The following is a 117,800-nucleotide window of genomic DNA, read 5'->3' as shown; positions in this document are numbered from 1 at the left end:
GTGATTCATCCTTCTCTACTTCCTAGAAGCCTGAGGTATCTATGTCACGTGGAGTCTCCACTTGATTCCTAAAATTTACTAACCTCTTGTGTAATATTTTTTTTTAAAATAAAAGCAGGTCTGTTATCACTATGGATGCTGCCAGGGAAGCCAAAATGAGGGATTATTTCTTTCAGTAAAGCTTTCACTGCCTCCAAGGATTTCTCTATTTTAGTAGTATAAGCTTCTATCCATCCTGAAAAGGTGTCAACAAAGTTTAACAAATATTTCCACACTTAGGCCCTTGTCATCTGAGTAAAGTCTATTTGCCAGTCCTCAAGTGGACACTGTCCTTGGTATTGCTTTCTTTTTTCCTTTGATGGGGTTCTGTTTTGGGCTTGTTCTTCTGTCACACAACACATCTAGCAATTACTTTTCTTATGGCTTAAAAATTCCAGGGCCTGTGAGCCACAGTTTGACATAGGTGGTTAATGAGTCTTTTCCACAGTGTGAGGCCTCATGCAAATGCTTTATGACTGGCTCTACTAAATGTTCAGGAAAACAGTATAGCTCCTTTCTTATTCTTTTTCTATTGGTTATCAGGACCTTCTTCATTAAAACCTCATCTCTTAGCTTTCTCTAAGTCTGCAGTCGAATACTCATGGTCAAATTTTGACAAGTCTAAAACAGGTACCAAGGGCAATATATATACTCCTTTAGCAGCCTCTTTTGCTGCCCATTCAGCCAGATTGCTTCCTCTAGCCACTTTAGTGTTCTCTTTCTGATGCCTCGGGCAGTGTATAACTGCCACTTGTAAAAGTACCTGAACAGCCTTTAATAATTTTAAAATTTCTGCTGCGTGCTTAATCTCTTTTTTATTTGGAGGTTAACAGTTCTTTGTCTTCCCAGATGAAACCATGTGCATGCAAAATGAGGAGAGCTTACCTTGAGTTGATACATACATTCACTCTTTCTATGTGACAGTTCCAGGACCCTTGTCAATGCAGTCAGTTCAGTCTTCTGAGCAGAGGTTCCTGGCAGCAAGGCCTTGGCTTCCACTACTCCTTGAAGAGTCACAACTACGTACCCAGTCTTTCTGCTTCCTTTGTCCATATAACTGCTTCCATCTGTATAGAGTCCAGTCTGCTTCTTCTAAATGATGGTCCTGTAAGTCAATTCTGCTAGAATACACTTCATTAGTTACCTCAGCACAGTCATGGATTAGCACAGCTGAGTCAGACTCTAGGAGAAGAGAGGCAGGATTTACCTTACTTATAGTTTTGAGGGAGACGTTGGGATTGTTGAGAAGAATGGCTTGGTACCTGCCCCTTCTTCCAGCAGTCAGCCACATATTTCCTTTTTGCTCCAGCAGGCTCAACACTTGCTGGGGCACATAACTGGCATAGGCTGTCCCAAGGCAAACTTTTTCAGTTTCCTGCAAGAGCTTGCAGGTAGCTGCCACTCTCAAGCAGGTTGGCCACCCCTGGACAGTGTGATCTAATTTCTTTGACAATTCTGTGATGGGCTGCAGATGTCATTAAGCATTTGGGTGAGGAATCTTAGAGCAAAGCCCTCTCTCTCACACACATCATTGAAAGAGCTTCGGTAGGTTTGAAAGCCCCAAGGCTGGTGCTGAAGCCAGGTGTACCTTCAGGGACTCAAAAGCCTAAGTGCACTCCTTTGTTTACTCTAAAGGGCTATAGTCTGGTCCTTTCAGAGCCTCATACAGTGGCTTAGCAGTGAGCCCAAAGTTGGGAATTCAAATGCAGCAGTCACTTGCCATCCCTGGGAATCTCCTTAACTGTTTCTTGGTGTTGGGAGGGATTCTCTGTGGACTTTTGTTGCACCACCTGCACCATACTCAGACTTTTCTGCTCAGGGATGCCTTTCTCCATTCCCTCAAGGAGGCTTCTCTTATAATGCTCTAAGAAAGAAAGGCCATCCCCATTAGGGTCCCGGTTGGGCTCAGTCACAGGTATTGCCCTGGGAAGGCTCAGAGCCCCATCTGGATTTTCTTGGTGTAACCCTTGAACCTCTTCATTTGCCTTATACAATACCAGTCTCTGCTCATCCCCTTATTGAAGCAAAGAATTCAATAAAGCTCGTATGTCCGTCCAAATGAGATGACAAGTGGCAAAAACTGATGCAACCAAATCAGTCATTTTAGCAGGGTTATGTCCATAAGAAGGGTTTGAACTTTTCCAGTTTAATGGATCCAATGTAGAAAACAGAGTATGTGCCCAATAATATCTAGCAGGCTGGCCCTCTGGCCTTACTCTCGCTGAAAAGTCTCCGAAAAGGATATTGCCCTGCCCTGATAGGGGCTTTTCCTCCATCAAATCTGGTTCCTTGATCGATTCAAGACAGTGATGCCAGTTCAGGTGCACTTTCCCAATGTCACTCATTGGAATAGATCCCCTGGGGCTTCGCGAACTCTGACCAGCCTGCAGCGTTCATAATATTTAGATCTCCCTGGCCCCTCTCTTCTGAGTTTCTTTCACATGCAAATTCCCTTTTCTTTGAACCATTAATTTATTTTCTTTCTTTTTTAACTCTGCATGCATGCATCTTTATCATGTAAACTCAAAAAACTTCTAGATAAGGCAGTTTGTCCCACTTCCTTGATTTTTGACAAACAACTCTACTTACAGTATAATACAGTAATTTAAAGACCCATTCAGTGATCAGCACTCTCCTGAGTCTAAATTATACAGGACACAAACAGAACAGTATTACAACAAAACAACATATGCTCCAGATATACGCTCATAAGTCAACGAATTAGAACTGGCCCCAAAGGGCCATTTGGCAGAATGGAGGCTTCTCCCCCCCATTCTACCAGATGGAGCTCCAAACAGAGGGTACCCAAAACAGGTCAGATGACCTAAGTTGTGACCCAGGATTTTAACCTGAACCAGAAAATGCAATGATTCAACCGATGTGATGCATGACAAGAAGTGCCAGGAGCAAGGTGGGAGAAACCCCAAGTGAAATCACTTGGCAGCTGCTTGGGATTCTCCGAATCCAAACTCCTGGGGTGTCTCAGCCCAGGCAGCCAATGGGACTCCCCACCAAATACCCAGACTCCCAGAGAGTCCCCACGTCTGTCCTGGTGGAGTTGCCAAAATATGTAACCGGAAAAGACACGGGCATTCAGGCTGCCCGTCACTACCAAAATCAATAAGCAATGGCAGCGATTGAATCTTTTATGAGTGCTTTATTCAGGTGGCCAACGATCTGAGAAGACGGTGGGTTCATACCCTAACAGATCATCTTGTCTTTTCTTTTTAGGCCAGACTTTTAATAAGGGGGTGGGCGGAGGTGAATAAACAAGGTGCAGTGAGGGCTTTGAGATTCAGAAGTTGCAACATTCCTGTCCTGGGCAGTTAGCTCTTCCCAGGAGAGGGTGGTCATCTACTCTCCCTGGAACACAAAGGCCTGGATGCCTCCAACTTGTCCCCAGGCGGTGATCTTTAGCAGCACCCCAGGAGGTCAGCTGTTTTCCCAGAAGACAGGATGGGCCTTGTCTGTAGTTTCTGAAACAAAAGCTTTAACATACACATTACTTGCTAGACTTACAGCTTTTTACCTTAAGCTAAAATTTTCCAAGTTTTGAGTCCCCTATCAAAGCCAGGAAAATGCCTTGGCAAGTAGAATGGGGAAACTGAGACAGATAGCTGATTCTAACTGGCCTCATCTAGCACTCTGACTGGCCTGCCTCCTTCTCCTTTGTATGACCACTCCCTTAAGCATTAAGCCCTCAGGACAAGGAGGTTCTGATCAGCATCAGATAATCAGGGCTGCTGACCACAGAGACAGAGTTTTGGTCAAATTAGAAATAACATCTAGACCTGTGTTGTGGTTTAGCTTCAGGCCCAGAACAGCAGCAAAACCAGAGTGATGCCATGGCTGTCTCAAGACCAGCTGCACTTCTAATGAACCCCTCCCCTAGTGCCAATCAATCAATAGAGATCATGACCTTGAACAGAAACATCTGTAAAAAGCTGATTAATATTTCATTGAGATTCTCTTTTGAGACTTCCCCTAAAATCCCTGCCCTTAGAAAACAGATAAAACCCTTAAAACAAAGAACCCACTGCATTCTCTCCTCCCCTCCTCCTCCCCTCTCCTCCCTCCCCTCCCTTCTCCCCTCCCCTTCCTCCCCTCCTCTCCTCCCCTCCATCCCTCTCTCTCCCTCCTCTCCTTCTGCCTTCTCCCCTCCTCCCCTTCCCTCTCTTCTCCCCTCCTCTCCTCCCCTCCCCTCCCCTCTCCTCAGCTTCCCTCCTCTTGCCTTCTCCTCTCCTCCCTCCCCTCTCCTCTCTCTCCTCCCCTCCCTTCCCCTCCTCTCTGCCTTCTTCCATCCCCTCTTCCTCTCCCCTCCTCTTCCCTCCCCTGTCCTCTCCTCTCCCATGGCTGTGCCTTTCCCAAGGCGTGTTTCTTTGCTTTCTTTCCTCTAAGCGGTAAAAGTTCCTAGGAGATTTATAACCTGGAGAATGGCAAGTGGCAGCAACTCATCCCTGGCCAAACTCCTGAACCAGTCTCCAAGGGCCCTTCTTTTGCCTCTGTAACTTGTTTCCTGAGTCCACGAAGCCCAGCTGATTCACGTCTGCCTCTGTGACTTTCTTTCTAAAAGGCTAAATTTCTGGTGCTAAAGTTCTTAGCTCTAAATTCTTTCTTTGCCAAACTCAAGAACCAAGGTCTAATGCCACCATTAAGACTACCACTTTGTTTCTTTTAAATGCTTAGAAAGACTTTTTAGTGTGTGAGTTCAGTATAAATGCTTGAAGTAAGAATGTCTAGAGCAGGGGTGTCCAACCTTTTGGTGTCTCTTAAGTCACAATGAAAGAACAGAGTTGTCTTGTGCCACCCATTAAATACACAAACACTAACGGAAACTGATGAGCAAAAAAAGGTCCGTGCATACTCTTTGTGATATCCACCATGACAGATAAGCAAAGAAGTCCTCACATAATAACCCCAATTATGCTGAAGCCCTTTTGATAATCTTAAAATCGTCAAACAAACCCCAAGTTTGTGATCACTAATGTAGAAAATGTACACATCTAAGTAATAAAACATCATTGGATTTTTAAATATATTTTTATTATAAAAGTAAAAGAAAAGAGGGCAACATAAAACTAGCGGGATGTTTGACATTGTATCTGAGAAACTAGTGCATTAATATCTGGTTTGATAGCAGTTGCAATTCTGAGTGAGTTCTCAAAGTACTCGCCAGATATTTTGTTTCTAATATTACTGTTAATGTGTTTCATTTTTTAAAATAGTTGCTGGCAAATGTAGGTTCTGCCAAATAGTGATGACATGAATAAAGTGTGAAGCAAGGGATATTTGTCTCTGGGAAGATAGGACCTATAAAAGTCCAGTAAAGAGACATGACCAAATTTTTCTTTAAGTTGAATGTCAGATTATAGCTCTATGCATTCCATTTGAAAATTGGCAGGTAACATATTTATGTTGACTGAAAGTGGAGTTGCAAATACAGGACAGTATTGGTAATTTTCCTGGAAATTTTGAAATCTGTTTTCAAATTCTTGTATCAAATTGAAGAGCAAGGCTGCATATTTTTCACTGTTCACAGGACTGTGTTGAGACAACACGTCAAGATGCATAAAATTGTTTGCCTTAATTTGAGCTTGCCATAACTTCAGTTTCCTTTGGAACATTGTTATGGGTTGAAACATGGTATTGATAATTTGGTTTTCACCTTGAGCACACATTTAACTCATTGAAATCGGCAGTTAAATCCACTAAAAATGCTAAATCTGTAAGCCATTTTTCGTCATCAAGTTCCAGCACAAATTTGTTTTTTGATACCATAGGTGACTTGGTACCATGTCACAAATCATAAAATCTTTTCAACATTTGGCCTCAACTTAACCATCTTACTTCCAAAAAGTGAATGATTTAGCCATAGCCAGTATCACTACTTTTAAGGAATTCCTGGAATTGGTGATGATTCAATCCCATGGCTCTTATGCAATTCACAGTCTTGATGGTGATTTGCATGACATTATCCACTTTTAAAGCTTGTGTGCATAAATTTTCTTGATGTACTATGCAATGACACTTCATCAAATGTGAGTTTTGGGCAGCAATTGCATGGTCTTCTATTAATTTTACAAGTCCCTCTCCTTTACCTGACATCGCCAGGGCACCATCAGCAACTGTACCAGATATGTTGACCACAGACAAATGACTTTAACATATTTTTTTACTGTTTCATAGAAATCTCTTGATTTAGTTGTATCTTTTAATGACACTAAAGAAGCCATTTCTTCAGTGACATTAAATTTGTCACCAATGCCTCTAATAAAATGTCAAGTTGGGCTGCATCTATAACATCAGTACTATCACCCATCGCCAAAGCATAAAGTTTAAAATTAACAGCTTTACTCTCCAGACTCCTTTTGATAGACTTTTCCAATTTCTTCAGTTCACCTGGCTATAGTCTGGTGAGACAAACTGATTTTAGAAATAATCCCCCTTTGTTCAGGGCAAATTATATCTGCCATGCTTTCTATACATTGTTTAATAAACTTCACCATCAGTAAATGATTTTGATTTTTTTTGCTATTAAATATGCTACCACCTAACTAGCTTTTATAATGGAATCCACCTGAGTTGTAGCTTTTTGAAAAAATATTTGTTGAGAAGACAGACTTTTTTTCAGTTCCACTTATTTTGTCCTTATGACAATCCTTCCTACGCATTGACTTTGGCAGCATGTTTTTGCATGTAATGCCTTTTCAAGTTATAGTCTTTGTAAACTCACACAAATTCCCTACAATTAAGCAGAGTGCCTTACTATTTGTCTGGACAAAAAAGAGTCATCTGTCCACTTTTCATTGAACCATCTTCTTTCATCGGTAAATTTTATTTTGGGGGGTTCTTTTTTCTTTTGAGATGTTGTAGAAGCCATGCTGGGATTAAAAAAAAATAATGGATATGGGACTTTATTTACTTTTATTATGAAAACTAATTGACAGGAAAATAGAAAACAAGGTTTGGGCTCTTCCACAGCCCTCTCGGTTGCCTATGCAGGGCGAGGTGGAGGGCCAGTTGTAAAGCTTGGTGGGTGATGCTTGGCTTGGTACCACTGAGGTGTGGAAGTACCTTTAATAATCAAACGAGAATACTTACCTGACTTCTAAATAACGTTAAATGATTAGCATTGCTATGATAGGTTGAAACATTATTGATAATTGCTGCCTCAGTAAGACACCACGAGCACATATAACATCTGATGGTGTCAATTCCACTATCGGAACTCGGAAGATAACACACTGGAAGCCGCACACCATCGTAAAACTGAAGCCACACATGCGTACAAATAGCAACAGTTTACATACATTTATTTTACGTCACACTGTGACATGTAATCACAAAAAAATCTCATAACGTTTTAGGTAAATTTATGATTTTGTGTTGGGCCACATTCATAGCCATCCTGGGCCACATGTGACCCATGGGCTATGGCTTGGAGCCCCCTGATCTACAGCATTACTTTTCAATATCAGTGAGTATTACTGATACACAATGATCAGTAGAGCTTGCGAAAACGCTGGTTCTCATGAACCACTTTCTGTTTCAGTAAATCTGGCATGGAAACCAAGAATTTTTATGCTTAACAAGTAACGCAGCAAATGTACTTAAAAAAAAATGATACTCTAAGAAACAGTGCCTTACAGGCTTCATTTTAAAACAGCTACAATCTGAAAGTCAGAAACCTGATAATTCTAAAAAACATTGAGCAGCATTTGACAACTCTCTTCCCCATCTATAAGTGAGATGCATTAACTATTTGGTCTATAATTTTATTTGCCTTTCAAACAGCCATTTCTGAAAATTTCTTGTTCCAAACAGGAGCATAAGCAACAAATGCAGAGATTCAGAGAAAAATAACACATAACAAGAATATCTAGGCCTTTGATGAGACTTGAGTGATTTTATGTTTGTTTGTTGTTTTGGTATTAATATGATTTTTCTCCCTTTCTCTTCCATTTTCTTTGCTTTGTGCCTGACCCTTTCATCTCATGGCACATGTCAGGCTGGCAAAAAATATCTTATATTTGTGGTGTGCCACAGAATTTTAGTAATTAGTTAATATAAATATATTTTTTTTTGCCAATCTGACAATTTTGATTCATTCACACTGGATGACTATTGCTGTGTTGCCTGTTGTCATTTTTTTATATTTGGCTGTCTAAGGGAAAAGAGGTCAGTGACCCTGGTGAAATAGTAAAAAATTTCATGTTTTAAAAATTCTTGCAGCACACAGGTTGGAAATTGCTGCTTTAGGTCAGTACACTATTAGCTGTAATTATACAGAATTTAAATTTTATTGGCTCAGTAGAAGGGGAAAAATTTAGTTCAACTCAGTATTATTCCTGTTTTACAGGTGAGAAAATTGAGGCATATGAGTCTAATTTAGAGTTACATAATAAGTAGTAGAATTCAAAGAAGGCAAAAGAGAATTAATATTAATATTGAATGCTGGTTTTCTTGCAGTATGCTTTAGTTAGCTCATTTAAACCTTAGGGGGTAGTGCAGGAGCAGGAATTTGAACCTAAGCATGATCAGAACAATTTGATTTTATATAACCCAGGCCCTCAGAATAGTCCAGGTTATATTCCTGTACTATATATGACACTTTTTTGCTCATACTAGGTAATATGTTACCTTCAGTACTAGAGTTAACATATGGACCAAAAACTGTACTATATGATTTAGCTGGGGAATCCTGATATAATTTTGTATTAATACTTAGTCCTATGATGAACTCTTTAAGAATCCCTTTGTGCCCTAAACTCCAAGAATTCCTTAACTTAAGTCGACTTTGGTGATGCTTGAGTCATTGCATTGTAATTTTAAATTCCTATGAACAAAAATATATTAATTGAACATTAGCTAATGTTCTGAAAAATATTGATTCACTTTCTTTTAAAAATAAATAGCTGTATCGCCTTTCAGACATATACCTTACCTTGGTTCTCGGGATTCCAATCATCTAAAAATGTCCATTTGTATATCTTTTCAAATGTATATCTTACAGTCTACACCATTTACTCCTCTGCTTTCAACTTTTCCATTTTATATTCTAATTTTTTAAAAGATATTATTTATTTACTTTTAGAAAGAGGGGAAGGGAGGGAGAAAGAGAGGGAAAGATCAATGCGTGGTTGCCTGGTGCGCGCCCCCTACTGGGGACTGGCCCGAAACCCAGGCATGGGCCCTCACTGGGAATGAAACTGGCGACCTTTTTGTTCTAAGGCCGGCACTCAGTCCACTGAGCCACAGCAGCCAGGGAACATTTTAATTTTTAAAAAAGATTTATTTATTTATTTTTAGAGATGGAAGGGAGGGAGAAAGAGAGAGAGAGAAACATGAATGTGCGGTTGCTGGGGGCCATGGCCTGCAACCCTGGCATGTGCCCTGGCTGGGAATCGAACCTGCAATAGTTTGGTTCGCAGCCCATGTTCAATCCACTGAGCTACGCCAGCCAGGACTCATTTCAATTTTTTAAATTACAATTGGCATTCAGTATTCTTTTGTATTAGTTTCAGGTGTACAGCATACTGGTTAGACAATCATATACTTTACAAAGTGCTCCCCCGCCCCGCCAGTATTTCTGATACCCGCCTAGCACATACATAGTTATAACAATATTATTGACTATATTCCTTGTGCTATACTTTACATGCCCATAATTATTCTGTAAGTGCCTATTTGACTTCTTAATCCCCTTACCTTTTTCATCCAGTCCTCCAACCCTTTCCCTTCTGGCAACTACCAATCCACTCTCTGTGTCTATGTGTCTATGAGTGTTTCAAATTTGTTTGTTTATTTCATCTTTTAGATTCCACATATGAGTAAAATCGTAAGTATTTGTCTCTCTCTGACAGGCTTACTTCACTGATCAAATACCCTCTATGTTTATACATGCTGTCGCAAATGGTAAGATTTCATTTTCGATTGCCAAATGATATTCCATTGTATATATACACCCCTGATTTTTTAATCCACTCATTTATTCATGGGCACTTGGGTTGCTTCCATGTCTTGGCTATTGTAAATAATGCTGCAATGAACACAGGGGTGCATATATTCTTTCAAATTGGTGTTTTGGGTTTCTTTAGATCTACTCCCAGAAGTGGGATCACTGGGTCATAGAGCAGTTCCATTTTTAATTTTTTGAGGACACTCCATGCTGTTTTCCACAGTGGCTGCACCAGTCTGCATTCCCACCAACAGTGCACTAGGGTTCCCTTTTCTCCACATCCTCGCCAGTACTTGTTTATTGATTTAGTGACAATAGCCATTCTGACAGGTGTGAGGTGATATCTCACTGTGGTTTTAATTTGCATTTCTCTGATGATTAGTGATGCTGAGCATCTTTTCGAATGTCTATTGGCCATCTGTATATCCTCTTTGGAGAAGTGTCTGTTTGGATCCTCTGCCCACTTTTTAAATTGGATTGTTTGTTCTTTTGGTGTTGAGTAGTATGGGTTCTTTATAAATTTTGGATATTAACCCCATTATCAACAGATGTACCATTGGTGAATATCTTCTCCCATTCTGTAGATTGTATTTTTATTTTGTTTATATATATTTTTTGCTATGCAAAATATTGTAGTTTGATGTAGTCCCATTTGTTAATTTTTTTCCTTTGTTTTCCTTGGCCTAGAAAATATATCAGAAAAATTGTTTTGAAACAGGAAATATCCAAGATTTTACTGTTTATATTTTCTTTTCTAGGAGTTTTATTGTTTTGAATTTTACATTTAGGTTTTTAATCAATTTTTAGTTTATTATTGTGTATGGTGTAAAAACGTGGCCTATCTTCTTCTCTTTTTTTGCATGTGTCTGTCCAATTTTCCCGGTACTTTTTACTGAGTAGACTGCATTTACTGCATTGTATGCTCATAGCTCCTTTGTCAAATATTAATTGACCATGTTGGAGTTGGTTTATTTCTGGGCTCTCTATTCTCTCCCATGGATCTATGTGTTTTTATGCCAGTACCATGCTGTTTTGATTACTATGGCCTTGTGGAACATTTTGATGTTAGGTACTTCCAAATTTGTTCTTCTTTGTCAAGATCACGGTGGCTATTCCAGGTCTTTTGCAGTTCCACATAAAATTTGGATTATTGGTTCTACTTCTGTGAAATACATCATTGGTATTTTAATAGCAGTTGCATTGAATCTATGGATAGCTTTGGGTAGCACAGACATTTTAAAAGAATTCAAAGTAAACAAAATAGTAAAATGGATGTCCATATACCTGTCACCCAGCTTCAATAACCATGAAACTTTTGCCACTCTTGTTGTATCTATATCTTCCTGATTCCCTGCACCACCCACAGCTTGTTTATTTTTATAGGTATTTTAAGGTATAGTTTAAATATATGGAAATACACTAATATAACTATACAGTTTTGGTAAATGGCTACACCTAGCAATATTTTCTATACCATTTCCCAGTTTTCCATTGCCACAGACAATTGTTTTAATGTTTTCACCATGGATTAGTTTTACCTAATTTAAAACAATATAAAATGGAATTATACAATATGTATACTTTTGTTTCCATTTTTTTCATTTGGCAAAATACTTGCATTATATTGTTGCAAGTGTCAGTAACACATCCCCTTCTATAGCTAAGTGGTATTTTATTGTGTAAATACACAACAATTTATTTATGCATTCTCCTGTTGGGGGACATTTGACATATTTCCAGTTTGGGGCTATTATGAATGAAGCTTCTATAAACAGTCTTTTTTTTAAATTTTATTTTAATCATTGTTCATATAAACAGTCTTTTAAAGTGTTTAGTGGACAGACATTTTTGTTTCTCTAGGGCAAATAACTAGGAGTGGAATTGTTGGATTCAAGGTAGGTGCATTTACAACTATGAGAAACTTCAGAAGCTTATCCTAAAGTTGAACTATTTTATATTCCCATCAGAAATATACAAGAGTTCTGGTGGCTCCCACAGTGTTTCCAATCTATAATATTTTTAGTTTAAAAACATTTGCCCATTCCAGTGGATGTGCTCTGGTATCTCACTGTGGTTTTTATTTGCTTTTATCTGAAGACTAGTGATGTTGAGCACTTTTTCATGACTATTTGGCTTTTATAAAGTACCTGTTAAGTTTCTCGCCCATTTATTATTGTTTCTTTTTTTGTCCATGTATTATTTAGTTTTAGGAGTTTTTATATATCCTGGATACAAGTCCTACGTCAGACATATGTTTTGCATAGTCATTTTCCTAATGGTTCACTGGATTTTTAAGATTTTAATTTCAATTATTATATATTTTATTTCTAAAATTTTTATTATTTATCAAAGCAGCTTGAATATGTCTTATAATTTCTAGCACATTATTTACATTTGGATTCTTTTATTTCTTTAAACATTATAAACATTATTCATACTTTATGTCTGATAATTCCAAAATGTGAAGTCTTTATGGGTCTGATCCTGCGGCCAATATATTCTGCTCTCATTCATGTTGCCACATGTCCTTAAATGTTTTGTAATTTTTCTCTGTGAGTTTATATTTGTTGGAACTTTGTGTTCATTCTTTGAGTCATGAGATGAAAGTGAGTTTCTGCAGAGAAATGTGTTTGCTACTGCACAGCAAAATTCTTGACTTTAAGTTTTTTAATTCATTAAGTGGTGTAAATGTAGGTGTAGTTACTGGCTTTTGCTTAATAAGTAACTTAGGGAGGATTTTTTCTCTTTTACTCTTCTCCAACATTTGAAATAGGCAATTTTCCCAGTCAAGTGAGTGAGGAGGAAGACAGGTTTACTTCTAAACCAATGTTCTTTGAAGCTATAGCCAGTGGTATATCAATTTTACAATGGGTCTTCTTTTCCATTTGAGACAAGCACTTGGCTTTTTCCCTTCTCTACCCAAATCTCACCAGAGTGTAAAAACTGAAGTCCAGTTTAACTGGGGACAGCATATCCTTCATTGTGAAAGCTAGTCAGTGTTTGGCTCCCCTCTGTCAGTTTTTAACGTCATTTTACATTTTTTATTATTCTTTCTTAATTTCTTTTGACTCATTGATGCATCTATCCAATATTTTTAGTTTTCAGTAAGAGAGTTGGTCAGGCACATGGAGTGGATTCTTTAGATGAAGTATACCAGAAAAGCTTCTCTATGCAGGTGATATCTGAAGTATTAAAATGTCTCCAGTAGAGAGACTTTTCTCAAGTAGAGGGGAAAGCAAGTGCAAAGGCACTGAGGTAGGAATAAATTCTGGCATTTTCTAGGAACAGAAAAGATCATTGTGGGCTTCCTGAAGTACTCAACTATTTCTTCCACGTTTCAGTTGTAATTCACTGAAAAGATCATTGTACACGGAGTCATAAAACCTAGGTTTCGTTCTTCATCCCATTAGTTCTGTGAGCTCTGTCAGGTCACAACCTGTCTCTACCTTTTTCCTCATAAATATGGAAATATTAGAAAATACGATCTAATCTCCAAGGTTGATGAGAATATTAAATAAGGCATGAAAAAGCACATTATAAATTACAAAATATTATATCCATACATAGTATAACAATTGTGTAAATAAAGTGCATGTGATCTGCATGTGCACCAGCTATCTGTAGAGGCATTTATTGTGTGCTCCTCTGTCTCTTTATTTCGGACACTTATGTGGCAGGTTGCTGCAGGCCAAGTTGGCCTGTCTGTTGCTGATGTTCTCCAGCACAACTGTCACTATGCTTCACATTCTATTTCTGGGTGCACTGGAAACTTTTTTTGGCTTATTTAGCTCATGTTTGCCCACGTTAGTTCATCATAGAATAACTTCTTGTGTGTTCCAATGTTATTCACATTTCGGAATCAGAGGACTTGGTTTACAATGAGCACTACTTAGTAAAAATGTCTTCATTCCATTAAAAGACCTCACAACTGCTGTTCCATGCCAATAATGCCTATAGGCAATTCTAACGAAACTTCTCAAGAATCCTGAGAAATCGTGTGAAGGGTCAGGTGTTTCAGAATTCTGAGGTCTTGCCTGACTAAAAACTTTATGATTCTATATGGCCTCTGGAGACTTTCAGTGAAATCTTATGTTTGAATGCAGGCAACATTTTTAGGGTAAAGAACTGTGGAAGAGCAGCCAGAATACCAAGCAGGGTATTACTCTGCTAGTTCTCACTCTATTACCATGTGTCCCTGTTCTTGTGTATCTACTAGAAATGAGAAATGCCACCCCCCAAAAAAAATCTTGTTATTAAGATCCAGCAAGATAACATGCATGAGAGTTTCTGAACATATAAAAATTAGAGATTTCATTTTGTTACATTGTATCTGACAATTTCTCACAAAATACAGGGCCCTGCAGAAGTAAGGCCTGCTTGAGTGTGGTTGGTAGGGTAATAATATGGGTGTAATAATTTATACTTTTAATTTGAACATTTCACCTAAAATGTCATATGGTGTGCTTGAGTGTGATACTGTTATGTTACACAGTTACATGCTATGATTTTGTAATAACAGATTTTGAAATAAAAAAGGGGCATTATTTGTGCCAGACTCTGTATATGTTGTACAGGTTTCTGCATTTTTAGAAAGTTAGAGCAGTACTGGACAATGCCTTACCTGAGCAGAAAGATCCAGTGGCAACATTCAGCCCTAATAGAAATCACTGGAAGAATCTAGGGTTTCTCCAGTGAAGAGTGCTGCTCTCTAACAGAACAGGTGCTAAATACACTGATGATACAGGCATTAATAAAAGAGGCCACTACTGATCTGTGAACAAGACAATAACAAGCCAGAAACATCCAATTAGTCAGTAAGCTCTTTCAAGTCCAGATCCATAATACCTTAGAAATTGATCTACTGCCATCGTTACTGCCTGGTTAAGGCATTTATTTTATGACTTAATTTAATGCCATGACTCCAGTCTGAACTCTCTCCAGCTCCTCCACTTTTCCACTTAAACAAGAGTGGTTTATTTAGTGTACATACAAATTTGATCATGTTACTCTCCAGATAAAAGCCCTTCACTGGCTATAGGGTCAATCATTAACTTCTTAGAGGCCTTTTTACCATCAGGCTTCTGTTCACCCAGGCTAATCTACTACTCTGCCATACCCTCCTTATACTCTGCCATACATTCTTTAAACTCCTGAACCGGGAAAAGTTTTCTTATGCCTTCTTGTTATTTGGCATGTCATTTCATTTACATCGAGTTCCCTTCTGTTGGAAAATTTATTTTTATTTAAATAACTCTACTCAAACGCCCTCTTACCTGAAATCCTGAAGTATAATCTGAATCTTGAAACAAAGTAAAGCTAACTGCCTGGGCCAAGCATATTCTTTGTGTTCATCAGATTTACCATTAGTCCAGGGTGCTTCTACATAAGGAATTCATAATTATTTGCCTGTCTTGTGTGACAGGTTTGAGAACACAGCAATGAATATAAAATTGCAATTGCATTACCATCTCCAGGGTTTCATGTAACATTTACACTTGGAAATGCAGTTTCCTAGATAACTGTAAACATATTTAAACATCATTTTGTTTGATGACAGTAGTGACAAAAGAATATAAACCTGTCTTTAAACCTGAATTTCACATACATTTACACTTTACTATCCCTCAGTCAATCTGGCTATTTTTAAATAATTAAGGACTCCGCAGAAAACAAAGGGAAGAGCTTGAGAGGCAATGCTAATTTGCAAAGCTGTGCGGGTGTAACACTGTCCCAAAAGCAACAGACGAAAGGAAAACTGCTCCAAGGTTTACACAATCAGCCGAATAAAATTGCTTACTATACAAGAGGCAGTGAATCCCTCGGATGAAGCCTCCTCCCTGGGGAAATTAATATTTGTAGTTTGATCTACCCTAAGCGTTTGTGCATAGGGTAGAGAGTGAAGATAAGAATATGCAGAGAAAATACAGAGTGGAGTGTGGCACTGAGTTGGAGGAGGTAAGAGAAGAGTGAAACGACAGACAAGGTTGCCAGATTTAGCAAATTCAGTATTTGAGGCACACTTGTACTAAAAAAACGATACATTGTTTATCTGAAACTCAAATATAACTGTGCGTCCTGTATTTTACGTCGCAAATCTAGTAAAGGAGAAAAAAGGCAGTATTACTCTGACGTTCCCGGTTGTGTAAGAAAAACACTCGAAGGCCCGCCCTTGAAGGAAAAAAAAGCGGTAGCGCTGAAGAACCTAAATCCTGAGAGAAAAGTCTTGGGCTCTTGGAAAACGGGAGGGGGCGGGGGGGAGGGGAGAAAGGATTAAGGCAGCCGAGTTCAGTCCTCCAGCGTCCCACAATTCTCTGCTCTCGGTTCCTCTTTCCTCGCTCAAGATGGCGCTGCTCGCGATACATTCCTGGCGCTGGGCTGCCGCGGCGGCTGCTTTCGAAAAGCGTCTGCGCCTCTCGATTCTGATCCGGCCTCTAGTGTCCGTGCGCGGTTCAAGTTCGCAGTGGGGGTCACGTCAGCCCGGCGTCCCAGAAACCGCTCGGACCTCCCAGGTGAGATGCCATTCACATGGAATAATAGGGTGAAGGACGAGGGGACCTATGGGGAAAAGGTAGCCCTCAAAACCTCGGGTGAGAGAAAGAGTCAAGAAAAAGGTTGTCAGGGCTAGCTCAGAGCAGCACTAATGGAAGAATATTAGGGTTATTAATGTGAGAAAAGGGTGAAAAAATCCGTTTGGGGTACAGCATATGGGAATGGGACAGGAGGTTCCAAACAGAGGTCACCTGGAATGCCGGTGACTCCCGCTGAATTTACGCTGTATTATTTTAGTTTAAGATACCCGCGGACACCGTTCTCATACTGCTTACCTTTGTAAATGCAAGGTAAACTGGACTACTTTACAGAGTTAGTGATGGAATTTGGAACCAATTTGCCGGTGGTTCAGGTTTTACTCAGTCGGAAGTAGCATTTGGAGAGCACTGTGAGGAGACGGCAAGCTAGGTATAAACAAGCGGCAAATTGAGTTGGCGCCAGTTATCCCCCTTGCTGACAGGGCTTCTTGATAAGCCCAAACCGTAATTATCTTTCTGTCCAAAACGTAGACCGTCCTAAAATGACACGTAAACGCGATGGTCCTTTGATCTGAAAACAGTGTTCTGTGTACACCGGTCGCTTTGGAAGCGGTAAAGCTACTTATCTTTAACTAATGAATGTAGTTATGGTTATAGTGCCTCTTAATATTTGTGTCCCTTATTATCTCTCAAGAACAGGTTTTTATTATTTGAACTGGCTCTACCTCAGTCTGTCTTCTTATTATATATTGACAAAACATTTCATTGCCACCACTTGTTCATGAGTATTACTAACGTATTGCCAGTTTTGTATGAGAAACAAACTCTTAAAATTTTGATTCTTCATTAACAAATATTTGATGTTTACTGTGTACAAAGCACTATGCTAGATAATGGGGCACCGAGAGAAACAGATACGGCCCTGGCTGGTGTGCTCAGTGGATTGAGTCCCGATCGCTGGTTGATTCCCAGTCGGGGCACATGTCTGGGTGCCGGACCCGGTCCCCAGTAGGGGGCGCGTGAGAGGCAACCACACATTGGTGTTTCTCTTCCTCTTTCTCCCTTCTCTCCCCTCTCTCTAAAAAGAAATAAAATCTTTAAAAAGAGAGAGAAACATACGTTAATACCTTCAAGATTGGTCAGTTTAGTTAAGGAGATTGGATCTATGCATTACAAGACTAACTGAAAAAACAAGGTAGTAGGTTAAATATAAAATGAACAGTGTAATCAACAAGGGCTGTAGACATCCAGACGAAATAGTAATAATTAAGGACCAGATTAGAGAGCGAATCTCATGCTGGTGATAGGATTGGGGAGAACATTCCAAGCACGGAGAATAGGGAATGATGCTAGGCAAGTGGAATGAATTTGCTCATTCAATAATTAATAAACACCTTTAATGATTGGTAGCAGTGAACACAACAAAATATAGGCCCTGGGCTTAAAGAGTTTAAAATCTAGTAGGGGAGGTGCACTCCCCCTCTTGGGAGCATGCCCACACCTTCTCCTTCCCCCTCTTCATCCCTCTCATGCATGCATCTCCTAAACTCTAAGGGTCCCCATGAGACTTGCAATCAGGGGAACAATGGGCAGCGGCAGCTCTTCCCGGGCTAACCCCGTGACCCTGTCCCCAAGGTCCCCCTTTCTCTGACTTCTCAGTGAGCCAAAGTAGACCAGCCTAGGTTTATTTGTTTCCTAGAACTTTTTAGAGAATCAAAGCAACCCCGGCTAGGCCTCTGTGCTGTTGCTTCTTCTATTCTAATCTCTTCCACATTTCACTGTCCCAGCTTTAATAAACATACTCTCAAAATAAAAAAAAAATCTAGTAGGGGAAATAGAAGAAGTAAACCGGCAATCACGATAGTGCAATGGTGAGGATGGTACAAAGTACTAGAAGATATAAATGGGGATCATTAAATCTAATCTTAAGGTGGGGAAAATTGCCTTCAGTGACTGATAGTAAACAAAGGCCTAAAACATTAGAAGTTATTAACTAACTAACTTCTAATCAATAATAAGTGCAAAGGCCCCAAAATAAGAGAGAACATGGACCTTTTGTAGAATTGCATACAGTTTATACTAGTGAGGAGTTCAAGATAGGAAGTGGCAGATTAGGCTAGAGAAGCAAATCCAGATCATTTTATTAGGATTTTAAAAACACTTTTTGGTTGAAAGATTGTAACACATGATCTGGGAACCATTCTTGTTCTGTAGTCCTCTAATAAGCCAAATGAGGTTAAGATAAAATTTGTAGGACTTTGTCAGGCTGCAAGAATGAGGGAAAAAAAGAGTCATTAGGCTTTTCAGAGAGGGTGATGGCAGTAAAAAGTTAGCTTTCTCTCTTTTCATGAACACTATCTCCACAACTTCCCCTACTCTCTTCTCTACACCCTACCATTTCCTTTGATTACCATTTCTATAATGTGAAAAACAAGGGAAAGATGTTTCCTTTGTTTTCTACTTCTTAGAGGTATGCAACTCTTGCCATCTTTAGAAAAATGTGAATTTAACATGGAGATACAGGAATAATTATAAGGCTTTAAAGTAGAGCCTGATATAATGTGAGGCAAGTTCAAATTAATTAGTGACTTGTGATTAAGATTAAAAGTAAGTATTGAATGCATACTTTTAGGACAATCATTAATATATAGCAAATTATTTTAGAGCTGAAAGAATCCTTAGTACAGTGTTAAGAAGTGATTTTAGTGGGTTGGATCAGCACTTTTTTAAGGATGAAATTCAGTAGAATAAGGGAGTATCAGTGCTTTATACATGTTAAGGGAAGTATTGTTTTATGTACTTTCGTTTTCTGTATATATACACACCTGTGTGTGATTACTGGGATGCATTGTAGTTGTGTTTTTTGCACAAGATTATGTCCTAGAGCATGTGTGCAGTGTAGAAATAATTAGCTTTATGCGGCTGTTTAAACTAAAATTAAGTTAAATTAAAAGCTTAATTCCATGGTTGCATTAACTACATTCCAAGAGCTGAATAGCCACATAGATATGGAACATTTCCATCATTGCAGAAAGTTTTATGAAACAGTGCTGCTATAAGAGAGAATGTTATATTCAGCATTTCTGATTTTGCAGTTGAGGAAACTTGAGTCCTAGATAATTTACAGCCTTTAAGGCCATTCATTTATTGTCTTCTGTGTGTCATGTATTTACAGAAGGCGAAATAAGACTCTGGCAGACACTAGACACAAAATAAACATACTTTTTAAAGATTTTATTTATTTATTTTTAGAGAGGAAGGGAAGGAGAAAGAGAGGGAGAGAAATATCAGTGTGTGGTTGCCTTTCATGCGCCCCCCACCAGGGACCTGTCCCACAACCCAGGCAGGTGCCCTGAGTGGGTATCGAACCAGTGACCCTTTGGTTGGCAGACTAGCACTCAATCCACTGAGCCACACCATCCAGGGCACAAAATAAATATTTGTTGAATTGTAAAGATACTGGCATAATAATACTAGAGCACTAGTAATAGAGGGAAACGCCTTAAAAAAGTTTTTCTTAAAATTGAAAGATTTTGTATGATAAGATTTAAATTGTAATGATTTATTGTACAGTTGCCTCTCTGCTACTTTAGTTAATATTAAAAGGACTTATGACTTTTGAATGATAGAATTTTGGGTTCATTTCATTAATGCTTAAATATTAGAAACTGAGGCATTATATAATTAATCTGTAGCACTTTATCTAAGTTTAAAGTGTCCTTGACTCTTGATCCTGGTATTGATCATATACTTTACTTTTTAAAATTAAATTTATTGGGGTGACATTGCTTAATAAAATTATATACGTTTCAAGTGTACAGTTCTATAATTCATCATCTATATACGGGGTGTGTCCAGAATGTATCCAGCCATGTAATTTGTAAAATAGAGTCATTTATTGAAGAAGATATGATACAAAGAACTTTGTACATAGGACAATGATGCCCCAGTCCCATTCAAAGTAGACACCTTGGGACCTCACACAGTTCTCCCAATTGCCATCAGCTGCTTCATTGTATTTTCTTGGATCTCATTGATGGTCTGAAATCTCTTCCCTTTCAAAGGTGATTTTAATTTTGGGAAAAGCCAGAAGTCGCAGGGCGCCAAATCTGGACTGTAGGGCGGCTGAGTCACCTGGGTGATTTGATGTTTCACCAAAAAACTCTGCATGAGAAGTGATGCGTGAGCGGGCACATTGTCGTGATGAAGCTGCCAATCACCAGCTGCCCATAGCTGTGGCCTTCAGAATCATCCGAATAGTTTCCACGGAGAATGTTCGAGCTTAATGCAAAATTTGATGCAGATTTGTTGCTCTACTTGCTCAGTCATTTTGAATGTGACGGCCAGACAGTACACATGCTCACTCAATGGTGTCTATTGCCCCCACTGACTAGTACAGTGAAGTTGTCCTTGTTTACACATGAGCATTCCAGTCCACTCTCCTTGGCTGCCAGGTTACATTGATGTCATGCAAACTGTTCTCGTTATATTAACAATGGGGGAACTTCTTCCATGCAGACCTCATATAGCATTGTGTGTTTACCACCCAAAGTCAAATCTCCTTCCATCACCATATAGTTGACCCCTTTATCCTTTACTGCCTCTCCTTACTCTCCTCCTTTCCTTCTGGTGATCACCATACTGTTGTCTGTGAGTTTTTGTTGTTTGTCTTGTTTATTCATTTGTTGCTTTTAATTTTACATAGCATGTGAGTGTAATCATATGGTGCTTGACTTTTTCTGACTTATTGTGCTTAGTGTGATATTCTCAGGCTCCATCCATGTTGTCGCAAATGGCAGTATTTCATCTTATGGCTGAATAGTATTCCCATTATATGTATGTACCACATTTGCTTTTTATAACATTTATTTTGATTACTTCACATATCATACAGTTTACCCATTTAAAATGCACAATTCAGTGGATTTTAGTCTATTCAATGATATGTGCCACTGTCACCATAGTCAGTTTGCTTTTTTATTACCTCATAAAGAAACCTGTTACCATTTCGGCTTTCACCTCCCATTCCTTTTCCCCACCCGCCCTAAGCAAATACTAATCTATGTTCCATCTGTATAGATTTGTCCATTCTGGACATTTCATATACATGGAATTAAGACTGGCTTTTTTCACTTAGCACTGTGTCTTAAAGGATCATTCATATTGGGCATATATGAAGTATTTTATAGTTTTTCATTGTATAATATTCCATGATATGGATATACAAGATTTCATGCATTGCTCAGTTGATGGACATTTGGGTTGTTTCCATCTTTTGCCTGTTATAAATAATACAGCAATAAACATTCATGTACAAGTCTTGTATGGACGTAAGTTTTCATTTCTCTTGGGTATATACTTAGGAATAGAATTGCTGGGTCATATGGTAACTCTATGTTTAATTATTTAACGAACTGCCAGACTCATTTTCAAAGTTACTACATCATTTTGCATTACCATAAGAAATGTATGAGGGTTCCAGTTTTTCCACATCCTTGCCAGTTGTTGTTATCTGACTCTCTTTAGTCAAGGCATCTGAGTGGATGTGAAGTGTTATCTCATTGTGGTTTTCATTTGTATTTACCTGATGACTCAAGATATTTATCATCTATCCTTGTGCTTATGGGCCATTCATATTATCTATTCAGGTTGTCTGCCCATTTTTAAATTGGGTGATTGGTCTTTTACTATTGAAGTGTGAGAGTTTGTGATATATTCCAGATGCAAGTCCCTTATCAGATGTGTGGTTTACAAATATTTTCTCTAATTCTGTGGGTTATTTTTTATTCTCTTGATAGTGTCCTTTGAAGCAGAAAAGTTTTTTATTTTGAAGAAGTCAAATTAATTATTTTCTTTTATTGGTCAAACTTTTGATGTTATAGCTAAGAATTCATTGCCAAATGTGAGGTTGTGAATATTTACCCATATGTTTTCTTCTAAGGATTTTATAACTTAATTCTACTGAGATATAGAAACACTTCTCTTGTATAGTTGTAGTTCCTTTTCTCTGCTTTGTTTTCTTTATATTACAATTAGAAACATTACAGTCCGAATAGTACATTATCATAAATATAACTTTATATAATTTTATGACTTTTAAAGAAGCTGAGAGAAGGAAAAGTAAATATTTATGGCTTTTGTTATATTAATCTTCATATTTATCATTTCTAGTTCTCTACATTTGTTCTCTTATTGAGTTACCATCTGGAGTCATTTTTTTTTAAGATTTTATTTATTTTTAGAGAAGGAAGGGAGGGAGAAAGAGAGAGAGAGAGAGAGAGAAACATCAATGTGTGGTTGCTGGGGGTCATGGCCTGCAACCCAGGCATGTACCCTGACTGGGAATCAAACCTGCGACACTGGTTCGCAGCCCGCACTCAATCCACTGAGCTACGCCAGCCAGGGCTGGAGTCATTTCTTTATCACAGAATAGCTGCGTTCCCACTCGTCTTCTTTGTGATGTTATTGGGACATATATTGCATCTCTATAAGTTATAAGCTCAGTAATACATTATGTACATATCATTTTGTCGATGTAAGAACATCCAAGCCTGTAGAGAACTTTGATAAAAATTTATTTAAGCCAGACTGGTGGCAGTTGCTGGGAAGCAAGATCTCAAATGCTCCTGAGAAGGAGAATTTTGCGGTTTCTTTTGGAATTAAGGAGGGAGCATAAGGAAGTTTACCTGAAAGTGGAAGAAAGCAAGGGGAGATTGGATTACAGAATAGTTAACAAGATTATGTGTTCTCAGGGCGGTAACCTTTCTGAGGCACTTAAGAAACTTGATTACTCTGGCATTTCATAGGTGTGTTTATCTAAATGTACAGAAATAATGGGCAGGGTTTGCTTAAGGCAAAAATATACCTTTTAGTAAAGAAATTGTATGTCTGGCATGACTATCCCCCAGGACCTGCCCGGTTAGGAATTTATAATCATATTGTCCTGTGAGGTTAGTTTCCATAGAACCTCTTTTTTTTTTTTTTTGTCCACAGTTGTTAGCTGAAGTCAACATAATCAATGTCCAAAGCTGTAGAGAAGTTTTATAAATTTATTTGAGCTAAACTGACAATTGCCAGGAAGCAAAATCTCAACAGATTGAGAAAATGCTTCAGAGGATGGCAGTTTTTCAGCTTATTTTATACATGAGAATCAAAGAAGGACATGGAAGGGGGATTACATGAAATTCATTGGTAGAAGATTAGGGAAGTGGGAGAAAGCCAAGTGAGTAAACCTCTGTGATTGGATAAAGAGTAAAATGGAGAGACACTTTTACATTGGTAGGTATAGGATAGATAATAATTAACATTTGTAGCACACAGAGTTGGTATATGGGGAACAGATAACAGTGTGGGGTCTGTTTGGTGGGTGTACCCTAAGGGGTCTGGAAAAGGAGAGTACTCTGGCATTCCAAAAGTATGTTATCTTAGATGCAGAAATACAATAAAAGGAAGCTACAGGCCCAGGACATGACTATCTGCCATGACTCCCTTTTAATTAGGAAGTTTTATGTTTAGATCATCCTGTGTGATTACTTTTGGTCTTTGAGTTTGTAAGGCCTGCCACACAGGCCTTCTCTGGGCTCCTCAGGTTTGGTATGTGGCCACTTTTTCATCCACAGTGATTTCCTCATTGCGTGAACATCGTGGAGTGTGCTCACGGAAGCCTAGAAGATACAGCATACTACACACCTAGGTTATATAGTGTAGCCTATTGCTTGGTAGAGGAAGAATAATTTTTCCTCTATCCTTTTGGGTTCCTTGCTGAGACATCCCTGTACTAAAGGACAGATTAACAGGAGAAAAAAAAGTTTAATAACATATTTACCCCCTCTTGAATTTTTTGTAATAGTTTGAGAAGGCTAGGTGTTAGATCTTCTTTGAGTGAGAAGTAAAATTTGCCTGTGAAGCCATCTATCTGGTCCAGGACTTTTGTTTGCTGGAAGTTTTTTGATTACTGCTTAAATTTCATTTGTTGTTATTGGTTTATTCAGGTTTTCTGATTCTTCCTGATTCAGTTTTGGAAGATTGTATGTTTTTAGTAATTTATTCATTTTGCCCAGGTTGTCCAATTTTTACAAGTGGGCTCATTTATGTGTCAAACCTGAATAAAATACAGGTAACAATCTAAATTCAATCACAAAAATAAAATACTTTCCATTTTCCAACTTTGATGGTAATAAATATTTACACTTTTTTTTTAAAATATTTTATTTATTTATTTTTTAGAGAGGGAAGGGAGGGATATAGAGAGAGAGAGAGAAACATCAATGTGCGGTTGCTGGGGGTTATGGCCTGCAACCCAGGAATGTACCCTGGCTGGGAATCGAACCTGGGACACTTTGGTTCCCAGCCCGTGCTCAATCCACTGAGCTACGCCAGCCAGGGGTAAATATTTACACTTTTAAAAGTAGTTTTTGCTCATTTTTTGTTTTTTTTTTTTTTTTAAAGACATAACATGCTGAAGAGTACACAAAATGATGAAAAAAAATCATCATTCTGTCCAAGAGATGAAATGGTAGTATAAAACAATACTTTTACATATTAACCAATTGAAGAGTGATATCAAGTAATCTAACATGGTGTTTACTTCAGAGATGTCATTCAAGTATGCTATTTAGAACACTATGCCTAATGTATCTATCAAGAAATAAGCACTGCTATCTAATTTTTGTAGTTATTAATATCTTCTCTATCCACCACCACCTCCACATGGATCTCCATAACTTCTTCCACCATAGCCCCCTCTTCCACCATAATCTCCCCTGCCTTGGAAACCTCCTCCCCTGCCACCACCTCCCCCACCAGCTCCTCAAACTCTGTCCCCTGTTCCACCCCCGCCCCTCCTGCCCCCTCCTCTACCACCACCACCACCACCTCCACCACCCCGAGCATCCCTTCCACTGCCTTCTTATCTCTTTTGCCAAGGTGGCATTTTGGGAGGTGATGGTTTGATTTCATTTGGCTGTCCTCTCCTGTCAGGCACCCTTCCCATCAGCACCTTATTAATGGCATATACCATTTTCTCCCAGCTGGAGCCACTATTTGTCCTAATGATTTTGGATCTCTTCGTGAGCAGCGAGCAAATGTGCCAATGTAATCGTTGTCTTAGGTGGCAAAGCATAATGCTTAGTCTGATAAATTCTTGCTATGTCATCTGTTTTCACCTTTGCTCTATCAGACCATCCAAAAGATTGCACTGTTCCATCCAATCGTTTCATCAACATCCCCTGGTGGCACTCATATTCACAGGAAAGAGCATCATTGATTCTTTCCAGTTGTTCCACCTGTTTCTGAGTTAAAATCAGTTTTCAGCAGTGATTTTCCCACATGATTTTTCTGGACTTGTGAGAGATTAGCTTTCACCTTTGGCTCCACTTGGTTTAGTGTAAGTGGAATGTCAGAAGTTGTTGACTTGGGAACATCAAGGGTATCACAGATAGCTTGAACTTCCTGATAAATTTCACTATTTTTATCTAATAATTTTTATATTTCTTGTTCTATAATATATGTAATGCTTAAAGCTCTTTACTTAAAAATAATAGAAGTTTCTAGCAGTCATCCTCTTTTAAATGGTCTTTAACATCTCCTGATATTAATACAGAATACGGACATGACATTTCTTTTAAAAAAAAAGCAAACACTTATCTGAAGCTGGAAGCTTTCCAGATCATCTTCCCCAGCTGAAGTGATACTTTCTTCCAAGTTGCACAGTGGTTTTATTTGAGAGCCTAACCAAACAGAGCTCTGAAAATTCAGGTGAAGACAGTCCACCCTCGGCTGCCTTGGTAAAAGCTTGCTCTTCTAACAGTGGTCCCTTACACCCCAATGCCTCTGGTGTGTCCAGCACATTCCCCTCCATTGTAGGTTCGGGACCCGTCTCCAGCCCTTTTATCCAATTTCTTGGCATATAGTTGTGCATAGTATTTTCTTAACAATCCCTTTTATTTCTGTGATATCAGGTGTTACTTCTTTTTCATTTCTGATTTTACTTGGATCCTCTTATTTTCTTGATGAGTCTGGTTAAAGGTTTGTCAGTTTTGTTTATCTTTTCAAATAACCAGCTTCTGGTTTTATTGATCTTTTGCATTGTTTTTTTGTTTGTTTGTTTGGTCTGTATGTCATTTATTTCTGCTCTGATCTTTATTGTTTCTTTTAGTTACTCTGGGCCTTGTTTTTGTTTTTGTAGTTCTTTTAAGTGTAGGGTTAGATTGTTTATTTGAGATTTTTCTTGCTTTTTGAGGTAGGCCTGTAGTGCTATGAACTTCCGCCTCAGGACTGTTTTTGCTGTGTCCCATAGATTTTGGGTTGTTGTGTGTTCCTTTCTCTTTCTATTTCTTCTTAAAACAGTTCCTTTAACATTTCTTGTAATGTTGATAATAAACTCCTTTATCCTTTATCCTTTTTTTTTTTTTGGTCTGGGAAATCTGTTTTGCCTTCAATTTGAAATGATAGCCTCTCTGCGTAGAGTAGTCTTGGTTGTATGTTCCTAATTTTCATCACTTTGAATAGTTCATGCCAATCATTTTTGGCCTGAAGTGTTACTGTTGAGAAACCCGCTGACAGCTTGAGGGAACTCCCTTGTAGGTGATTGTTTCTCTATTGCTATCTTTAAGATTCTCTCTTTTTGTCTTTACTGTTTACCATTTTAATTATGATGTGTATTGGAATGGGTCTCTTTGGGTTCACTGTTGATTGAACTTTCTTGTGCTTTCTGAACTTGTGTGGCTTTTTCCTGCATCAGGTTAGGGAACTTTTCTGTCATTATTTCTTTGAACATGTTCTCTACCCCTTGTCCCTCGCTTCTCATGTCTCTATGATCAGATATTGTTATGCTTGATGTTATCCCTAGAGTTTCCTGGTCTCTTTTAAGTCTGGTTTCTTTTTCATTTTCTCTTTGGGTTAATACTATTATCTTCCTTTAATTTGCTGATTTGATCCTTTGCTCAATCTAACCTACTGTTGATTCCTTCTAGTGTATTCTTCATTTCAGATATTTTATTTTTCGTTTCTGTCCGGTTCTTTTTTATGTTTTCTATATCCTTTTTAATGCCTACTATCTCTTTGTTTAAGTTTTCACTGAGATCACCCATTCTTTCCCTAAGATTCTTGAGCATCCTTGTAACCATTATTTTAAACCCTGCATCTTGGTGTTTTGGTTGCTTGCATTTCATCTATTTCATTTAATTCTTTTTCTGGGAATTTCTTTTGGCCTTTTGTCTGGGGCATTTTTCTTTGTCTCCCTATATGGCCTCTGTGTGTTAGGTAGATGTGCTATGTCTCCCAAAGTTGCTTTGATGATGGAGGTGTCTTGTTGGGCTCAGTGGCACAATCGTTCACATCACGTGAGCTCCAAGAGCATTTTTTTGTGGGTTGTGTGTCCCCCCTGTTGTAGTTGACTCTTGAATGCTGTTGGCCCTTTCCTGGGTAGACCTAACCCTTCAGACTGGGAATCTGTTAAGGGTAAACCTTGGCCACTGGGTGTGTGAGACGCTGTGCAGGGGCTGCCCCTTGAGGCATCATTGGTCCCAGCAGGGCCTGGTGCCTGCAGGAATCCCGCTTGGTGTGCTGCTTGTGTGGCTAGTTGGGTCGAGGTGTGGTGTGGTCTGAAGCCCACCATTGGTTTTGTTGGTTCTGGTCCTCTTGGATGGGATTCAGCTCACTGCCAGACGTTGTGTGTAAACTGGCCTTGGGCTGCCTGTCTGTAGCTACCACACTGTTCACTGCTTGTCTGTTCACTGGGCCAGTATGTGCCTGTGAGGGGCCAATCTGTGTAAAAGAGTCAGCTTCTTCCTGCTTAGAGCTGGAGGAAGCTCTAGAAAAGAACCAAGGCTTCCTGAGGTCCACTTCCACCTTTCAGCTGCTTGCCTCCCCCTGAGGTTGCTTCATCCTCCTTCTGAGCCATTTGATGAGAGATTGTAGGTTGAGCCTCAGACAAGTTGAGATAGAGCTGATGGGTCCCCTAGTTGTGGGTCACGCAGTTATTAGGGCAGTCAATGAGGGGAAAGTAGCTCCTGCTTCAAAGCTAACCCCCTCATTCTCTGCCAGAGTTTCCAACTCTAGTTCCCTCAGAGGTGCTTGCTGCTGATTCAGGGTACAGCCTGCTGTTGCCTTTGCAAGAGTGAGCTCAGGAGCCCTGGACTAAAGGGGATGGATAGGTCAAAAGAGTCTTCTGTTGGGGCTGAGGCTGGCTCAGCCCTCAGGAGGAGGCCAAGTTCTCTGTCCTGTTCCCAGGCAATAACCTTGGAGGGGCACTTTGAAAGTCCCCATTCTGAGTTGCTCTTTTTTCCTCATGGAAATGTACCTAGTGTGGGTATCTGGGACTTGGCAGAGCTGATCTAAGCAGTTTTCCATTGGGGATGGTACCTGCAAACCTGTAGAAGGGAGATGGGCACTTCTTTCCCTTCCCAGGGTAGGGTGAGCTAAGACACAGTTTGCCTCTCTTCAAAGTATCCAAGCAGTTCACTCGCTCATCTGGCTCTCAGATAGAAGCTTCCACAGGAGACACAGTCTGAAACTGTTAGCACCGTGTGGCACTCAGTTCACTACCCATCCAAGCAGGATGGGGCCAAAATTCCCGATCTCTCTGTGTGACTAGTCGCAGCAGGGCAGGACCTGAAGTCGCAGCTTTGCATGGCATGACTCTGAAGACTGCAGAGTGGGCCAAAATTCCCAGCCCTGTGCCTCTGAACTCAGCAGCAGGAGCAGCCCCACTGTGGCCAGTGGGACGCCTGCCTGTGCACATGAGATGGGGTAGACCAGTCCTCTTTCCCAAGCCATTCACTAAGTCACTGGCTGTCTGGGTCTTCAAAGGCCTCCTAAGGTCCCTGCTGGCTGTATCCAGCAGACCTCTCCACAGGACCTGAGTGTGGAAGCATGGCCTTTCCAGCAGTCGGATTCCAAACCATGATCTCCCCAGGCTGGTGCTTTAATAATAGGAGTGCTCTACACTGGGAGGGTACACTCTGAATCTCCCAGGCGGAGTGAATCCCCACTGATTCCCACCACCAGACACTACAGTTTCCTCTTTCTGTTTCTGTTGCTCTGGGTTGGGGGTCCCTGCGTGGGGTTAAGACCCCTCCCTCCTAGGGGGAGGGAACTCTGCAGCCGATACTATCTGTTCTCTCAGCTGCTGCCTCACCTGTGTGCTGGACTTTCCCCATCCATGTCTCAACCCCTCTTACAATAGCATCTCCTGTACTCCTTAATTACAAGATTTCATATCAGTTAGGTTTCAGTTGATTGTCAGGTTGATTGCTTGGCAGATCAGCTATAAATCCAGTTTGGGGGCAGGAGCAAGTGGACGCAGCTTCCATCTATTCTGCAGCCATTTTTGGAGTCCTAAAGCTGACATGTGAACTGATGCAGTAGTATGGAGAGCCCAGAAATAAACCCAGCCATATATGGTCAACTACTCTTCAACAAAGGTATCAAAAATAAACAATAGGGAAAAGATGATTTCTTTAGTAAATGGTGCTGGGAAAGCTGGATATCCATGTACCAAAAAAATGAAATTGGACCCTTATCTTAGACCATACACAAAAGTCAACTCAAAATGGATTAAAGATTTAAACATAAGACCTGACACTATAAAATTCCTAGATGGAAATGAAGGAGAAGGCTACTTGACGTTGGTTTTGGCAAAGATTTTTTGGATGTGACACCGACAGTACAGGCAACAAAAGCAAAAATGAAAATTCTCGTATGTATGCATGCTAAGAGTTTTATAGTTTATATTTTTTATAACTTGGTTATCAATCTATTTTGATGGGATTTGTTGTGTGTGTATAGTTAAGAAATTCATTGTTTTGCACAGGACTATCCAGTTGCTCCAAGACCATTTGTTGAAAAGAGTATTCTTCTCTTTTTTGACACACTTGTCAAAAATCAAGTTGACAGTAAATGTATTGGCTTAAGCCCTGGCTGGTGTGGCTCAGTGGACTGAGTGCCGGCCTGCCAACCAAGGGTCACTCGTTTGATTCCCAGTCAAGGCACACTTCTGGGTTGTGGGCCAGGTCCCCAGTAGGGGGTGTGCAAGAGGCAACCACATACCAATGTTTCTCTCCTTCTCTTTCTCCCTCTCTTCCCCCTCTCTAAAAATAAATAAATAAAATCTTTAAAAAATGTATTGGTTTATTTCTGGACTCTCATTACTGTTCCATTGATCTATGTTTATGTCTTTTTGCCAGCTCCACATTGTCTTAATTACTGTAGTTTTATAGTAAGTTTTGAAATTGAGAAGTGTACTTTTAATTTTCTTCCTCAGGTACATTTATTATTCATATGCTGGATCTTATTTTCCTATCTTTAATTAGGTAATTTTCTCTTGAATCCATTTTTGTCTCATTTATTTTTAATTAATGCTATTTTCTTCCTTCTTCCCTTCAGCTTCTCTTACGACATTGTATGTTGAGTTTATTTGCCCTTGTTTATTTCCTTGTGTTCTCTCCAATTTAGGCTTTATTTCTAAAATGTGTTTATTTAAACTTATAATTGTTTTTGAGTTCTCTCATCTAATTCTGAGTTTATTCGATTTTGATTTATGTTCTTTCATATACTGTTCCTTTTTCTTAAAATTTTAGCTTATTTTGCTTGCTTGGTTAGGCTAGCTTTTCTAACTTCACAGAGCTCCCTTTTGTGGTGTTTTCTGTGATATCCCGTCTCTAACTTTCTTTTGTCTGGGCTTTCTTTTCCTTTGCTTCCATTGACCTTGTCCTGCCTAATTTTAATTCACCTTTTAGCAATTTCTCCTCATTGTATTCCGAAAGGAAGATTTGTTGGTCAATTTTAAGAGTTCATGGAATTAGACTTTTCCAGGTCCTTCAGAACATACTATGGCAGGCCTTTGCATTCATCCACTATTGGGATGGAAAAAAGCCCTTCCAGTGTCATAGACTATTCCTAATTTGGCCACTAAGTTTTATAGCGAATACTGTGTGGTTATTCTGGTCTCAGGTTTGCATGTGGCCTTTGCTTATTATCACAGAATTGCTGACACCATGCAGATCACGTGGCTGTTGGTGGTTTCTCTCCTTGTGCTTATATTTTGAGTGTCAAGGGCATTCCCAATTTTGTTGTAAATGTTCAGAAGTTCTGTCCTTGGATTAGCATAGTTATTCTGTTTATAATGTGATAATTCAAGGAGATGAAAATGCTATGCTTACACTGCTCTGCCATCTCCTCTATCATGTTTTCTGTTTTTTTTTTCTTTTTGTGGTAAAAATCACATTAATATGAAGTCGACACTCTTAAAAAATTTTAAGTGTTCAGTATACTATTAACTGAGAGCACAATGTTGTACAGGAAATCTATAGGACTTATTCATCTTGTATAACTGAATCTTTATACCTATTTTACAGCAACTTCCCATTTCCTTCTCCCCTAGCCCCTTTCAACCACTGTTCTAGTTTCTACCTCTATGAGACTGACTACACTAGATAGCTCACATAAGTGGAATCATGCAGTATTTGTCCTTCTATGACTAGCTTATTTCGGCTAGCATATTCTCCAGATTCATCCATGTTGCCATATGTGACAGGATTTTTTTTTATGGCTAAAAATATATTCCATCGTATGTGTGTACATTTTCTTTATTCATATATTAATGCACACTTATGTTGCTTCCACATTTTGGGTACTGTGAATAATGCTGCAATGAATAGGGGGGGTGCAAGAATCTTTCCAATATCCTGATTTCAGTTCTTTGGGATAAATACCTAAGTCTGAGATTGGTGGATCATATGTTAGTTCTATTTTTTAACATTGTGAGGTACTTTGATACCATTTTCATAGCAGCTACATCAAAATTTTTACCAACAATGCACAGGGTTGCAATTTCTCCACATCTTCACCAACACTTGTTATATATTTGTTTTCAAAATTGCCATCCTAACAGGTGTGAAGCAGAATCTCACTATGGTTTTGATTTCTATTTTCCTTCTATTAACTTCTAGTTTTATTCTATATGGGGCAGAAAAGATACTTTTATATAATGTCAGTCTTCTTAACTTTTTAAAAATTTGTTTTGTGACCTAATAAGTGGTTTATCATGGAGAATGTTCTTTGTGCCCTTGAGAAGAATATGTGTTCTGTTGTTGTTAGGCGGAATGTTTTCATTGGTCTGTTAAGTCCATTTTGTTTGTAGTGTTGTTCAAGTTCTCTATTTCTTATTGATCTTCTGTCTGTATATTTTTCTGTTGAGAGAGGAGTATTAAAGTCTTCTACTATTATTTTGTTGCTATGTATTTCTCCCTGCACTTCTGTCAAACTGCCTCATATACTTAGGTGCTCAGATGTTGGGTCCATATATATTTCTAATTGATAATTCTGGTAAATTGAAACTTTTATGATGTAATTCCTTGTGACATTGTTTTGTGTTAATGTTTATTTTGTCTGGTGTGATACCATTCGCACTGAATATTTTTTATCCTTTTACTTTCAGTTTGTGTGTCCCAAGTCTAAAGTCTCTTGTAGACAGCATAATTGGATCTTGTTTTTTCTAATCCATTCAGCCACTCTGTTTTGATTGGAGAACTTATGCTTTAAAGTTTAAAGTAATTATTGATAGATAAAGACTTAACTATTGCTATTTTAGTTCATTGTGTTCTGTCTTAGCTCTGTACTGCTTTTTCTTTGATGCTTCCTTTGTGTTTCATTGATTTCTTTTTTGTATAGTGATATTATTATTTTTTCCTTTATGTATCTTTTATAGGTATTCCCATAGGCTTATCAAAGGATTATCATGAGACATCTTACAGTTATAGCAATATATTTTATGCTATTAACAACTTTCATCACTTATAAAAACCTCTACAGTTTTATTCTCCCCACACATAGCATATCATTGCTGTTATATCTTAATGCATGTCAAACATTTCAAGTTATAGTTTTTCACTGCTTTTTAAAAAAGGATTTTGTTTATTTATTTTTAGAGAGAGGGAGAAAGAGAGAGAGAGAAACATCGATGTGTGAGAAGCAACCACCATTTTGTTGCCTCTCACATGCCCTCAACTGGGGACCTGGCCCACAACCCAGGCATGTGCCCTGACTGGGAATCGACCTGGCAACTTTTCAGTTCGCAGGCCAGCACTCAATCCACTGAGCCACACGAGCCAGGGTTTGACTGCTTTTTAAAAAAATCTGTGTTATTGATTATGCTATTACAGTTGTCCCATTTTTTCCTCCCCTTTATTCCCATTTGCCCTGTGCCCCCCCTCCCACTCTTATTTCCCTCCCTTAGTTCATGTCCATGGGTCATACATGTAAAGTTTTTGGCTTCTCCATTTCCCATACTATTCTTAACCTCCCCCTGTCTATTTTTTACCTACCATTTATGCTACTTATTCCCTGTACTGTTTCCCTCATTCTTCCCCGCTCCCCACTGAGAACTCTCCATGTGATCTCTATTTCTGTGAATCTGTTCCTGTTCTAGTTGTTTGCTTAGTTCATTTTTGTTTTTGTTTTCTTAGGTTCAGTTGTTGATAGTTGTGAGTTAGTTGTCATCTTACTGTTCGTATTTTTCATCTCCTTTTTCTTAGATAAGTCCCTTTAACAGTTCATATAATGAGGAATTCGGCCCTTTGAGGGCAACCACGAGGCTGATGTGGCGCCCTGTGAAAATGAGTTTGACACCCCTGTGATAAGGGATGTAGTAAGGGCTTGGTGATGATGAACTCCTTTAACTTGACCTTATCTGGGAAGCACTTTATCTGCCCTCCCATTCTAAATGATAGCTTTGCTGGATAGAGTCATCTTGAATGTAGGTCCTTGCCTTTCATGACTTGGAATACTTCTTTCCAGCCCCTTCTTGCCTGTAAGGATTGTTTTGAGAAATCATCTGACAGTCTGATGGGAACTCCTTTTGTAGGTAACTGTCTCCTTATCTCTTGCTGCTTTTAAGATTCTCTGCTTCTCTTTAATCTTGGCCAATGTAATTATGATGTGCCTTGGTGTGTTCCTCCTTGGGTCCAATTTCTTTGGGACTCTCTGAGCTTCATGGACCTCCTGGAAGTCTCTTTCCTTTGCCAGATTGGGGAAGTTCTCCTTCATTATGTTTTCAATTTCTTGCTCTACCTCGTCTCCTTCTGGCACCAGTATGATTTGTATGTTGGAGTGTTTAAAGTTTTTCTGGAGGTTCCTAAGCCGGTCCTCATTTTTTCTTGAATTCTTGTTTCCTCATTCTATTTGGATTAATGTTTATTTGTCCTTCTGCTCCACATCGTTGGCTAGACTCCCAGTTTCCTTCCTGTCACTCTTGGTTCCCTTTATTTCACTTTGCATAGCCTTCACTTCTTTCTCTATTTTGTGATCATACTCAACCATTTCTGTGAGCATCCTGATTACCAGTGTTTTGAACTGTACATCTGATAATCTGATAGGTTGGGCTATATCTTCATTGCTTAGTTCTATTTTGGGAGCTTTGATCTGTTCTTTCATTTGGGCTAGTTTTTGTCTCAGGGAGCTTGTTATGTAGTAAGATGTGGAGCCTTAGGTATTTCTCAGGGCGGGGCAACCCACTTTGCTGTGTTGTGGCGCTATATGTGGGAGAGGGGGTCTGGGAGGGAACAATGCCACTTGTTCAGCTCTGTGCTGGCTTTCAGTCACTTCCCCTGCACCCACAAGCAAATTGGGCCCTTCTGGTGCTGATTCCCAGGTGGGTGGTTTTGTGTACATTCTAGCACCCAGTGGGTCTCTCCAATGAACACCTCAACCCCCACGGATTTTTTTCAGTCAGAGGTTTTGAGGCTTTTTTTTTTCCTTGCTGGAACCCTGGGTTGTATTGTCTGTTTGGCTGCCCAGTTGTTCCTCCCTCCCAGTTTATCTGCAGGCAAATGTGGAACCGCCCACTCAGTCAGCCACCGCCTTGTCTGGTTTGCCAGCTGCTGCCTTGTTCCAGTCCTCTCCACCCTGGCTGCCTGTCTCCACCCCTCCTACCAGTCTGGATGAATGTTTCTTCTTTAACTCCTTGGTTGTTGGGCTTTCATACAGTTAGATTTTCTGGCAGTTTTGGTTGTTTTTTGTTTTTAAATTTGCTGTTTTCCTTCTTTTTCCTTCTTTTTGGTTGTGTGAGGAGGCAAAGTGTATCTATCTACGCTTCCATGTTGGTCAGAAGTTGACTGCTTTTATTTTTAATATCTATACTAGAAAAGTGGGGGTTTTGTATCATTTTAGATTGTTATAATATTATTTATTTGTCTGTATACAGGATGGGGCAAATGTAGGTTTATAGTTGTTCATATGGAAAAGAATACAATAATTAGTTAATAATAATACAAAAATAAACTCCATGTTTTGGGTGATCACAACTGTAAACCTGCTGTTGTCCTACCCTGTATTTATCTATCAGATAGCTTTATACTTTATCTTTTTTGCTGCTCTTTATCTCTGTTATGTTTCAACTTGAGGAATGCCCTTTATCAGAACTTGGGAGGGCAGCTCTAGCATTGATGAATTTCCTCAACATTTGTTTATATGAAAGTCTTTATCAGTCCTTCATTTTTTAAAGGACGTTTTTGCTGGATAAAGCATTTTCATTGGTATTTTTTTTTCCTGAATTGCTTTGAATATATCATTCTGTTTCTTTATGTTCTGCAAAATTTCTGATGAGAAGTCCATTGTCAGTTTTATTGGGGCTCCCTTTTATGTGAGGAGTCACTTTTCTCTTCTCCATTAAAAATTTCTCTTTGTCCTTGACTTTTGACAATTTAATTATAATGTGCCTTGGTGGGGATTTCTTTGGACTCGTGTCTTTTAGTCTCTTTGAGCTCTTTGGATCTGGTTAACCATTTCTTTTTCCAGATTTGTGAAGTTTTCAGCCATTATAATCTTTATGTACCGTTCTCTCTCTCTTTCCAAGACACCCATAATATGAAGAGTGATTCATATTATGGTGTCCCTTAAGTCCCTTAGGCTTTCTTCACTCTTTTTCACTCTTTTTTCTTGGTACTCCTCTTGACTGGATACTTTCAAATGACCTTTCATCAAGTTGGCTGATTCTTTGTTCTGCGTGATCAGATCTTTTGTTGAACCCAGCTATTGAATTTTTCGGGTCAGTTCTTGTATTATTTAGCTCCAAAATTTTATTTTTTATTTTTTTTTGTGTCTTTCTTGATGTTTTGTTTGTGAACGATTTCCCCAAACTCATTGAGAATCTTTATGACAGTTATTTTTTAAAAAAATTTATGAGGTCGTTCATATACCTCCTTTTCTTTAGTGTCAGTTTCTGGAGATTCATTTTCCCCTTTGACTGGACCTTTTTTCCTCTTTTCATATTTCTTTTAGATTTGTTTTGGTATCTGAACATTCCAGGAAATAGGCATATCTCTTAGTCTTTACACACTCACTGGCTCTGACTGGGAAAGACCACACCATTCATTCTAGCTAGACATTTTGGGGGCCTGTGGACGTATCTTCTATGGACTTGTACTTATAGATTTGTAATTAGAGAGAGTTGTTGGTTTCCTTTTTTTCAGGGCCTCATAATCTCTCAGTTTCTCTTGTGACTGTCCGTTATACTGCTGGTTCTCTAAAACAGTAGCTAATCACTAAGGTATTTCTTGTTCTCAGCTACTCTAGACAGCTACAGTATTCTAGCTCTAATTAGTGCTCTGAGTTGGGCAAGACAGAAACCAGTCCGCTGGGCAGCCTCCTGAAAAACCAGAATGTTAGATGTATGCTTCACTTCTTATTTCCTCTCCCATGATATAAGCCTTGAATAGTGCACCTTCTCTTTAAAAAAAAAATTTTTTTTTAAATTTATTTTGAGAAAAGAGAAGGGAGGGAGAAAGAGAGGAAGACAAACATCAATGTACATCTCACACCTCCCCCACTGGGGACCTGGCCAACAATCCAGGCATGCTTGCTGACTGGGAATCGAACCAGTGACTCTTTGGTTCGCAGTCCAGCACTTAGTCCACTGAGCCACACCAACCGAAGTGATTTCTGTACCTTCTGAGTCCTCTGATCATGCTGAACATGCAAGCCATTCACTGCTTTTCATTGTTCTCAGTGTCCTCCAGGCATCTAATCTATGCCTGTTTGGTCAGTTGCAAGTGAATCAAGATAGAAACCAACCCCTTAGGCAGTACTCAGAAAGGCTGGGATGTTGTACTCATGTTCCACTCTTTTCTCTCACTATCAGGAGGGAAGCTATAAGTTATGTTTCTCCTCCCAGTTGTGGAAAGCCATGTTAACTGTAGCAACACACCAACTGCTTTCCTTTGTTCTTAGCTGCCCCCAGGCATCCAAACTTTCCTGGTTCCATCAGCACTAATTAGTGAGCTGAGATATAAATCAATACCTTGGGTATCTCCGTGCAGTTCTGGGATGTTGGATACATGTTTCACTCTCTTCACCTGGTGGAGAAGTCGCAGAATGGGATGATCTGTTTTGGTGCTGAGTTCTGCCAGTTTAGGGGAGGAGTGTCTATAAAAACAGTGAAATTGATCTTTTTACCCTTTTCAGTGTAATTGTTGACTTTGCCATTGTCTAGGGCCCTGCAATGTCTTAACTGGAGAGTGGAAATCTCATAAATGTATTTTGGTTCACATATCATTGTTAAGTTGGTGTTTCCTTGGGAGAAAAAGTGCTGGGATTTCATTTTCTGATATCTTGTGATGTCACTCCTTTAACTCTTTAAGCATGATATATATGCAGAAAAATGCAAATATCATATGTATTCAGCTTGATGAATTTTAACAAACTGACCAGCCTCATGTAAATTTGTGTCCATAATGTCATCATTTTTGCAAGACAATGTAGTTGCATATAAAACTCCAGGTTAGACATCTTTTTCTTCAGGGCTTTGAAAATCTTACTTTGTTGTGTTTTTGTATCCAATCTAACTGTCAAAAAGTCTGATGTCAGTCTGATTCTTTTCACTTTGTTATTTCCTCTTTCTGGCCTCTTGCAGAATATATTCTTTCACTTTGATTTTTCAAAGGGAATATATTTAGATGATCTTTTTGTTGTTGTTGTTGTTATTTCTCCTCTTGGCATTCTGTGTGTTGTTCCAGTATGGGATCTTTCATCTTTAATTTTGGTATATTAAATCTCTCATTATTGTCAGTGTTTTTCTACATTTTAATTTTTCTTGACATCATATTAAATGGTGTTAATACTTTCACTTTTGTGTTCCTTTATTAAACTTTTGTTACTTTTAAAATCTAATATTATTATCTCTTTTCAAAACCTTACCCCCCCATTTATATCCTTCCCATGCTGTTCATTCCTAGCCTTTTTATTCTGTCTCCTGATTGCTCCTGTTATTCCCTGCCCCAGATGCCTTAATATATTTAAAAGCTAGTATATGCCTTTATTTTTTATTGTTCTTTTATTTATTTTAATCCTTGCTGGATAATATATTCATTGATGTGTGAGAGAGAGAGAGAGAGAGAGAGAGAGAGAGAGAGATTGGTTGCCTCCTGTGCATGCCCTGACAAGGGATCAAACCCACTACCTTTTTGGTGTACGGGATGATGCTCTAATCAACTGAGCCACCAAGGGCAAGTATATGCCTTTATATTATTCCTAAAAATAACACTGAGCCCTGGCTTGTGTGGCTCAATGGATTGGGCACTGGCCTGTGGACCTGGGAGTCGCCAGGTCGGTTCCCAGTCGGGGCACATGCCTGGGTTCTGGGCTGGGTCTCTGGTGGGGGGTGCGTGAGAGGCAACCACACATTGATGTTTCCTTCCTACTATTTCTCCCTCTCCTCTCTAAAAATAAATAAATAAAATCTTAAAAAAAAATAATACCGAGGGCTGTTCCAATCCCATGGTAGTTGTAATGGGTGCAAAACAAAGTAAGCCAGGTGTTCAGGGGGGTGCCAAGCAAGTCAAAACAAAGCACACAACCACAAGTGTTTGAGAACGAGCCCCATATTTCTCACCTTGGTAGCAGCAAGCCATACCAGGAAGGAGAGATGTACTCCATCCCCATGGCTATCTCTGGAACTGGGGAATGGTGTATGGTAGGTGAGTATGCACAAATGTCCTAACACTCTACTGAAATTTAGCAACTTCTTTCCTCATATGTACTCCCTGGCTGTTATAAGTTGAATTAGATTCCATAGTTCTAAAAAGTTTTTCTGTCAGTTTTTGACAACTTAATCATTGCTTTAGTGGAGGTATACATTTCTTTCTTTTTTTAAAAGATTTTATTTATTTATTTTTAGAGAGGGAAGGGAGGGAGATAGAGAGAGAGAAACATCAATGTGCCATTGCTGGGGGTCATGGCCTGCAACCCAGGCATGTGCCCTGACTGAGAATTGGACCTGCGACACTTTGGTTCACAGCCTGTGCTCAATCCACTGAGCTACACCAGCCAGGGCGAGGTATACATTTCTTTTTTAATTTTTTTTACTTTTTTAAAAAATATATCTTATTGATTATGTTATTATAGTTGTCCTGTTTTCCCCTCCCCCTTATTCCCCTCCACCCGGCACCCCCCCCCCCCCACCTGCATTCCCCTACCTTAGTTCATGTCCATGGGTCATGCATGTAAGTTCTTTGGCTTCTCCATTTCCCATACTATTCTTAACCTCCCCCTGTCTATTTTTTACCTACCATTTATGCTTCTTATTCCCTGTACCTTTTCCCCCATTCTCTCTCCCCCTCCCCACTGATAATCCTCCATGTTATTTCCATTTCCGTATTTTGTTCCTGTTCTAGTTGTTTGCTTAGTTCATTTTTGTTTTTGTTTTCTTAGGTTCAGGTGTTGATAGTTGTGAGTTTGTTGTCATTTTAATGTTCATATTTTTATCATCACCTTTTTTTTAAATAAGTCCCTTTAACATTTCATATAATAAGGGCTTGGTGATGATGAACTCCTTTAACTTGACCTTATCTTCCTTATCTGAGAAGCACTTTATCTGCCCTCCCATTCTAAATGATAGCTTTGCTGGATAGAATAATCTTGGATGTGGGTCCTTGCCTTTCATGACTTCAAATACTTTCCAGCCCCTTCTTGCCTGCAAGGTTTCTTTTGAGAAATCAGCTGATAGTCTTATGGGGACTCCTTTGTAAGTAACTATCTCCTTTTCTCTTGCTGCTCTTAAGATTCTCGGCTTCTCTTTAATCTTGGGTAACTTAATTATGATGTGCCTTGGTGTGTTCCTCTTTGGGTCCAACTTCTTTGGGACTCTGAGCTTCCTGGACTTCCTGGAAGTCTCCTTCCTTTGCCAGATTGGGGAAGTTCACTTTTGTTATTTTTTCAAATGAGTTTTCAATTTCTTGCTCTACCTCTTCTCCTTCTGGCACCCCTATGATTTGTATGTTGGAATGTTTAAAGTTTTCCTGGAGGTTCCTAAGTCTCGTCTCATTTTTTTGAATTCTTGTTTCTTCGTTCTGTTCTGGTTGAATGTTTATTTCTCCTTCTGCTGTACATCATTGATTAGAGTCTCAGTTTACTTTCCGTCACTGTTGGTTCCTTGTATACGTTCCTTTATTTTACTTTGTATAGCCTTCACTTCTTCCTGTATTTTTTGACCATACTCAGCCATTTCTGTGAGTATCCTGATTACCAGTGTTTTGAACTGCGCATCTTACAGGTTGGTTATCTCTTCATCACTTAGTACTATTTTGAGAGCCTTGATCTGTTCTTTTATTTGGGCCATATTTTTTTTGTCTTGGCAAGCCTGTTACATAGTAAGGGTTAGAGCCTTAGGTGTTCATCAGGGTGGGGTGGCCATGTCACTGTGTTGTGGTGCTGTATGTAGGGGAAGAGTCTAAGAGGGAACAATGCCACCTGTTCAGCTCTCTGCTGGTTTTCAGTCACTTCCTCTGCTGCCCACAAGCAAATTGGGCCCTTCTGGTGCTGATTCCTGGGTGGGTGGGTTTGTGTACATTCTAGGACCCTGTGGGTTTTTGGAGTTACACATTTCTGAAGTTTGTTACTCTTTCACTTTTGTTGTCACTCTATTTTTTTAAAGATCTTATTTATTTATTTTTAGAGAGGGAAGGGAGGGAGATAGAGAGAGAGAGAGAGAAACATCAGTGTGCGGTTGCTGGGGGCCATGGCCTGCAACCCAGGCATGTACCCTGACTGGGAATTGAACCTGTGACACTTTGGTTCGCAGCCCATGCTCAATCCACTGAGCTACGCCAGCCAGGGCTTGTCACTCTATTTTTAACATCACAATTGCATTGATGATTATACCAAAAGTTAAACATCATGTGTACCATGTTAACAATAGGAAAATTAACCAGATGTTCAAAGTTATCACGCAGGAAGATCCCAGTAAGCTCACTAGCTCCAGTAATGTTACTGATCTTGTTAATATCAGCAATGTTATGAATGTACCTCTCCGTTCCACCACTTCCTTGCTTTGTGAACTTGAGCAGGGCAGTGTCTCTGAGCCTCAGTATTTAGTCTATAAAGTGGGAATAATAATAATAACAATAATACCTTCTGGGGTTGTAGCCAGAATGAAGTGAGATAATTTAACTTTATTTATTTATTTATGTATGTATGTATGTATGTCTGTATTTATTTATGTATTTATGTATTTATTTAATTTTAGAGGTGAAGGGAGGGAGAATGAGAGGGAGAGAAACATTGATGTGTGAGAGATACATCAGTTGGTTGCCTCTTAGCGCCCCCAACTGGAGACCTGGCCTGGAAATCCAGGCAAGTGCCCTGACTGGGAATTGAACCAATGACCCTTCGGTTAGCAGCTTGGCACTCAATCCACTGAGCCACACCAGCCAGGGCAGGAAGTGAGAATTTAGTGTTGAGCAGAAGGCCAGGCAAATATGAATGCTCAGTAAACGATTCTTACCAAAAATGATTATATCATAGCTCTTTCTAATCCATGTTGCCTTATGATGCAGAGAAATACCTTAGCAAAACAAAACTACAATGAATATATGAAAAGTAGATAAAATGCTAACTATCCTGGCCTTCAGTGAATTGCTGTTTTGTTCTAGGCTAAGCATCTCTAGGGATAAACTAAAATTGAAATTTATATTTTAGGTAGATGAGAGTAGAAAAGCGATCAAGATATATCTTACCATTACATTTATCTTACTGTGATATTAATGCCTGCATCGGTCAGTTTTAGATTACAAATTCTTAAAGCATCGAGGAGCATGTATTTATATGTTTTGTTGTGTATAGTGTGTAAGATGAAAACCTTTGAATCTAATTCAAGAAGATTGACATTTGTAATTTACAGCAAGATTTGTTTACTCTTGAAACATTTTAGAGTGACTCTAAGGCTCTTGCTTCTCTTAAAGGCATTTAGAAAAAAAATACAGCTTTTAAAATGCTTTTAAGAGAGCTGTCAGTTTTCTTCCTGGCATTATGTGAAAATAAGTGTTCTAGTCATTTTATGAGTTATGGTCATCTTGTGGAATTTTCAAACTGCCATTGGAAAGAAGATTGAAGCACTTTATCTGCCCTTCCATTCTAAATGATAGGTTTGCTGGATGGAGTAATCTAGGTTGTAGGTCCTTGCTTTTCATCACTTTGAACACTTCTTGCCAGCCCCTTCTTGCCTGTAAGATTTCTTTTGAGAAATCAGCCGATAGTCTTCTGAGTACTCCTTTGTAAGTAACTTTCTGCTTTTCTCTTGCTGCTTTTAAGATTCTGTCTTTATCTTTAACCTTTGGCATTTTCATTATGATGTGTCTTAGTGTGGTCCTCTTTGGGTTCAACTTGTTTGGGAGTCTCTGTGCTTCCCGGACTTGTATATGTATTTCCTTTGCCAAATTAAGGAAGTTTTCTTTCATTATTGTTCAGATAAGTTTTTAATTTCTTGCTCTTCCTCTTCCTTTGGTATCCCTGTATAAAGTGCTTCCCAGATAAGATAAAGCTAAAGGAGTTAGTTCATCATCACTAAGCAATTATTACATGAAATGTGAAAGGGACTTAATCAAGAAAAAGTAGATGAAATTATGAATGTTAAAAAGGCAACAGATTCACAGCTATGAACAAGTGAATCTAAAAAACAAAACAAAACAAAAACTAAGCAAACAACCAGAACAGGAACAGAATTATAGTTGTGGAGATTATTTGGAGAGGGGAGAGGGAGAAAGGGGAGAATGGGCAAAAAGGTGCAGGGATTAAGAAGCATAAATGGTTGGTACAAAATAGACAGGGGGCGTTAAGAATAGTATAGGAAGTGGAGAAGCCAAAGAACTTATGTGCACGACCTACGGACACGAACTAAGTGGGGGATTGCTGGAGGAAAGAGAGGCACTGGCCAGAGGGGGCAAAGGAGGAAAATTGGGGCAACTGTAATAACATAATCAATAAAATATACTTAAAAGATAAGATTGCTATTTTTAGATAATACTGGCAGATTTTCATGGCTAAAATACACAAATGACATGAGAGGCAGCAAAATTAAGACATTTTTATGTATGTTTGAGAGGGTGTAATATCTTTTGAAAGGTCTCTGTTTTCATTTGAAAAGTAATGCAATTATTTTGGGCAATAAGTGTGTTACCAGAAATGCAGTTGCATTCTATGTCATGTCTGTGTTCAATTCGTCCATGAGGAGATAATGGAATAGAGGTTAGCAACCTTCTCAGGTGTGAGTGCCTTTAACAGTAGCAAACTGACAATTAAAAAATAGGCATCTAGAAGAGAAAGAAAATCTACCAACACATAAAAACAGAATTTTTATTTCTTTAACCTGAGCAGTAATATTAAGGCCTTTTAAAAAATTGTAGTAGGCAAGATGCTTGTTTATTTTCAGGGCTAGTTGGAAGATTTGTAGATAGCTCTGTTTTATAAATTAATGCAACAACCATTGAAATCTGCCTTACTTACGTGCAAGATGCTGTGGTATGTGCCATGGGAGATATAAACTTTAAAGAGACTGCCCTGGCCTTGAGGAATTTACCATGTAGTAGGAGAGAGAAAACGTGTGTGCAAGTTATTATAGCATAGGATGGACTGTGAAGTATTAAAAAATACTTTGTTTCTAAATGTATATATGTGAGGCAAAATAATAAGAAAAACTCCATTGTATAAAATCAAATGTGTTGTAAACCAAAACTGTATACATATGGAAAGCAAATTAGATATCATTAATTAACTGTATAATATGCTTTCCTTGACAATGATGGAGTAACAGACTATCTAGTACTGTAGTAGCAAATGATAATAAGAAAGCTGATATATTGTACTAACTCACATTTTGAAAGCTCTGACATTCTGTAATGGCTAATGGACGGCTTGGTGTCATCTTCAACTAGGCTCTCCAGGTGTGGCCGCTGATAGAAAAGAGGACATGTTGGCATGGTCATGCAGGAGGAGGACTCCACACAGACCCGAAAGAAGGGGTAAGAGCCAGTAACAAGTAACTGGAAATTGTAATAGAAGATTGTGTTTGTATAGAAGGTGTATCCAAGATCATCCTATTCCAGAATATATTGATAGACTCGTGTATCGTAACTGCAGAGTTTCCAATACAAAACCATATGAATTGCCCATTGTTATATAGAAGAGATTTTCTCAGGCTAAAAACAAACAATAAAAATCATGATTGATGAAAAAGACAAAAAGTTATCAACTTAAAAATTTATTGCTTTATTAAATTTACATGGTTAATGTTATTTGTTATATAATTTAGCCTTATAAGTAAACATGTAAATTAGATTTAGCACTTATAAGTAATTTGTGTGCACACATGTGTATGTATGTGTGTATCTTAAGGTTAACATTTTCCCTTTTGTCTAGTTATTTTCCAAAGGTCCTAGAATGTTCCCAGCTTCATGGTAAATCTTCCATCTACCTGATCCATTTATTTAATTGCCCATATTCTTTATTATTATTATCATCAAACAGACAAATAAAACAGTAGGGCCACTGAAATCAAAATATTTACTTGTATTATACTTTTTTAAGTAAGTGAAAATGTCATTTGAATACTGTTACACAATTCTCCATGTGGTCCTTTTACTCTGAGCTTGCCTTTCTTTTTTCCCTCTGACTTGACCCAACCAGGATATATATAGTATCTCTAAATAGAAATGACATTTTTACACTCATTGGCAACTGACAAATTTTATGTAAAGGTGCCCTTTAACTTGTAGAGAGATAATATTAGTTATTTTATTTGTGGGAAGTGATTGGTAAGAAAACCTTTCCAGTGCTTTTCTTCCTGTCTGTTTGATCGCCAAAATAGCTCCTTTCACAGAACTCAAAACACTTCACTTTCATATTTCTATCCCATTTTTTATATACTAATCTTCATGGCTGTCCTTAGAAGCCGTAAAATATTATAAAGTATAATTTAAAAAATAATACAAATACTGAGGTTTGTTTATTCATGTATTTTTCTTGGCATATTTGCCAGCTTTCAGGATCGTCTATCACCAAGGCCTCCTAAAGGCAGTTGTAGATAATGCTCTAAACATACCAAAAATATGTTGACTGATAAAGACGAAGCAATCACTTCTCTTAGGCTCAAGCTTTATAAACTTGGAGATAGTTTCTTTATACTCTAGTAAAAGTAAACAAAGCAAAAATCATTGTAATACTTTATATTTAGTCTTTTCTTTATCTTTTTCCCCCCTGCCAACTTTGTGTTACTTTAGTTAAGAGGGATTATAGAATAATAGAGCTTGAAGACAAGAGGCAGTATGGAGTTCTTACTTAAGAGCCTGAACTCTGGAGCCAGACTGCCTAGATTTGAATCTTGGCTCCACCACTTCCTAGTGGAATGACCATGAGCAAGTTACTTAATTTCTGTGTGTATTAATTTCTCTATCTGTACAATGGGGGTGATGATTATACCAAATGTGATTTAAATGTGTTAAGTCCTCACACCATGTAAACCTCTTAAATAGTGCCTGGTACATAGTTAGTGTTCAATAAACAGCTGCCGTTACTTTAAGGTGATGTTGTAAATCCTATCCACTACCATTATCCATTCATTTGAAACAGGGGTCCCCACCCCCAGGGTCACAGACTGGCACCGTTCCGTGGCCAGTTAGGAACCAGGCCTTGAACCTGAGCTCTGCCTCCTGTCTTTTGACCACCCACCCCCATCCGTGGAAAAATTGTCTTTTTTTAAAAAGATTTTATTTGTTTTCAGAGAGGAGAAGGGAGGGAGAAAGAGAGAGAAACATCAATGTGTGGTTACCTCTCGCCCCCTACCAGACACCTGGCCCACAACCCAGGTGTGTGCCCTGACTGGGAATTGAACCAGCAACCCTTTGGTTCACAGGCCGATGTTCAATCTACTGAGCCACACCAGCCAGGGCTCCTTAAACTTTTTAATGTGTTTCTTTTGAAGAAGCATCTGTTAGTAAATTTACTTAATCCTGTGCTCAGAACTTGCCCTGGCCAGGGTGTCTCAGTTGGTTGGAGTGTCATCCTGTGGGCTGCAAGTTCTTGGGTTCAATTCCTGGTCCAAGCAAGTACCTGGGTTGCTGATTTGATCCCTGGTTGGGCCAGTACGGGAGGTAGCCAATCAATCTCTCTCTCTCACAGTGCTTGCTTGTGCTCGTTCTCTCTCTCTCTCTCTCTCTCTCTCTCTCTCTCTCTCCCTCCCTCTCTCTTTCTCTCTCCCTTCCCCCTTCCTCTCTCTTTAAAAAGCAATGAAAAATGTTCTTGATTGAGGGTAAAAAAAAGAATAATGCAGGGCTTAATATAAGGACCACTTCCCAGATTTTGCTTCATATGCTATTTTTTAATGTTAGAAACACATCCTCATTGACTGGATACAGTCAGAAGCTAGTAATTCTAAAAGATCAGTAGTCAGATTTGGTATAAATATTGACATAATCAGAAATGAAGCTTGGAGTATTAAACATTGGAGGATTGGGGAGGTAATGGAATAGAATCTTCATGCTTGTTAAAATGAATGGGTGTGCAGACCAGTGGGCACGATTGCCTGTATGACATGCAAAGGCTGCTTTCTACCTTTGATTGTGTCCATCATGAAACAGCCTTCACTTTCCTTTAAAAAAAAAAGGAGTGACTTTTTATACCTGCTACAACCTGGATGAATCTCAGATATGTTTTGCTGAGTGAAAGCAGCCAGAAGCAAGATGCTGCATGCTGTTCATTCTATTAATCTAGCTTTCTGGAAAAGGCAATGCTGTATGGATAGAGACATCAGTGGTGGCCAGGAGGTGAGAGGCCAGTTGGTGGCAAAAGGTAGCATAAGGGAGTAACATGATTGTTTTGCTGCCTGATTGACATGGGTATGTCAAAACCTCTAGAAACTGATGCTGAAAAGAGTAAATTATACTGCATGTGAACTGTGGTTAAAGAAATAATTGGATTTTAAACAGTGCACTAGCTAGCCAACTAGTACTTGCTAAGCACTGGAATGGATGGAGAGGGGGCAGAGAGAAGCTGATGGAGGACCGTGGACCGGTTGGAGTTTTAAAGGTTCTCTCTACTTTCAGTTTCCGTCACCTCGGATGTCTCCCTGCCTTGCCCATTGCTCAGGCCACCCGCAGAATGAACACCAGAGCTCCCCAAGCAGAAACACCAGAGCTGGGCTCAGCCTCACCTCCAAGTGCGGGATAAGCAAAACTCTAAAGCACCAGTGTGTGTAGTGGGCTGGAAACTACAAAACCCTCCAACCTCAGAGAACCCCAGCCAGGAGGTAACATCACTTCCTGGTCGGTTCCTGTGTTCTGAACTTGTCTCCAGCCACAATGTTTGCAAAAGTTGACACACTCAGAGCCCACACATGAGTGGGGATGGTGTGGGCTTTTCTTGCCAGGTCCTCTGGAGGCCCTGTACCTCTGCGAGACCAGTGCGTGAAAGGGAGCCCCATGGCGCCTTGCTGTGCTTTCTGTCCTGGTGGCATACTGCCCAGTCAAGCATGGACGCAGGTCCACCAACATGCACCACGTGGCCACCCATGGGAGAAGAGGCCTGGGCACCCACCCTGTGCCCTGCATGTTTAGAATCACCCAGGAGACACCTTTGTAAGAGTGGCCCAGTGATCTTTATGTGATTTCTCAAATTGACTTATGTTTGAGATAGAGAATTCACCAACTGGCCAATGTGAATATTAGTCAGTTTGGCAGTTTGTTTTTTCATTATAAATGATGAAATTAACAGTTGAGTACATATCCATCTCATGTAACATAAGCTGTTTTTTTCCCTAGGGACTTTTCACTGCTAGATAAGATCCTTATTGTGGTTGCAAGCTAACAGAGCTTGGAAAACAAACCTTGAGGTTTAGAGAAAGTGACAATGATTGCGAAGCTTTTCCTTGCAATTTTTGTTTACTCTCCCATCCATAGATTCACTGTACCCAATTAGGTGGGGAAAATTTTCCACGGATCCTTTGGATTTTTCCCTTTACTCAACCTACATCTATTTTGACCTAGCTTTCATCAAGTCACTCTTATCCCTAACAGTATTGAAGTGGTTTTTAAAATTATTCCCTTAATAACTGCAGTTAGTTATCTTTAGCTTGGATTGAAAACAGTTTTCTTCTCTGGAAAGTTTGCTTATGCCTGAAATTGTGAACACTTCCAAATTCCCTGCTAAATTAATTCTTGAGGGAGTGCTTGCTTTAGCAGCACATATACTAAAATTCTTTTTTTTTTAATTTTTAAAAATATTTTTGTTTTCTTTTTTTCTGCTTGTTTTATTGTTTATTCTATTACAGTGGTCCCAAGTTTTTCCCTTATGCCCCCTTGACCCAGCTCATCCCTCTCTCCCATGGTCAATCCCCACACCATGAGTCATTGTCCATGTTCATGAGTCATTCATACGTGTTCTTTGATCCCTTTCTCTTCCCTCCTCTATTCCTCCCTCCGCTCCTACAGCTGTCAGTCTGTTCCATGTTTCCATGTCTCTGGTTCTGTTTTTCTTGTTAGTTTATTTTGTTCATTAGATACAAACACTAAAATTCATTAGGGAGAACATATTCAGCCGATGGACCACATTGGTATAAAACAAATAGCATCTGTAAATTTTTGGTATATGTATTTTTTCCTTATCACAATTCCCCCCCCCCCCAGGTCGTTTCTTTCTAAACCAATCCCTTGTTTTTGTGAGTTAGAATTTTTCATGCTATTAGAATTTAGAAATATCTCTAAAACTAGGATTGGTAGTTAAATTCTTCATCAGCAAAAGAAAAGGCGATTCTTCCATTTTTAATAGAAGATCACTTTTTGTTTACTTTTTCATTTCTCTGTCAAAGCCCAGTGTTCTCGCATCCCTTGAAAGGAGTGGGCTCCTGGTAGAAAAAAGTTACTCTTCAGTGCTTGACAGCCTTTTCTCTTTTTAAAAAAAATTGTACTTTTCAGTACAATTTACATTCAGAATGATTTTGTATTAGTTTTCAGGTATGTAGCACAGTTGTTAGACAGTCATATACTTTACAAAGTATTCCTCCCGATATTTCAATATTGTAATATTTTATATCCTGGTGACTGTCACTATCCTGGTGACTGTCCTAGTCACTGTTTTGTGACTACCAGTCTGGACTTCTTAATCTCTCCACCTGTTTCACCTGTTTTACCCAGTTTCCCAACTATCAGTCTGTTCTCTGTATCAATCAGGCTGTTTTTTTATTTTGTTTATTTGTTTATTTTGTCATTTAGATTCCACATATAAATGAAATCATATGATATTTCTCTTTCTCTGATTAACTTATTTCATGTAGCATAATATCATCTAGGTATATTTATGCTGGTGCAAATGGTAAGATTTCATTCTTGTTTTGGCAGAGAAATATTCCATTGTATATATGTACCACCAGTTTTTAAACCACTTGTCTGCTGATGGTCTGTTGCATTGCTTCCATTATCTTGGCTATTATAAGTAATGCTGCTATGAACATAGGGGTGCATATATTCTTTTGAATTACTGTTTTGAGTTTCTTTGGATATATACCCAGAGTTGAAATTGTTGTATCATAAGATAGTTCCATTTTTAATTTTTTGAGGAGACTCCATACTGTTTTCCGTAATGGCTACAGAAATCTCACCAAAAGTGCATGAGAATTCCCTTTTCTCCGTGTCCTTGTCAGCACTTGTTGTTTGTTGATTTATTGATGGTGGCCATTCTGACAAATGTGAGGTGCTATCTCATCGTGGTTTTAATTTGAATTTTTTTGATGATACTGCCATTGAGCATTTTTTGTTATATCTATTGGCCATCTGTATGTCCTCTTTGGAGAAGTGTGTATTCAGGTCCTCTGCCTATTTTTTAATTAGGCTGCTTTATTTTTTTTTGTGTTGGATTGTATGAGTTTTTTAAAAACAAATACTGGCTATTAATTCCTTATCTGATATATCATTGGCAGATATCTTGCTACATTCAGTAGGTTGTCTTTTTGTTTTGTTGATGGTTTCAATTAGCTTTGCAAAAACCTTTTAATTTGATATAGTCCCATTTGTTTATTTTTTCTTTTGTTTATCTTGCTCAAGGAGGTACATTACAGAAAATATTGCTAAAAGAAGTGTCAGAGATTTCACTGCCTATGTTTTATCCTAGGAGTTTTATGGTTTTGAGTCTTACATTTCAGTCTTCAATTCATTTTGAGTTTATTCTTGGGTGTAAGAAGGTGGTCTACTTCATTTCTTTCATGTTATCGGTCCAGTTTTCTCAACACTATTTATTGAATAGGCTGTCTTTACCACATTGTATGTTCTTGCCTCCTTTGTCAAATATTAATGACCGTGTAGGCATATACTTATTTCTGGGCTTTCTCTTCTGTTCCATTGATCTGTGTGTCTATTTTATGACAGTACCATGTTGTTTTGATTACTCTCACCTTGTAGTATAGATTGACATCAGGTAGCATGATACCTCCAGCTTTCTTCTTATTTCTCAAGATTGCTGTGGCAGTTTAGGGTCTTTTGTGGTTTCATATTAATTTTGGGATAATTGGTTCTAGTTTTGTGAAATATGCCATTTGTATTTTGATAGAATTGCATTGAATCTGTAGATTGCTTTGGGTAATATGGGCATGATAATGATGTTAATTCTTCCTGTCCATGAACATGGTATATTCTTCCACTTGTATCTTTTTCAGTTTCGTTCTTCAGTGTCTTATAATATTCTCAGTACAGGCCTTTACATCTGTGGTTAAATTCATTCCAAGCTATTTTATTATTTTTAGATGCAATTCTAAATCCAATTGCTTGTTTAGTTTCCCTTTCTGATACTTCCTTATTGGTCTATAAAAATACCCCCGAGCTACATTCCTTGCACAAAATGTTCGGTGAAGCCACAGAAACCGTCCCTGTTACAGAGCAGGTGTTGCCACCACCCCAGGCTGAGACAGGGTCTAGATCAGAGTCTGACAGTGATGAATCAGTATCGGAGCTCCAGGAACAAGATTCCACACAGGTAGCCACACAACAAGCCCAGGGGGCGGCCGTAGCCGAAATCAATGAAGAATCAGTCAGTAAAGCAAAATAGATCCAGAGTGAAAAGAAGGCATGGAGGCTGTATTCACACTGGGTCTTCACCAGGTTACAGGGGTGAGTAGGGTCACTATCTGGAAATCTAAGATATACTTTTTGTCATCACAAAACCGATGTCTACAAGAGCCTAGTTTCAGATACCTATATAATTTTTGGAAAAGCCAAGATTGAGGATTTATCTCAGCAAGCACAGATGGCAGCTGCTGAGAAATTCAAAGTCCCTGGTGTAGCTGTCTCAAACATTCAAGAAGACACACAGGCTCCAACTGTACAGGAGAAGAGTGAAGAAGATGAGGTTGATGAAACAGGTGTGGAAGTTACGAACATAGAGATTGGTCATGTCATGAGGAAATGTGTCACGAGCAAAGGCAGTCTGAGCCCTGAAGAATGACAGTAATGATATTGTAAATGCTATTATGGAAATAACAATGTAACCATCTAAAAATAAGGACTACTTTTTTGTTATTTCAAAAGAGTTACTGCAGCTTGGTTTGAAATTTGTACTTTTCTGCCAGTAATAAAGTTACAACTTCTTGTAGGGGAAAAATGCCACCGATTTCTGAATGTTAATTTTGTATCCTGCTACTCTACTGAAGTCCTTTATCAGTTCTAGTAGCTTTTTAGTAGAATCTTGAGGGTTCTGTATATACAGTATCATGTCATCTGCAAATAAAGACAGTTTAACTTTTTCCCCCCTATTTGGATACCTTATTTTTCTTCATCTTTTCTGATTGCTGTGGCTAGGGCTTCCAGTACTGTGTTGAATAAAAGTGGTGCAAGTGGACATCCCTGTCTTGTTATTTTGTTAGATGCTTTTTCTGCATCTACTGATATGATCTTATGATTTTTACTCTTCATTTTTCTTACGTGGCATATCATGTTAATTGTTTGTGGCTATTGTATCAACCTTGCATCTCAGGAGTAAACCATACTGGATCATGGTATATGATCTTGTCAGTGTACTGCTGAATTTGGTTTGCTAGTATTTTCTTGAGAATTTTTATATCTATGTTTATTGGGGATATTGGCCTATCTTTTCCTTTCTTTGTAGTGTCTTTGTCTGGTTTTGGAATTAGGTTAAAGCTGGCCTCCTAAAATGAGCTTGGGAGTCTTCTCTTAAAGTTTTTGGAATAGTTTGAGGTTAGGTGTTAATTCTTCTTTGAATGTTTGGCAAAATTCACCTGTGTGGAGCTATCTAGTCCAGGACTTTTGTTTTTGGGGAGTATTTTGATTACTGCTCTGATTTTGATGATCTCAGTGTGATCCATTTTATTGTTTATTATTTAGGCTCTGTGTGTTCTTCAGTTTTTTCTTGTAATTGATTTCTAGTTTCATACCCTTGTAGTTGGAGAAGATGCTTGATGTGATTTCAGTCTTCTTAAATTTAATGAGACATGTTTTATGTCTTAACATGTGGTCTTTGCTAGAGTATGTTCTATGTGCACTTGAAAAGAATGTATATTCTTCTGCTTTGGGGTGACATTCTTTGAAAATATAAAATCTGTCTGATCTATTGTGTCATTCAAGGCCACCGTTTCCTTGTCAATTTTCTGTCTGGAAGATCTATCCATTGTTGCAGCGAAGTGTTAAATCCCCTACTGTGACTGTATTACTGTCCACCTCACCCTTTATTTCCATCAATATTTTCTTTATGCATTTATGTGCTACTATGTTGGGCACGTAATTCACAAGGGTTATATTCCTTTGTTGGATTCCCTTTATCATTATGCAATGTCCCTCTTTGTCTTTTGTTCTGGCCTTTGTTTGAATGTCAGCTTTCTCTGATATAAGTATTGCTTCCTTAGCTTTTTTTGTTACAATTTGCAAGAAATATCTCATTCCTTTACTTTCAGACAGTCTATGTTTTTATTCTGAGCTGGGTCTCTTGAAGACAGCATATATATAGGTCTTTTTTTCTTATCTGTTCAGCTACCCTATGTGTTTTGATGGGAGCATTTAACTTACTTACATTTTAAGTGATTATTTTTTTTAAAGATTTATTTATTTATTTATTTATTTATTTATTTATTTATTTATTTATTTATTTATTAGAGAGGGAAGGGAGGGAGATAGAGAGAGAAACATCAATGTGCGGTTGCTGGGGGTCATGGCCTGCAACCCAGGCATGGACCCTGACTGGGAATTGAACCTGCGACACTTTGGTTCACAGCCCGCGCTCAATCCACTGAGCTATGCCAGCCAGGGTTAAGTGATTATTGATAGGTACATATTTAATAGCCATTTTATTCTTTATAATTGTGTTCCTTTGATATTTCTTATAACATTAGTTTGGTAGTAATGAACTTCTTTAGCTTTTTATTGTCGGGGAAACTCCTTATTTGTCCTTCTAGTTTAAATGGTACCTTTGCCAGGTAGAGTAGTCTTGACAGTAGGTACCTGCATTTCGTCACTTTGAGTATTTCGTGCCATTTACTTCTGTTGAAATAGCAGCTGACAGTCTTATGGGAAACCCCTTGTAGGTAACTGTATTTCTCTTGTGACTTTAAAGATTTCTCTTTTTGTCTTTAACCTTTGGCATTTTAATTATGATGTGTCTTGGTGTGGGCCTCTTTGGGTTCATCTTGTTTGGGACTCTCCATGCTTCCTGTACTTGTGTGTCATTTTCCTGCACTAGATTAGGGAAATTTTCAGCCATTATTTCTACAAATAGCTTCTCAACCCTTTGCTCTCTTTTCTCCTTCTGGTACCCTTGTGATGTTAATGGTATTCCAGAGGTCATTTAAACTTCTTATGTTTTTAAATTGCTTTTTTTTCTTTTTGCTGTTCTGATGGTGTTTTCTGCTACTTTGTTTTCCAAATTGCTGCTTCAATCTTCTGCTCCATCTAGGCTGTTGTAGATTTCTTCTAGTATTTTCTTGTTTTAAAATTTTCATTTGAGAACTCGTTTATTGATTTTAGAGAGAGGGGAAGGGCTAGGGCAGAGAGAGAGAAACATTATATGAGAGGTAAACATCAATCTGTTGCCTCCCATATGCTCCCAAATGGTGGATTGAACCCACGGCCTAGGTATGTGTCCTGACTGGGTATCGAACCGTACCCTTTTGGTGCATGGGACAACGTTGCAACCAAATGAGCCACCCAGCCATTGCTTCTTCTAGTACTTCTACATTTCAAATATTCTGTTCTTCATTTCAGACTTATTCTGTTTTATGGTTCTTGTGTTCTCATTATTTTTCCTCAAGACTTCATTCATTTTTATTTTTAGAGAGAGGGGAAAGGAGAGAGAGAGGGAGAGAAACATCAGTGTGTGGTAACCTTTCGCGTGCCTTCACCATAGTTCACCTTGTTTCCAGTTAGGTCTATCCCCTCTTTGACAGTTCTCTGTTGTTTCCAAACCTTTTCTTCCCAACTAATTTCTAGGGAAGAAATACAATACAGTTTGGCTACTCAAAATTGTTACAGAGCCTATTTGAATTCCTTTTATTGTTACTCTTGTGTATTCTTTCTGAATCTAATTTTCCTTTTTTAGGGATAGCTAATTCCACTATAGGGGTGGGCAAATGTGGGTTTACAGTTCTTATGGCAAACAATTATTAATAAATAATATAAGAATAAACTCTGTTTTATGTACTCACAACTGTGAGTACATAATTTTCTAAACCTTTTTAGAAATGTTTATTCCATATACTAGCACAGTACTAGCTTTATATTGTCTTGGAGCTTAAAATGTCAGTTCCGTGTTTTAAATTTGAGTCTATTAGCTACAGCAAAAAGGCCATATTGTATATATTGTTAGCAGGAAAGGAATGTAGATTCACTTTTACTTTTACAAGCCTTTTAATGATATTGCTGTAGTGTTCCATTTTAAAGAGCTTTTGTTATCATAATGTACTTATCACAGTTACGTTTTTAAAATAACTTTCAAATTGTATGTACTATAGAAATGATGAGCAGAAAGGTTAAAGAATTCCATGTTTTCCTTTTATTTGTAAGGAAGGCTTAAAGAAAAAAGTATTATGATATTAACTGTGGGTTACTCAAGGGATTTTGACTCTTGAGAAAGACTTTCCTTTTCTTAAATTATTGATTTTTCCTATATTTTAATATAATTACTGTTTACACAATGAATTTTCAAATAACCCAATTTCTTTTCATCCTGCTTGACATTCCCTCCATTTCCCACCCTGTCTTTAAGAATTTGCTCTTAAAGGGGTATTGTGCTATTTGTGTTGCTTAGTCCGAAATAAAAAGATTACTTGATGTGGAGGTTATGTCTAATTCAGTCTCAAGCTTATTTCTGGTCTCTCTCAGCTTTAGATAACTCTTTTTACCATTGGGTGTACAGTATGAATTAACTGTGATGATTTTGAAATATGGTAGATTGTCTTTCAGGATATGAACTGAGGCCTTCAGTTTTATTTTACTCTTGCACAGCAGGAATAGTTGGTTTAAAATTCTTTAAAAATGTGCCTCAGCCTCTGAAATGCCTCTTTGATTTGGCCTTTACTCTTAAAAAAGACATTAGTTTTCAAACTTTATAATTTATCTAGCCTATAACTGAAGGCTCTACTTTAGAGCTTAATGGAATCCTAATGCATGATTACACAAGTTCAGAACCCATTTTGTTACATAAAGTAGTGACATTTTGTGCCCTATTAAGCCAACTAGAATAATTTTCTTGCTCTTAGCTATAATTTCTCTGTGCCCTCATTGAAAAAAATTTGGCATGTGTTGTAGAAAGTATTGACATGAAAGAGTTTTTCCAGTGATATGTGGAAACAGGGCCTTTTGCCATCATTGCATCAAGAAAAATAAAAAAAAAACAAAACTTGTGAATTGAGAAAGCTGTTGAAATGCCCCTGTTTATGTTATAATATATTAAACTATATTTGTTTAGTAATAGTTCAATTGGAAAAATAAATTTTAAAATTACAGTTTAATTCCCTTTTAAAAACACCTTACCAGTTAGGAGTGCATGTGTGAGTGTGTGTGTGTATATAAACATTAAGAACTGTACTTACAGTATTGCATATTTTTACCATCTTATGTATTTAGAGCAGTTTAGGATGCTAGTCCCGTTTTCAGTATAATATGAACACTTTTATTTCTCTTATATTTTACTCAATAAACTGACTAAAAGATGTTGGAAAAACAATTTGCTGAGCCTTAGGGGATATAACCATAATAGAAAACTACCCTGTGTTGTCCTGGGTTTCTTATATTTTGACAGTTTTCCTCCATTTCTTGTGCAAATCTACTTGAAATTATATAACTTCCCCCCTCAAAATATTTTTTGTTAAATGTGAACTACAGAGAATGCAAGCAAGTAAAAAGAATGTAAAAAATCATCAGTGATTCCTCTTACTCTCAGCTACTGATGTTAACACTTCGAGGGGTATTGCTTTCCATGTACCTTTGTATGTATGTGTAAACTCTTACACACATCACATTTTTTCCATAAAAATAACTTTTTAACTCTTCTTTTTTTACTTAATATGTGTCTGTGTCACTACATGTTTTTGAGTGGCTATATTTTGTTGTATGCATTCACTGTAATTTCTTTATAAAGTTCTGCATCATTGACTAGGCTGTTTCCATTTTTTTCCTGTTAATACAAGATGGGAATGAGTATCCTTATAGCTAAATGTCTTATTCCTTTATTCAGTAAAGATAATATTTGCTGAGTGCCTAACATGTCAGCCACTGTATTTGGTATTGGGTTACAACAGTGATCACAAAACACAAAGTTACTAAGTGCATGGAATTTAAATTCTAGCAGGAGAGCAGATATTAATCAAATAACCACATTGCTATATAAGTAGTTAATAACGGAAAGGAATACTCTGAAAGAAAGGAATACTCTTCTGTGAGAAAATACAGCCGAGGATCCTGACTACAGTTAGGGAAGATCTCATTGTGAAAGTGCTGCTTGATTTGGCAATTAACTAGTTGTAAGAGGTTGTGGGTGGTGTGGGTTGGCATCGTAGAGAGAAAGATTATTACTGATCTAATGAATGGTATTGTGCAAAGGCCCTGTGGCAGAAGGGTTAGGGGATATTTGAGAAACTTAAAAAAAAAGCCAGTGTGGTGTGAACACAGAAAGTAGTGACATAAGATACAGCTAGAAACTACTTTAATCCCTTACTGTGCAAGGGCCTGGTAGAGGAGTGTCTCATAAACCATGTTATGGACTTTATTCTAAGAGGGATAGGGTGCCTTCAAAGGGTTTTAATCTGGTAGTAATATCTGATTGCAGGATGAACTAATTGTATAGGGAACAGCATGGATACAGGAAGATCAGATAGGAGGTTGATGCAGTGATTTAGGTAAGAAATGATAGCTTGGACCACCAAACTGGGAACCAGGGAGATGGCTGGGACTGACCCCAAGACCGTGCAGGATCTCACCTTGGTGGTGCAGACACCCCTGCAACAAATGCAAGACAGATTTCGGACCATGTCCAACCAGATCATTGGAAGAAGTGATGATATGAGTAGTCACATTGATGACCTGGAGAAAAACATTGCAGACCACACGACCCAGGCTGGGGTGGAAGAACTGGAAGGGGAAAACAAGGTACCTGCTTCACAGAAGAGCCGAAGGCTGCTAATTTACACTGAAATCTGGAACATCATTTTTACAAAGTCAGGAGAAGACCAAATGGCTCTTTGCAACTAATTACTATATGTAGACAGGTCTGATACTGTAAAGTGTGCATTCTTCTTATCACATACTATAGTTAGTTGATAGAGTGATTCCCCCGCCCTCTGTTTCTCGAACTTGATAACTTCACATCTTGGATCTTGGTCAGTTGTGCTATTAAATATTAAACACTAAAACTTTGGTGGTTCCTACATAAAATTGTCAAATTAAAAAAAGGAAAGAAATGATAGCTTGGACGAGATTGGTAGAGGAACTAGAAAGAAGTAGACATATTTAAGAGATTTTTGTGAAATAAAATTGATTCAACTTGGGACATTTCTGAAGTATTTTTTTTAAAGCATAAGTTTCCAAAAATGGAATTCTCAAAACAAAGGATAAAATTATTTTAATAACTTATGGTAGGTATCAAATTGCTTTCCAGAAAGATTGTTTTAGTGCATTCTCCCATTGGCAGTGTATTAGAATGTTCATTTCCATACATCTTCACCAACAACAAGCATTAACATTTTTGTTTTTTTTTCTTTTTAACACCTTTTCCAGAAATTGAGCAATTACTTCAATTTTTAAAATAGGATTTATTTTACCAATTATAATAATACAGTGGTTTTGGAATATAGTAGTCCCCTCTTATCTACAGTTTTTCTTTCCATGGTTTCAGTTACCCATGGTCAACTACAATCTGAAAATATTGAGTGGAAAATTCCAGAAATAAGTAATTCATGAGTTTTAAATTGTGCACCATTCTGAGTAGCATGGTGAAGTCTTGCACCCTCCTACCCACAATGTGAATCATCCCTTTGTCCAGCATATTCATGCTTTATATGCTACCTGCCTTTTAGTCATTTAGTTTGTCTTGGTTATCACATTAACTGTGGTATCACAGTGCTTCTATTCAAGTAACCCCTATTTTACTTAACAATGGCCTGGAAGTCATTCACATAACTTTTAGTATAGTATATTGTTACAACTGTTATATTTTATTATTATTAATCCCTTACTGTGCATTATTAATACATTGAACTTTATCAGAGGTATGTGTATATAAGAAATAACATAGTATATTTAAGGTTTGATACTATCCATGGTTTCACACATTTCCTGGGGGTCTTGGAACATATTTCCTGTGAATAAGGGGAGATTACTATATGCATGTGTTGATCTTTTTTTGGAAAAAAAAAGACTTTATTTATTTATTTATTTATAGAGAGAGGGGAAGGGACAGGGAAAGAGAGGGGGACAAACATTGATATGCAGAGAAACATCGATTGGTTGCCTCTTGCATGCCCCTAACTGGGGACCTGGCCTGCAACCCAGGCATGTGCCCTGACTGGGGCTTCACAAAGATGGAAATGTGCAAATGTGTGTATTTTATGTAATGTTTTAATACTTTAATAGGTAAGAAATAAATATATAGTACATATCCCCTCACCCCAACTTAATAACATCTTGGCGATATGAGGATAGCTATAACTCAAGGCACGAAATTAGAAATGAATAACTCTTTCAAAGCAATTGAAAATTTCTCATTCTCCAAAATAATTTGAGTTTGAAAGATACTGACCTTAGACTCAGAATACAAGTTATGTTTGTAATGTTTTCATATTTTTGTGACATAGGTACATAATTCTACATTATTGAAATATAGTTGTATTTGAAATAACATGTTACTCACTGCTTTGTTTTCTCTCAACAGTTAAAAGATGTTGATACTCGGAAAATCATAAAAGCAATGCTTTCTTATGTGTGGCCCAAAGACAGGCCAGATCTACGAGCTAGGGTTGCCATTTCCCTGGGATTTTTGGGTTGCGCAAAGGTAAGAATAAGAGAAATTATGTGTTGTTTGTTGCTATAGGAAATGCTGTGATATTTTCTGGTAATGAAACTTGGGCTGATGTAAGCCACTTTGGGTGAACATTGTCAACTTTTAGGACCCTTATTTACATAACTCTTTTATGCAGTCAGCAGAAATTATATGGTAATGCGGTAATGCCTGATTTATCTGTGACTCAGACTTAAAACAGCTTCAACTTAATGGAACTCATTGCTGGAACCAGTGAAAGATACAATATCCCTTAGTAGCAAGAAACTCCTCGCAGCCCTGTTGGCTTTTATTTAATACAAACTTATGGTAAGCCTTGTTCTCAGTTCCCAGTAAGTTGAAAAGGAGGAAGACATTTTAGGCACATTGATCAAGTCATAGGTGGTAAATACCAATGTGACGATAAGGGAAAAAAGAGGAAAAGCTTGGGCAATTTGATACCATTCAGTATAGGCGTTCTCTGCATCTTAGCGGCCTCCTCGGTTTGTTACTGTACTGTAACACATTTTAGTAAGGCAAACCTGCAAACTTATAACAACAACTGAGCTCTCAGTAAAAATCCCTCATTTTCAATTTATTCACATTTTGAAATCAGTGATGTATGAATCACTAGATACAGTAGAGTAATGGTGCATATATTGGCTCTGGAGTCAGACCTGCTGGGGTTTGCCTTGTAACCTTGGGCAAATGGCTTAGTCTCTATGTCTGTTTCTTAATTTGTAAAATAAGGTCGTTACAAGAATATTAAAAAAAAAAGGTTTTAAAGATTTTATTTATTTATTTTTAGAGAGAGGGGAAGGGAAGGAGAAAGAGGAGAGAAACATCCATGTGTGGTTGCCTCTCATCTGCCCCCACACTGGGGGCCTGGCCTGCAACCCAGGCATGTGCCCTGACTGGGAATTGAACCAGCAACCCTTTGGTTTGCAGGCCCATGCTCAGTTCACTGAGCTATACCAGCCAGGGCTCGTTATAAGAATTTTAAAAAATTAATGTACAAAGGGCTTAGAACAGTGCCTGGCACATAGTGAAACATAACGTACATGTGAAAATAAAAGTAAATTCTAATTTCCATCAGAAATATGGTAAAAGTCTGCTCAAAAGTCTAAATGAGGTTTGTTTATAATTTGGTTATCACTTTGATATGTGTGTTAATATATTGTTTTAGAACAGGTCTAATCACTTCTCTTATGTATCATGTATGTTCCCATTTATTTACTTATTCTTTCCCTACCTCAAAAATATTTTTTGAGAACTTGTCATACAAAGTACTGTTCTTGGCCCTGCTGGGTATTCAAATATAAATAAAGCACATTTATTCTCCCAAATCATACAGGATAAGACAAGTTTTCTTTTATTGCCGTAATACAAAGAGGGTCATAAATGATTTAAAAGAAGTGTTGGGGTGTTTCAAAGGAAACAGCCATTATGACGGGAAGTCAGGACAGGCTTCAGAGAGGAGGTGATGTTTGAGATAGGCCTGGATTGATGAATAGGATTGTTACAGGTACAGGAATAAGGAAGAGGAAGATGAGCGGGAGCACAGAGTCTGTGTGGAGAAGTGAGTAGTGCAGCTTTGTTCCAGGGAGGGGGTAATGTTTCAGAAGCATTCGAAATAATCTCAGAAAGAGAAATAGAGCTCCTAATGTGAAATGCCTTAGTCGTACAGCAAAAAATTTTTTAACTATGTGGGAAGTAGGAAACTGTATTTTTGAGTAGAAGAATAATCAAGTTAGAACTTCAGTTTAGGATATTAATCTGACCCTGGTGGATTATGGTGGTGAGAGACCTAAAGTAGGGATACCCTTCATTTCAATTCATGAGTTCATTCAGCAAATATTTGCCGAGCAGTTATGATACTAATTTAATAGTCTAGATGAGAAGTAATAGTTTGTACTAAAGTCGTGGTATAAATGGTAATATGGAGGGAAAAGATACCAGAGGTATTGTGTGAGGTAAGGAAGACAGAGTCAATAAGACTTAGCAATAGATCAAAAGAGGAATAGGATTCAAAGATGTTGCCAAGGATTACAGAATGATAATGCCTTCATAACAGAAATAGGTAGTATGTTGGGACATCTTCTTTGGGAAGATGAAAATTTTGGTTTTGGGTGTGCTTAGTATGAGGTGCTAGTGGTAGAGATAGTCAGCTGGTCATAACAAAATGCAAGACAAGCTGAGGAAGGAGCCCAAGGCTTAGCGAGATTAAAGAGATAATCATTGAAACAATGCAAATCAATGACTTCACTAAGGAACAAAACAGAAATAGAAATAGAAGATGACTGAAGGTGGGACCTCTGATAAATGCGTTCCTGTGGGAAAGTAAAGTAATAGTAGTGGAAACATGGAAAGAATGACTGGAGAGTTAAGAGTAAGACCACGTAATTCAGTCAGACTCTGTTCATTTTTCTAGTCTCCTTTCTCATCTATGGACTCTGTTGAGAGCTGGCTCAGTGAACCAGACCCTTCTCTGGGAGAGGACTTAAATCAGGATGCTGAGCAACAGACCAAAAATCCATGCTTTATTCTATTTGTTTAAGCTGAAGAGAGAGAATAATATTACAAATCTAATGTTGAAATTTTAAAAAGTAGTATTCATTTTTAGCACAGTTATTGGTTGCTGAATCATCTTCTACCCAGAAATTACTTAAGTGGAAGGCTAGTTTTGAACTCTTGTGCAAGGTAGATTTAGGAAATTGGCCTTTATTCCTTTATTAGCTGAATGTGAGTCCCTTGCTGACAGCTTAACAGCAGCCTGTTTTCTGGACTTACTTTTGATTTGAAGAGAAGAGGTTAGAACATTAGCAGTTAATGCAGTCAAAGGGAGAAGTCTTAAATAATGGTATTTGTATAGACTTTATTTTTAGAGTGAATTCCAGTCTTCCAAAACACAGATTTTTTTATTTTTGGGGAGGATCAGGAAAAGGAAGAAGTTGCCAGATGTTATTATATATGCTTGCTCTTTCTTTCAGAAACTATGGAAAAGCGGTTTTCTTTCTTTTTTTTTTTTCTAGACAGGAACTAGACCATAGAATAACTTTAGGAATGTAGCACCTGGTAGCATTTAATCATTTCTAATAGCATTTTTCCATCTTCTGTAGTGTCCTCACTTTAAAAGTGATACTCTCCCAAATCTTTAAAACCTCATCATTATTTATTCTTGAGTAGTATTGCACTTGTTATTTATCATTGATGTGCATATAATTATATGAATTAGATGGACTAATAGATGGACTCTATAATAGATGGACTAATACCCTTCTCCTTCCTTGGCTTCCTGTTTTTTCTTGAACTTTATTCCATGCTTTGGCATATGAGCACCTAGGCCAATGCATACTCCTTTATTCTCTGGTCTCCTCTCTCTTATCTCTAAGTGGATGCTGCCTTGCCTTGTGAACAGTGTGTGGTGATTTCATAATGAGCCCCGAGGCATCCATAAGAAAGGTGGAAGACAAAAAGCGAGAAGTAAAAGGGAGGAGGATTTCCTGCTTAACATATGGGGCTATAGCATACCATCTGCTTGCTTATTTGCCTTTTAATGCTCTTTTTAGTCTGAGGGTCTTAATTCTATCATCATCTCCAGCAAAGATTTTTAAGATAAACTGCTATGTAGAGAGTTCTGCCTGATGTATATTTTAAGGGTTCTGCTGCTGAGAGAGCCAGAGAGAACACTGCCTTCATTTCTTAAATTCCTACAAGTAATATGCATCGCCTTTTCTTACCATCCACACATTTGTTATAGGAGCATCACATCATCCTTAATCTGGGGATTTTGATATCTTCTAAGGATTTTAAAAATTTGATCTATGAGTATGTTACATACAACTGTGCCAAGATGTAAAGAAAATATAAAACATTTACTGAAGTTTGAGTTCATAAAATAAATATTTAATATTATAAAAAGTTTACTCATATTCTCCAACCACCACCATCTTGTGAAGCAGTTAGTTGCCAGAGAAATTGGGTGGGCTGGGATGGGAGTAAAGGACAGAAAACTGTACTTGAACAACAATTAAAATAAAATTTTAAAAGAAGGAAAGAAATTGGAGTACATTAAATTAACATATCAAGTACAAAAAGATATTCTGAATTAATAATCTGTTGGGAATGAAAATAAGTCATACGGTATTTAAAATTATAAAGTAATTTTAGACAAGAGTATGATTTGTGAAAATGCAGTCAATACCCTTTTTCTCCAAGAATGCATTATATAAAGTAAGGGGTAATATATGTGTCTTAGTCCATTTCGACTACTATAAGAAAATGCTATAAACTGGGTCATTTATCCACTGTTTTCTTTATTTCACTTTAACCTCATATGATGTAATGGGCAAAGAGGGTCTCTGAGGACTCTTTTATAAGAGTGTTAATCCCATCTTGTGAGGGCTGTACCTTTATGATTTAATTGCCACCTAGTGGCCTCACTTCCTAATACCATCACCCTGAGGGTTAGAATTCAACCTATGAATTGAGAGCGGGGTGTAGGGACAGGACACAAACATTCAGGCCATAGCAGTACGTATCGAGCAAACATTTTTTAATCGAGTGTTCAATATAAGGTACTCTGCTGTGCGGCTAGGAATACAAATGAATAAAATGTGGTCCTTGCCCTTCTTGAGTTGAAGTGTATTGAAGAAGAAAAATATAGAAATAATGATGAAATATATATAACATTAATAACACGCAAAGGAAGTCACAAGTGAAGCTGCATGGGAGTTTTACCAATTAGGAATTCAGGAAAGGCTTCAGGCAGGAGCTGCTTTTCAGTAACTGAACTTGACATTTGTAACTTCAAAAGATTCATGCACTTCTTGCTTAATTTTAGTTCTTTAAAACTTGATAGAAAATAGTTTTTTAACATGAAACAGTGCTACCTGAGTCCTTCAAGTTGAGAAGGATAATTTATATCCTGGAGTACTTTTTAAAATTAAAATAATATGTTTGAGGTTTACAGAAAAATGAAGCAGTAAGTACAGAAACTTCTTATATATCCTACCTTCTAAAAACAATCAGTATCTTTTGTTACTAACATCTTGCATTAGTACACTACATTTGTCACAACTGATACAACAATTACAAAAAAATACATTATTCTTATTAACTAAGCTTGTATTTTACATTAGGATTCATTTGTGTTGTAGTTTATATGGGTTCAGGGAAATACATAATATCACATGTTCACCATTAAAGTATTGTACAGAATAGTTTTCACCGTCCTAAAAATTCCATGTGTTCCACCTATTCATCTCTTTCTTCACTCTCCCATACCCTGACAACTAGTGATTATTTTACCATCTCTGAAGTTTTGCCTTTTTCAGACTGTCATATAATTAGAATCATATCACATGTCACCCATTCAGACTGGCTGTTTTAACTCAGCAATATGCATTTCAGAGTCATTCATGTCTTTTTGTGACTTGAGAGTTTATTTCCTTTTATTACTGAAAATATTCCATTGTATGGATGTACCACGGTGCGCTAAGCCATCCACCTGTTGTAAGATATTTTGGTTGCTTCCAGATACAGGCATTTGTAAATAAACTGCAATAAACATTATGTTCAGGATTTTGTATGACATAAATTTTTAACTCATTTGGGTTATGATTAAGGAGTGCGATTGTTAGATTATATGATAAGACTATGATTAGTGTTATGAGAAACTGCTGAAATGTTTTCCAAAGTGGCTGTACCATTCTGCATTCCCACCAGCAATAAATGAGAGTTTCTGTTATTCTACATCCTTGTCAGCATTTGGTGTTGTCAGTATTCTGGATTTTAGCCATTCTAATAGGTAAGTAGTATCATCTCATTTTTGTTCTAATTTGAAATTGCCTAATGTAACTTTTCTTTTTTGGTGGGGCATCTGTATATACTCCTTAGTCCCATATATCAGTATTCACCCTAAATTTATATGGATTGAAATCACCAATAAAAGACACAGAATGACAGGATGGATCACAAAACAAGATCCAGCTATATGTTTCCTTCAGAGACCTATCTGAGCTCCAAGACAAATATAGGCTCAAAGAGAAGATGTGGAAAATAATACTCTAAGCAAATGGCAACCAGAGGAAAGGGGTTGTAGCCATACTTATATCAGACTAAGTAGATTTCAAGATAAAAAGGTAACAAGAGAGAAAGATGGACATTTTATAATGGTGAGGTGACAATTCATCAAGAACACATAACACACACACAACCTGAGAGCACCAAAATGTATAAAGGAACTAGTAACAAACCTAAAGGGAGAAACTGACAAAAATATGATTACAGCAGGTGATCTTAATACCCTATTGACAGCAATGAATAGATCATCCAAACAGAAATTCACAAGGAAATATTGGCCTTAAATGACACATTAGATGACTACATGGACATAATCAATATTTATAGAACTTTCCACCCCAATATGGCAGAATATACACTCTTCTCAGGTACACAGGGGAAATTCTGAAGGAGATACACCATATGTTGGAACATAAAACTAGTCTTAACAAATTTTAAAAGATTGAAATCATGCCAGGCATTTTTATTGACCACAATGGTATGAAACTGGAAATTACATGAAGTAAGCTGGAAAAAACACAAGAATGTGGATATTAGACAACATGCTTCTAAACAACTATTGGATCAAAGATGAAATAAAAGAAGAGATAAACAGATACATAGATACAAATGAAAATGAAAATACCACAATATACCAAATGTTTGAGATGCAGGAAAAGTAGTGTTAAGAGGGATGTTACTAATTTTTATATTAATACAGGCCTACCTGAAGAAACAAGAAATATCTCAGATAAGATATTTAATATTACTCTGTAATAAGCTAGGATAAGAACAAATAAAGCCCAAAGTCATTAGAAAGAAGGAAATAATAAAAATTGGAGAGGAAATAAATGAAATAGAGAACAAAAAGACAATAGAAAAATGAAGGAAACAAAGAGCTGGTCCTTTGAAAGGATAAAGAAAATTGAGAAACCCCTGGCTATACTCACTAAGGAAAAAAGAAAAGTCAAATAAAATGAGAAGTGAAAGAGAAGTTGTAGTGGACACCATAGAAATACAAAGATTTATTCAAGAATAATATGAAAAGCTGTCTTTAAATGTCAACAACTATTTTTTCCCATTTTAGGAAATTAGTGCTTTTGAGCTGTCTGACTTCTGTTGCCATGTTCCAGGATTTCTCAGAATTATCGATGCAGATTTTTCATCATATCTAAGCATGACAGAAATGATTTTTTTTTTCATTAATGCAGCACACACAGGTTATGTTACAAGGAAATAAATGTTGTCCAGAGTTTAAAATCTCTGATACAGATTCAGGGATTTTCAAATCCTCTAGCAAAAATTTTAAATGTGTACTATTTTAACCACCCATATTTATTTATGTTTAAACAGCTCCAGTGAAGGGGAAATTGTGTATAATTGAATAGTAACTGCATTACAGATAAGGTTTCAGGGATTCTTGGGTGTTTATTCAGTAATCAAATTAAAATATCAGATTTATGATTGGATCCAAAAGCATTAAAGCCACATGGTTTCTTTCAGACTAATGAATTCCTGAATTCTTTGGACTATTGTACACCCAGATGCTTTGTTATGCACAATAGTGAATGCAAATTCCTTAATGTGACTTTGGTGAGAGAAAAGTGATAGTTTCTGCATAGGTGTTTTTCAGGCAAAGGTGATTAGAGTAGCCCCACCTTATCTGCAGAGGATACCTTCTGAGACCCCCCAGTGGATGCCTGAAACCACAGATAGCAGCGAACCCTATGTATATTATGAATTTTTCCTACACGTACATACCTATGACAAAGTTTAACTTATGAATTAGGCACAGTAAGAGGTTAGCAATAATAATTAATAAACCAGAACAACTATAATAATGTACTGTAATAGAAGTGATGTGAATGTGGTCCCTCACTCAAAATATTTTTGTACTGTCCTCAATATCCTTCTTCTTGTGAAAATGCAAGATGGTAACAGCTCCTATGTGATGAGATGAAGTAAGTTACTCAGAACAGTGCACAATTTAAACTTTCTGAATTGTTATTACCAACTTGTGCTTCTTAATCCCTTCACCTTTTTCACCCAGTCCCCCAATTTCCCTCCCCTCTGGCAACCATTCATCTGTTTTCTGTATCTATGAGTCGGTTTTCATTTTGTTTGTTCATTTATTTTGTTCTTTAGATTCCCTAGTCACAGGGACCTAGAGTATGCCATAGGGAATATAGTTGATAATGTTCTAATAACTATGCATGGTACCAGGTGGGTACTGGAAATATCAGGGGAACCTCTTTGTAAGTATATGATTATCTAACCACTATTTTGTACACCTGAAACTAATACAAAATAATATTGAATGTAAACTATAATTGAAAAATAAAATTTAAGAATAGTAAAACATAAAAAAGAATAATATGAAAGGCTATCCACCACCAAATTTGAAAAGCTAGGAGAAATATACAAATTCTTAGACATATATAACCTTCCTAGACCAAACCATATAGAATTGGAAAACCTGAATGGTCTAATCACTAGTAAGAAAATTGAAACAGTAATGAAAAAACTCTTCAAAAAACAAAAGTCCATGACTAGATGTCTTTACTGGTCGATTGTAACAACCATTCAAAGAAGATTTAGTACCAGTACTTCTCAAACTCGTTCAAGAAAAATTAAACAGTAGGGAATACTTCCTATTTCATTTTATGAGAACCACATTACCCTGATACCAAAACCAGGCAAGGACAACACAAGAAAAGAAGACTACACGCTAATATCTCTGATGAATACAGATGCAAAAACCCTAAACAAAATACTAGCAAATCAAATACAACAATACATTAAAAAGGATCATATGTCACTATCCAGTGGGGTTTATTCCAGGAGCGCAGCGTTACTTCAGCATTCGCAAATCAATCAGCGTGATAGACCACATTAACAAAATAAGAGATAAAAATCATATGATTATATCAATAGATGTAGAAACATATTTGAGAAGAAACAATATACATTTATTATTAAAAGACTCGATAAAATGGATATAGAAGGAAAGTACCTCAGCCTATGATAAATTCTCAGCCCGCGTCATAGTCCCTGGTGATAAACTGAAAGCATTTTCTCTAAGATCAGGAAGAAGACATGCTCACTCTCACCACTTATTCAACACAGTATTAGAAGTTCCAGTCAGAACAATCATGAAAGAAAAAAATAAATAAAAGGTATTCAAATTGGGAATGAAGAAGTGAAAGTCATTATTTGCAGATGACATGATTCGGTATATAGAAAACCCTAAAGACACCACCAGAAGACTAATAGAAACAATAAACAAGTACAGTAAAGTTACAGGATACAAAACCAATATATAAAAATCCATTGTGTTTCTATATATTCACAAGAAAACATTAGAGAAATCCAATTTACAATTGCAACAAAAAGGAATAAAACTTAACAATAGAAGTGAAGGGCCTGTATAATGGAAAGTATAAGACACTGTTGTAAGTAACTGAAGGTGCAAATAAATGGAAAGAGATTCTGTGTTCATGGCTTGCAAAAATTAACATTGTATAATTGGCCATATTACCTAAAGCAATACATGAATTTAATGCAATTGCCATGAAAATCCCAATGGCATTTTCCCTAGATAGAACAAAAAAAGTCCACAAATTTGTTTGGAACCACAAAAGATCCTAAATAGCCAAAGCACTCCTGAGAAAAACAAAGCTGGTCTTCAGAGAATACTACAGAGTTACATAATCAAAACAATATGGTGCCCTGATCAGGTGGCTCAGTTGGTTGGAACATTGTCCCATGTACAAAAGGGTGGAGGGTTTGATCCCTGCTCAGGGCACGTACCTTGGTTGTGGGCTTGATCCCCAGTCGGGGTGTGTACAGGAGGCACCTGATCAATGTTTCTCATATCAAGGTTTCTCTCTTCCTCTCTCATTCTCTCATTCTCCCCCCTCCCCCCCCCCCCGCACCGGCTTCCCTCTTTCTCCCTCTCCCCTCCCTCCCTTCCTTCTTCTTTCTTCCTCTCTCTACAATCAGTAAATGTATCCTCAGGTGAGAATTGAAAAAAAAAAACAGTATAGTATTGGCAGAAAAACAGACACATGAACAGAATTGAGCGCTCAAAAATAAACCCACACATATATGGGCAGCTAATTTTCATCAAAGAAGCTAAAAACATACAAGGGAGAAAGGAATATCTTCAATAAATGGTGTTGGGAAAACTGGAAAGCCACATGAGAAAGAATGAACCTAGACTGTTATCTGGCACCATACACAAAATATAACTCAAAATAAAGACTCAAATATCAGACCTCAAACAATAAGATACTTAGAAGCAAAGATAGGCACTAAACTTATGAATCTTGGTCAATGAATTTTTATGAAGTTGAATCCAGTGGAAAGGGAAGTAAAAGCGGAAATGAATGAATGGGAGTACATCAAACTAAAATGTTTCTGCATAGCAAAAGAAACCATCAACAAGACAAAAAGTCCACGAACCAGATGGGAGAAGATACTTGCAAATGATACCTCTGATAAGTGGCTAATGTCCAAAATATGTAAAGAATTCATACAATTCAACATCATACATTCTGCAGATGATTAAAAAATCTGCAGAGGACCTAAATAGGCACTTTTCCAACAAAGACTTACAGATGGCCAAACAGATATATGAAAGATGCTCAACCTAAGGGAAATACAAATCAAAACCACAATGAGTTACCACCTCACCCTTGTTAGAAATAACAAGTGTTGGAGAGGGTGTGGAGAAAAGAGATCCCCCGCATACTGACAGTAGGGCTGTAAATTGGTTCAGTCACTATGGAAGACAGTTATGGAGGTTTCTCAGAAAATTCAGGATAGAGCTTCCATTTGACCCAGCAATCCCTCTTCTGGGTATCAACCCCAAGAATTTGAGAACACTTTTCATAAAGATATCAGAGGGGAGGGGATTGCAGGACTGGATGAAAGAACGTGAAGGGATTCATCAAAAAAATACATACACAACATAGACGCAGACAACAGTTTGGTGATAGCCAGAGGGAAGCGGGGTGGTGGGAGGTTGAGGGGGGCAAAGGGGAGGGGGATGGGGATGGAAGGAGACTGTGCTGATGGAAGTACGATGCCATGTGCAGATGATGTTTTATTGATTTGTGCACCTGAAACTTGCATGGTTTTGTGAACCGATGTCACCTCAATAAATTCAGTAAAAAGACATTTCACCCATGTGTTTATTGTTGCATTACTCACAATAGCCAAGACATGGAAATAACCTAAGTGTCATGATTAAGAAGATGTGATACATACACACACACACACACACACAATGGAAGACTGCTCAGCCATCAGAGAAGATGAAATATTGCCATTTGCCACAACATAGATGGATCGTGAGTGTTCAGCTAAGTGAAATAAGCCTGATGGAAAAGTACAGGAACCATATGATTTCACTCACATGTAAGATATAAAACAAAAAAAAGTGAAAAACAAACTCAGAGATACACGTGGGAGAACTCTGTCCCGCAGAGCTCCTCCCAGGCACCGCAGATGAGAAATAAGTCCTCCAGACACAATCTTGTTCCTGTGGGAAAGGGGGAGGTGATTCCCTCTAGTGGGGAGTGCCCTAAGACCTTCTCCCAAATGGCTTTTATTGGGAATGGTATGTGTAGGTGTATACAGCATACATGCATAGCTCATCAATCAATGTCAAGAGGCTATAGTCGTACAATAACAGATATTATCTATAGATAACAATTGAAGGAACACAGAGATTTGTCATAGGTCAGGGTCTGTTAGTCATGCTGACGCCAGAGGGTTTTTAAGATGTGTTTCATGAGATAAGGAGTTTACTCCTTATACCTTGAACTTAAACATCGGTTTATATCACCAGAGCTATACAAAACAAAGCAAAGCAAGATTCTGAGGATACAATGTATTTATCAGGACTGATTCCCATGGGAACCCTAGTTGTTAGAGTCGGGTCATGTCTGCCACCTGCATTACCTGGTTTTCCAGAGAGACGTACTAGCCCCTTTCAAGAGCCTGCTCTCGCGAGACTTTAGTCTCCGAAACCACGCAGAGTGGTCCCCATCCCCAACAGATACAGATAATAGAAAGGTGGTTACCAGATGGAAAGAGGAGTGGGAGAGGGGACAAAAACATAAGAGGGGTTAAATACATGGTGACAGAAGGAGACAAGGCTTCAGATGGTGTTCATACAATAGAGTTTAGAGGTGTATTATTAAACACTTGAAATTTTATATAATATTATTTACCCCAATGAATTTAATTTAAAAAGCAGGCACATTGCATAGTTGTACAAAAGTATTTTGTTTATATCCTTATACTATACATACATACACACATAACTTTTTTGTTGAAAATGTAGACATTAGCACACACGTTAGCCTTGGCCGACATGGGATCACAATCATCAATATCGTCTTCTTCCACATCTTATCTCACTTAAGGTCTTCAAGAGCAGTAACAACACATGCAACTGTCTTCTCTATGGTAGCAATTCCTTGTTTTTAAAAAAAAATTTTTTTTAAAGATTTTATTTATTTTTAGAGAGGGGAGAAGGGAGGAAAAAAAAAAACATCCAGGAACCGAACCCGTGACCCTTTGGCTCGCAGGCTAGCGCTCAATCCACTGAGCCACACCAGCTAGGGTGCAGCTCATCGTTTTGAAACACCTCTTGAAGGAGCTCCCTGAGGCTCTTTTTGAGGAGGTGTCACTGTTTTCAGAAATATGTCCATGGTGGTTTCCTTTTTTTTCCGTCATAAATTTGCTTGTAAGCAGGTAATGCACCTCAACATGCCTCTCTTTTAATGAGAACTTTTCAAATCTGAGGTTCATGTTTTCAAACTTTTTAAGGAGCTTGTTGAAGTTTTCAAAAGCTTCTGCTAAACCCTTCACTGTATATTTTCTTGGGCATTCTTTTCCTTCTCCTTAAGTTTCCTTTTTCTCTTGCTTCTTCACCTGTGTTTTTCTTTTTCAGTTTCAACAACTCTTTATTAGTGAATTCCTCAGAAAACACCTCTAGGAGCTCCTCAGTGTCATCCTCATCCACAGACAAGCTTAAAGTTGTTTGCCATCTCAACCACTCCCTTGTTGACTTTTGCAACTTTTGCTCTACGATGTTATGATGGCTACAACACCACTAGACAGTAGTAATTTTTCAGTTCAATTATAATCTTACAGGACCATCATTGTGTATGCTGTCCGTTGTTGACCTAAATGTTATGCAGTGCATGACTAATGGATTTTCAAATGTTGAACTGACTGTGCATATCTAAAATAAAGTCCACTTGGTCATGTTGTATAATTATTTTTACACATTATTGGATCTGATTTTTAATATTTTGGTGAGAATTTAAAAAATCTATCTCCTAAGAGATATTGGTCTGTAGTTTCTTGTCTTGTGAAGTCTTTGTCTGGTTTTGGTATTATTGTAATGCTGGCCTCACAGAATGAGTTAGGAAATGTTCCCGCTATCTCTGTTTTTCTGAAAGAGATAGATGGTTTTAAATATTGTCTAAGTAGTTTGTCCCATTTTCTTTTCTTGTTTTGCATGGCTAGTAAAATATCCCTTTAGTGCTTTTGTTTTTTATTTTTTCCCTCTCCTTCTGATTCTTTTGGGACTATACAGAGAGTTAAAGAAACTAAATTCTTTTTCTCATTTACATATATTAGACCCTTTTTGGCAGCAGTAGTTACAGATCCCTTCATTATTAGAGGCTACTGTAAAAGAGATTAACTATTGATGAATTTAGGTATTAGAAGATCTCGAAGAATATGATCCCTCAGATAGCATAGATAATACTTTCATGACCAGGAAGAGAAAATTCATTTTAAATCTGAAATTTGAGACCTTCAGTAAACTGACCATATTGACCGTCAATCTTTTGCATCGTGTAGATACAGCATACCTTTGGCTGTATTTTATGGTGATTTTACTTTTTCCTTAACTCTTTCCTTCAATTAGTGTTCCATTTTTGTGTTGAAATGAATGTAGTTTTTAAATGCTATACCAGTCTCTGAGAATCTGAGAGTTTTGCAGGTTATATGTGTGTTTTAACCTTTTGATCTAGGAAAGAAAAATGTTTTGTGATAATAAGTCCCTTTATTTCTGTTGTATGTAAATTAATGGGTACATTGCAGTTACAGCTGAAACATATCTTTTGTCACATGATTATAATATAGTAAAAATAACCAGTTTCTCAACTTTTAGAAAGCAACAGGGGATTAGAGTTCCTTTTGAGTTAATTTTGATTGAAATATACTATCATGTAGCCTCACTTTTAGTCATCTCCAGCCTCTAGGGAGTCGAGTTTGGTGTGACCTGAGACAATGACTTTATATTTTAAAATTTATTTTTAATATACATGCTGTAAAATATACTTTTTTGGTATGTAGTTCTGTGATTTTTAACACATTTGTGTGTGTGTGTGTGTGTGTGTGTGTGTGTGTGTGTGTATAATCATTGCCACAGTCAGGATACAGAAATGTGCCCTCACCCCCAAAATTTCCTTTGTGTAACACATGTAGCTATATGCCCTGTCTAGATCCCCAACTGCTGAATGCAACTGATTTGTCCTCTATCACTATAGTTTTCTCATTTTGAGAATACCCTATATATAAATAGACTTATACAGTACATAACCTTTTGAGCTAGCTTCTCACACTTAACACAATGTCTTTGTTATTCATCCCAGTCATTGAGTATATCAGTAGTTTTTTCTTTTTTATTGCTGAGTAGTATTCCATGGTATAGATGCACTAGAATTTGTTTATCCAGTCAGCCACTGGTGGACATTTGGTTTCTTTCCACTCTTTGTCCATTATAACTAGAGGTGCTATAAACACTCAGGCATCGGTTTTTATGTGAACCTGAGTTCTCATTTCTCTGGTATAAATAACTAGGAGTGAAATTGTTGGGTCATGGTAAATGTATTTTTAACTATAAGAAACCGCCAGAATGTTTTCCAAAGTCACTGTTTTTATCTTCCCACCAGCAATGTATGAGAATTCCAGTTGCTTCATTTCTTTGCCAACACTTGGTATCATCAGGCATATAATGATATCTTACGGTTTCAATATACATTTCTCTTATGTTAATGATGTTGGATATCTTTGCTTGTGCTTAGTTGCCATCCATATATCCACTTTGAAGTGTCTGTTCAAGTGTTTTTTCCATGTTGTAGTTGGGCCATTGTTTTTCCTGTCGAGTTCAGTGAGTTATTTATATACAGGTTCACCATTATCTGAAAGCAGAGCGTTCCTATAATATCTTTCATACACCAAAATGGCATCAAGTGAAGAGTATCCTATGCTTTCTGAAAGTTCTCATTATGCACTTTGGTTTTACAGAAGATCTACATTAGCACTGTAAAAGGGTTTTTTTGTTTTTTGTTTTTTTCATAAAAGTGAAAATCCTTTTCAGATTTTTTTTTTATTTGGTGAAAACAAGTACTAATGTAGGTCTTTTGTAAAGGCAAGGTGGCAAAATGCAAAATTTTGGAAAGTGGAAGATATTTGTTCTGAATATTTTCTCCCAGTCTGTAGCTTATTTAAAAATTCCCTTCATAGTGTCTTACATAGAAGAAAAGTTTTCAATGTTGATAGTTACGACTTATCATTTTTTCCTTTATGGGCTATGCTTTGTTATGTCTGAGAAGTGTTTGGCTAACTCAAGTTCATTAAGATCTTTTGTGTTTTCTTCTAAAAGTTTTTTATGTGGAAAAACTGGAGTCTGCTCAAATTTATTTAAATTACTTGTACCGTGCTTTATGACTGTAGCTGGTTTATACAACACATTTTAGAGCATATATTTTAGGGTGCAAAAAGAATAAAATATTATGGTCTCTGCCTTATATGCTGCTGATATGACTATAGTGCACTAGAAAAAATTCTGAATTTCAAGTCAGACCTGGATTTTAATCCCAGTTCTGCTGCTTACCAGACCTGAGTTTTCTCAATTATACGGACAATACCTATTTCATGGAATTGTTATTTCATTCAAATCTCATTCAACCATTTGTGAAAGGTGCCTAGCACCATACCCAAGTCACATAGCTCTTTTTAAAATGTTTTTTTAAAATATTTATTTTTAGAGAGAGGGGAAGGAAGGGAGAAAAAGAGAGAGAGAAACATCAGTGTGGTACTGCCTTTCACATGCTCCCCGCCTGGGACCTGGCCCCCAACCCAAGCATCTGCCCTGACTGGGAATCAAACCACCAGCCCTTTGGTTCGCAGGCTGGTGCTCAATCCACTGAGCCACTCCAGCCAGGGTCCAGGTCACATAGCTCTTGTTCACAAAATATTTTGCCAGAAAAAGTTACACTGAAATTGAGAAGACAGTAAGTACTAAGTGGGCTGTGGTTTTCAGAGAAGCCATCGCGATGGGAATAGGATTCAAAGTGGGTTTTGAAGAACGGAGAGGTCTGGAAAGGTAAATCAGGTGGGAGACCATTATAAGGAAAAGCAAGAGCTTGAGGTTAAATGGTTATGTGAGAATCACAATTGAGAATTAATACTACTTCAAGCCTTCATTAGATTGTATTCTGGAAATTAGAAATCTTAAAAGCTTTAAGCAGTTTATCCCATAGTATTACATTCTTAAAAATATCCCAATATCTGCTGTGTATTTCAATGATTTTGTTTGGTTGCTAAGACACTTGTATATCTTACTTTGAAATCTTGATAGCTCCTCTCAGTTGTAGGTAAATTCAGGCCTGTTGACAATAAATTCTTTATATTTAACTAAGGTGAAAGACCTAATAATGGGACAATGACAAGAGCTGGAATCTCAGTGTTTTTGTTAACCCATATACAATTGTTTTCACATGTTATTAATGTACATAAATTTAATTTCTTCAAAGAACTTTGGCAGTCTAACTAGTTTGCTGTTTATAAATGATGGCTGGTGTTTTTGATACTATAACTTTGCATAGAAATGTGAGTGATTGAATATTTGCCTTTAATATAAGAAAGCACTATTTCCTAATTTTCATATATTGGGGGTATTGTGGAGAAATAGGTTAGATTTTAAAAATTAGTTTGGCATTCAGTGGGTTTTATTTTGTATAGCATTGGAACAAAGGAATCTTTTTGTGAAGCAAATACATCTAGCAGTGTTATTTGTTTTTCCAGTGGTGAATCAGCCACAGGTAATTGTACTTTGTTTGCTTTTGAGACTTTTTGCTATATAATTTAAGTTTTACCATTATTTTGGTGAATGAATAATTTTATATACATTTATTGAATACCTGTTCTGTACAAAGCATTATATTAATCATGGGTAGGACAAAAAGAGGACTATGATACAGACTACCAAGGATGTAGTAGGAAAGAAAAATATATACACAAATAACTGTAAGGCAGTTCACCATGCCATGAGCTCTGTAGGATAATGGAGAGAGCTTTTTTGAGTGGGATGATCAGGGATGATTTCATGGACGCAGGAACATTTAACTAACGCAAATAACTTGTAAATGAATGTTAACATGGCGGTTAGTGTGAGGTAGGAATCCTGAAATGACAGCTCCCCCAATGCCAAAGATTTTATCTTTATAAAGCGAGAAAATTATTCCAATACTAGTAAATGGTTAATAGTAAACAGCCCCATAAATATTAATGTAAGGTAAATGTTTATACTTTTATAAATAAAAATATTTTGCATATGATGGGTAATTGCTGCTTTTATGTTTTTAGGGCATGAATATTGTGGTTCCCTTCATGTTTAAATATGCCGTAGACAGCCTCAACCAGATGTCGGGAAATATGCTGAACCTGAGTGATGCACCAAATACAGTTGCAACCATGGCAACGGCAGTTCTGATTGGCTGTATGTGTGATTCTTTAATCTGTCTACAGGTGTTGACTTTCTTCAAGAGGGTTTCATCATATTTGAGCAGATGACCTTTTCACTACAAATACAACTTAGCATTTTGGATATGTGGTTTTTAAAAATTCTTTGTATGATATACTTTCCAAAAATCCTGTTAATGAGTCTCATTCTCCAAGTTCTAGAAAACAATGAAATGAAATAAGACATTAAATTTATAATAACCACTTCTAATATTTAGGCTTCTATAAAATACCTTTTCAGTAAGGCTAGTTATTTTCTTGCTGTTGTTGTTATTAGCTGTTAAATAGGAAATAGGTAAATAATGATATATGTGCATTCAATGCTTTATTGAATTATATCCAGTAGCTGCAACACAAATCTACAATTTGCAAAAAAGAGAACATTTTGCATATGATGCATTAGAAATGACACTTTATGAGACTGGAATGGGGCCATGCTTCAGTCAATGCACTTGATTTTTCAGGATTTCAGTTTTATCATTGGTTATTTAGGAGAATTGAATTAGATAAAAAAACTCAACAGATACTGTATATTTATCCACAGTAAGGCCATATGGGCTGTTAGGTATTGAAAGTATGTAGTTGGAAAAAAATCCTTTAACACCTAGAACCTGTGGGGGGAATAACATTGAAAGGGATCCATGGTGGTGGAAAGATTGGTAACGCTAAGTGAAATAAGCCAGGCAGTGAAAGACGAATACCATATGGTCTCACCTATAAGTAGAACCCAATGAACAAAACAAACAAGTGAGCAAAATAGAACCAGAGACTGAAATAAAGAACAAACTGACAGTAACCAGAGGGGAGGGAGGAGGGAGATAACGGGGGAAAGAAGGGGAAGGGTCGTGGAGGAACATGTATAAAGGACACATGGAGAAAGCCAAAGGGGGTAGGATTGAGGGTGGGAGGTGGGGGTGGGTGGGGTGGGGGGCGGTGGGGTGAGGATAATGGGGACAACTGTACTTGAGCAACAATAAAAAAAGAATTGAAATCAGGATCTTGGAAAAAAAAAAGATTGGTATTGACTAAGTTAGATGCTTTCTAGGTTTCTTTTAGTGTAAAGGAAATAGACTTCCAGGAAGTCTAGGAAGCTCAGAGAGTCCCAGAGAAGTTGGACCCAAGGAAGCACACACCAAGCACACATAATTACATTACCCAAGATGAAAGATAAGGAGAGAATCTTAAAAGCAGCAAGAAAAAGGGAGACAGTTACCTAAAAGGAGTACCCATAAGACTATCAGCTGAAACCTTGCAGGCAAGAAGGGGTTAGAAAGAAGTATTCATAGTCATGAAAGGCAAGGACCTACATCCAAGATTATTCTATCCAGGAAAGGTATCATTTAGAATGGAAAGGCAGATAAAGTGCTTCCTAAATAAGGTCAAGTTCAAGGAGTTCATTATCACCAAGCCTGTATTATGTGAAATGCTAAAGGGACTTATCTAAGAAAAAGATAAAAAAACTATGCACAGTAAAATGATAACAAACTCTAGCAACAAAAACAGAAACAAAGCAAATAAGTAGAACAGGAACAGAATCACAGAAATGCAGATCACATAGAGAGTTTTCAGTGGGGAGGGGCAGAGAGGAGAATGGGGGAAAAGGTACAGGGAATAAGAAGCATAGATGGTAGGTAGAAAATAGACAGGGGGAGGTTAAGAATAGTATAGGACAAAAAGAAGCCAAAGAACTTATATGTACGACCCACGGACGTGAACTAAGCGTGCAGGGGGGGATTACTGGAGGCATGGTGGTACTGGGTGGAGGGGGGCAAAGGGAAAAAAAATTGGGACAACTTGAACAGCATGATCAATAATATATATGTTAAAATATTCAGTGATATATTAATTCATTGTACAAACACTTTCTGAGCCTTTACCATTTTTATACTCCTATGCTTCTAATGTTATTCTACCCCATTTTTTCCCTTGAATGTATTATTAGATGGTGTATCAAGAGCTGGAGCTGCCTTTTTTAATGAAGTTCGAAATGCAGTATTTGGCAAGGTAGCCCAAAATTCAATACGAAGAATAGCCAAAAATGTCTTTCTTCATCTTCACAACCTGGACCTGGCTTTCCACCTGAGCAGACAGACAGGAGCTTTATCAAAGGCTATTGACAGAGGGACAAGGGGAATCAGTTTTGTTCTGAGTGCTTTAGTATTTAATCTTCTTCCCATTATGTTTGAAGTCTCTCTTGTCAGTGGTGTTTTGGTAAGTAAAACATTTTCTTCTTAACAAGCTTTTACATTCTCATTAGTAGCTGTTTAGTGTTATACTTGTACCTATCCTGATATTGTGTGTCCGTGGTTTGAAGGCGAAATTCCATGATGCCAGAAGGATTATGCAATTCATTTGATGATTTATGACGAGCTTCAAGGAATTGTCCGAAATCTTTACTGTGTTGTTATTGTGAAGAGCTGTTCAGTTCTAAATATTGGTCAGTCATTTAGTTAGTTAGTGCTTGCAATTTTTGTTAGCAGAGATTTTTGTATAGAACCTTAGACTGATACGCTCAGATTATCTGGGTTTCTATTCACCACTCATAACATTTGAAGCAACTTCATATTTTATAATTAGAATGTATGTGTATATATATTTTATTCCTCTTATGGCTCTATGCACTATTATTATCAGCATTTGACAATAGCATCAATGTGGCTAGTGTAGTGTGGCTCTCTTTTCTTGTTACCTAAAGTACATTTTCTAAGGTGTGTGATTTCTGACCCAAGCAATTATTCATTTATTCACTAACATTTTGTTTAAATCCTTTGACTGAGATTTGCTGCTGTATATTATAAACTATTTGATGAGAACAATGACTGTTTGTCTTTTCCTTTTTTGCCTTCTTCAGTATTACAGATGTGGTGCCCAGTTTGCATTGGTGACTCTTGGGACACTTGGTGCATACACAGCATTCACAGTCGCCATCACTCGATGGAGGTACGGTTTTCTGCAGAGGCCGGTCAAGGTTCAGAAATTGGTTATGCTTCTGTCACAGATGTTTCATGCCTATGCAAATCTTTGTCTTCCAGAACTAGATTTAGAATAGAAATGAACAAAGCGGATAATGATGCAGGTAACGCTGCCATAGACTCGCTGCTGAATTACGAAACTGTGAAGGTACTATGTTTAATTACACTTTCCTCAGTCTTTCACACTGCACTAAGAATTGTTCTGCCATTTAATTTAATAGGGGCTGTGAGTTAGAGCCTCAGATTCAAATAGTATCTGTAGGTGTGATAGAATAAGAGTACTTTATTGTTTTTCTCTTATTTAGAAATTGTCCTTTATTTCTACCTGCGTTTTTTGTGACAGCATCAGGTTTTACCTTCTGAATTAATTTATAAGGGATAAGAGTACGGTTAGCCTTTTGATTCAGAATGAACACTAAGCTAATCAATTTAGCATGTAAGTTCTTGACTCTATCCCTCAGAGTGCCTAACATAGTGCTTGCTTTTTTTTTCTTCAGAGTGTGTCTTTCATTTATTTGTTCATTTTTCTGTTTAACAAAAATTTTAGAATTCTTCTTGTCTGCAAAGCATTATGCTAAGCCCTATGATGGGGGTAAATGGTAAAAAAAAAAAAAGATGAGCACAGAAACAAGTATAAAGGACACATGGAGAAAAACTAGGGGCGGGTGGAAATGGGAGGGAGGTGGGGAGGTCTGGGTGGGTGGGCTGAGATGGGAGTAAGAGATAGAAAATTGTACTTGAACAATAATTAAAATAAAATTATTTAAAAAAAAAGATTAGTATTTAATCTTTGCCCTCCCAGGATTTGCTAACCTACTGGGAGAGTTAAAGAAAGCATACAGGTGACTATACAAGAAGGTATAATGCGGTGGGGGCCGTGAGAACAGTCAGTTCAGTGTTCTGGAGGCTACGTGGAAGTTTTATGAAGGAAGTGACATTGATGGCTTTTTTAAGATATGGGTTTAATTAACTAGGCATTCCGAAAGTGTTTGTGGGATGAATTTCAGGGACTTTTCAAGTACAGTGCTTTGTAGAAAACTGCGAGAGTAACCACAGTCCAGTGTATTGAAAGTCAGTTTAAAAAAATTTTCCATACATGAAGTCTGATAAAAGGATACTAATCATTTAACAGAATAAATTCTAATTATACGTGTATGTACTTACTATTTTTGCATATTTTGTAGTATTTTAATAATGAGAACTACGAAGCACAAAGATATGATGGATTTTTGAAGACATATGAGACTGCTTCATTGAAAAGTACCTCTACTCTGGCTATGCTGAACTTTGGTCAAAGTGCTATTTTCAGTGTTGGTTTAACGGCTATAATGGTGCTTGCCAGTCAGGGAATTGTGGCAGGTAACAGATCTGTGGTTTTTAACAATTATAGATGTCTTATTTAACCTTTATAAATAATGATTAATATAAGGAGTATGTATATTAGTCTTAATTATAACGCATATTCAATAATGCGCTTTTAATATCCTTGGAGTACTTTCCTTTCTTGTATCAAAATGTGTTCTCTTGATTGTATGATCATGTTTTCTTATTTCTTTTTTAAAAAAATATATTTTATTGATTATGCTTTTAGAGTTGTCCTAATTTGTCCCCCATTGCGCCCTTCACCCTGATCTCCCACTCTCTCTAGCAGTCCCTTCCGTACGTCATGTCCATGGGTCATGCACATAAGTTTGACTACTCCATTTCTTATACTGTTTTTAACATCCCTCTGTCTATTCTTTCTTTTTAAAAGATTTTATTTATTTGTTTTTAGAGAGAGGGGAAGGGAAAGGGAGAGGGAGAGAAACATCAGTGTCTGCTTGCCTCTCGCACACCCACTGCTGGGGACCTGGCCCACACCCCAGGCATGTGTCCTGACTGGGAACCAAACTGGCGACACTTGGGTTCGCAGGCCAGCTCTCAGTCCACTGAGCTGCACAGCCAGGGCCCCCTGTCTGTCCTGTACCTACCATTTCATACTTCTTCATCCCTGTACCTTTTGCCTCTTCCCCCTCCCATCTGGTAACCCTTCGAATGATCTTCATATTAATGATTCTGTTTCTGTTCTGCTTGTTTGCTTAGTTTGTTTTTTAGATTCAGTTATTGGTAGTTGTGAATTTATTGCCATTTTAATGTTCATAGTTTTGATCTTCTTTTTCTTAAATAAGTCCCTTTAACATTTCACTTAATAAAGGCTTAATAAATAACTTGACCTTATCTGGGGAACACTTTATCTGCCCTTCCACTCTAAATGATAGCTTTGCTGGACAGAGTAATTTTGGATGTAGGTCCTTGCTTTTTATCACTTGGGATACTTCTTGCCAGTCACTTTTAGCCTGCAAAGTTTCTTTTGAAAAATCACCTGTCAGTCTTATGAGAACTCCTTTGTAGGTAACTGTCTGTCTCTTGCTGCTTTTAAGATTCTCTCTTTATCTTTAAACTTTGGCATATCAATTATATGTGTTGATGTGTTCTTGTCTGTGTCCATCTTGTTTGGGACTCTCTGTGCTTCCTGGACATGTGGGTGTGGGATCATGTGCTCCGTGTCTCTGCCCCTCTTACTAGTCTGAATGAATGTGACTTCTTTAATTCCTTGGTTATTGGACTTCCATACTGCTTGATTTTTGATGATTCTGGGTTATAGTTGTTTTGTAGTTAAAATTTTTGCTGTGATTGTGCGAGGAGGCGTGCCATGTTTACCTACACCTCCATCTTGACTGGAAGTCTATTTCTTTTTAACACTATAATTTTAGCCCTGACACTCATTGATTGGGACTACTGTTTGTATATTTTGTGGGGCTACAGTCTGATCCTTTCAAGAATAACTTTTTTCAGCATTTACTATCATCACTAATTTCTCTTACTGACCTAAAAAGCAATGGAACTAATTTAATTTAGTGTGTAGTCCAAAGGACTAAAACTCAAGCAATCTTTTCTTTAGAATTACTGGTAACCTCTTAACCTTTCTAATGGCTTTTCATTTGCAAACATTTTAAAACTAATGTCTGTGCCTTTTTTTAATAACCTGCCCGCTCAGGATTCATCTATTCACTATGACATTAATACATAGTTTATCATTTTCAATCATGACAGCCATTTGCTCCAATCTTTTAATATACTCTTTTTTAAATTTCTATTTTATATTACAAATAAACTAGGTTAAGGAGAGATTTTTAACCCTTGGTTTCTATCCTCACTTAAGCCATTCTTTTTTGTGTTTTTATGTATAGTGTATGGGTGCACTTTTCCCATTCTATTTAGCATATATCAAGTGCCCTGTATTCCTGAATTATGGTTTAAAGGGTAAAGGGGGGAAATCCATGGTGACAGAAGATTTAACTTTGGATGGTGGGCACGTAGTGCAACATATAGATGATGTATCATTGAGTTATACCCTTAAAACCTATATTATTTTATTAACCACTGTCACGCCAATAAATTTAATTTTTAAAAAATGCTTTAAAATTTAAGTAGGCCAAAGTTACTGATTTTGTACATTTTGAACTATATTCCAGACTCATAGATTATAAACTTCTCTCCGTTAAATTGAAACAGTTCATAACATCTAAAATATCCTTTTCTTCTTCTGCCAAATGCATATTAAGGTACCCTTACCGTTGGAGATCTAGTAATGGTGAATGGACTGCTTTTTCAGCTTTCATTACCCCTGAACTTTCTGGGAACTGTATATAGAGAAACTAGACAAGCACTCATAGATATGAATACCTTGTTTACGCTTCTTAAGGTAGACACCCGAATTAAAGTAAGTAATTTATTTAGTACCTTTTTAAAAGCATGTGAGCTTTATCCCATTAGAGGATTATTCTAGGGGAATATTTGTACATCGCCATGTTAGCCCACCAATTTCTTTTTTGCAGAAATTGGAACTAACATGTGTATTAAGAGGTCGTTTATAGCTTTTACATCTATGTCTAGAAACCTTACAATGTTAGCAAAGAATATTAGACCTAGAAGCTAAATTTTGTTAACTTGAATTATTTGCATTTGCACTTGATTTACTTTAGAATAATGATATAAAGTCTGTGATTGCCTCAACTTCCTTACGCCACTGCCCAGCATCCCTTTAACAGCCCCCACCTCAAAATTACTGAGAAATCAAACCATCCAGGATTTTTTACCTGAGCAGTGAGAACTGAAGAAAATAAATCTTAAAAAAATTTTTTATTGTTGTTCAATTACAGTTGAACAACATTTTGCTCCATTACTCGCCCCTGCCCTACCCACACCCACCTCTCACATTCAGTCCTTTAAAAGCATGCTTAGAAGCAGTCTAACTCTACTTATAAACCTTCTTCCCCATTATTTTCCCTTTCCTCTCTGTGAATTAGAAAGTTATCTGCATAGCTTTATTCCAGGCAGTTTGTAAACTGGCTGGGTTTTCTTTCTCTTTTCTGCTAGGACAAAGTGATGGCATCTCCCCTTCAGATCACACCCCAGACAGCTACGGTGGCCTTTGATGATGTGCATTTCGAATACCTTGAGGGGCAGAAAGTTCTTAATGGAATATCTTTTGAAGTCCCTGCAGGAAAGAAAGTGGCCATTGTAGGAGGTAGTGGGTCAGGGTGGGTAATTCAGTTATTTATAAAATTCTGCATCATTGATTAATGATTCCCAATGTAACATTTTTTCTTTAGCAAAATAGAATGATTAGTATGGTTTAAAATGGGTTCTCTAATGCCGTGAGAAGCTAAGTAACCTTTCCTTGTCTCCAATTTTAGGAAAAGCACAATAGTGAGGCTGTTGTTTCGCTTCTATGAGCCTCAGAAGGGTAACATTTACCTTGCTGGTCAAAATATACAAGATGTGAGTCTGGAGAGCCTTCGGAGGGCAGTGGGAGTTGTACCTCAGGTATTAAAATGAAAGAAGAAAACTACTTGGGGGAAGATTTATTTATTGAGTTGGTGGCTCTTTTGCTAGAATAATTTGAATCCAAGGAGTCAATATATGCTCATTAGGAAATGTTAGACTCTATAGGTCTAATGGTTACCAAAAAGACTGAAAAAAAAAAGAATAGAAAATCTGTATATTAGAAAGATTTTTTTAAGTTTTAGAAAGATAGCATAATACCAGAGGAAAGAGTCAACACTGGTGTCAAAAAGAACCTGGTTCTTTTTTTTTTTTTTCACTTTTAATAGACTTTATTCATTGTACTGTGTATATGATACACCTGCTACCTGCAGGCACACTCTGAGACAACTAGCAACACTCAGTGAGGCTGCAGTCTGTTAACTTCAGTTCCAGTAAGAGTATCTGACGGTCATAGGAGACATCATTTGAGGTGTCTTTTCTGTGTCACTCTATATCAACATTAGGATCAGGGGTTTGTGCCAACAGTGCAGCTTTGCACTCCTGCTCCGACCTGAGTGCTGAGCACTTCCGTTCAGACAGAACCCGATTCTAACCCCAGCTCTACCCTTAGAAATTCTGTGGTCTTGAGCCTCAGTTTCCTCATCTGTAAAACAAGGATATTATTGTTCTCATGAGACAGAATCATTACAGATTAGAGATAATGTGGGTAAACCACCAAGCACAATATCCATGACATAATTATTCAGTAAATAAAAAGCTTATGGTAATTTTGAACAGTTTTGGACACAGTAAGTAAATTTGTAAACATTGCAAAGCAGTTCGGCTACCATCCTCAAGTTGGTATGCCTTGTTCACCACTCTCCCCTCGGGACCGAGCACAGTCCCTGACACATAGTAAGCATTTAACAAGTACTTGCTGAATGCCTTTGAAGGGGGAATAAATTTAGAGTAAGACTTGAGAAGACAAGAAGGACATAGCTTTACAGGATGTGAGTTTTTCTTATGCTCTAAGCCAATAGAGAAACCTGGGATTTAGTTGCAGACTGCAGCCTAGAATGGCAATCAGATCCCTGGGAGAACTATAGAAAAGGATCAGACAGGGCTGTGTAAGTTGTAAGAGGTCCCCAAGTGATCTGACACATTCCATGCTGCCCTGTCCTCCCTTTCACTGAGAATCCCAAATGTTCGTGTACATGAATCACCTGGGGAGACTATTGAAATTCCAGCTCACTTTTACACACCTTAGTTCTCGTTTAGGATAGCAAGGTAGGGCCCAGAAATCTGCATTTTTAAATATGCCACCTAGGTGATTCTGACACAGATCATGTGTACACTATATGTTAGAAAACAGTGACCTAGACTGTATAGCAAGTGAACTGAGTTCTTTTCTGTGCCCACTTAGCACTCAGTGTCCTCATCCATATAACTGTATAACTGAATGCTCGCCATTTTCTTTTGACAAATAAAGCATTTTATTCATTAAAGAAAAATATATGTGGTCAATAAAGGAAAGAGATGTTCATTCTTATTGGAGGTCTTAGCAATTTAAATTAAATCAACTATGGGATTCCATTTTTTTACTTACCCGATTGGCAAGGATTTTAAAATTCATAATATCCAGTTGGGCAGGACCTTGTAAAATGGCTACTCCGTTGTTTTGCTGGTGGTAGTATACAGCTTTGCTGATGAACAAAGTGGCAATATGTATAAAGAGCCTGAAAAATACTCACACCCTTTATTTCAATAATTCTACCCCTGAAAGTTTTAGTAATGAAATAAACAGATGTGAACAGATTTTTATATGCAAAGATATTCATTACAGCAGTATTTGTACCACCAGAAGTTAGAAACAATACAAATGTCCAACAATAAGTAGCTTGTTAAATTATCATAATATCAAATGTCATACAGCCATTTGTAAATTCCATGTTTGTAAAGAATATTTAGTGTGGGCAAAATACCCTGAAAAAGAGAATACCAAAACAAAACACAATACTCCAGTTTTATAATATTAAATGAATATATGTCAGTAGAGAAAAAAAATAGGAGAAACATTTTAGTTAATAGTAGTTATTGCTGGCTGGTAGGATTATAGATTATTTAATTTTATTTCACCTTATTTTTTGTAGTTTCAAAGTTTTTGTTAGCATTTGTTTTTGACTAGTGTTTGTTAACTTTCTAAATATAAAATATTTTAAAATAAGTATGTTTTCTTTATAGAGTATTAAGCTCATTGGGTTTAAGTACTAACTCAATAAAAGAATATTCTGTATTAGTAGTAGGAGCATAAATGATTAAAATATCTGAAGCTCAGGGGCTGATTATGATGTTAAAAAAGTGTTAATTGAGTATCCTGGTTAATGTCAACTAATGGAGTCATTTTATTGGAGACTTAGAGAGAAGTGGGAGATGGATGCTCTAGTTGGATTAGGTTTAGTTTGCCATGTCAGAATAAGTCGAAATAGGGAATGGATATTTGCAATGAACTTTCTCCAAAAACAGAACCCAGAGTACCTAAATTCTTTGTTTTTGGTGTTTTAAGTTTAATTTGAAAGCTTCAAGAAACATGTGAAGTCATATTCTAGTAATTTGGGAAATGCTAATTTAAACAAAAAGCACATTTTACCCCTAAAGTAGCAACAACTAAAACTTAGTAATATCCAGGAATGCTGAGCATGTAGAGAGAGACCTGGTACCCTCATACACTATTGGTTAGAATGCATTCTTTTCAGAGCATTTTGAGGTAGTTGTGCAAAACCGTCAACGGGTAAATGTATGATTACCTTTTAATTCATCAATCTGCTTATAAGAATCCTTCCTACAGAAATACATGAGTGCACAATGTCATATATACAATGATATTTTAGTTCATTCTTTGTAGTAACAAAAATTTGGAAACTACATTGATGTCCATCAACAGAGAAATGGATAAATAAATGATGATATATCCTAGTATTATACAACTGTTAAAAAGAATGAAGTAGGTTTCTCTTCCTGATGTATATGATTTCCAGGATATGTCAAGTGAAAAAAGCAATTTGCAAAGTATGGCCCCATTCGTGTTAGAAAAAAGCCTATGTTTAGGCATCTGAATGAATTGAAAAAATATGTGAATGATACACAAGAAATTGTTCCTAGCGATTAGTTCTGGGATAGGGAATGGAATTGCAGGGATGAGGGGGTGGTAAAGGCACTTATCATGTTTTACTCCTTATGACTTTATGTCTTTACTGTTATCTTAATTTTTATGATGAACATAAATGTATGTGTGGGTATATATTTATATCTGTGTATTCTATCTATCTATCTATCTATCTATCTATCTGTCTAATCTGCTCCAGGATGCTGTCCTCTTCCATAACACCATTTACTACAACCTGTTATATGGAAACATCAATGCTTCACCTGAGGATGTGTATGCAGTGGCAAAATTAGCTGGACTCCATGATGCAATTCTTCGAATGCCACATGGATATGACACCCAAGTAGGGGAACGAGGCCTCAAGCTTTCAGGTAATCAGATTTTAAATCTGCTCACCCCCTTGGATACTCCCTTCAAACTTTAATTTGTCTGAGCCATTTTCTAGAAAATGTAGTAACAGAATTCAAACTTACTGCTCATCCAAATGCTTTAGACGAGGTCCCCAGTGTCCTGTCCATCACAGTAAGCAATCTAATATGTAGAACTAGAAGTAACTGCTCTTAAGTCATGTGAGTTGTTTTCTACTTGCAGCTGCAAACATGTTAAATGCTTAATAGTAAGTTATGTATATATGCTCAAGTCAGTATTAACTTATTATCCATATTCCTAAAATTAAAGGAAAGCCCAGATCATTATTCACTTGGGAAAGTAGTAAGAGTAGGGAGGAGTAATTGGTAGTAAGTAGCATATCTCATCATAATTTCCTAGATTATGTTTAGATTTTTTTATCCTTACCCAAGGATCTGTTTCTTTAAAATTGATTTTCAAGAGAGAGGGAGAAAGAGAGAAACATCGATGTGAGAGAGAAATATCAATTGGTTGCCTCCTGTATGCACCCCGACCAGGGATCAAACACACAACCTAGGTATGTGCCCCGACTGGGATTTGAACCCACAACCCTTTAGTGTATGGGATGATGCTCCAACCAATTGAGCCACCTGGCCAGGGCAATTCCTAGATTATTATGTGATGTTTTCAATACTTTAGACCTGCTTGTACTGGATGTACGTATCTGCTAAATTTTTTTGTAACTACATTTTCAATTACAGTTAAATGCAATATTATATTAGTTTCAGATGTACAACATAATGACTGGACTTCTATATACTTTACAAAATAATCACCCCAGTAAGTCTAGTACCCATCTGACAGCATACACTTACCTGCTTATACTTTACTTACAGCCATCTTCATTTTTATGCCCTTTTTCATTCAGTGGTCAAGTAAATTTGGGGGCTTGTACATTTCTATTTAAGTGTTTAGTTATGAGGTTGGTAAGGTTTAATGATGGCTGAATTATTTGGAGGGTCTATAAATATGTTTCTTTGCCCTAATTATTTGAATTTTAGAGTGCAATGATATCTAATGCCTGAAAGTATTAATGTAATATATAGAAACATACTACCTCCTTTACAATTATCCTTCATCCTATTTTAGTTTGAGTAGGAAATGTATAGATTAGGGATGGGGATAAGGCAAAAAGGGAATAAAGAACAGTATGCATGAATTTTAATGACTCCCCATTCCTCTTTGTTACAACTGGTGTCATTTATTCACAACATTGATTAGCTACATACTGTGTGTAATCTACTAGCCTAAATGTTTTGAAAGTTAAAAAGATGAAGCATAATTTAATCTTCTCTTAAGGAATTTACAATCTATTAGAAAGTTTTGATGTAGGTTTTGAAAATGTTAAGCAAGTTTATTTTCAAGTTAAGTTGATTTGTAATAGTTGGTCATTACCCAATAGAATAAGGTGCCTCTATGATTCCAGTCCACTTTTATGCTTTAGCATTGCTTTTCATAGGAGTAGTTTTCAATTAGCTAGCCCACCCTCCCATTTTTTGTCCATTTGTCTAATTCTGGAAATTCCCAATTTGTCACGTAGTATAGACTAGCTGCCCCAACTTCAGACTTTGACTCAGATGGCTATGTCACATTCCATTCCCCAATCATTTTTTCCCCTCTCAGCATGCCTTTGAAGGTAGGAGTGGCTAAAGAAATTTTATTCTTACCTAAGAATAAAATTCATCACCTTATAAGCAGACATCTCAAAATGAGCAATACATTATTTAGCATCTCTGATTATAATTCTGGTAGATATAAATATTTTCTGTTTTTTAATTTCTAAAATTCTATTGAATAAAATTGAAACTGGGTTGGTTTCCATTTCAACTTTGGGACACATGTCAAAAACTTCTGGGTGGTAAAACCACAGTGCAATATACAGATGATATACTATAGAATTGTATACTTGAAACCCATATACTTTTGTTAACCAGTGTCACCCCACTAATTTTGATTAAAAATTTCAAATAAAAAAAAACAGTCCTTTCTCTGAGTGCCTACTTATTTTTTTAAACATTTAATTTATTTTTTAGAGACGGGAAGGGTGGGAGAAAAAAAACATCAATGTGTGGTTGCCTCTCACACGCCCCCTACTGGAGACTTAGCATAGGCCTATGCCGTAGGCTGGGAATCAAACCAGCAACCCTTTGGTTCATAGGCCAGTGCTCAATCCACTGAGCCACACAAGCCAGGGCTGAGTGTCCACTTTTTTTCAGGAGGTTTCTGTTGCTGAGTTGCTAGGTGGATAAGCAGATAGTTCTGTCATAGTGCCTGCTTTGATAGGAGGCTTTTGATCTTATGAAATGGGGAGGAGTGTAGATAGTATGAATATAAACTTAGTCATTAACATTACATATAAGGATCCCCTTTTACAAGTTGAAAATAATTGCGGAACAAATAAAACTGAAATAATATTTGGTATACCAGATCATTCAAAAAGTGGAACTTGTTTCCTGAAGAGGTTACTGAAGCTAAAAAATAGTTTTTCAGACATTAATAAATTAATGGATAACGGACCAAAAAAGAAGCCAAAATGGGCATATTCAGCAAAGCCCCATTTTTTACATAGTCATACCTTGAAGATATTTTGAGTTTGGTTCCAGAGCCCTACAATAAAGTGAAATATCACAACAAAGAGAGTCACATGATTTTTTTGGCTTTCCAGTACATATAAATGTTAAGTTTACATTACACTATAATCTATTAAGTACACAATAGAATTATGTCTTAGAACAATATAATACATTAATTTTAAAATATTTTATTGCTAAAAATACTAACAGTCATTTGATCCTTCAGTTAGTCATAATCTTTTTGCTGATGGGGGGTCTTGTAGCGTTGTTAATGGCTGCTAACTGATCCGCGCTGGTAGTTGCTGAAGTTTGGGGTGGCTAAATAAAATAACAATGAAGCTTGCCTCATTGCTTGACTCTTCCTTTCACAGACCATTTTTGCTGTAGCATGTGATGCTGTTTAATAGCATTTTACCCAGAGTAGAGCTTGTTTCAACTTGGAGTCAATCCTCTCAGAGCTGCTGCTGCTTCATCAACTGTATTCATCATCAATATTAGAATATTTCATAAGTTTATGAAGTATTCTAAATCCTTTGCTGTTACTTCAGCAATATTCACAGTATCTTCACCAGGGGCAAATTCCGACTGAAGAAACCACTTTTCTTTGCTCATGCATAAGAATTAACTCCCCATCTGTTACAGGTTTATCATGAGATTGTGGCAATTCAGTCACATCTTCAGCCTCCACTTCTAATTCTAGTTGTCATACTATTTCCATCACACCTGCAGTCACTTTCTTTACTGAAGGTTTGACCCCCCTCAAAGTTATCCATGAGGGTTGGCATCAACTTCCTGTTAATGCTGATGTTTTGAACTCTTCCCATGAATCATGAATGTTCTTAATGACCTCTAGAGTGGTGAATCCTTTCCATAAGGTTTCCAATGGACTTTGCTCAGGTCCATAAGAGGAATCACTGCCTATGGCAGCTATAATAAAACTTGAAAGTCAAAATTACTCCTTGATCCATGCGCTGCAGAATGGATGTTGTGTTAGCAGGCATGGAAACAACATTAATCTCACTGTACATCTTCATCAGAGCGCTTGAGTGGCCAGGTGCATTGTCAATGAGCAGTATTTTTGAAAGGAATCTTTTTTTCTGAGGAATAGATTCAACGGGGCTTAAAATATTCAGTAAACCAGGCTGTAAACAAATGTGCTACCCAAGTTTTGTTGTTTCATTTATGGAGCACAGGCAGAGTAGATTTAGCATGATTCTGAAGGGCCCCAGGATATTCAGAATGGTAAGTGAGCACTGGTTTCAACCTAAAGGCAACGGCTGTATTAACAAGTCAGCATGTCCTTTGAAGCTTTGAAGCCAGGCGCTGACTTCTCCTCTCAAGTGGTGCAAGTCCTAGATGGCATCTTCTTCCAGTAGAAGGAAGGCCATTTTGTGTGCATTGCAAATCTGTTGTTTAGTGTGGCCATCTTCATTAATAATCTTACTCAGATCTGGAGAACTTGCTGCAGCTTCTACATCAGCACTTGCTGCTTTACCGTGTGCTTCTGTGTAATGGAGACTGGTTCTTTCCTTAAACTTCATGAACCAACCTCTGCTAGATTCAGACTTTTCTTCCTCCCCTCGCAGCCTTTACAGAATTGAAGAGAGTTAGGGCCTTGCTCTGGATGAGGCTTTGACTTAAGGGAATGTTGTGGCTGGTTTGCTTTTCTCTCCAGACCACTAAAATGTTCTTCATATTAGCAATAAGGCTGTTTCACTTTTTACCATTTGTGTGTTGACGACTAGCACTTTAAATTTCCTTCAAAAACTTTCCCCGTGCATTCCCAACTGAGCTAACTGTTTGGCACAAGAGGCCTAGCTTTCAGCCTGTCTCAGCTGTCAACACCTGACTGAGCTGAATTAGTGCTAGCTTTTCATTTAAAGTAAGAGATGTGTGAGTACTTCTTTCTCTCGAACACTTGGAGGTCATTATAAGGTTATTAACTGGCCTAATTTCAATGTGGTTGTGTCTCAGGGAGTCCCAAGGAGAGGGAGAGAGATGGGGGAATGGTCAGTTGGTGGAGCGGTCAGAATAAACACATTTTTTTATTAAGTTCATCGTCTGATATGGGCATGGTTCGTGGTGCCCCGAAACAGTTACAGTAGTAACATCAAAGATCCCTGATCAGAAGTCAGCACAACAAATATAATAATGATAATAATGATAATGAAAAAGTTAGAAATATTGCAAGAATTACCAAGATGTGACACAGATATAAAGTGAACAAATGCTGTTGGAAAAATGGCACCAACTGACTTGGTTGATGCATGGTTGTCTCAAACCTTCAATTTGAAAAAAACAAATTGCAGCATATGCGAAATGCAGTAAAGCAAAGTGCAGTAAAACAAGTGTGCCTGTACTTCCAACCATAGTTCTGTGTGAGACTGATCATGACCTTAGACCTATGGGAGTCCCAGTGAAGAAATTAATATTGCTTCATTTTCGCTGGAGCGTATTTAGAAATAAATGTATGCCTGCACCTTGTGATAGGAAGAGCATTGGACTGTGAGTCAATTAGATCTAGTTTAGATTCCACCAGAGCCTGCTCTGTGACCTTTAGCAAGTCACTTAACTTTTCTGGGCCTTTGTTTTCTTTCTGGTAAAATAAGTTTTTTTTTTTTTTTATTAAATGTATTGAGGTGACATTAGTTAATAAAATTATATAGGATTTAAGCATACAGTTATATGATATATTACTTGTATATTGCATTTTGTTTACCACCCAAAGTCCTTTCTGTTTTAAAATTCTGATATGCTAGAGACCCAGTAGCCAATAGCTAAGGTGAAATAAGAGGTATCTAGTGTATACCCTTAACTTTGAAGAGTGCTGTGAAAATAATACCTTTATGACTAAAAATCATTGAGATTCCTGGCTGAATGGAACTTAAACATTTTTTTTTATTGATTTCATTTTAGAGAGGGTAAGGTAGGAGAGAAAGAGAGGGAGAGAAACATCAGTGTGTGTTTGCCTCTCCAGCGCCCCCTACTGGGGACCTGGCCCACAACTCAGGCCTGTGCCCTGACAGTGACTCAAACTGGTGATCCTTTGGTTTGCAGACCAGCACTCAATCTATTGAGCCACACCAGCCAGAGTAGAATGGTAATTTTTAATGTTAAGAGATAAATTTAGATATTCATAGTTTTATGTCTTCAGGATTTCAGACATCAGATAATGAATTTGTTTTTGGCTTTGTTAATTTTCTATTAGTAAAAAATTTTTATCGGAGTGCTGTTCTTTGGGAAGTAATATAAAGTAATATGTAATGAGCATATTTCTAGTGAAAGGAATATTGTGGAATCAACATTATTACCTCACCTCTTCAGTGTTTCACCTGCCATGAACTCAGAGTCCAGAATTACGTTTATGCTCTAGGGAATGTTGTTTGTCAAAGGATGTCATATATAAACTTAGACTCTTACAACTGAGTGAAATGAACAGAGGTTGGGAGTAGAGATAAATATTCAAGGTATTAGTTGGTGGTTATATTCAATGGAAATACTAGAAACTTAAAATATGTCTTTATGTTATGCCTCCTTAAACTAAATTTTTTATTACCAGGGGGAGAAAAGCAAAGAGTAGCAATTGCAAGAGCCATTTTGAAGGACCCTCCAGTCATTCTCTATGATGAAGCCACTTCATCCTTAGACTCAATCACTGAAGAGGTAAATGATTGGGAAAATACAAAGTTCTTCAATTATCAATGCTTACTTTTTCTCCTTGGAAATTTCAGTAAAATGGCTACATTCTTTTGTATTTTGAGTGAACTGAAGTAGGACGTACTATAGAGCAAAATATCTAGCCCTTTTTTCCTCAGATACCAAGTGTTGATAGTAAGAATGCCGGCTAACATTGAACAGTTACACTGTTAAGTCCATTTTCAAACATGTCTTCTTTGGGAACTGTGTGGTAATTTATGCTCTTGTTGTATTACCCTTGCATTTTGCAAAGCTGTAGGAATTCTCTAGTATGCTGACAAGGGAAGAAGGTTTTAGTTTCCCTGCTATTGCCACTTAACACTCATTAAAACAAGTCACGTCAATGACTGTGATATAGTATACACCAGACAGCCTTTCACTTATCATGGAACAACTTACTGAGGTGCAAAAGAGGTGCACCCAGCCTGCAGTGCTGATATCAATTTCTGTTCATTTCATAAGTATTGTGACATACCAAGATGTTGTGACACTGATGTCATGGCATTACCTGTCAACTACATTAGACTTCCTAACAACATCCTTGTATTAAATACAGAAGTCTTAACTGCGATGATAATTTCATGAATGAATGCCCTTAGTCTACCATTGAAGATAGCTAGATGTTATTTGTCAATTGCTTCCATTCACCTATATCTTACTTGAATACATAGTTAAAACCTAGTGTTGAAGGTTAGGCCTAATTTCAGTTTTTCAGCATGCATGACATAATATTTGCATATAGAGTTAAGACTCAGGGCTCGTTATGTGATATGCCATGTGTTTGAAACAGTTTAATTTCTGAGTGAGTTGTTTAACATAAGAATTTGTTAAATTTAAGGAGACTCTTAAGCAGGACCGGACCCCACTCCTAGGCAGAGTAGGAATTCATTTATAAGAACTTTATACTTAAACATGTGTCATCCACATTTATCACAACTTAACGGTCATTATTTGAGACACGTAGCTTTATTATCTCACAGAGCATAGCGCATTGAGAGGTAGCAGACACACCTCCCCTCCTCCCCCGCCAAGGGAATGAGTTACAGTAGATTTGGTAAATTTCTGTGGTCCTTTTTAATAGGTCCAGGGAGTTTAATTTCTTGAGGGTTAGGTAGTGGAATCCCTAAAAACATCACAATATTTCTTAGAATTGGTACTGTGCTTTCTTTTCAGCGTGCAATAGTAAAATATAAGGTCGTCTTCTCCTGGGTAACCATGTACTCTTGATAATTTTATTTCTTTAATAAATATGATATTTAGAAATATCTGTAGGAAGCCATTTGGTATATCCTCATCTCCCACGTGGCTGTTTCCAACTAGCTAGCAGTACCAGGACCCATGTTTCCACATACAGCTTGTATATATACATAAGTCTCTAATACTCTACAGGCAGTAAACAAAAATGTATTTCCCAGAATGCATTAAGAAGACAAAATACTTTTGAAAAAGAAGTTTTCTTTAAAAAAAAAAGAGGAAGAACAAAAAGAAGTTCTTCAAGTTACTCATACACAATTGTCTTTGTCATTCTTTCTGTCCTCTGAATTTGAACTAAGGAAAAGCAAATGCTCCTGTACCCCTTGACTCTCCTATTTTTTCTTCTTGAGTCCTCCTCATTTCATTTTTGCCCTCATTGGCCAGGTACTCATCATACCTGGCCATGCTCCTAATGTCACTGGATTCATCATTGTGGTTTGTTTGTTTTTAAGTATAGAAAATATCCACCTTCTTCCAGACTGTGTAATATAAAGAAATGTTGCCTATCTTACAGGTAATTTTTTCTGTGATGATGTGGTCATATTTGGTTTTGGTTTTTGTTTGGTTTATCTCCTCTTCTTAGTTATTGTTAGTTTAGGTCACATATTTGGCACTGGTATAAAGTTTATATAATGTGAACTTGATTGGCATTTTATATGTCCCTTTAAGGAATGTATGATGATTTTAATTTACATTTACCTAATATATAGACCTTTTCTCTCCTCGCACTCTTCTTGTTGCCCAACTTGCAGATTATTCTTGGTGCCATGAGGGATGCAGTCAAACACAGAACTTCCATTTTCATTGCGCACAGGTTGTCAACAGTGGTTGATGCTGATGAAATTATTGTCTTGGACCAGGTAAGAGATTTAACTTTGAAGTTTAGTATTTTAACTACATTGGGAATTGTAACAGACACAAGCAAATTAAATATTTTTGGGAAAGAAATGTACAGAATGTGTGTTCTTTGAATGAGATTGAATTTTGATAGGCTTCTGTTTTTACTTCCTTTTGATAATAAATAATGCATGTCACATCCAAGAAGGAATAAACTGTATTAACTCACTGTTTATTAAAGTTTTAAAAGCAAAGGTAGATCAGGAAAGCATTAAATCTTCATATGATAGAAGCAAGTTTTAAAGGGTGTATGTATTATAAGATAATTTTTCTTCATTCATTTTTCCTACATAGAGAATTTTTGCTCAGTCTTTACTATATTTTATATTTTCATTTTTTCCTAATATCTGTGCATACTCTGTATCTAAAATAAAATATCACAAAGTAAACTGGTCATTTTAAAACATGGCCATTTTATCTTTTTCCTTATGGGGAGAGTAACAAAATGGATAATGCACTTTCTTTCTTCTGAGGGAATTACTAAAAAGCGTACTTTCTTCTTTTATAATATTTTATTTATTTTTAGAGAGAGGAAGAAGGAGAGAGAAAGAGAGGGAGAGAAACATCAATGTGTGGTTGCTTCTCGTGTACCCTCCACTGGGGACCTGGCCCGCAACCCAGGCATGTGCCTTGAGTGGGAATCGAACCAGCAACCCTTCGGTTTGCAGGCCCACACTCAATCCACTGAGCCACACCAGCCAGGGCTAGAAGTGTACTTTCTAAATATTCTAAACAAGTCAGGGTACCACAATTGTGATTGGTAGATTTGAAAAGTATAATAGATTTTCTCTTCTCCTTTCTGTAAGGACTTATTCCCACCCCCTAGTACTTGAGACATCTAACATTGTTTGGTTTTTCACCTCCCATTTGACCTTCTATATGATTATCTTTCCCTTCTAATAAATAAACCTTCAATTCTTTATCATTTTGAAAGCTTGAGTGCTGGGAATTAAGGAAGAAAAAAACATTCTCATATACTTTTTTTTTTAAAGATTTTATTTATTTTTAGAGAGGGAAGGGAGGGAGAAAGAGAGAGAGAGAGAGAGAGAGAGAGACATCAATGTACGGTTGCTGGGGGCCGTGGCCTGCAACCCAGGTATGTGGCCTGACTGGGAATCGAACCTGTGACGCTTTGGTTTGCAGCCCGAGCTCAATCCACTGAGCTACACCAGCCAGGGCCTCATACACTTTTTATATCAATTTATTGAGAGAATTTTTCACACCACTAAAAATATTTATAGGATCTTCAGTTCTGTGGTGTATATATTATTCCCTTTATAAGTTACCTAGGTACTGGAGACCCTGGGTCTTTTTGTTCATTTGTTCATCACAGCTCACATTCATTAGAAAAGAAAGTGGTTTTTCCCCTAATATGACTGTACCAGAATGTTTTATGGGAAATTGTGTGAATATGCTTTATTATCTCATTGATGTTCAAGAATCTGAAATGAAATCTGCTGTTTTCTGCTTTTTACTAAACTTTCCAATACAATAGAGCCCTTTCTTATAAGTATAAAATGTTAGAAGTATTTTAGCAGTCATGTGCTTACCTGCCTCATGCCATGAGGCTCACAGTATATACACTTATATCACAACATTCCCGCTTGGAGTTTGGATTATAATTGGAACTAATTTATTAATGATTATGGCACCTGTATCTAAAACCTCTGTGGGTTTATAATTTGATGGCTTTGTAATTGCTTCATTACGAAGATCAGAGATTTTTATTTTCTAGTGAAACTAATGTGATCTCATTTGTCTCATCAGCAGTCTCTTATAGTATTAGTGTTGAGTCTACATAAGAGATAGCATCCCCAAGGCCCTTCTTCATCCCCCACAACCTGGTGATTCCCATTCCCCAGCCTTGGCAAGGGGCTAGATTTTTGCTTGTTAGGAAATTGAGTCATAGAAGCTCTGGACACATGAAAGCTACCAGGCAAATTAACCAAGAGGGGCAAGATTAACTGGGAATCAAAACATACCAGAAAACAAGATTGCACACCCTCTTGTGCCACCGGTCCAAGAACCTTGCCAGCCAGTGGTTTATTTCTATTATTATTACTCTTGCCCTCATCATCAGATGATTGGAGGATTCTTTTCTGAAAAAAATAGTAGCCCTGGATAAAAAGGTTTTTGAATTTGGGGGGACCCCAACAAAATGACCAGGTACCCATGTGGTCATTCTACAGTGAAACCCAGCTGCTGAAAAGCCCACTCCTATGCATAAACTTTCCAGTAAGCTTTTTAATGCACAGTACTTAAGTGTCAGTGGATAATAAAGGAAGGCCTCCAAAACAAACAGGAAAAAAAAAAAGAATGTAGTAGAAAATGTAGACAGTGCAGTGAGCATAAGAAAACTTAAAAATGTAATTACTGTTGGAGATCATGGAAAATATAACATTCTAAAACAAGGAAAAATGCTGGTAAAACAAATAAGGGAGAGTTCTATGGGGCAAGTTTCAGGATACGTTGTTAATGTAAGGAGAAAAAGGTGCAAAAAAGTAGATGGTGTGTTACTTTTTGCAGGAAGGATTGGGGGGAAAGAACAAATGTATATTTACTTATTCCTGCAAAAAGAAACTTAGGGAGGATAAACTAGAAACTGAAGAAATTGGCTACCTACAGGGTGGGAAGAGAAAAGGGATAGAAGAGATGGGAGAGAGAACAAGACTTTCCTGTTTATACTTTTTATATTATTTTTACATTTGAACCATGCTGATGTTTTCATATATTCAAAGTTTAAAAATCAACAAGGATGGGGAAACACAAAAACTGAATATAATCAGAAAGAAATGAAAATAATTGCATAAACAGGAAGCGGGTCTAGGGTGGCAGCATAGGAGTACAGTGAGCTCACCCTCTCCCACGGACACACTGAATGCACACCTGTGTTTACAGCGGTTCCTCCTGAGACAACTGAAGGCCAGTTCAACAGCTTCTGCACAAGAAATGAGAGAGAGAGACCACACAGAGAAGGTTGGGGAACCGTGAGACTTATCTAGGATCTAAGGAAACTCCCCAGGATAGGAGGAATCTTTGAGTGCCATTGTTTCCCTCTCCCTCTACTTGGATAATGCAGGCAGGAACTCTATCCATGTGCTCTGACTGACCTACAAGTCCACCTTAGTGCACTTCTGGCCAGCCTACCCAGAGCTGACTCCAGCAGTAACAAGAGAGTGCTTTCATGTGCACACACAAATCTACCCTCGACCTGGAGCTTGATTCAGCGGGTCCAACAGCGTACTGGGGTACTCGCACTGGGACACTGCTTTGTATGCTTATAGGGCTGCCCTGTCATGCCTGTATTCAGTGGGCAAATAGCTAGAACAACAGGGAGCTACCACACATGCATGCACACCAGGCTGCCCTGCCCCTAACATGCTCCTTCTGGCCAGGCTGCAATGCTGGTGCCACACACACCTGGCCCAATTTGAACCAGCCTACCAAAACCAACTTGCACCCAGTCTACACAGAGGCCACTTTTACAGAAGACCACTTTTTCAAGATTTGGAGAGCTACCTATCTCACCTATATTATAGGAACAAACAGAGAAAGTCAAACAAAATAAGACAGAGTGTTATGCTCCAAATGAAGGAACAAGAATAAAACCGAGAAAAAAAAATCCTAATGAAATGGAGATAAGTAATTCCCTTATAAAGAGTTCAAAGAAATGGTTATAAGGGTATTCAACAGACTTGAGAATACAGTAGAGAAACTAAGAACTTCAGCAGTTAGAAAATATAAAGAACCAATCAGACATAGAAATGAAACAAAAAATACACTACAAAGAATTGACAGCAGATTTAATACAGAAGAACAGATTAGTGACCTGGAGACAGAATAGTGGAAATCACCCAATCAAAATAGCAAAAAGAAAAATAATTTTCAAAAATAAGGATAGTATAAGGGACCTTTGCAACAACATCAAGCACACTAACATTTGTATTATAGGGATACCAGAAGAGAGAAAAAGGAGGAGATAGTATATTTGAAGAAATAATGGCTGAAAAAAGTCCCAATCTGGTGAAGGAAACATATTCAGGTCCCAGAAGCACAAAGAATTCCAAACAAGATGATCCCAAAGAGGCCTACACCAAGACATTTTGTAATTAAAGTGGCAGAATTTAAGGGTAAAGAGATAGTCTTGAAAGCAGCAGGGGAAACAAGTCACATACAAGGGAAACCCCAAAAGTCTGTCAGCTGATTTCTCAGCAGTAACTTTACAGGCCAGAAAGGAATGTCAGGGAATGGTTAAAGTGCTGAAAGAAAGGAACTTACAACCTAGAAATACTATACCTAGCAAAGTTATTGTTTATAATTGAAGGAGAGAGAGTTTTCCAGACAGCCAAAAACAAAGGAGTTCATCACCGCTAAACCGGCTTTACCAGTAATCTTAAAGGGTTTTTATTTAGAAAAGGTCATAACCTGAAATAAGAAACTATAAGAAAAAAATCTGACAAGTAAAAGCAAATAGAGAATTAACAGTGAATCAGCCACTTAAAGAGCTAATATAAAGGTTAAAAGACAAAAGTAGCAAATTAACTATAACTACAAAACATAATTAGGATACACAAAACAAAAAGATACACAATACAATATCAAAAACAAATGGTGGAGTGGGAATAAAATACTGGTGCTTTTAGGATGTGTTTGAACTTAAATGCTTATCAGCTTAAAATAGACTATATAGATATAGATGTAGATGGAATGAAAGAATATATATATATGTTCATTCATATTTGTGAATGATTTCTATTAGATGTTGATACCCAAAATGTATAAAGAGCTCATCCAACTCCGTAACAAAAATAACCCAATCAAAATGGTCAGTGGACATGAGACATTAACTGGGAATCAGACATGAAAACATGCTCAACATCACTAATCATTAAGGAAATGCAAACTAAAACCACTATGAGAAATCACCTCACACCTGTCAGAATGGGTAGTATCAAAAAGTCAATCATTAACAAGTGTCAGCAATGACATGGAGAAAAGGGAACCCTCATGCACTGTTGGTGTGATTATAAATTGGTGCATCCATTATAGAAAAGAGTATCAAGATTTCTCAAAAAAATTAAAATAGAACTATTATATGAACCAGTGATTCCACTTCTGTGTGTTTATCCAAGGAAAACAGATATACTAATTTGATAAGATATATGCATCCATATATTCATTTAGCATTAATTACAGTAGCCAAAATATGGACACAACCTAGGTGTCCATCAATAGATGAGTGAATGAACACATATACACACATATATACACAATTGAACACTACTCAGCAATAGAAAAAGAATGAAATCTTGCCATCTGCAACAACATGGATGGACTATCATGTTAAGTGACACAAGTCAGAGAAAGACAAACACTATAAGTTCACTTATGTATGAAATCTGAAAAAGCAAAACAAATGAAAAAAACAAAAACACACGCATAGAAACAGAACAAACTGATAGTTGCCCAATGAAAAGGTATTAAAATAAAACTAACTGCATAACACACTGTAACATAAACATGCAGTACAAAAATTAGAATTAACTTTTGATTATATTATTCTGATTATTTACTGTAGCAGAATATATGGATATAAATAACTCAAAATATGGGAGTAGCCATTTTGAAACTTTAGTGTATAGTGCAAGACTGAACACATGAGTAAATATATTGATGTTTGGAAACAGGTCTTACTTGAGAGGAGAAAGATACAAATTCAGAATGGGAGAAAAAGGAGGACCCTTGTGATATTGTATTGGGACAGAATTATTAATATGAATTTATGATGAAAAAATGTTCCTTACTCTTATTTATTGAAATGGCCTAGAAGCAGTGAAATCCAATGGCAGTGAATAATACTAGCAAATAGGTCTTGGGCACTAAATACAATTTCTTATTAAAAGGAATCAAGAATCCTTGGAGAAATGAATGGCTGATTCTATCTTTGAAGCAATGAAAATGATGAAGATACATAACAAGGACACAGGAACCATTTTGAATGAGCTCCCACTGGCCAAATGTAGGGTAGTTTGAACATCAAAAAGAATAATGATACTAATGAATTACCACATAATAAATAAAAACTGATGTATAGTTCCATAATAATACTTTAAAGAAAAGTATCATGGGAAAAGGGAAAGGTCTTTTTTAAGAAGAATGCTAACTAATACATGTTGAAAAGGTGATACATTTAGACATACCACATTTTTTAACAACCATTGTAATAATTGATTTAGGTGAAGATCATCATTGGTTGCTAAAACCATATGGTGAAAAAGTATTGGGGAATAGAATATTCACACAGTTTGAAAGTATAACCTATAGATTAATTATTAATTATAAAGAGAATACCTTTAAAGTAGAGATCTGGTAGACACTACCTTAACCAAATGATGAAACAATTTTATTAATCATGGAGCAAATTGACACCATTTACCTCCTGAGATGATGCACAGAGGACATCATCATCTATACTGTATTTCTACCAAAAATATTTAGTTTGGATCTAATAATTCGGAACAGCTCAACAAACATAATCTGAAGGGCATTCTTTAAAGAAACAAGCCTGGATATTTTAGAGATGTCAGTGTCATATACACACCTGCAAAGACTAAGATAATTATAAATCCAATGTGTGGATCCTGAATAAATCCTGGATGGGGGAAAAATATATATATCATCCAGATGGGTGGGGGGGGGAGCAGAATAGGTAGTCCTACACCCACATGTGGTAGATAAAAATCAGGAAGGATACTTCAAGAATGAGGGATCCCATCCCATACCAGACTGCCCAGCCCAGGGTTCCAGTGGAGGAAGTTAAGTCCCCATAACTTCTGGCTGTAAAAACCAGTGGGGGTTGGGGTGGCAGAAGAAACTGCAGGATTCTCAGGAGTCTCCTCTTAAAGGGCCTACAGTGGTCTTAGGACTTATGAATACTCACTCCCTCTGGGCTCCAGTAGACACACAGCAGCTGGAAGGGCACCAGTGGCACACAGGGAGAAACAAGTATCTGGCATCAGGGGCGTGCCAGGGGACAGCTTCCTCCTGGAAACTCCAGAGGCCAGGCAGCAGCATTGTTCCTTCTGAGCCCTCCTGAACACAGAGCCACAGAGCAGCAACACCATATCTGAGATTCCACCAACCTGGTTCATATGGGTTGACTTACCCTGACGATTACCTAAGGCTCCCCCCCATCCAATCTACCAGTGCCCTTTTCTATAATAGGCTACTCTACTAAGACAGGGAGTCAAAGCATCTCTACCTAATACATAGAAACACACACAGGGAGGCTGCCAAAATGAGGAAGCAAACATGATCCAAATGAAAGAACAGAACAAAATCCAGAAAAAGAACTAAACAACATGGACATGATCAATCAGATGCAGAGTTCAAAACACTGGTTATAAGGATGCTCAAGGAACTCACTGGGCACTTCAACAGCATAAAAAAAGACCCATGCAGAAATGAAGGTTAAACCAAATGAAATAAAGAAAAATTTACAGGGAATCAACAGTGGAATGATGAAGTCGAGAATCAAGTCAATGATTTGGACCATAAGAAAGAAAAAAATCATTCAGAGCAACGAGAAGAAACATCAGAAGAAATTAGAATAGGCTAAGGAGCCTCTGGGACAATGTGAAATGTATGAACATTTGAATCAGGGGTGCCGGAAGGAGAAGAGAAAAGGCAAGAAATTGAAAATGCATTTGAAAAATAATGAAAGAAAACTTCCCTACTTTGGTGAAGGAAATAGACATACAAGTCCAGGAAGCACAAACAGTCCCAAACAAGATGGATGCAGAGAGGAACACACCAAGACACAGCATAATTAAAATGCCAAAGGTTAAAGATAAAGAGAGAATCTTTTTTTTTTTTAATATTTTATTTATTTATTTTTAGAGAGGGAAGGGAGGGCGATAGAGAGAGAGAGAGAAACATCGATGTGCGGTTGCTGGGGTTTATGGCCTGCAACCCAGGAATGTACCCTGGCTGGGAATCGAACCTGGGACACTTTGGTTCCCAGCCCGCGCTCAATCCACTGAGCTACGCCAGCCAGGGCAAGAGAGAATCTTAAAGGCAGCAAGAGACAGAGTTACCTACAAAGGAGTTCTCACAAGACTATCACCTGAGTTCTCAAAAGAAACTTTGCAGGCTAGAAGGGACTGGCAAGAAGTATTCAAAATGATGAAAGCAAGGACCTACAACCTAGATTACTCTGACCAACAAAGCTATCATTTTGAATGGAAGGGCAGATAAAATGCTTGTCAGACAAGGTCAAATTAAAGGAGTTCATCATCATCAAGCTCTTATTATATGAAATGTTAAAGGGGTTTATTTAAGAAAAAGAAGATCATAACTATGAACGTTAAAATGGCAATAATTTCACAACTATCAGCAATTGAATCTAAAAAGCAAATGAAGCAAGCAAGCAGAACAGAAACAATCATAGATGTATGGAGATCATTTGCAGGGTTGTCAGTGGGAGGAGGAAGGAGGAGAATGGGGGGAAAGGTACGGAGATCAATAAGTACAAATTAGTAGGTACAGAAAAGACAGGGGGATGTTAAGAACAGTATAGAAAATGCAGTAGCCAAAGAACTAATAGGCATGACCGGTGGACATGAAGTAAGGAATGGGGCTTGCCGGAGGGAATGGGAGATGCCCAGTAGAGGGTGGCAAAGGGTGAAAATTGGGACAACTGTGGTAGTATAAACAATAAACTATATTTTAAAAAAGAACATTATTGGAACCATTTGTAAAATCTGGATATAGACTGTATGTTTTATATATATATATATATATATATATATATTTCTTTGGTGTGATACAGTTATATTCCAGCCCTATAGGAGAATATACCTAATTTTAGGAGGTACATGTTAGGGAAATATTTAGCATTGACATGTAGTGATATATGTAACTCATCCTCAGATTACTCATCAAAAATACTGTAAATTTAGAGATAGGATGAAGTAAGAGAAAGCAAATATGGAAATATTCACAATTGCTAAACCAGGAGAAGTGTGTATACACCTTCATTATTGTTATTCTTGCAACATTTGAAAATTATAAATGACGGTGATAAGTATATAAATGAGCAACCAAAGTACAAGCGATTTTGGAAATGAAAAATGTCACTGCTGAAATAAAGTCCAGGAAATTTCTAAAGAGTAGAACAAAAAGAGAGAGGCAATAAAGAAAGACAAATACCATATGATCTCCCCTATAAGTGGAACCTAATCAACAAAACAAACAAGCAAGCAAAATACAACAAGAGACATTGGAATACAGAACTAATTGATAGTTACCAGAGGGGAGGGGGGAGAGGGATAATGGGGGGGCATCAGGGAACACGTATGAAGGACATATGGATAAAGCCAAAGGGGGTGGGTTCGAGGGTGGGAGGCAGGGATGGGTGGGGCAGGGGGCATGGTGGGGTAAAAATGGAGACAATTGTAATTGAACAGCGATTTAAAAAAAAAAAGAAAATGAGAGAATTAGCCTGAAAGGTCCACCATCTCACTAATAGTAATTATAGAGAGATCAGAAAAATGGGAGGAAATTATCAAAGAAATAATAACCCAATATATCCAAAACTTCAGAAAATGAATTTCCATTTAGAAAGTACCTACCAAGTAACCACTGCAATGAATGGAGAGGAAAAGACACCAAGACATAGTATCATAACATTTCAAAATTTAGGATAAAGAAAAAATCCTAAAAGCTGTGAGAGGAATATCTCTGGGGGTGCTAGAAAGTTGAACTAATTGATTCCCTAATATAGTTGATAATGAGAAAAGTAGTATTCAGTCAGTTTTTTAATTCTGGGATAAAGTTTAGAGAGAACTACATAAGTGAGAAAACAAGGTAGTTACTAAGTCCAGGAAGACTGAAAAAGCATATAGAAAAATATAGGTAAATCATAGTACTTACTTGACTCAACATGTAATATTTACATAGTCATAATAAGATAAACATTGCATATTAACTTAAACAACATCTATGATATAGCCAGTTATTAGGAGAGTGAAGAAGGAGGTAGTGGGAAGGTGAGATGCTGTAAGAGTGTTGAATCTCTTATGTATGTATATGTGTGATACATATATACAGACAGTCCCAACTTACAATGGATCAACTTACAATTTTTCAACTTCACGATGGTACACAATTCATATGCATTCAGTAGAAACCATACTTGAACTTTGAATTTTGATCTTATCCTTAGCTAGTGATAGGTGTGCCATCATGAGGGTAAGCGACCAATGCTCTGTAGTGTATTAAGGTGCCCACTCTTTTGGATATTGTGTTCTGAGCACACGTAAGGTAGGCACTCTAGGCTATGGTGTTTGGTAGGTTAGGTATATTAAATGCATTTTTGAATTACAATATTTTAAACTTAGAATAGGGTTATCAGGACATAACCCCATTGTAAGTTGAAAACCATTTGTGTGTATCTGTGTACATGTGTGTATATGTGTGTGTGAATACCAGAAGAAATAGCTATGACTTTGGGGTAGGAAGGAGATGTTCATGTGCAGAGAAGAAGGAAGGAAAAGACTGTTGTTTTTATTACAAGCTTTGCAATATTACTTGACTTTTTAAGCTCTGTACATTTGTGCTTTAATACAAATATAATTTAAAATATATTTTATACATTTCATTGTAGGAAAAATTATTTGTGATTTACTTCCTTGATGTTTCCATAAAAATAATTTCATTTATTGTAATAGGTTTTGATGATGTTTTCATTGAGGATTTTTATTTGTTTTTGACAGTGATAAATGGAAAAGTATAAAATATGAAATCCATGGATAGTTTTGTGCCAATGAAATGGTCTCTGCATACCAAGATTGAAAACTACATTCTTTAGGATCCAGAGAAATTGAAAGAGCTGAGCAAAGTAGTTCTTTCTTAGACTGTCTACCCAGCAATCAAAGAGGAACCTTAAATTGACCACTCAGAAGTGGGCACAAATTTTGGTTATTTTGCTTAACAATGTATTTGTAAAGGTCCTATCACCAGGAATATCAGTAAAAGTGACAGAATTCCTTTTGTCTGTCAGCATGTTTTAAGAGTAGCTGTCAAGAGACCAATTACTTATAAATAAGAGTTTGAAATCTGTACCAATCTCTGCAAGGTTAAGTTAATAGCCATTGTTAACACAAATAGCTACTAGAAAAAGGAAACTTTTCATGGAGAAGTCTTTTTTTATTTCAAAGTACACATAAGGACTTGGGGATATTATTTTTAATTCTTTTAAATCTCTATAAATAACAGTGATTTTGATTTAAATATTTATTGATTATAGAAAATATCACCTTTTAAATTTTTACATTCTTTTTCTGCCCTTCAAAATGTAAAATTAAACATAAAAATTTTATTGGCTTTAAGTGAAACAGTTTACATTATGTGGAATTTTATAGCCTTTTGTTTGTTCACTGAACTGATAGCTTACCAGTGAAGAAACCATTCCTACCTGGAATGTTCCCCCTTACACTATGGGTGAGTAATTGGGACAGGTATTTTAATGAATGCAAATCTTTCAAAACCCTTAAATCCTTAGTTAGAAAATATTATGTATTTTCCGTTATTTTGCTAGTTTTATGGCCTTTCTCTATATTTCTCTTGTTTTTGCTTTCTTTAGGGTAAAGTAGCTGAACGTGGTACTCACCATGGTTTGCTTGCCAACTCCGGCAGTATCTATTCAGAAATGTGGCATACACAGAGCAGCTACGCGCAGGGCCGTGATAACCCCACATGGCAAGCAAAGAAAGAAAATCTGTCCAAAGAAGAGGAAAGGAAGAAACTACAAGAAGAAATTGTGAACAGTGTGAAAGGCTGTGGAAACTGTTCCTGCTAAGTCACATGAGACATTTTCTTTTCTTTTTTTTTTTTTGACTATACATTTGCACTGAAACAAAATTGTTTTATTAAAAAAATTATATATTCCCATTATCTGTATTCCTCCTTCCAGATAAGATTTATTTGAAAGGTGATTTGAGTTTTATATCTTTCACAATCTAATTTAATGTGATATCTTTGTTTATCACCAAATTATTTTCTTGTTACTGCCTTCATTTTGCTCAAGTCACAATTTTTGTTACTATTTGACTTTACCCCATTTCCATTTTGGAGGCCCAGTAGTCATTTGATGATGAATCAGATTGGTTTCAAAATTTTAGTAGTTTTTAAAACCCTCTTTATGCTGACAATTTAGATAAAAAGTGTCTTCTTCTTAAAATTAAAAAAAAAAAAAAGAAGACAGTGAGGTTCATTGTTTCTCTTCCTTGCCACCCCTATTGAAATACTTCAGTGATAGATATCTATACTCATGTTTGTTTAAAAAATATTTGCCGTTATATACCTTTTGAGGAAAAACCTAATTCTCATGTTAGTTAGGTAGCAAGTACATCATTAACCAGCATTATAACTATCATCCAGTGGTGAGAATTTTATTTTTTCCCACCAAAATGAGATATCGCTTTTGTCTTGGACAAACATTTATATATTTCTCTTTAAAAACTTACAAACCCTGATGTAACTTGTGACATATCATACTGGAAGTAATCTAAAAAGCTTAGGAAGTTAATTGCCTTTTCTCTTTCCATCTTAAATACACTGTTTTTCTTATCCGAAGTTATAAAGAGAAACAAGTAAATGAGATGTGCGTATGCATGCGTGTGTGTACACACGCTCACACATGTAAATAGCAACATCCACTTAAAAATTCTTAATGACCTTGAGATAAATAGGAGAGGTTGGACTGGAATCTGTACTGACACTTTAGAATTACTTTATCACAAGGTCCCCTCTTCCTTTTTCAGTAATTTGATGAGTCCCTTTAAGCTCGGTATAACAAAAAGTAGCTCAAATGAAATATTCAAGTTTTGCCTGCTAGAAATAATTAATAAAATGTTGCTATATGTTCACTGAGAATGCTCCTCTCTTTTATAATTTGAATTTGCTTTGATTTGTTTGGTAGTAATAATTCAGTTTGGAAAACTGTGTATCTCATGACTAACCACATGACTATATGTAATGAGGCTTTATTTCTCAAAAATGTTTTTAAAGTCGTTATTTTATTGGTTTATGGTTTTAATGTGTTTTAAATGATAATTTGGTATAGGTGAGACTAATGTTTTCATCTGCTTTGTATTGTCATTTGTGGGTAGAGCAACATATCTAACTCAAGTGTCCAGTTTTGTTATATAAAGGTAATTTGATAAGTATCAATATCTTGAAACCAGTGTGTCCCAGTCTTTGACACCAGAATAAGTAATGCAGGATCTTGCTTTTGTTTTTTTAAATGTAATGTTTATTGTATTTTTTCCCCACTACCATTTAGTCCCCTTATACACCCTTCCCCTCAGCAGTCACCACACTGTTGTCCATGAGTCCTTTTTCCTTTTTGTTCAATTAAGGATCTGTCTTTTGAAGCTGTAGTTAAGACTGAGATGTGTAATCATCTGCAAAATGGAGGGGGTTGGGGATGGGGCATTTCTTACTCTGAAGCCATAGACATTATTGCTCTTACGAAGGAAAAAAAACACGATTCCTTTGAACAGATCAGCTGTATTGCTAGAAATGTGGTTAGTCTAGATAGAAATTTTGCTTCTGTTAATTCCTTCTATATATTTCCAATGACGCTGTTAGGCGAGATTTAGCTTAGTTGTATAATCAAGCAGGCAAGATTGAAGTAACCATTAGAAATATTCATTTTGAGTGTAAATAGTTGTATTCAAAGTGATTCTGCAATATGAGAAACATTTAGTCAAAGAAAGGTAGGAATATTTTTAGGGTGGGGATAATTTCCCCTGTAAGAGATTTAAACCTCTTTTTTGTTGTATGACTGGAAGTGGATCCTAGACCATTGGGTCACTGTGGTCATTAACCAGTATTTTCAACTAATAAAAAGTGACCTAAAACATACAGTTTTTGTAGGGGTTATAACTAAGTTTTAAATATTTTTCTCTTAACTTCATCATATTAAGGTGTTCCATACAGTGAAACAATAGACAAATTAAAATGAAAGAAAAGTTTTCTGAAGAAAGGGCAAGAAAAAATGGCCTTTATTATAATTACATTACAGTATTACATACACAAAAGGATAAAGTGTATAGACTTCTAAATCAGCACTGCAACATAGTTTTTAATGTATTGTGATAAATAAGCTACAGTTTTGGAATATGTGCCGTTAAAATGGAGCAAGATGATAGGGTTTAATCCCTCATATACTACTATTTTAAAGACTGAAAAGTTTACTTTCTTCCTAAGGGAATTCCAGTCGACAAAAATTAAATTGAAACCAAGGCAATTTGGGATAAAAAAAACCAAACTGGGCCAGATGTCTTCCAGGAGGTTTTTAACATAGAAATATTTTGGTGAGCAGATGTGCTCATTTGGAAATTGAGGGTCATTTCTTAGAATCAGAAAGAAACTTTAGCATTTGGACAAACTCAAAATATGCATTTGCTTTTCCTCTGCAGGGATTTGCACCTTTTATATGCCTTACGATCAATATTTTGCCTTTTCCCTTAGATACTGACAAAGTTCAGTTTGTAAGGATGGCTAATGCTAAAATATCTTTTGCAACTTCTAGCCAAGATGGGGGCATAGGTAGATACACTTTGCCTCTTTGTACAACCAAATGAAGGAAAACGACAAATTTAAAAACACAAAATAACCAGAACTGCCAGAAAATCGAACTTACATACAAAGGAGTTCCCATAAGACTATCAGCTGGTTTCTCAAGAGACCTTACAGGCAAGAAGGGGCTAGAAAGAAGTATTCCAAGTCATGAAAGGCAAGGACCTACATCCAAGATTGCTCTCTCCAGCAAAGCTATCATTTAGAATGGAAGGGCAGATAAAGTGCTTCCCAGATAAAGTCAAGTTAAAGGAGTTCATCATCACCAAGCCCTTATTACATGAAATGTTAAAGGGGCTTATTTAAGAAAAAAAGATGATTAAAACTGTGAACAGAAAAATGACAACAAACTTACAACTATCAACAACCAAACCTAAAAAAAAAACAAAAACAAGCTAAGCGAACAACTAGAATAGGAGTAGAATCATAGAAATAGAGATCACAAAGAGGGTTATCAGCAAGGAGGACGAGCAGGGAGAATAGGGGAAAAGGTACAGGGAATAAGAAGCATAAATGGTCGGTACAAAATAGACAGGGGGAGGTTAAGAACAGTATGGGAAATGGAGAAGGTAAAGAACTTGTATGTACGACCCATGGACGTGGACTGAGGTCAAGGAATGCTGGTGGGAGTGGGGTACAGGGTGGTGGGGAGTAAAGGAGAAAAAATTGGACAACTGTAATAGCATAACCAATAAAATATATTTTTTTAATAAAAGGAAAAATATTTCCTAGGTCCATCCATGTTGTTGCAAATTGGTAAGATTTCGTTCTTTTGTATGGCCAATCAATAAAATATACTTAAAAAACCACAAAAGTATTTTTTGCTTTATTTTAAAGGCAAGATATTTTAAAGAGTATACGATTCCTTGTTTCTGGATTACTTTGCCCATACTGCTATCTTGCTCCTATACTTCCTAATTGCTGGATGTGTCAGTGACTAGCAATTTTTGCCAGTGTATATTCATAATTCTTTCATTTTACCTTGTCACTATATCATAGGATATTTGTTGTGGATTAGTGGTTGCAATCATTTAAATGTGTTTGCAATGGCACCTTTCTTAAAGAAAGGTCCCTTTTCTCCCTGCTTTAAGTACAGTATTTGGATTTTAAATGTAAATGGTAAGTCAAGTGACAATATTAAGTCAAACAAGCAGGTTGAAACTGATTGGGTAAGACAAAATTAGTTAAGACTTAGTAAGTAAGGCCCTTTATGACAGTTTACTGTTATAGCAGTATGGGCAGAGAATCAGTACTAATAAACAATATGTGTGTGTGACTAGCAATGGGTGTCCCAATGAAGCAACTTTTTCCTGCAATGCATAGGGAGAATTGATATTTTGTCATTCACACACTTAGAATAAGTACTGATAATTAATAGACACTCTGGGAGTATGTTATAGCCTTGTGCAGAAGGTGAAAATTTGGAATTATTTGAGAAAGAAAGTAATTGCATGAATAGCTTTTAATGTGGATTAAATGGTAGGAAATTTTACTTCTTTCCTTTAGTATTGAGCTGTCATATTTTTTCTTAGAAATCAGTGAAAGGCAACTTTCTGTTGCCCCCAGTTTCTCAGTTCTAATGATCAAGAAGGAAATATTTAGGGTGGAGAAATGTCTTAACTGCAAACCATTCATTAAATTAACATTTGGACTGGCTAGGGGCAGTTGAAATGAAGTATATGTTTTAATTACAAACATGTTAGAATGTTTTTGATTTTAAAAAGTCAGTGGATTATTTCCATATTTCTTATTCTCAGTTATGGTAGAATGTTTTTCACTGATTTCTTTCTATTCTATTTCATAAAATCACAGAATTTTGCAGTTGGAAGGAATTTCCAGGTCTTTTAATACAATCCTCATTCTACAAATGTGAAAACTGAACCTCAGAAGAAATCACTGAGCTTGCTAGAGACCATGTTGGGATGAAAACCCTGATTCCTGACACCCAGTCCATTTCCCTTTTTTTCTGGACCACACTTTCATTCAGAAGTTATGTTCAAACATACAATTGACCCTTGAACAGCACAATCTTTGTATAAGTGGACCCACACTCAGGACATCAGACCACAATGTGAGACACTTAAAAGCATCTTCCAATACATGCAGACTCATAACAGTGCAATAGGTTTGCTAGCACAAAAACAAAACAAAAGAAAACAAAAAACCCAGCCAAACTGAGTCAAAATTTCTCTGATCCAGAGCTGACTCCTAGATACACAGGCTTAAAAATAAAATCACACTTATCTGTGGCAACCTGAAAAACTATGAATATGACCAAGGCTGTACCTTCTCAGAATGGAAGGAACCACCAAGCTGCAAGTCCCTGGCTGAACATCATTCAAAAGTAAACTCCTGAAATGTTAGTGGCCTCCAAGCACACACACATCCAATGGTAAAGGGTAAACATCTTACTGACCAGACCTGGCCAGTGTAGCTCAGTTGGTTGGAGTGTTGTCCCAAAAGGTCATGGGTTTGTTTCCTGGTCAGGGCACATACCTAGGTAGAAGGTGCAGTCGCCAATCGGGGCACCTATGGGAGGCAACCAATTGATGTTTGATGTTTCTCACATTCTCTCTCTCTCTCTCTCTCTCTCTTCCACCCCCTTCTGCTCTTTCTAAAAAATCAATAAATGTATCCTCAGGCAAGGATTTTAAAAAGTTTTGGTGACCACTAAGTGTGTTATGCTAACTCAGGAGAAACATTTAGGTAGTTAGAATAAAAGAGATAACATCAGACTACACACTGCAGGAGAAATAAACAACCAAGCAAATAATGATCCCTCAGAGGAGGAGGATCATTATCCAGACTTGTTTTACTATATAAAATATCCAGTTTATAATAACAATGACAAAAAAAAAACACACACACACACAAGACATGCAAAGAAACAGGAAAGTGATACCCGTACACAGGAAAAATAAAAGCAGGCAATAAACACTGCCTTAGAAGGGGCCCAGGTGCTATGTATAGCAAAAATTTAGCAATAAGGAAATAGAAATTATTTTTTAAAGAACCAAATGGAAATTCTGGAGTTGAGAATTACAATAACTGAAATGAAAAATTTACTAAGGACCTTAATAGTATATTTGAGCTAGCTAACAATCAGTAACTTGAAGAGAGATCCATAGAAATTAGACGATCTGGAGAATAGAGAGAAAAAATGGTGAAAAATAACCTCAGAGATATGTGGGACATCATTAAGTATACCAACATATGCAAAATGAGAGCACCAGAATTTCTTCTGGAACAGGAAAAAGATATTTGAAAATGGATGGAAATGTTTAATTTGAAGAAAAACATTAATCTACACATCAAAAAATCCTCAGCAAACACTAAGTAGGATTAACAAAGAGATCATATCCAGACACATGAGTCAAAAGTTGAAAGCTAAGATGAGAAAAGTATGAAAGCAATAAGAGAAAAATTGCTCAAGACAGACAGGGGAACTCTAATATGATTAACAGGAAAAGTTGCACCAGGAACAGTGAAAGAGATGACATATTCAAGTTGCTGAAATGAAAAAAAAATAAACTATCAACTAGGAATAATATATCCAAAACTATCATTCAAAAATGAAGGTGAAATAAAAATGGTACCAGATAAAAAGAAAATCCATTAGTAGTAGACCTGTGTTATAAGAAGATTTGATACCTATTCTCAAACTCTTCCAAAATTTTTAAAAAATATTTATTTTTAGAGACAGAGGAGAAGGGAGGAAGAAAGAAAGAGAGGGAGAGAAACATCAATGTGTGGTTGCCTCTTGTGTGCCCCCTTCTGGGGACCTGGCCTGCAACCCAGGAATGTGCCCTGACTGGGAATCGAACTGGTCACCCTTTGGTTCGCAGGCCCATGCTCAATCCACTGAGCCATGCCAGCCAGGAGCTTACTTCTTTCTTGATTTCATCCACTCTACTGTTGATTCCCTGTGAAGTGTTCTTTATTTCAATTAGTGTTCTTCATTTCTGACTGGATTTTTTATGCTGTTAAGGTCCTCACTAAGTTCCTTGAGCATGTTTATAACCAGTGTTTTGACCTCTGCATCTGATAGATTGCTTATCTCCATTTTGTTTAGTTTTGTTTTTTCTGTTGTTTTGTTCTTGTCTTTCATTTGGGCCATGTTTCTTTATCTTCTCATTTTAGCAGCCTCCCTGTGTTAGTTTCTATGTATTAGGTAGAACTACTATGTCTCCCAGGCTTGATAGAGTGGCTTAATCATGGGTGTCCTGGAGGCTCCAGTGGCACAGCCTCCCCTATTAACCAAGTTGGGCACTCAAGGTGCACCCACTATGTGTGGCCTGTGTACACCCTCCTTTTGTAGTTGAGCCTTAATTGTTGGCACATGCAAGATCAGCCACTGCCTGTGTTCTGTCCAGGGTCATACAGCATTAGCTACAAAGTGATCTGCAGATGGCTGCTACTTGTGCTGGCTTGGAGGTGCCTAGAAGAGGCCAAGCTGTGAACCAAGGCTGGCTGCTGCTAGTGCTGGACCTGGGGCAACTTAGCAAAAGGTATAGGGCTTGCTGAAGCCAGATGCTGCTTGTTTGAGAGAATTTAGGAAAATCTGAAATATAGGTTAAAACAAGTCATCCATATGGAAAAGCCACTGGAAACAGCTTGGGTAGGCCTGAAAGTTGGGTGGGCAGGGCCTCAGGGAATCACCAACGTGGGGCAAACAGTGTGAGTCAGGTGGATGGACTCTCAGATGTGGTTCCTGCCTGCCGGTTCTGTAGGGGGAGGGCTCAGAAAAGGAACAGTGTCCTCTGCCAGCACTTCTGTCTGGGAGAAAGCTGCCCCCCCAGCTCTTACTCTGATGCCAAACAATTCAGTTCCTCCCCACATGTGTCTGATGCCTTTCAATCCCCTTTCCTGGTGCTGGAGCTTAGAGGGAGTGAGTCCAAGTAAGTCTGTGTGAGGGCCCTTTAAGAGGAACTGCCTGGGACTCTAGCAGTTTCTCTTTCACAGCCTCAATGTCCATTGGTTTTTACAGTCAGAAGTTATGGAGACTTATCTTCCTGGCACCGGAACCCTGGACTGGGGGGCCTGGTGTGAGGCTGCAACCTCTCAATTATGATATCTCTCCCAATTTTATCTGCCACATATGGGTGTGGGACTAGCCTATTCTGCATCTCCGCCCACAGTCTTGACGTCTTCTTCTTTAATTCTGTAATTGTAGGACTTCCA

The 117,800-nt window shown here is 37.3% G+C and overlaps 1 protein-coding gene and 2 pseudogenes across 1 annotated transcript; 2 read left to right on the top strand and 1 right to left on the bottom strand.

Annotated features, from left to right (window-relative positions):
* Positions 1-16,329: 16,329 nt before the first annotated feature.
* ABCB7 (ATP binding cassette subfamily B member 7) lies at positions 16,330-112,690 on the top strand. The gene is made up of 15 exons (XM_045839380.1): positions 16,330-16,506; positions 44,724-44,810; positions 60,199-60,318; positions 78,046-78,178; positions 80,144-80,412; positions 81,053-81,141; positions 81,234-81,321; positions 82,358-82,532; positions 84,779-84,936; positions 85,593-85,756; positions 85,913-86,042; positions 89,345-89,516; positions 95,686-95,789; positions 97,829-97,936; positions 109,618-112,690. The coding sequence occupies exons 1-15, from the start codon at positions 16,339-16,341 to the stop codon at positions 109,831-109,833; spliced, it is 2,181 nt and encodes a 726-aa protein (XP_045695336.1). The 5' UTR covers positions 16,330-16,338; the 3' UTR covers positions 109,834-112,690.
* Positions 25,202-26,431, bottom strand: LOC123819033 (annotated as a pseudogene).
* LOC123819079 lies at positions 51,670-52,315 on the top strand (annotated as a pseudogene).
* Positions 112,691-117,800: the final 5,110 nt, after the last annotated feature.

Source organism: Phyllostomus hastatus, unplaced genomic scaffold (assembly GCF_019186645.2).
Source record: "Phyllostomus hastatus isolate PE091 unplaced genomic scaffold, TTU_PhHast_1.1 phas_contig_30, whole genome shotgun sequence".
Classification (NCBI taxonomy): domain Eukaryota; kingdom Metazoa; phylum Chordata; class Mammalia; order Chiroptera; family Phyllostomidae; genus Phyllostomus; species Phyllostomus hastatus.
The sequence above is the reverse complement of the archived record's forward strand: the minus strand, read 5'-3'. Positions and strand labels throughout refer to the sequence as shown.

Coding starts and splice junctions, on each gene's coding strand:
- ABCB7 (XM_045839380.1), top strand. CDS start 16,339: ATGGCGCTGCTCGCGATACATTCCTGGCGCTGGGCTGCCGCGGCGGCT. Junction 78,179..80,143: donor AACGGCAGTTCTGATTGGCT/GTATGTGTGATT, acceptor ATGTATTATTAG/ATGGTGTATCAAGAGCTGGA. Junction 81,322..82,357: donor TGAATTACGAAACTGTGAAG/GTACTATGTTTA, acceptor CATATTTTGTAG/TATTTTAATAATGAGAACTA.